The 144,179-nt window shown below is 43.7% G+C and overlaps 3 protein-coding genes across 7 annotated transcripts in view; 1 reads left to right on the forward strand and 2 right to left on the reverse strand.

Annotated features, from left to right (window-relative positions):
• Positions 1-2,594: 2,594 nt before the first annotated feature.
• Positions 2,595-117,730, reverse strand: zfpm1 (zinc finger protein, FOG family member 1). 3 transcript variants are annotated; one of them, XM_055940338.1, is made up of 9 exons: positions 117,297-117,730; positions 62,735-62,881; positions 57,799-57,927; positions 42,791-42,924; positions 11,376-11,478; positions 10,244-10,468; positions 9,132-9,362; positions 8,706-8,948; positions 2,595-7,581 (listed from the first exon to the last, which is right to left on the reverse strand). In XM_055940338.1, the coding sequence occupies exons 1-9, from the start codon at positions 117,334-117,336 to the stop codon at positions 5,138-5,140; spliced, it is 3,696 nt and encodes a 1,231-aa protein (XP_055796313.1). In that variant the 5' UTR covers positions 117,337-117,730; the 3' UTR covers positions 2,595-5,137. The 3 variants fall into 3 exon arrangements, with proteins under 3 accessions (XP_055796313.1, XP_055796312.1, XP_055796314.1); XM_055940337.1 differs by having other exon boundaries at positions 11,376-11,481; XM_055940339.1 differs by lacking the exons at positions 62,735-62,881; positions 117,297-117,730 and adding an exon at positions 62,571-62,583 and having other exon boundaries at positions 11,376-11,481.
• A 2,120-nt stretch (positions 117,731-119,850) lies between these two features.
• Positions 119,851-121,271, reverse strand: LOC129866509 (beta-1,3-galactosyltransferase 2-like). Its single transcript, XM_055939292.1, has 2 exons — positions 121,228-121,271; positions 119,851-121,003 (listed from the first exon to the last, which is right to left on the reverse strand). The coding sequence occupies exons 1-2, from the start codon at positions 121,269-121,271 to the stop codon at positions 119,953-119,955; spliced, it is 1,095 nt and encodes a 364-aa protein (XP_055795267.1). The 3' UTR covers positions 119,851-119,952.
• A 17,403-nt stretch (positions 121,272-138,674) lies between these two features.
• Positions 138,675-144,179, forward strand: part of kiaa0513 (KIAA0513 ortholog) — a 21,356-nt gene continuing 15,851 nt past the window's right edge. For 2 of the 3 annotated variants that reach the window (XM_055940340.1, XM_055940342.1), the window contains exons 1-3: positions 138,681-138,785; positions 139,919-140,034; positions 142,966-143,463. In XM_055940340.1, the coding sequence (XP_055796315.1) occupies positions 143,084-143,463 (380 nt within the window). In that variant the 5' untranslated portion in view covers positions 138,681-138,785; positions 139,919-140,034; positions 142,966-143,083. Of the gene's footprint in view, positions 138,786-139,918; positions 140,035-142,965; positions 143,464-144,179 lie in introns of all 3 variants that reach the window. The other variant, XM_055940341.1, reaches the window with a different exon arrangement.

The raw sequence follows: 144,179 nt of genomic DNA on the forward strand, positions 1-144,179 counted from the left end.
GGGCATGCTCCTGATGAGGTGGCGGATGGTCTCCTGAGGGATCTCCTCCCAGACCTGGACTAAAGCATCCGCCAACTCCTGGACAGTCTGTGGTGCAACGTGGCGTTGGTGGATGGAGCGAGACATGATGTTCCAGATGTGCTCAATTGGATTCAGGTCTGGGGATCGGGTGGGCCAGTCCATAGCATCAATGCCTTCCTCTTGCAGGAACTGCTGACACACTCCAGCCACATGAGGTCTAGCATTGTCTTGCATTAGGAGGAACCCAGGGCCAACCGCACCAGCATATGGTCTCACAAGGGGTCTGAGGATCTCATCTCAGTACCTAATGGCAGTCAGGCTACCTCTGGCGAGCACATGGAGGGCTGTGCAGCCCACCAAAGAAATGCCACCCCACACCATAACTGACCCACCGCCAAACCGGTCATGCTTGAGGATGTTGCAGGTAGCAGAACGTTCTCCACGGCGTCTCCAGACTCTGTCACGTCTGTCACATGTGCTCAGTGTGAACCTGCTTTTATCTGTGAAGAGCACAGGGCGCCAGTGGCGAATTTGCCAATCTTGGTGTTCTCTGGCAAATGCCAAACGTCCTGCACGGTGTTGGGCTGTAAGCACAACCCCCACCCATGGACGTCGGGCCCTCATACCACCCTCATGGAGTCTGTTTCTGACCGTTTGAGCAGACACATGCACATTTGTGGCCTGCTGGAGGTCATTTTGCAGGGCTCTGGCAGTGCTCCTCCTGCTCCTCCTTGCACAAAGGCGGAGGTAGCGGTCCTGCTGCTGGGTTGTTGCCCTCCTACGGCCTCCTCCACGTCTCCTGATGTACTGGCCTGTCTTCTGGTAGCGCCTCCATGCTCTGGACACTACGCTGACAGACACAGCAAACCTTCTTGCCACAGCTCGCATTGATGTGCCATCCTGGATGAGCTGCACTACCTGAGCCACTTGTGTGGGTTGTAGACTCCGTCTCATGCTACCACTAGAGTGAAAGCACCGCCAGCATTCAAAAGTGACCAAAACATCAGCCAGGAAGCATAGGAACTGAGAAGTGGTCTGTGTTCACCACCTGCAGAACCACTCCTTTATTGGGGGTGTCTTGCTAATTGCCTATAATTTCCACATTTTGTCTATTCCATTTGCACAACAGCATGTGAAATTTATTGTCAATCAGTGTTGCTTCCTAAGTGGACAGTTTGATTTCACAGAAGTGTGATTGACTTGGAGTTACATTGTGTTGTTTAAGTGTTCCCTTTATTTTTTTGAGCAGTGTATATTGTTTTTTATCTTTATTTAACCAGGCAAGTCAGTTAAGAACAAATTCTTATTTTCAATGACGGCCTAGGAACACTGGGTTTACTGCCTTGTTCAGGGGCAAAACGACAGATTTTTACCATGTTAGCTCGGGGATTTGATCTTGCAACCTTTCGGTTACATATCAAACAAATTGTAATAAGTAACATATAATACGAAAAGGGTGATCGACATCCACAAATTAATACGTACCATATGAAATGTAGCATATCATACTAAATTGAGTTTCCTCGGATTTACGTACAGAATAATACTTAATGCTCTGGAGACCAGGTTGAATAGTCATGATAGTGTGTTAATAAGAACTTTCAAAGCAGTGAGCACGGGTGTAAACATTCAGTCTAAGAGCTTGATTATAGACCAATTCAGAGATACAGAACGACTTGGTCTGATTGCTTAGAATCAGTCAACAATATGAAGCAATCACTCTAAAGAGTGTGTGTACTGTGATAAGTGGTCATTGCTCCACTCCATGGTATTGGGAACTGTCAAACAATAGTTTTTACCCAGATAAAATAACATAATACATGCTCTGAGTGTGGCTATTGGCTTTAAAAGGTCAAAAAGACAGAATTAGATTCACACAAGAGTGCCGCTCACCTAATACCACTGGTGATTCATGCTGCTATCAATTGACTTGCACAATCTATCCATCTGATGTGACAATGTTTAGCAAATAGCCCATCTTGTTGCTTATAGGAGCTTTTTGCTGATTAGCCATCAATACTGACTGTAGTCGATACTGACCCCAGGAATCGACAAGCTTTCTGAAAAATTATATGGATGCTGCTCTGGATGTTAATGTTCTTTTTCCATAATTTAGAGTAAACATTTGTTATGGTGAAAATGTTCAATTTCAACACATTTCAAACTCACTGTGGGAAATGGGTAAGTAAAGAGAGACAAATTCAATGAAAGAATTCAGTATGTCCACAACCTACATTCTGTTGGTTATAAAAGAGGAATAGTAGAGCCTGAATGCATCGTTAGTACTAAATAGACATAGCCTTGAGACTTTGGGGATATTACATTTCTTTAACAGGAAATATAATTAAATCATTCCATGAGAAAAAGCATGTCGGAGCACTGTGGAGATGATTCATCGAGTCCTGAAGCTCACATATTCATAGAAATGCACACAAGAATTTATATAAAAAGAAAAATGATTTGTGTGACCTGAAATCTATTGTGGCAAGCATTATAAAAGCCAAGAGAGATAAAAGGAGAAGAGGTAAATTGTGGGTGGACCAGGTTTATGTGAAAGAAGATAGAAGTTTGAAACTGTTTAATGTCTCTCAGGACGTTTATTTCCCATGCATAGTTTGGACAAGTGTGTAGTGGAACTGACAAAATAATGAAGAAAAGTCTGACATTCATTATTACTTTTCCATTATTGACATTTGTAATCATTCACAAAATGTTTCAATTAATTTTAGTTCACGTGAAAAGGTTGAAATTGATCAGCAAGTCCTTCAAGGGATTAGTTTAGACGAGGAAAAGTGCTGTAAAAACATAAATACCTTACAAAAAAGCCTTTAAAACGAAAACATTCAGCACATTTGAACAACACAGTGCAATATAAATGGGAAATTGAAAATGGTTTTCAGCACTGATTTCCTCGATTTGTGACTTGTTGAAAATGCTCATCTCTTTGAGAAAAGAGGAAGCAATGCAATTGTAAACACTCTTGGGTAAGATATGACTGATACAGCACTGTTCAAAACCACGACAGAGCAAAAATTCTCAACTTTCATTTTCACCGCCATTTTGTTTTCCAGTTTTTAGAGCAGAGAAACATCTGCCTGTGTAACACAGGGAAGGAAAGGGGACATCACAAGTAACATACAGATCCATTCAAATCATCATTAGAGGTGAGGATAGTGGAGCACAGAACAAACTAACTCAGTCCTACAGTAAGGCTGTGCCAGTATAGCAAGTTCTGACAGAGGAAAGATTGCATTTCGCAGGTCTATTCAACACCACTTTGTAAACCAAGGATGCATGTGTGTTTGTGTTTTACACATGACAGTTTTAGGAGCCATCTACTGTGTGAGTCTCTCAACAATCTGTGAAATACGTCTGCTGTCCCTGCCTATCTCTCTCTTACACCTCCCGTTTTTAAACTTTTTTTACTTCATTACTGGAAAAACAAAACAGAATGAGCACACACTCCAAGACAGTGATATTCAGACTTTTTCAACAAGGTCCCAAATCTTTCTGCCAGAATTCTTGCGACCCCACCCCAAATCTAATGACACAGCCTTAAAATCTGGAAATTTGTATTTTTACATCAACAAACAACCTTCAATTCATTGCATTTTCATCTCTTATCAAAATGAAAAGAAACCAATAAAATACATTTAATCAATACAGTTTTATTTTTCTAATTGTCGTTCTCAAAAATATTTGTATATTGTCCCATACAATACTCTTAATTTTTTGTCCCCCCCCCAAAAAATGCCAACCGCACTGCAATTCCCCCGACCTTGAATACCACTGCTCTAAGAGGTGTCAATAAATCCATATAGATTTAAACGGATCCCATGTCTAATTCAAGCATCACATAAGTCAGATGGTGGTAAAGCAGCAGCTGCAGAGTAGGGATATAATGATACAGTAGGTGGTTGGTGGGTTAAGGGTCTGATGGGGGAGGGGGAGGGGGCATAGAGGAAGTGCTGTGTCTTCATCCTGGTACTCAGGTCCAATCACCTTCCTTCTACCCAATAATAATACCAGTTTAGAACTTACTTCAAATCATTTATCTTGCAAAATAGGCTGTACCTAATGACCAAATACTGTAGGAAAACAGAAATGTTCTAACCTTTCCCGATGAATAAAGAGCAGAAGAAAAAAATGCTGACAATAAGGAAAATAAGGTTCAGTGTCATCCCAGTGATTACTGTGAAAGATATTACATATCTACACTTACAAAAACACCTTTACACGCCAAGATTGAAACAGTTCCTTCGAACGGTATGAAAAATATACAAATAAAAAATACAACTATTATTAAACGCTAGGTAGATTTCTGTTGACATTAAATCAGTGAGGACTCAAAGATAAATAGTTCACGTTTTCCTTCTATTAAGAGAATGTAATTGTGGTTTAGGAAAACCAAATCTATCCATTTGCAAATATTTCCTCTGTAATTGGTAGGCTAACCATGTGATACTCATTTCTGTAATTCAGCTAAAATGCTTTAGCTTTTTAGTTAGCAAAACAGCCAGTGTTCAAACAAAAGCATAAAGAATTATTTTAAAACATCATACACTATGCACAGGTAAGTAGAAATAAAACAGTGGAGATAGTCGGCTCCACTAGAGGGCCTTGGTGGACAACAGTTGTCCCCACTCACTGACAGATCTAGAGCATCAACAGCTCAGGAAAAGCGAGTTTCATCATGAGCAAGAAATGCTCCAAACAATCATATTCAAATAAAGATGACTGTAATACAAACAATTCAATTAAACTTGCTCAGGAGACTAAATGTTGACTCTAAAGTCACATTTTCAACATTCTGTGGACCCTGGAGGTGAGAAAGAGGGCTGGGTTTCAGTTATTGAGGTGGGTGGGAAGGGATACGTGGGCACAACTGTGTGCTGGTAGCGCATCTCAGCTCTTAGTGTAATACAAACTTTGACCCATAAGGAGAAATATGTTAACATAGTAACAATACCGGGAGCGAGAAGCGACCCAGTGCCTGGCGAGTAACAGTCACACTTTCAAACACAGACAGTCCAGAGATGGTGCCATGCCTTGGTGGCACTGACAAGAGTGGATAGCTGGGTTTGGGCCTTGGAGGGGACACAGATTGGGGCTCCGTTCACTTGACATGCTCAGCGCTGTGGGAGGAACAGTAGTACTTTTTGTGGGCTATGAACGTGGACAGGCTGCTGAACTTGATATTGCACAGCCGGCAGAAGCGGGTGTTACCGTTCTGCACAGGGGGGATCAGGATGGTCTTGGGTGTGGGAGGGGCCGGAACAGGGAGTGGGAGACCCAGTGTGAGAGATGCCTTGTCTGGGAGCAGAGTGACAGCAACCTGGTGATTCAGAACCCCCACCTCTCTCAGCACCTCAGGCACAGGGGACACAGTCAGGGGGAGGGACCTGGTGGGAGACACAGCTGGAGGGGCTGCCTTGGGGGAGCTGCCACCCCCGGCATGGTGGCCCAGGGGGCTACCGTTCACCAGGGGAGAGGATGGGGAGACAGTGTCCCTTCTGATCCGGCCATTGATGCTGTCCCTGCAGGCTCGGAGGACCAGCTTGGGTGGGGTGGCAGGGGTCCCATCCCTAGGGCTCAGGCTGGGGCTGATGACGGCTGGCTGGCCCTCCAGGCTCAGGACCAGGCCATGCATGGATCTGAAGTGCTCCACCAAGTCACAGGTCACCGCCCTATTGGGAGGGCAGTAGGGGCATACCACAGAGGGAGAGCCCGGGCCTTTGGCTGCAGGGCCACTGTGAGGTGACGTAGCCTCAGAGCCAGAGGGGTGAGGGCTGAGCGAGGCCCCCCGAGGAGCCTTCTCCGTGAGCAGCCCTTTGGCCTCAGGGTGGATGTCTGATCGCTCCAGGGCCCTGCTCTTGGGGGAGATGGATGCTGGTCTCTTCAACCTGTGGAGCGTCTCCAGAGTGTGGGGCTGCAGGGTGGTGGCTGGGCAGTAGTAGGCCTTGTGGGCCAGGTAGTTCTCAATGCTGTTGAAGCTAATGCTGCAGGCGGTACACTTGTGGTAGTCAGTGAGGGGCAGAGAAGGGATGCTGCTGCCCCGCGGGGCCTCCCTTAGACGGGGCCTCTTGCTCAGGTCAATGGGGCCGTCTCTGTCAGGGCTGGTGCTACAGGAGGTGGCTGGACGCAGGCCCAGAGCTGGGGCTGGGACCGGGGACTCCAGGACCCTCTCCACTGAGACAGCAGCCTCCTGCTTCACAGCCAGGCTCAGGCCAGAGGCAGAGAGAGAGGCAGCAGCAGTGTTGGCCAGGGCCTCAGTCCGAGCCATGTGGATCTCATACATCTTCTTCCTCTTGCGTGTTCGGATGGGCTGAGGCAGGAAGGTAGCTTTGCCGGCGGTTGACCGCTGGTTGGACGGATCGTGGCGCGAGGCGCAGTAGAAGCGTTTGTGGACTGTGTAGTTCTCATGGCGGCTAAAGTGGATGTTGCAGGCCTGACAGAAGGTTCTGGTGGGGTCGTCCTCCTGGTCCTCTGCTGAGCCGCTGGGACTCTGGCTGCACTCGCTGGCCCGGCCTCCTCCTCCACCACCCTCCCCCTCAGAGGAAGAGGAGGACACAGCCTCCTTCACCCCAGGGTTCTCACTCTTCACCTCCACCAGCTTGCCCTGCGTGGCGGTGCTGCCTGGAACAGGATCTGAGTCACTGGGGGAGGCTGAGGCAGCCCGACTACCTGATCCAGCATGAGGGGATGAACCGTGTCCAACTGAGGGGACTGTGACCCCCGACGCCCCCTCCTTCACTGGGTCAGCCACGTCTCCCTGCTGGTGCCTGCTGGAGCAGTACAGCCTCTTGTGAACATAGAAGTTGTTGATGTTATTGAAGTTGATGTCACATTCGAAGCAGGTGGCCCCCTTCTGGACAGTGGTTGTAGTGCCAGCGGGGTAGAAGGCTGGCGCTGCCCCAGGGGGAACCTGGCCCTGCTTCAGCCGGCTGTGGACCATCTCAGACATCTTAGCCAGTATCTCTGAGGCCTGGGGTAGGATGGCTGGTTCCGGGCTGAACATGTACTGGGGTAGGAACACGTCTTCTCCAGGGAGCACTGAGACAGCCCCTCCCAGGTGGGCAGGGCTGGAGCCAGGAGTGGGGCTGGTTGGCTCTGCCTTCACCGCCACAGCAGAGGGACTCCTAGGGGAGGTGGAGGTCTGAGAGGAGTCTGTACCTGTGTGTCCACGGCTCTTCTCCACCCGCTCCTCCTCCATCTTCTCCTGCTGCCCCTCATTCTCAGAGTCTGAACGCGGCTCCTCTTTGATCCTGATGTCTGTGGGGAGCTGGTCAGGTGGGCTGCAGCATCGCGGGGTGGCTGAGCTCCCATTGGCCCCAGGACTGGATGAGTCAGGGTGGGGTACGCAGGCGGGGGGCTCCCTGTCATGGTGCTCAGGGTGGTCGGCTGAGGAGGGGGTGGTCTGGCGGGGTGTGGGGCTCCTCTCGGCCGGGACCCTCACCTCCAGGTGTGTGCGAACGTGCTGCTGGAGCTGGGCAGGTGAGTCTGTGATGTGGCCACATACCTGACATTTCAACACAACACCGGAGTCTCCAGGACTTAGACCTGCCACAGAGAGTGACAGAGACATATTATTAGAATTGTGTTTCCTACTATTAAACATTACATGAAATCACTGGTGGTTATGCACTATAGCTTATAGGACCAAATCTTCATATACACTCCCAAATGTATTTATTTGTATTTACAGTGAAGCTACAACTTTTAATTTGGCTCTATATTCCAGCATTTTGAATTTGAGATCAAATGTTTTATGAAGTGACTGTACAGAAAGTCACCTTTTATTTGAGGGTATTTTCATACATATCTGTTTTACTTTTAGAAATGAATGCACTATGTGTCTAGTCCCCCCATCTGAAGGTCTTGTAAGTATTTGGACAAATTCACTTATAGCGTATTACATTTAGTTAAAAGTGTAGTATTTGGTACCATATTACTAGCACTCAATGACAACATCTAGCTTGTGAGTCTACAAATGTGTTGGATGTAATAGAATAATAATGATATATGCCATTTAACAGACGCTTTTATCCAAAATGACTTAGTAATGTGTGCATACATTTTACAAATGGGTGGCCTCGGGAATCGAACCCACAACCCTGGGGGTGCAATATCCATGCTCTACCAAATGAGCCATACAGGACCACAATAATAAGCATACAGCTGTATATATATATGAATACATTCATGTGGATCCTACCATGAGTACAGAAAATCATGAATGAGAGTGAGCGTCCTTTTTACAGATACACAAATATCATAACCCCAAAACATGCTAACATCCCACCGTTACCAATAACAGGGGTGGTTAGCATTTTGGGGGGGTATGAGCTTTGTGCATCTGTAACATTCTCAATCATCATTATTCACAATTAATTTTTGATTATCTGCAATCAAAGTGGGCACCCACATGTTCAGAAACGTATTATATTCTTATTTACAATAAAAGTGACTCCAAACTGGCACAATACATTATTTACCATTCATTTCTATTGGGCACAAAATAATCTGAAACACAACCAAAACAACCTGCAAACGCATCCAACAAGCTTGTTGAGTCACAAGCTTGATGTAGTCCTCTATGTAGTTGCTGTTCTGAAGTAAAGGCAGGGCTATTATCCTCTCACTGGGATAGTAAACAACATGATTCAGTCTGTCTGTGTGTTTACCTGTGGACAGAGGCAGTTTGGGCAGGCCGGGGCCGGGGGAGTACACTTCACTGCATGAGCCGGGCTGACACACCATGTGACTGGTGACCAGGTGGCTGTAGAGAATGTCCCTCGTGGTGGAGACGAAGCCACAGCCGTGACAGACTCCGTTCTGCGTGTCCGTGTGCACCTTCAGGTGACGCTCACAGTTGGCTTTAGTGGTGAAGGCTGACAGGCAGATCAGACACACGAAAGGACGCTCACCTACAGGTGAGGACATATATATCTTTAATATTTTAACTAAATTGACTGTCTCCCCCTAATAACAGCTGAAGAAAGAGGTCTGTTACAAGCCATTATTAAAAGAGGAATATTCACGCATATTCTCACTCGATCCTTGGTCTGCTATGAGAAAGAGCTAAAGGAATGTATTGTGACAGGTCTCACCACTGTGTGTCCGCATGTGGATCTCCAGGGAGCTGGCGCTCGGGCAGCTCTTGTTGCATTGTGGGAAGGGGCAGACACGTTCGTTGGGGTAGGACTCCTTGGCTTTGTCCAGTGGGGGGGAGGAGGAGGCCTGCTGCTTCTGCCGGCTGGCACAGTAGTACATGAGGTGGGCCTGGAGGTTCCTCTCACTGCGGTACCAGATCCCACAGTCCTTACACGGGAAGATGTCCTCTGGACCAATCAAACACAACTGTAAACTCTATCCCTACAACAACCAATCATTTATCAAATCTGTCATACATAATTATAAACAATGCAAGAAAGAGAGCAGCGTATGTTCATTCTTTTAAAAATTGCACGTTTAACGTTTCACTGCTTACAAGTTAAAATGTAACATACAGTACATACACTTTCATGTACACATGATGTTCATCCATGTGTACACACACATCACCACACACACCTGTTTCACACCAGTCACATGATCGATTCAGTGGCGGAACGAGCAAGCACTCGATATTGCTCCGGGGTCTCCAAGGCAACGAGAGCACAGAGGTTGTGGGAGCGAGCGCCCACCCGTGCGGGGTAATCATACTGATCTGGTGTCAGGGCTGATGTTACAGGCTATTTTTGATAACATCCATAATTACCAACAGTCCTCAGGAGAGTGCTCCTACAGCAGGAAACGGGGATACGGATGATCATGTTTTACCCTTTAGCTTGATATGGTGATTAATCATGCACTCATCACAGAATGTCCATGCCTGCTCCTGCTGCCGACAACACTACACTGCCAATAAGGGACTTCATGAAGGAGCGGGAACGCAATTACCATGCAGTCTACCTCTGAGACAAGGCAGTGCAGAGGAGTTACACTGCCACCTTTTGGTGTACTGGGTGAATGAGGAAATGTGGCGTGGTGAACTGTTGGTCTTCATTGAGTCCCTCAGTATCTGTTGTTTACAGGGAAAGTGTATAACTGTACACGTGTAGTTTTTGTCTATGCATCTAATGACTAAACGGCACGAAGAACACAAATATATGCACGCACATTCACATGCAGTGCGCACACACATACACACACACATTATCCTTGGCAAGCTGACACTCACTGTTGACAACTGCTGTGGCCAAAATGGCTGCCATCCCAGCCTGCTGGGGGAGGAGCTGTATCTCAGAGTGGAGAGAAGCTGGGTAGACACCTGTAGGCTCCTCCTTCACCACCACATCCTGGGTCTGAGACGAGGACAGCTGCTCCACGGAGGAGAGAGACAGTGTGGCCAACAGACTGTCACCTGTGGAGATGTCCTGGGTCACCTTACAATACAGCTCCTCACCTGGAGAAAAGAGAGAGAGAGAACCACACAACACAAATCAAACCTGGGGCCTGTACTAGAACTATACACATCACACCTGGGGCCTGTACTGGAACTACACACATCAAACCTGGGGCCTGTACTAGAACTACACACATCACACATGGGGCCTGTACTAGAACTACACACATCACACCTGGGACCTGTACTAGAACTACACACATCACACCTGGGACCTGTACTAGAACTACACACATCACACCTGGGGCCTGTACTAGAACTATACACATCACACCTGGGGCCTGTACTAGAACTACACACATCACACCTGGGGCCTGTACTAGAACTATACACATCACACCTGGGGCCTGTACTAGAACTACACACATCACACCTGGGGCCTGTACTAGAACTACACACATCACACCTGGGGCCTGTACTAGAACTACACACTTCACACCTGGGGCCTGTACTAGAACTATACACATCACACCTGGGGCCTGTACTAGAACTACACACATCACACCTGGGGCCTGTACTAGAACTATACACATGACACCTGGGGCCTGTAGTAGAACTACACACTTCACACCTGGGGCCTGTACTAGAACTACACACTTCACACCTGGGACCTGTACTATAACTACACACTTCACACCTGGGGCCTGTACTGGAACTACACACATCACATCTGGGGTGTGTACTAGAACTACACACATGGTATGTATACTAATCTATTGTAGGTCAAAAAGATCTCTGTATGGTGTCTTTATGGGGTCACTCTGATAAGAGATCTCTGATTGTAAGTTGCTACGTATAAGAGTGTCTGCTAAATGACTAGAATGTAACAGTGTAAATGGTGCATTATATGTATGTGGGCTGTGTTGATAGTTTGGCATTTCTGGGATCAGGTCTGTTGGTTAACTACCTTGACTGTAGATGGTACAGTTGGCAGTTGTGGCATCGGAGGTTAGTGGGACTCTACTGAGCCAGCAGTTATTGTCTTCACACATCAGAGTCAGCCTGGAGATCTGCTGACATACAAACATACAAACATACAGAGGCTGTCAGACTTGTTCTGGAAACACAGGGTCAAATGACAATTATCATCGAACATCACATATCTTTTGATTCTCACATACATTGCCAAGTCTATTCTGACAAACCTTTTATATATAGAAATATACTCCTCTTTACATTTGATGGCAAAGACCTACTGTACTGAACAGTGAGGTTTCACAATGAATTAATCCTAACAACGTCCTCTGAATTTACTGTTTTAAAGCACATTGAACATAGTGTACAATAAAGGGACTTATCTTTTCAGTGGGAAGGGGAAGCCCCTTAACACGGGCAATCAGAAGCATTTAGAGGGACAGGAAGGGGCACGGGCTGAACAAAGACTCACAGAAAGGAGCTATTAATAGTAGCAGGGAGAAAGAGGGAAGGAACAGAGCGACCCCACGAGAAAGGAGAAGAAATAGTAAGAAAGGAGATCCGATGAGGTCGTAGTGCTCCTATTCACCCGGACGCCCTCTCAGGAACTTTTCTCAATACATGATGGGACAAAAGGATTGTGAATAGAGGGAGGTCATAATCTCGCGGTGTGTGTGTGTATGAGTGTGTGTGTGTGTGTATGAGTGTGTGTGCTGAAAAATGTGTGTCAGTGGTTGCACATGTGTAAGTGAGGCTGTAGCCAGAGTAGGGCAGACCAGAGAGAAACACACACCTGTGCCATCCTCTGCACAATCTTGTCTTTGTTCAGCTGAAGTTCACAGAGCATTCCACCTGTCAATCACTCCCACAGACATCGTGTGTCTGCATGAGATACTTACCCACACGCATATACGTACTTCTGTGTGTTATGGCACAGTTAAGCATTGTGCATTCATAACCAAATAACTTACAGCAGTCCCAGTAAAATGTAGTCTTTGTGAGGTTCAATAATACATTTATGAGAGTATGTATAAATGTAATAAAACACAGTAGCATTAGGTTGAGCTTCACAACTCCAGTAGAGTTACACAAGGCTTATAGGCGCTACCACTGCATGGAGGCCTGAGAACATACAGAACACTCTGGCTCCACTAGGTGGAAGCAGTCATGCAGCCCTGACAGACTGCTTCAGGAGAACTACGGCCAGTTAGTCAGTCAGTCAATCTGCTTGCTACAGGGGTACACATATTCAAACATGGTACCACATTGACTGGAACATTTAGAGAGAATATGAGGGGAACGTTTTTGTGTAAAGAAATGGGAGTGTATACTGTATGGGGCAAGTTGGGAGGCGAGGGAGGAAAGTGTAGTTTATTTCTGAATCAGTCTGTTCTAGCCTAAAGACGCTGCGTATTGTATTTCATGGGGAACTTGCGCTGATGTCGAGATACGGCTTCTTTTGTTTTAATTTGGAACCCAATGCTGGAGCCGTCTGAGCTATAAGTGCTGCTAATTTGTTTCAGACTAATTTATCACAAATCTATCTATCATGATTCTTTGGTATTTATTCACTGAAGAAAAGGCCAGTGTGGTCCGACTTTGAAGGAAATGAACGCAACTCTAGTGTATGAGACAGAAAAATAGAGCCATACAACAGATTGAAGAGGGTCTTGAACAAATGAACAAATGCACAAAAATAATAATAATAATCTCTATCCAAGCATCTTTATCTACCTCTATCTCTCTCTGAGATATTCTCAGAGACGACCAGAGCGAAGATGAGGTGGAGATGATGATTTAGCTGACTCTGATCAGGCTTTGGGCCCTGGCTGTACTGGGACTTTAAATGCTGTCTGGAACCAACACAGATAATGAAAACTAAAAGGCATGCGGCAAGATTACAGTTTGATTAGGATGTGTAATTAACAAAGCCAACAGAGGCTATGGCCGCTAAAGATGGTTGAGTTAAGAGGAGCAGAGAAGCCTCTAGTATCACATTTCTCTGGCCTGGAGGACATTTTCAACAATCACAGTATCAAATTAAACATCATCAAATGGCAAGTTCTTACCTCTGAACACAACACTTCCACCTGCTAGGCAGAACACTCCACCACTACTGCCGTAAACTATCCCACAATTCATAGTGGCCAGCCCCACTGATTGAAACACATTTCCCAAGGAACAGGGAGAGAGCGAGGGAGGGGTATTAGGAGGAGAACTAAAAGACTAAGAGGATAAGTTAATGTTGCTCAGCACTGCCTGTGTTCACCCTGGCGGTCTCCCTAGGACCCAGGCACTTTGAGAGCGCTTTAAGCCCCTCAGTGAGGGAGTCTTTGAGGCGCAGTCTAAGCCCCCTCGTCCGGACCCTCGTCCCTCATGAATATTAATCAGCCCAGCCGGGCTTTAATCTGCCTGATCCCCGCACTGCTGCCGCCGAGACGATAGCGAATCTAATTATTTGGTCTGATATTAACCCCCCCACCCCCACACACACCCTCCAGCCTCCCCATATCCATCTTCAACACACACACACACACACACACACAAAGCCTACGTGCACATACACCTCACCCCCCACCCCCAACGCAGTCTGCGACGCCCTCTCCTTATCACTCCCAAAAACGCCCTCCTCTCACGCCGATAAAACTTGAATGCAAATGATGCGCGGCTGATTTCATTTCTCTATTCGTTCATTCCGTAGCCTGGTCGTTGCTGAGTATAAAATGAAAATATAATTTTCTCTCTCCCCAAACGCTCTCCTCTGGAGGTGGAAATGAAGGGAGAAACCTTTCCATGCACTAACCCCAAGTCTAACCCCGACTCAGATCAATTCAGCTTTATATACAGTTCAATTAAAGCAGAGGAAATAATAAAATGACTCCCCCATCCTCCAGTAAATGTAGCCTTCATACCACTATCAGTGTGTGTACTACGTAGATTTTTACGGTTTACATACATACATACATCATTGCTACCATAATTTGATGAATATTCCCTGGTGATTAAAGCAACTTTAACATTCTGTTCTCTGAGGACCCATGATGAACTGAGAAAACCACTGGATTGATTGGTCAATCTTCAATTTCAATATGTGCATCCTGGATAATGATGTCATCCAAGGGTTTTTGAATGTACTGTATGAAGCACAAACAGCTGGACAGACTGAGAACAAAAGAACAGGAAGGTAAAATAGTGTCTCTCCTTTCCTGGTCTGTTCAACTGACTTCCACTGAGTTCCATCATAGGCCTTTTGACCATTGCGGTTGGCTTGGTCTTCATTCATACTCTTTCTTCCTCTCGCTCTCTTTCACCCCCTCCTCCCATTTACCTCTTAATCTTCCCATCCTTCCCTCTCTACAGTACTGTATGGCTAATCAAGCTCTCTCTCATCCTCATTCCTACCCCTCTGTCTGCCCTTCTCTCTCAATCTCTCCCTTACAGGAAATGTTTTCTTTCCCAAAAGGGGGGAATGGAGGGGGTACTCACTGTCCCAAACAAAGAGGTCACTGTGAATCCTCCAAAAATACAGAGAAGAAAAGGAAGAAAGATTAACATCAGAAACCTACTCTCATCCGCCTCTCACACACACTCTCTCTCAACACACACGCACACACACGCACACTAATTAACACACACATGGGTACGAACGCACACACACACACACTAGATTTCGCTACACAAATACACGTGTGTATTAATACATGAGCTTAGTGTACTAAAAACATGTATCATACACAACAAGCTAACATAGAAAAACACACACCGCTCACACAGCCACACATATCTGCAGACACCTCTAAGAAAAGGTTGATGAGCTGCATGCAAATGACATGTAAAAATATAAAACTTGCGATACTTAAAACGGGCGAGATAAGAGATTTGAAAATGAGGCACTCTTGGAAAGCGGGCTCCTGAACTGCCGGAGATAAGCCTCAGAGATAGAGGAAGGTTTTCCCTCTCTCCTCTCTCCTCCACTCTCCACCCCGCAGAAGCCAACGCAGATGACAGCGAGATGCAGATACCGTCCCAGTCACAGGGACTGAGTGATGAGAATGAGCACCCCTCCCCATCACCTCCATCTCTCCATTCCTACCTCTTTCCATTCCTTCTCTCTTCCACTCTGGCACTGCCTTCTTCCTTTTGCTGGCTTTTTCCAATGCTCATTCCTATCATTTCTCTTTCTCCCCTGTTCCTCTCCATTTGCCTCTACTCAGTCCACTTCTTTGGTCACCTGGTCCCTACCTCTCACTATTGCACAACTTCTCAGAGTATGTCAGAGGCAGGAAGACATAGGAACAGACATTTAGTGAGGAAGTGTCTGATGATGGGTTTAGTATCAAGTTTCCCTGGTCATCCTGTGAGCTCTATGTGAACTCTCAGGCCTGTAGTACAACCTTAGGGCCTTGTTGCCAATGAAATCATACATGGAAATGCTCTCAACAAGTCTGCCATCAAGAATCAAGATAGTTCAGTGCACTTTATTATCAGAGACATTCAGGAGCGATCAACAGGGCGACAAGTGCTAAATTACAGATTTTGGGTCTTCTGGAGCGATCGTTTTAATTCAAATCTAATTTGAGGGGGTGGAGTGCAGTAGGGTGCTGTAGACGGTCCTCTGTTGATCATTTCAGATCAACTGGAGAGATTTACCAAGAGGTAAACAAACACTGTTAGAGAGAGAAAGAGAGAGACTGAGAGGGTGGTCACCTTCACTCGTCCTTCCTATGGAACGACAGAGCAGTGAGGGGGAGATAGAGACTCCCCAAAAGTGTGTTTGAAAGCCGTGGGTGGCGTGCCTTATCGCTGGAGTTCTCCTGGAGAGATTATTGGGGGATTAGTGCGAACGCTTGTTTCTAAAACATGATGAAAAGACGCTCCACGCGTGATAACGCTTTGAACTCTACACTCCTTCTAGGATCCTGCCTCTAGGCTTAATTTCCGCGAAAGACAGGAGGGCGAAGAGAGGGGAACGAAAGCAATATGTAAGTTAAGTTGCTCTTGCGTTAGCTGGTTTGGATGAGTATCAATCAAACTGAGGTTGAACTAAACTCTTTCCCTTGTTTAAGCATTGTTATTCTGAAGTTATTGTAACTTGTTTGCTACCAACAAATCATCACTACATAACGGGGGGCTTGTTATGCGTCTCATGATGTGTCTTTTGCCTTCAGTCAGAATAAAAAAACGTCCTAATCTGATCGATTTGTGATCCAATCATAAGAAACGTATTATTATCAGATCTGTGTGTGATCCAATCAGGAGGGAGGTGACACATTTGACCTCAGTTGCCATGAGATGAGGACATGTTCACTGAACTAAAAACTCTCAGGAATCTAAAGCAACCTGATTAGATTCAGATCAACTTTATTATCCCATCAGGGGGAAATTAATGTGGTCATGTGCTTAAAAAAGGAAAACACAGAAACTACACAAAATAATTAATTCAAAGTGCTATAGCTACACATTTAAAGTGAAAGTGCAATATACTGTACACTCGTGGGATCAACAGACTATCTTTTATACAGTCTAATGGCTGTTGGAATAAAAGAGTCCCCATATCGATCTGTTTGAATTTTATTTTGAAGAGATCTCTTGCCCCTTGTCTGGCTGCTGCTGTGACTGAATTTTGAGTGAAGTGGATGAGTACTGTCCTCTAAAATGCTTTCAAGTTTCAGGAGGATGAGTTTTGGCTGATTCTTGGTCTATACCAATTTTCCTTCCCGCCGTCTTGATAAAGTGCAGAAGATTGACTTGGTCCTGTACTCGCATGTTTCCAAAGGACAGCACACTCTACTGGACAGATTTATAGAACATTTGTAAGATATGGCGTTCAACATTAAAATGGTTCAGCTTGCATAAAAAAAACATTCTCTGTTGCAATTTCTTTATCTTTGCAAAGGCACAGTCATTGAATTCCGTTTATTGTCTATTTCGATTCCCAGGTACTTTTATGTGATCACTCTATCGACTGATTCCCCATTGATCTTTGTAGGGTGTAGTGGAGTTTTGTTCCTTCTGAAATCAATTTCCATCTCTTTTGTTTTTAACATTTATTTCAAGAAAATAATCTGCACACCACTGGACAAATTTTGCTGCTTCTCTGTCAAAACCTTGAAGAGAGGCTTGGTCTGGGTGGAGGAAACCCACAACAGCGGTGTCATCTGCATAGTTAAAGAATTTGTGAGTCCGAGGCTTGACAATCGTTTGTGTACAGTGTGTACAGTATCGGTGAAAGTACGCAACCTTGAGGGGCTCCCGTATTCACCATTCTAGATGTAGAGATGGCGGAGTTAAACTTCACTTGTTGAGTACGGTTCACAAAGAAACTATGAATCCACTTGATCAGTAGAGAGTTGACACCCAAATTCACCAGCTTATCTACCAGTAGGTGGGGTTGGATTGTGTTAAACGTGCTACTGAAGTCAATGAATAAAATTTTCACTAGACTATTTTCTAAATGTTCGTAGATATTGTTCAGCATGATCAGTAACACATCATCAACACCCCTGGAGGCACGGTAGGTGAACTGGTTTGAGTCTAATTGGGATGAGAGACCAGAGAGAATTTGTTTTTGAATAATTTTTTTCTAAACATTTCATAGGTACAGATGTCAGGGCTACAGGGCGTAAATCGTCAGTAAACATTATTACGCACCGTACAAAAGTCAAACATCCATATCACACATGTTTTATGCCTCTTTCTCAAGAGATGAGAAAAAAAGACTACATCAAGCATGAAATCTATATCGGATCAAAAAAGAACAAGCCTTATATTAGCTAGAATCTATGTTTGTTGTGTGAGAGTGCGCTAGTGTTGCTTTGTGTGTTGGTGTTCAAAGTGAACGCTTGTCTACATGTGTTAAAGGGTATGCCCCATATTAAACTGATAGCTTATCTGGCCAGACCAAATAATAAGCAAATTTACTCAGAGAAGGCAGAGCAGAGCAGGCAGGTTTGCCATGGATCTGAAGGCCTGCAAGGACAGGTGAGGCCAGGCGGGTGGTGTCAAATCACGCTGTGATGTGATGAGAGGCAGAAACCCAGGGCTCCAGAGACACCACGGCCACCACCATGGCCGCGGCTGCATGACACCACCGCTGGGACAGGTCTGAGGTGGGAGGGGACAGGGAGGAGGTCACACTGACTGGACAGCACACTGCATAATGCTATGAAGCCAACACATCAACACTCTTTTCTGTTAACTTCTTATGGCTGCAGGGGCTTGGATGAAAGGTAGCTTGGATGAAAGGTGCACAGAGGTGCCCAGAGTAAAAGGCCTGCCCCTCAGTCATAGTTACTAATATATGCATATTATTGGTAGTATTGGATAGAAAACACTCTGAAGTTTCTAAAACTGTTTGAATTATGTCTGTGAGTATAACAGAACTCATATGGCAGGCAAAAACCTGAGAAAAAATCCAAACAGGAAGTGGGAATTCTGAGGCTGGTCGATTTTCAACCAAGATCCGATTGAAATCATAGCGAGATATGGATGAGTTTGGACTTCCTACGGCTTCCACTAGATGTCAACAGTCTGTAGAACCTTGTCTGATGCCTCTAATTCTCAGACAACACAAAGATTCCTTGATGCCCTTCCAGACTCCTTCTGCCTACCCAAGGACATCAGAGGACAAAAATCAGTTAACCACCTAACTGAGGACCTCAATTAACCTTGCGTAATACCCTAGATGCAGTTGCACCCCTAAAAACTAAAAACATTTGTCATAAGAAACTAGCTCCCTGGTATACAGAAAATACCCGAGCTCTGAAGCAAGCTTCCAGCAAATTGGAACGGAAATGGCGCCACACCAAACTGGAAGTCTTCCGACTAGCTTGGAAAGACAGTACCGTGCAGTATCGAAGAGCGCTCACTGCTGCTCGATGATCCTATTTCGCCAACTTAATTGAGGAAAATAAGAACAATCCGAAATTGCTTTTTGATACTGTCGCAAAGCTAACTAAAAAGCAGCATTCCCCAGGTGAGGATGGCTTTCACTTCAGCAGTAATAAATTCATGAACTTCTTTGAGGAAAAGATCATGATCATTAGAAAGCAAATTACAGACTCCTCTTTAAATCTGCGTATTCCTCCAAAGCTCAGCTGTCCTGAGTCTGCACAACTCTGCCAGGACCTAGGATCAAGAGAGACACTTAAGTGTTTTAGTACTATATCTCTTGACACAATGATGAAAATAATCATGGCCTCTAAACCTTCAAGCTGCATACTGGACCCTATTCCAACTAAACTACTGAAAGAGCTGCTTCTTGTGCTTGGCCCTCCTATGTTGAACATAATAAACGGCTCTCTATCCACCGGATGTGTACCAAACTCACTAAAAGTGGCAGTAATAAAGCCTCTCTTGAAAAAGCCAAACCTTGACCCAGAAAATATAAAAAACTGTCGGCCTATATCGAATCTTCCATTCCTCTCAAAAGAAATTGAAGAAGCTGTTGCGCAGCAACTCACTGCCTTCCTGAAGACAAACAATGTATACGAAATGCTTCAGTCTGGTTTTAGACCCCATCATAGCACTGAGACTGCACTTGTGAAGGTGGTAAATTACCTTTTAATGGCGTCAGAAAGAGGCTCTGGATCTGTCCTCGTTCCCCTAGACCTTAGTGCTGCCTTTGATACCATCGATCACCACATTCTTTTGGAGAGATTGGAAACCCAAATTGGTCTACACTGACAAGTTCTGGCCTGGTTTAGATCTTATTTGTCGGAAAGATAGCAGTTTGTCTCTGTGAATGGTTAGTCCTCTGACAAATCAACTGTACATTTCGGTGTTCTTCAAGGTTCCGTTTTAGGACCGCTATTGTTTTCACTATATATTTTACCTCTTGGGGATGTCATTCGAAAACATAATGTTAACTTTCACTGCTATGCGGATGACATACAGCTGTACATTTCAATGAAACATGGTGAAGCCCCAAAATTGCCTTCGCTAGAAGCCTGTGTTTCAGACATAAGGAAGTGGATGGCTGAAAACGTTCTACTTTTAAACTCGGACAAAACAGAGATGTATGATCTAGGTCCCAAGAAAAAAAGAGATCTTCTGTTGAATCTGACAATTAATCTTGATGGTTGTAAAGTCATCTCAAATAAAACTGTGAAGGACCTCGACGTTACTCTGGACCCTGATCTCTTTTTGACGAACATATCAAGACTGTTTCAAGGACAGCTTTTTTCCATCTACGTAACATTGCAAAAATCAGAAACTTTCTGTCCAAAAATTAAGCAGAAAAATATATCTATGCTTTTGTTACTTCTAGGTTAGACTACTGCAATGCTCTACTTTCCGGCTACCCGGATAAAAAACTAAATAAACTTCAGTTAGTGCTAAATACGGCTGCTAGAATCCTGACTAGAACCCAAAAAGTTTGATCATATTACTCCAGTGCTGGCCTCCCTACACTGGCTTCCTGTTAAGGCAAGGGCTGATTTAAAGGTTTTACTGCTAACCTACAAAGCATTACATGGGCTTGCTCCTACCTATCATTCCGATTTGGTCTTGCCGTACATACCTACACGTACGCTATGGTCACAAGACTTAGGCCTCCTAATTGTCCCAAGAATTTCTAAGCAAACAGCTGGAGGCAGGGCTTTCTCCTATAGAGCTCCATTTTTATGGAATGGTCTGCCTACCCATGTGAGAGACGCAGACTCGGTCTCAACCTTTAAGTCTTTACTGAAGACTCATCTCTTCAGTGGGTCATATGATTGAGTGTAGACTGGCCCAGGAGTGTGAAGGTGAACAGAAAGGCTCTGAGCAACGAACCGACCTTGCTGTCTCTGCCTGGCCGGTTGCCCTCTCTCCACTGGGATTCTCTGCCTCTAACCCTATTACAGGGGCTGAGTCACTGGCTTACTGGTGCTCTTTCATGCCGTCCCTAGGAGGGGTGCGTTACTTGAGTGGGTTGAGTCACTGACGTGATCTTCCTGTCTGGGTTGGCGCCCCCCCCTTGGGTTGTGCCGTGGCAGAGATCTTTGTGGGCTATACTCGGCCTTGTCTCAGGATGGTAAATTGGTGATTGAAGATATCCCTTTAGTGGTGTGGGGGCTGTGCTTTGGCAAAGTGGGTGGGGTTATACAGTGAGGGAAAAAAGTATTTGATCCCCTGCTGATTTTGTACGTTTGCCCACTGACAAAGAAATGATCAGGCTATAATTTGAATGGTAGGTTTATTTGAACAGTGAGAGACAGAATAACAACAAAAAAATCCAGAAAAACGCATGTCAAAAAAGTTATACATTGATTTGCATTTTAATGAGGAAAATAAGTATTTGACCCCCTCTCAATCAGAAAGATTTCTGGCTCCCAGGTGTCTTTTATACAGGTAACAAGCTGAGATTAGGAGCACGCTCTTAAAGGGAGTGCTTCTAATCTCTGTTTGTTACCTGTATAAAAGACACCTGTCCACAGAAGCAATCAATCAATCAGATTCCAAACTCTCCACCATGGCCAAGACCAAAGAACTCTCCAAGGATGTCAGGGACAAGATTGTAGACCTACACAAGGCTGGAATGGGCTACAAGACCATCGCCAAGCAGCATGGTGAGAAGGTGACAACAGTTGGTGCGATTATTTGCAAATGGAAGAAACACAAAAGAACTGTCAATCTCCCTCGGCCTGGGACTCCATGCAAGATCTCACCTTGTGGAGTTGCAATGATCATGAGAACGGTGAGGAATCAGCCCAGAACTACACGGGAGGATCTTGTCAATGATCTCAAGGCAGCTGGGACCATAGTCACCAAGAAAACAATTGGTAACACACTACGCCGTGAAGGACTGAAACCCTGCAGCGCCCGCAAGGTCCCCCTGCTCAAGAAAGCACATATACATGCCCGTCTGAAGTTTGCCAATGAACATAACATTTTGACATGTGTTTTTCTGGATTTTTTTGTTGTTATTCTGTCTCTCACTGTTCAAATAAACCTACCATTAAAATTATAGACTGATCATTTCTTTGTCAGTGAGCAAATGTACAAAATCAGCAGGGGATCAAATACTTTTTCCCTCACTGTATCCTTCCTGTTTGGCCCTGTCCGGGGGTATCATCGGATGGGGTCACAGTGTCTCCTGACCCCTCCTGTCTCAGCCTTCAGTATTTATGCTGCATTAGCTTATGTGTTGGGGGGCTAGGGTCAGTTTGTTATATCTGGAGTACTTCTCCTGTCTTATCCGGTGTCCTGTGTGAATTTAAGTATGCTCTCTCTAATTCTCTCTTTCTCTCTTTCTTTCTCTCACCATGCCTCGGACCATGCCTCGGGACTACCTGGCATGATGACTCCTTGCTGTCCCCAGTCCACCTGGCCATGCTGCTGCTCCAGTTTCAACTGTTCTGCCTGCGGCTATGGAACCCTGACCTGTTCACCGGACGTGCTACCTGTCCCATACCTGCTGTTTTCAACTCTCTAGATACCGCAGGAGCGGTAGAGATACTCTTAATGATCGGCTACGAAAAGCCAACTGACATTTACTCCTGAGGTGCTGACTTGATGCACCCTCGACAACTACTATGATTATTATTATTTGACCATGCTGGTCATTTATGAACATTTGAACATCTTGGCCATGTTCTGTTGTAATCTCCACCCGGCACAGCCAGAAGAGGACTGGCCACCCCTCATAGCCTGGTTCCTCTCTAGGTTTCTTCCTAGGTTTTGTCCTTTCTAGGGAGTTTTTCCTAGCCACTGTGCTTCTACACCTGCATTGCTTGCTGTTTGGGGTTTTAGGCTGGGTTTCTGTACAGCTCTTTGAGATATCAACTGATGTAAGAAGGGCTATATAAATACATTTGATTTGATTTGATTACTGTGAAAGGGGGCCGAATGAAAGGGGAATTAGTCAGGTCTGCCATAACCTGACCATGCGCGTTCACATGAGAGGGAGCTCTGTTCCATCGCTCATCTGAAGTCAATGTAATTCTCCGGTTGGAACATTATTCAAGATTTATGTTAAAAACATTCTAAAGATTGATTCAATACATCGTTTGACATGTTTCTACTGACTGTTACGGAACATTTGGACATTTCGTCAGCTTTTAGTGAACGCGCTTCCTGACGTTGGATTTGTTTACCAAACACGCTACCAAAAATAGCTATTTGGACATAAATGATGGACATTATCGAGCAAAACAAACATTTCTTGTGGAGGTGGGAGTCCTGGGAGTGCATTGCGACGAAGATCAGCAAAGGTAAGTGAAGATTTATAATGCTTTTTATGAGTTCTGCACAATTTGGCGGGTAACTGTATGGCTTGCTTTTGTGGCTGAACGCTGTTTTCAGATTATTGAATATTGTGTTTTGCCGTAAAGCTTTTTGAAATCTGACACAGCGGTTACATTAAGAACAATTGTATCTTTAATTCTATGTAAAACATGTATCTTTCATCAAAGTTTATGATGAGTATTTCTGTTATTTGACGCGGCTCTCTGCAATTTCTGGAGGCATTTCTGAACATAGCGCCAATGTAAACTGATTTTTGGATATAAATATGAACTTAATCGAACAAGACATATATGTATTGTGTAACATGAAGTCCTATGAGTGTCATCTGATGAAGATCATCAAAGGTTAGTGATTCATTTTATCTCTATTTGTGCTTTTTTGACTCCTCTCTTTGGCTGAGTTGGTGGTGACCTAACATAATCGTTTGTGGTGCTTTCGCTGAAAAGCCTATTTGAAATCGTATAATAAAATGGTATAAGATACATGTATGTTTGAGGAATTTTAATTATGAGATTTCTGTTGTTTGAATTTGGCGCCATGCACTTTCACTGGCTGTTGTCATATCATCCCGTTAATGGGATTGCATCCATAAGAAGTTAAAGAAACATAATATTGAGGCTGAAATTGGTAACCCGTTTAATTCCTTACACACAATGTTTCATACAAGGCTAACCAAGCAGATTGGTTGGTAACACATCTATTTCAATGACAGCAAAGGAAACCAAACGTTAGCTGTGTGAATTGGGTATTTAGAATTTTTTTCAGGTTGTCAATGTTGAATCTTCACACAGTAGATGGCAACAATCAGGCACAGCCAGATTAATTGTACCTCTACTACACATATAGAGGGAGAGAAGAGAACTCAGCAGAAAACAATCGTGGACGAGCAGATATAGAGATGAAAGGCTGCGTGGCGGTGGATCTACTGTACTGAGGGTAACCCTCACCCCTACTGAATCCTGAGTTGGCGGCCTGTCGGGGAACTGTGGGAGGAGAGTGAAGTGACAGTGGGAGACACAGGAGGAATGTGAGATTAAACCCACTATCTCCTCCTGATACTGAGGGTCTGTCTCCTCACTTCTTAAACTCACAGATAGCAGGGGTGAGGGAGGTGAGACAGAGGGTGAGAACTCAAAAGAGATGGTCAAAGCCGAGAATCATCGAAAAACTCCATGGAGCTGTAGTCTTCTTGAACGTAATAGAATAGAGAAAATGAGAAAGAGATGAGCAGGGCAAGGGAGGAAGTGACAGATATACGTGATGGGTGTGTTTGGACTCAGCAATTCAGATAATAAACTAAATCTTAGAAATGAGAGCCTATCAACCAGAAATCAATCATTGGCGTTTGTTGTCCAGGAGGATGGCGCCATGCAGAGATAAAAGTCAAGGGGACGTCTAGGGAGAAGAAAGGAGAGGGGCGGGCTGGCTGGACTGCAGCTGGGAGAGGAAAGGAAAAGCTGCAGGACCAGTGCGTAATTCAGGCTCATGGATACATGAGGATGAGACAAGGCGGGAGCGGAGAGAGGAGCAGTCCCTTGGAGAAACATGAATGGTAATTCAGGTATAATAACATAGCAATAGTGATAGTAATGTCTTCCTATATTTATTAACCCTTTGAGGAGTACATACGGGACTGTGGATAGGCCTCCAACCGCCGGTCCGTTTGTATGATAGTCACAAGCGATATCTCAGACAGCACTGGCCCAATTTTGACGAAACTTGAGTGAATGATGCATCTTGCCATAGAGATCCGTCATTTACAAAATTACAATGATTGGCCCAAGGCGGGAGCTATAGTAATTAACTGAAATGTGTGCGTCACATTAGACAGGAAGAGGCGAAGCGAGAGGGATAACTGTCTTCTACAGCAGGTGGCGTTTTTTTACCCTCACCAAGCGAGGAATTTTTATATGGAGGTCAATGAGTGTCGAATTTGGTTAACAAAACATTGAATGGCTTATTTGCTAAGTGTGGCTTATTTGATCAATTATCATTTTCATAGCGCTTTGGTTGTTACGAGTGTACTGATATGTAGGACACGTGATATCCCACCAACTTTGAGAAAAAACACTTTATATCGGAGTTGTGCCTATTGTTCACACACAATACTGCCCTCTCATTTGCTAGAATGGTCCCACCTGATCTTGCTTCCTCCTGACTGCCATATAAACTCTCGTCCTCTCACTGTCAACTGCGTTCATTTTCAGCAAACTTAACATGTGTAAATATTTGTATGAACATAACAAGATTCAACAACTGAGACATAAACTTAAAAAGTTCCACAGACATGTGACTAACAGAAATGGAATAATGTTGTCGCTGAACAAAGGGGGGGTCAAAATCAAAAGTAACAGTCAGTATCTGGTGTGGCCACCAGCTGCATTAAGTACTACAGTGCATCTCCTCCTCATGGACTGCACCAGATTTGCCAGTTCTTGCTGTGAGATGTTACCGCACTCTCCACCATGGCACCTGCAAGTTCCCGGACATTTCTGGGGGGAATGGCCCTAGCCCTCAACCTCCGATCCAACAGGTCCCAGACGTACTCAATGGGATTGAGATCCGGGCTCTTAACTGGCCATGGCAGAACACTGACATTCCTGTCTTGCAGAAAATCACGCACAGAACGAGCAGTATGGCTGGTGGCATTGTCATGCTTTAGGGTAATTATTTAATTAGGGTTCCTCCCTCCTGAATCCTCCTCCCCCTCCTCCCCCCTCCTCCCTCTCTGCTGATGACTTCGTCAACCATTTTGAAAAGAAGGTCGACGACATCCGATCCTCGTTTGCTAAGTCAAACGACACCGCTGGTTCTGCTCACACTGCCCTACCCTGTGCTTTGACCTCTTTCTCCCCTCTCTCTCCAGATGAAATCTCGCGTCTTGTGACGGCCGGCCGCCCAACAACCTGCCCGCTTGACCCTATCCCCTCCTCTCTTCTCCAGACCATTTCCGGAGAGCTTCTCCCTTACCTCACCTCGCTCATCAACTCATCCTTGACCGCTGGCTACGTCCCTTCCGTCTTCAAGAGAGCGAGAGTTGCACCCCTTCTGAAAAAACCTATACTCAATCCCTCCGATGTCAACAACTACAGACCAGTATCCCTTCTTTCTTTTCTCTCCAAAACTCTTGAACGTGCCGTCCTTGGCCAGCTCTCCTGCTATCTCTCTCAGAATGACCTTCTTGATCCAAATCAGTCAGGTTTCAAGACTAGTCATTCAACTGAGACTGCTCTTCTCTGTGTCACGGAGGCGCTCCGCACTGCTAAAGCTAACTCTCTCTCCTCTGCTCTCATCCTTCTAGACCTATCGGCTGCCTTTGATACTGTGAACCATCAGATCCTCCTCTCCACCCTCTCCGTGCTGGACATCTCCGGCGCGGCCCACGCTTGGATTGCGTCCTACCTGACAGGTCGCTCCTACCAGGTGGCGTGGCGAGAATCTGTCTCCGCACCACGTGCTCTCACCACTGGTGTCCCCCAGGGCTCTGTTCTAGGCCCTCTCCTATTCTCGCTATACACCAAGTCACTTGGCTCTGTCATATCCTCACATGGTCTCTCCTATCATTGCTATGCAGACGACACACAATTAATCTTCTCCTTTCCCCCCTCTGATAACCAGGTGGTGAATCGCATCTCTGCATGTCTGGCAGACATATCAGTGTGGATGACGGATCACCACCTCAAGCTGAACCTCGGCAAGACGGAGCTGCTCTTCCTCCCGGGGAAGGACTGCCCGTTCCATGATCTCGCCATCACGGTTGACAAATCCATTGTGTCCTCCTCCCAGAGTGCTAAGAACCTTGGCGTGATCCTGGACAACACCCTGTCGTTCTCAACTAACATCAAGGCGGTGACCCGTTCCTGTAGGTTCATGCTCTACAACATTCGCAGAGTACGACCCTGCCTCACGCAGGAAGCGGCGCAGGTCCTAATCCAGGCACTTGTCATCTCCCGTCTGGATTACTGCAACTCACTGTTGGCTGGGCTCCCTGCCTGTGCCATTAAACCCCTACAACTCATCCAGAACGCCGCAGCCTGTCTGGTGTTCAACTTTCCCAAGTTCTCTCACGTCACCCCGCTCCTCCGCTCTCTCCACTGGCTTCCAGTTGAAGCTCGCATCCGCTACAAGACCATGGTGCTTGCCTACGGAGCTGTGAGGGGAACGGCACCTCCGTACCTTCAGGCTCTGATCAGGCCCTACACCCAAACAAGGGCACTGCGTTCATCCACCTCTGGCCTGCTCGCCTCCCTACCTCTGAGGAAGTACAGTTCCCGCTCAGCCCAGTCAAAACTGTTCGCTGCTCTGGCACCCCAATGGTGGAACAAACTCCCTCACGACGCCAGGTCAGCGGAGTCAATCACCACCTTCCGGAGACACCTGAAACCCCACCTCTTTAAGGAATACCTAGGATAGGATAAAGTAATCCTTCTAACCCCCCCCCCCCCCCCTAAAAGATTTAGATGCACTATTGTAAAGTGGTTGTTCCACTGGATATCATAAGGTGAATGCACCAATTTGTAAGTCGCTCTGGATAAGAGCGTCTGCTAAATTACTTAAATGTAATGTAAATGTAAATGTAATGTCAGGATGAGCCTGCAGGAAAGGTACCACATGAGGGAGGAGGATGTCTTCCCTGTAAAGCACAGCGTTGAGATTGCCTGCAATGACAACAAGCTCAGTCCAATGATGCTGTGACACACTGCCCCAGACCATGACGGACCCTCCACCTCCAAATCGATCCCACTCCAGAGTACAGGCCTCAGTGTAACGCTCATTCCTTCGACGATAAACGCGAATCTGACCATCACCCCTGGTGAGACAAAACCACAACTCGTCAGTGAAGAGCACTTTTTGCCAGTCCTGTCTGGTCCAGCGACGGTGGGTTTGTGCCCATAGGCAACGTTGTTGCCGGTGATGTCTGGTGAGGAACTGCCTTACAACTGGCCTACAAGCCCTCAGTCCAGCCTCTCTCAACCTATTGTGGACAGTCTGAGCACTGATGGAGGGATTGTGCATTCCTGGTCTAACTCGGGCAGTTGTTGTTGCCATCCTGTACCTGTCCCGCAGGTGTGAAGTTCGGCTGTACAGATCCTGTGCAAGTGCTGTTACACGTGGTCTGCCACTGCGAGGACGATCAGCTGTCCATCCTGTCTCCCTGTAGCGCGTCTCACAGTACGGACATTGCAATTTATTGCATCTGCATTCCTCATGCCTCCTTGTAGCACGCCTAAGGCACGTTGACGCAGGGACCCTGGGCATCTTTCTCTTGCTGTTTTTCAGAGTCAGTAGAAAGGCCTCTTTAGTGTTCTAAGTTTTCATAACTGTGACCTTAATTGCCTACCTTCTGTAAGCTATTAGTGTCTTAACGACCGTTCCACAGGTGCATGTTCATTAATTGTTTATGGTTCATTGAACAAGTATGGGAAACAGTGTTTAAACCCTTTACAATGAAGATCTGTGAAGTTATTTGGATCTTTATGAATTATCTTTGAAAGACAGTGTCCTGAAAAGGTTTTTTTTTCTGAGTACCAGTCTCTTTAGCTAACATTCCACTCCTTGTCAGTGCCAGAGAGACTGGTTGTCACTAGTTACCACAGCCACAAAAGTGAGAAGGCCCGTCTACTCGACCAATCAGATGAGGGAGTGTGATGACGCGTATACCGGCTCAGAAAGCCCGCCTACCCGACCAATCAGATGAGGGTGTGTCGACGCATATGCCGTCTTAAGGTATATTTCGAGTTTAACTTTGAGGACCTATGCCCCGTTCAAAACAACTGGGAACTTGGAAATCTCTGACTTTCAAACGTTCAAGACAGCTGGAGAATCGGGAAAAACCAAGCTCAGACGAGGAAAAATCCTTTTGAACAGTCATCCAACTCGGAATGCCAAGTCGGAAACTCTGGCATCTTTCTAGAGCTCCGACTTTCCGACCTGAAGATCAGTTTAGTTTTTTGGAGTTCCCAGTTGTCTTGAAAGCACCAAAAATAACTAAATACATCCGGGAACAAGAATTGGCAACATCACTGAAGTTCATAACATTGAGAAAGGACAAAAGTTTTGGCCAAAAGTGTAAGTTGTCTTTTCTTTTTTAGGTAACTTGTACAGTAGCTAACTGTTGCTACTCTCATCTAAATTGAGCTAGCAAATTAGCATAAGGAATTCCATTCCAAGCACAGAGGAGTTATTCTATTTGATAGAGCAACGTTGTTAGTTTCCCTAGAAGCATTTCTGTCACTCCCTGACCTTAGAGAGCCTTTTTATTTCTCTATTTGGTTAGGTCAGGGTGTGATTTGGGTGTGCATTCTAGTTTGTCTATTTCTTTGTTGGCCGGGTATGGTTCCCAATCAGAGGCAGCTGTCTATCGTTGTCTCTGATTGGGGATCATACTTAGGCAGCCCTTTTTCCCACCTTCAGTTGTGGGATCTTGTTTATGTGTAGTTGCTTTCTGCACTGCATATAGCTTTACGTTTGTTTTGTATTTTGTTGTTTTTTGGTGTCATTAAAAATAAAAGTATAATGTACGCCTACCAAGCTGCACCTTGGTCTCCTAACAACAGACGTAACACTTTCATCCTAATAGTAATATATCATATTCTTGACCTTCAACAGATGCACAACCTTTGGCAGTAAAAAAAACTCAGCTGGGAGATTAAAAGTCCTCCATTCAATGGTGCTCCCTTTCAAGTTGTGGGCACAAAGACATATGAATGCCACCAGGGGAAAGACGGACAAACAAAAGCCAAATATAAATGTGTTGCTGAAATTAACAAGAAGGTAGTAAGTTCAAAGATAGATCACTGTAATTTATACCATACACTTTTGCAACAATTTCCTATTAATATTGTTGAAGTACTAACAATGGAATGTTCTTCAATTTTTTTTTAAGAAGATGTGACTTTAAACAGGTGTCCCAACTCTGTGGTCACTAAAGATCACACGGCATTTATTGCAAGAGTATGTAAGTGGGGTTAGGGTGGTGATTTTCCTCTTTTACTGTAAAGAGCTTTGAGTGTCTAGAAAAATGCCATATAAGTCCAATCAATTATTATTATTATTTAAAATATTGCCATCATCCATATTTGAAAACCATGCCTTTGTAAAGAGATGTAAACTGGCTGTGTTTACTCAGGCAGCCCAATTCCAATTCAAATGTTTTCTCATCTCAATATATTAAGTTAAATAAATAAATTACTATAGTAAGTGCCAAATAAAGAAGTGAGACATGCAGTGAGAAGAGAAGTGTTCAGAAGTGTTCTTCTAAAATCAGCCAAAAATCAGCAAATTTCAAAAATAGACATTTCTGTGAACATTTCTGTGAAACTGTGCATTTTAAATCTAGATGTGTCCATTTGTTTGTCTACATGCCATTTTAAAAACAATGCAGCTTTGGAGTAAACATATTTTGGGTTAAGACAAACTAGCCTATGAGAAAGGGCAAATATCATACTAAGCTTGAAAGCTGAGTTTGAATAAGATATCTGATTATCACGTTGCATTTAGAATGGTTGGTTTTATTATAGCCAATAATTAACCAAATCATTGATGGATCACTAGGCTAGATAAAATAAATGCATGTCTCTCGTCTGCCCCTGCAGGCCGGTCATCACGCTTCCCCACATCTGATTGGTCGTTGCCTGAGAACCCTAAGCTGGCATACATGACACTCCCTCATCTGATAGCTCAAGTAGCGGCCCTTCTGATTTTGTCACTTTGGTAACTAGTGACGACCAAAGAGACTGGCCTGTCGGCAATCTCAACATTCAATATGCGCTGGATTTACAACGGAGATGCTCATTGGTTGTTAACATTAATATTCAAAAACAAACATTTAGCTGTTTGCTAAGCAAGTTGTTGTATTTTTTGGATTAAAATCAAAACTAACATGCTGATATTGGCAGCACTGGGCAACTGAAGAACCCCAGGGAGAGATAGTTAAATCAACAAGGTGACGTGTTGCTTTTCTCCATTCAGTTGGGGGGAAGAAGACAAAGATGAAAGAAAAACAGAAACACAGAAAAATACACACTATTTGTCTCTGAAACGTTTTATTCTTCGACCACAGTGTATTAGTTTGGGGACAACAGTCATGGACATTTAGCTAGCTAGTCTGCTGTTGCTAGCTAATTTGTCCTGGGATATAATTATTGGGTTGTTATTTTACCTGAAATGCACAAGGTTCTTCTGGATCTTGGTAAAATGTTGACCCCTTTTGAGTCACACAAAATCGTGTGTTCTCTACTCCGAAAATGTATCCACATATAAAAGAGGAAACATAGTTAGTTTCTAGTAATCTGGGGCGGCAGGTAGCCTAGTGGTTAGAGCGTTGGACGCGTAAACGAAAAGTTGCAAGATCAAATCCCCGAGCTGACAAGGTAAAAATCTGTCATTCTGACCCTGAACAAGGCAGTTAACCCACTGTTCCTAGGCTGTTATTGAAAATAAGAATTTGTTCTTAACTGACTTGCCTACTTAAATAAATAAAAACATCTCTCCGTCTTCTTCTGTGGGATTTATATGGCGGTTGGCAACCAACTTTAAGGTGCATTACCACCACCAACTGAACTGGAATGTGGATCTCAGTTCATCTTTCAATCACCCACGTGGGTATATGCTCCTAAAAACCAATGAGGAGATGGGAGAGGCGGGACTTGCAGCATGTCAAGCGTAAAAAATAGAACAACGTTTTATTTTCTCATTGACGCGCGCAAGCAGTTTGGATGAAATGACTGAATAACATGTACAGTGTTTTCGGAAAGACCCCTTGACCTCTTCCACATTTTGTTACGTTACAGCTTTATTCTAAAATGGATACAAAAAAACCTCAGCAATCTACACACAATACCCCACAACGACAAAACAAAAACAGTTTTTTATACATTTTTGCTAATTTAAAAACAGAAACACCGTATTTACAAAGTATTCAGACCCTTTGCTATGAGACTCGAAATTGATCTGAGGTGCATCCTGTTTCTATTGATCATCCTTGAGATGTTTCTACAACTTGATTGGTCCACCTGTGGTACATTCAATTGATTGGACATGATTTGGAAAGGCACAAACCTGTCTATATAAGTTCTCACAGCTGACAGTGCATGTAAGAGCAAAAACCAAGGCATGAGTTTGAATGAAATGTCCGTAGAGCTCCGAGACAGCATTGTGTCGAGGCACAGCTCTGGAGAAGGGTACCAGCATTTCTGCAGCATTGAAGGTCCCAAAGAACACAGCGCCTCCATCATACTTAAATGGAAGAAGTTTGGAACCACCAAGACTCTTCCTAGAGCTGGTCACCCGGCCAAACTGAGCAATCGGGGGAGAAGGGCCTTGGTCAGGGAGATGACCAAGAACCCGATACTCACTCTGACAGAGCTCCAGAGTTCCTCTGTGGAGATGAGAGAACCTTCCAGAAGGACAACCATCCCTGCAGCACTCCACAAATCAGGCCTTTATCGTAGAGTGGACATAGGGAAGCCACTCCTCAGTAAAAGGCACGACAGCCCGTTTGGAGTCGGCCAAAAGGCACCTAGACTCTCAGACCATAAGAAACAAGATTCTCTGGTCTGATGAAACCAAGATTGGCCTGAATGCCAAGCGTCACATCTAGAGGAAACCGGGCACCATTCCTACGGTGAAGCATGGTGGTGGCAGCATCATGATGTGGGGATGTTTTTCAGCGGCAGGGACTGGGAGACAGGATCGAGGCAAAGATGAACAGAGCAAAGTACAGAGAGATCCTTAATGAAAACCTGCTCCAGAGCACTCAGGACCTCAGACTGGGGCGAAGATTCACCTTCCAACAGGACAACGACCCTAGGCACACAGCCAAGACAATGGAGGAGTGGCTTTGGGACAAGTCTCTGAATGTCCTTGAGTGGCCCAGCCAGATCCCAAACTTGAACCCGATCGAACATCTCTGGAAAGACCTGAAAATAGCTGTGCAGCAATGTTCTCCAACCAACCTGACAGAGCTTGAGAAGATCTGCAGAGAAGAATGGGAGAAACTCCCCAAATACAGGTGAGCCAAGCTCATAGCGTCATACCCAATAAGACTCGAGGCTGTAATCGCTGCCAAAGGTGCTTCATCAAAGTACTGTAAAGGGTCTGAATACTTATGTCAAATATTTCCATTTTTAATTTGAATAAATTAGCAAAAATGTCTAAAAACCTTTTTTTGCTATGTCATTATGGGGTATTGTGTGTAGATTGATGAGAAAAAAACATTTCATACATTTTAGAATAAGGCTGTAACAAAATTTGGAACAAGTCAAGGGGTCTGAAAACTTTCTGAATGCACTGTACATGTTAAATAAATAAATACAACATATACTGCTGTACATATCATTCTTAATATATCTTGTGAACTGTAAATTAATCTGGTGTATATAAGTATAGATGGCATTTGGATTACTGTTACTGTGCTATTTGGGTTGTTAATTGTTTTCATTCGGACATTTCTTTGTAAAGTCGTCTCAAATAAAACTGTGAAGGACCTCGGCGTTACTCTGGAACCTGATCTCTCTTTTGACGAACATATCAAGACTGTTTCAAGGACAGCTTTTTTCCATCTACGTAACATTGCAAAAATCAGAAACTTTCTGTCCAAAAATGAAGCAGAAAAATGTACCCATGCTTTTGTTAGTTCAAGGTTAGACTACTGCAATGCTTTACTTTCCGGCTACCCGGATAAAGCACTAAATAAACTTCAGTTAGTGCTAAATACGGCTGCTAGAATCCTGACTAGAACCAAAAAATTTGATCATATTACTCCAGTGCTAGTCTCCCTACACTGGCTTCCTGTTAAGGCAAGAGCTGATTTCAAGGTTTTACTGCTAACCTACAAAGCATTACATGGGCTTGCTCCTACCTATCTTTACGATTTGGTCCTGCCGTACATACCTACACGTACGCTACAGTCACAAGACGCAGGCCTCCTAATTGTCTCAAGAATTTCTAAGCAAACAGCTGGAGGCAGGGCTTTCTCCTATAGATCTCAATTTTTATGGAATGGTCTGCCTATCCATGTGAGAGACGCAGACTCGGTCTCAACTTTTAAGTCTTTACTGAAGACTCATCTCTTCAGTGGGTCATATGATTGAGTGTAGTCTGGCCCAGGAGTGTGAAGGTGAACGGAAAGGCTCTGGAGCAACGAACCACCCTTGCTGTCTCTGCCTGGCCGGATCCCCTTTCTCCACTGTGATTCTCTGCCTCTAACCCTACTACAGGGGCTGAGTCACTGGCTTACTGGTGCTCTTTCATGCCGTCCCTAGGAGGGGTGCGTCACTTGAGTGGGTTGAGTCACTGACGTGATCTTCCCTTGGGTTGTGCCGTGGCAGAGATCTTTGTGGACTATACTCGGCCTTGTCTCAGGATGGTAAGTTGGTGGTTGAAGATATCCCTCTAGTGGTGTGGGGGCTGTGCTTTGGCAAAGTGGGTGGGGTTATATCCTTCCTGTTTGGCCCTGTCCGGGGGTATCATCGGATGGGGCCACAGTGTCTCCTCACCCCTCCTGTCTCAGCCTCCAGTATTTATGCTACATTAGTTTATGTGTCGGGGGGCTAGGGTCAGTTTGTTATATCTGGAGTACTTCTCCTGTCTTATACGGTGTCCTGCGTGAATTTAAGTATGCTCTCTAATTCTCTCTTTCTCTCTTTCTTTCTCTCTCTTGGAGGACCTGAGCCCTAGGACCATGCCTCAGGACTACCTGGCATGATGACTCCTTGCTGTCCCCAGTCCACCTGGCCGTGCTGCTGCTCTAGTTTCAACTGTTCTGCCTGCGGCTATGGAACCCTGACCTGTTCACCGGACGTGCTACCTGTCCCAGACCTGCTGTTTTCAACTCTCTAGAGACCGCAGGAGCGGTAGAGATACTCTTAATGATCGGCTATGAAAAGCCAACTGACATTTACTCCTGAGGTGCTGACTTGCTGCACCCTCGACAACTACTATGATTATTATTATTTGACCATGCTCGTCATTTATGAACATTTGAACATCTTGGCCATGTTCTGTTATAATCTCCACCCGGCGCAGCCAGAAGAGGACTAGCCACCCCTCATAGCCTGGTTCCTCTCTAGGTTTCTTCCTTGGTTTTGGCCTTCCTAGGGAGTTTTTCCTAGCCACCGTGCTTCTACGCCTGCATTGCTTGCTGTTTGGGATTTTAGGCTGGGTTTTACAGCACTTTGAGATATCAGCTGATGTACGAAGGGCCATATAAATAAATTTGATTTGATTTCTGGGGTTTTGGGGGGGGGGGGGGTCATTTATATACTTGTTTGACATTTTACTGCATTGTTAGGAGCTAGTAACATAAGCATTTCACGCATTTTTCATTTTTAATAAATTAGCAAAAATGTCTAAAACCCTGTTTTTGCTTTGTCATTATGGGGTATTGTGTGTAGATTGATGAGGACATTTAAAAAAAAAATTTTTTTAGAATAAGGCTGTAACACAACAAAATGTGGAAAAAGTCAAGGGGTGTGAATACTTTCCAAAGGTACTGTATATGTACATTTATTTTGCAACTCACACACACTGTGGCTGTGTGGTCAGCATTGAAGACGTTTTTTGGTTGGAATTGCAGTATGTATTTAGTTTCATAATTTAGACATAAGCTAGCAACTTTTGACAGACTGGTTACATCTAGACAAACAAACTGTTGCTTAACAACTAATGTGTTCTGTGGAGACCAAAAGTGAGATTTCTAATATTTGCATAATCGCTGTGATTGGCAGTGTCTCACGTTAGATGGCGTCACTTCTCCGCGATGCTTGTAAGTATTAACACCCCATGGCTGTTCCACATTTTGTTGTATTACAGCCTGAATTTCAAATTTATTAAATATAGATTTTTTTCTCCATGGCCTACACACAATACCCAATAATGTGAAAGTGGAATTAATACAAAATGAAAAGCTGAAATGTCTTGAGTCAATAAGTATTCAACCCCTTTGTTATGGCAATCCTAAATAAAAAATGTGCTTAACAAGTCACATAATAAGTGGCATGGACAATAATAGTGTTTAACATGATTTTTGAATGACTACCTCATCTCTTTACCCCACACATACAGATCACTCAGTCACGCAGTGAATTTCAAACACCAGGGAGGTTTTCTAATGCCTCGTGAAGAAGGGCACCTATTGGTAGATTGGTATACATTAAAAAAAGCAGACACTGAACATCCCTTTGAGCATGTTGAAGTTATTAATTACACTTTGGATGGAGTATCAATATACCCCGCCACTACAAAGATGCAGGCGTCCATCCTAACTCAGTGAGCAGAGAGGCAGGTGAAAACTGGGGATGGATCAACAACATTGTAGTTACTCCACAATACTAACCTAATTGAAAGAGTGAAAAGAAGGAAGCCTGTATAGAAAACAAATATTCCAAAACGTGTATTCTGTTTGCAACAAGGCACTAAAGTAATACTGCAAAAAAATGTGTCAAAGCAATTAACATTTTGTTCTGAATACAACGTGTTTGGTTTGAGGCAAATCCAATACAAGTCATTACTGAGTACCACTCTCCATTTTCAAGAATAGTGGTGGCTGCATCATGTTATGGGTATGCTTGTAATTGTTAAGGACTGGGGAGTTTTTCAGGAAAAATAAGAAACGGAATGGAGCTAAGCTCATGCAAAATCTTAGAGGAAAACCTGGTTCAGTCTGCTTTCCACCAGACACTGGGAGATCAATTCACCTTTCAGCAGGACAATAACCTAAAACACAAGGCTACACTGGAGTTGCTTACAAAGTAGACAGTGAATGTTCCTTTGTGGCCGAGTTACAGTTTTGACTTAAATCTACTTGAATATCTATGTCAAGACTTGAAAATGGCTGTCTAGCAATGATCAACAAACAACTTGAATAATGTGCGAATATTGTACAATTCAGGTGTGGAAAGCTCTTCGAGAACTATTCAGAAAAACTCACAGCTGTAATCGCTGCTAAAGGTGATTCTTACATGTATTGACTCAGGGGTGTAAATACGTATGTAAATTAGATATTTCTGTATTTCATTTTCAATAAATTTGCTACAAAATCTAAAAACATGTTTTCACTTTGTCATTATGAGGTATTGTGCGTAGATGGGTGAGAAAAATATATATTTAATACATTTTGAATTCAGGCTGTAACCCAACAAAATGTGGAATAAGTCAAGGGTTATAAATGCTGCCTGCCTGCCAATCTGTACCTCTGGAACTCTGAACTGGTTTTGACCTTTTGCCTGTCCACGACCATTCTCTTGCCTACCCCTTTTGGATTGTTAATAAACATATTGGACTCTAACCATCTGTCTTCTGTGTCTGCATCTGGGTCTCGCCTTGTGGCCTTATAGTACGAACTGGCCTTGACAGACCCAGCAGATCTGGACCAGCTCCACCACGCTGTATCCCTGCAGGGAGCCACCATTCGGGGGCATGAGGAGCTACTTCAGGACCTTCTGGAAGGGCTTCATTCCCTGACGGAACGTCACGACCAGGGGTTCAAGGCTGTTATGGAGCAAATCAGGGAGTTAGCTCATAGGCAGCCTACCACCTCTGAGAATCCCCAACCAATCAGAAACTTTTTCCCTGTGAGTGGTGAGGTTGTACAGCCTTCCCCGGGAACCTTGCTTACCTCCTCCGGAGCGATACACTGGGGATCCTGGTATCTGCTGGGGTTTTCTTTCTCAATGCTCCCTTATTTTTGAGCTACAGCCATCTTTGTTTCCTTCGGACCGATCTAAGATAGCATATATTATTACGCTAATGTCGGGAAGGGAGCTCTCCTGGGCAACGGCTGTTTTGGAGCAACAATCTGCCAATTGTCGTCATCTGGAGGATAATTATGGTAGAGAGAGAGGTGACCCATAAACTGCTGGATTTACGTCAAAATTCTCATAGTGTGGCAGACTACGCTGTTGACTTTCACACGCTGGCCTCCGAGAGTACCTGGAATCCGGAGTCCCTTTTTGATACCTTCCTTCACGGACTATCTGAGGAGTTAAAGGATGAGCTAGCTGCTCGGGAATTGCCTGTGGGCCTCGATTCCCTCATCGCCCTCACCATTACAATTGATGGGCAGCTAAGGGAACGCAGGAGTGAGAGGAGGTCTGGCCTGGGTCACACTTGTTCATCCGCAGTGGCTCGCTCATCTTCGAAGGAATCTGGAAGTCCCATGAAGGCTATTTTTCAGAGAGGATCCGAAGCCACCTGAGCTCCCTCGAGAATCATCAGCGACGGGTGAGTCAGATACTCCAGAACCTATGCAACTGGGCAGAGCTAGATTATTGCCTAAGGAACGTTCACATAGGCTGAGTTCCAACAGCTGTCTGTACTGTGGGGCTGCATGACATTATATAGCCACCTGCCCAGTTAAGAGACCCATCTCTATAGTAGGCACAAGTACTCTGGTGAGCCAGACTGGGAATCTACTTAATCCCATTAACCGGACTCCCTCCTTTGTTATACTGCTGTGGGGAGACCAGTCTAAATCTTTAAGGGTGCTCATTGACTCTGGGGCAGATGAGAGTTTTATGGATGCTACTCTAGTTTCTGAATTAGGTATTCCCACACAATTTCTCTCTGTTTCCATGGACGGTAGAGCACTGGACGGACGCTCCATTGGTAGAGTTACCCACAGCACTGTTCCTGTTAATCTACGGGTTTCAGGAAATCACAGTGAGGCTATACAGCTGCTTCTCATTGAGTCTCCCCATGTTCCAGTTGTTTTGGGATTTTCTTAGCTTAAAAAACACAACCCCGTTATTGATTGGACCACAAGTTCAATCTTGGGTTGGAGTCTGTTTTGCCATTCCCATTGCCTCAAAGCAGCGCAGTCTTCCCCGAGACAGCCTCCTCAGGGCTTATGTCAAGTCTCGGATTTCTCTACCGGCCCACAGATTACCACAACCTCCTGGAGGTTTTCAGCAAGGCACGGGCTACTTCTCTTCCCCCGCATCGTCCTCATGATTGTGCCATTGATCTCCCCCCAGGCACCACACCACCTCGGGGTAGGCTATATTCTCTATCTGGGCCGGAGACCAAGGCCATGGGGGAGTACATAGAGGAGTCTCTGGCTACTGGGGCTGTCCGTCCGTCTGCTTCTCCTGCCGGCGCAGGGCTCTTCTTTGTGGAGAAGGACAAGACCCTGCGTCCGTACATTGACTACCGGGGTCTTAAGAATATTACGATTAAGAATTGTTACTCCCTACCACTCCTCTCCTCGGCTTTTGAACCTCTCCCGGGAGCCACCATTTTTTTCCAAGCTGGACTATCGGAATGCCTACCACCTGGTTCGGATATGCGAAGGAGATGAGTGGAAGACAGCATTCAGCACAGCCAAGCGCCTTAATTCCAGGCAGGCCCGGTGGGCTCTGTTATTTACTAGGTTCCATTTCATCAGTCTCCTACCTCCCAGTGTCCAAAAACCTGAAGCCGGATGCTCTCTCCCGTCTATACAGTTCCACTGCCACTCCCTCTGAATCTGAGACCATCCTCCCTGCCTCTTATTTGGCGGCTTCTATTGTTTGGGGAATTGAGGCTCTGGTCCGCAAGGTTCAGCGTTCAAGGCTAACCGTCTGCTTGTGCCTGATGAGGTCTGGTCTCAGGTCCTAGAATGGGCTCACTCCTCCAGGCTTACCTGTCATCCTGGTACTCGTCGGACCCTGGCTTTCCTCCGTCAACGCTTCTGGTGGCCTACCATGGTTCCTGATGTCTCGGCCTTCGTCGCTGCATGCATGGTATGCGCGCAAAGCAAGACTCCGTGGCAAGCTCCGTCTGGCCTCCTACAGCCACTTCCTGTCCCTCATCACCCCTGGTCCCATATTTCTCTGGAATTCGTCACTGTGCTTCCTCCGTCAGATGGCAACACAACCATCCTGACGGTGGTGGACAGATTCTCCAAGGCCTCCCATCTCATCACTCTTCCTAAGTTACCTTCAGCCAAGGAGACGGCCCAGCTTATGGTGCAGCATGTCTTCCATATCCATGGACTCCAAGTTGATGTTGTCTCGGACCGGGGTCCTTGGTTCTCGTCCCAGTTCTGGCAGGCGTTCTACACTCTTATTGGGTCGTCAGCCAGCCTGTCCTCTGGGTTTCATCCCCACTCTAACGGCCAGTCAGAGCGAGCCAATCAAGATATGGAGACGGCACTCCGGTGTCTGGTTACCAGTAACCCCTGGGTGGAATATGCCAGGAACACTCTCCCTTGCTCGGCTACTGGACTATCCCCTTTCGAATGCTCCATGGGGTATCAGCCCCCGCTCTTCCCAGAGCAAGAAGTTGAGGTCAACGTACCTTCAGCCAAAATGTTAATCCACTGCTGTCGGTGTACATGGAAAAGAGCTAGGGTGGCTCTTCTCAAGACCACCGCTTGTCGACAATACCTGGAGGACCGCCACCGGACTCTGGCTCCTCGCTGTCGGGCAGAGCGCATGGCTGGCAGAGCGCACCTACCCCTCCGGGTAGAATCCCGTAACCCCCCCCCCCCCCGTTTCATTGGTCCGTTCTCCATTTCTAGAGTCATTAGTCCCACTGCTGTCCGTCTGCTGTTGCCCCGTACCCTCCGTGTTCTCCCTACTTTTCATATTTCCAGGATTTAAACACTAGTCTCACTGCCCTCTGTCTTCTGCTTCTAGGCCCCTCCCTCCCCCCATGTCATCGATACAGCGTATAAGGTGAGACACCTCCTGAGGGTTCGACCACGGGGCAGGGGTTTCCAGTACCTGGTTAACTGGGGGGGTTATGGCCCGGAGGAGAGGTGCTGGGTTCCAGCTTAAGACATCCTGGACCCGACCCTCATCGCTGATTTTCACCGCCGACACCCCGGGCAGCCAGGTATGCGCCCAGGTAGGACGTCCCTAGAGGGGGGGGGGGGGGGGGGGGGGGGTACTGTCACGCCCTGATCTGTTTCATCTGTCCTTGTGATTGTCTTCAGCCCCTCCAGGTGTCGCTTATTTTCCCTTGTGTATTTATCTCTGTGTTTCCTGTTTCTCTGTGCCAGTTCGTCTTGTATGTTCAAGTCAACCAGCGCCTACTTTTCTATTCTCTTTTACTAGTCCTCCCAGTTTTGACCTTTGCCTGTTTTTCTGGACTCCATTCCTGTCTGCACTGACCTCGAGCCTGTCTGCCATTCTGTACCTCTGGAACTGGTTTTGACCTTTTGTCTGTCCACAACCATTTTGGGATTTTTAATAAACATCTTGGACTCTAACCATCTGCATCTGGGTCTCGCTTAAAGCCCTTATAGCTAGCCCTTCCTTCACTGACATAAAAGCTTGCTTAGCCTGTTTAAATTACCCTGAAGCTGTAGACATGCAGCCCCACAATTAAGAGGAACTGGCTGTTTTCAGAAATCACACCGTAGATCAGCATGTTTCTCCACAATCGTAATTGTTGAGTCAGCTGCTGTAATACAGCAGCTGACTCAGGTTACTGCAATGACTCGTGGCTGTTACGCCCTGACCATAGAGAGCCCTCTAGGTTCTCTATGGTGTAATAGGTCAGAGCGTGACTAGGGGGGTTTTCTAGTTATTTTAGTTCTATGTTGGTGTGTGAGTATGGTTCCCAATTGGAGGCAGCTGAATATCGTTGCCTCAAATTGGGGATCATACTTAGTGTGTCTCTTTTCCCACCTGCGTTGTGGGATATTTTTTTGTTTAGTGCCTATGTGCGCTACGTACTGGACGTTCGTTAATTCTTTGTTGTTTTTGAAGTTTCACTGTAATAAATATGTGGAACTCTACTCACGCTGCGCCTTGGTCCGATTATTTATATAACGATCGTGACAGTGGCAGAAGAATAGCTGCTTCATGAAAACTCCTAATAAGTTAAGCATTAGCACTACAAGCTACAGTAGCATGCTAGCTTTTGTTGAAAGATTAAACATTGTGTGTGCAGCACTAAGTAGGTAGCTGGTTAGTTAACAACATTGTTTCAGTCAAAGATGATTTCAGTTACTGACTCCGCTGTTGAACAAATTTATGCTAGCTTTTCAGACCCATAGTCAAACTCCAGAAATACTGCTCATTGAAGCACACAAAACTACATAGTGATTGTTAATGTGGTAATAGAATCATGCACACACACTGACCGATCTATGGTTGATAAGGCATTTTTTTTAATTTACTGATCCATTGACCAACCTCCTTCCCGACCCTTGACCTTTAACCTCTACCTCCATGCACTTTGAACCCTCACCTCTGGCACCTGGTCATCTCTAGCCTCTTCTGATTGGACGATCCCAGCGTATGGTCCCCATAGTGTGTCAGTGGTGAGGACTCTGCGGGCCAGAACCTTGGGGTCAGCAGTATCGACACTTAGCTCCAGGTCATCTACAGAGAGAATGAGAGAAGAAAGAGAAGAGAGAGCGACTAAGTCACCCAGGTTCCACAAGCAAACAAGATACAAAGCCATACAAAACCAACTCAGTCGAGTCTCAATTTACTGTTGAGAGTTATAATAGTAGAATACACAAGGTGCAATTTCGAAATTCCATTGTACGCAAAAAAGCGTAATTAAATTGTTGCCAGCAGCACAGTTGCAGTCACCAATGTTTCGGATAACATAAAAACAGCCTAAACAGCTCTGCTAGGGTGAGTAAAATGGTCAGAGTGAGCTGTTCTCTCATTTGTGTCTGGAAGTAGCTAGCAAGCTAGCCAATGTTAGCCAACTAGCTTGGGTGCTTGACTGCTGTTGTTAGAACAGAACGCTCAAATCAATCCTACTCCTCGGCCAGAGCGCGTCCAGTGTGCGCTCTGAACGCTCCGAGAGTGAAACTCTTGAGTTTACGAACGCCAGAAAATGTCTCTACGCCTTATAGCAAAATGTGTACAATTGCAGGAAATTAACTTTACATTTTAAAAATATATATCTGCCGTCAAGACCGGGGCCAGTATAATGTTATGCCTGCGAGGTGTGCGGAGTCCAAAACAAATCTCGCTTAGGGCCCCCAAAGGGTTACTGCCGGCCCTGACTACTGGTATACTGCTTGTAGTTAAAGGTCCAATGCAGACGTTTATGAGTGGTCTGAGTGGGGAGGAGAAAACTGAAAACTAGCTGTTATTGGCTGAGAGGTTTGGAAATCATTCTTATTGGTCTGTTAACTAAGCTCAATCCCACCAAAAATGTCAGAAATTTCACGAGATCTTTTCAAACAGCTCTTACACTAAAAGGGAATTATCAGCATTTTTACAATTTCACAATATTGTTCACTCCCCCTTTAACATCAGAACAGCCTGAATTACCAAAGTTGTGTCAAGTTGGCTGCATGTCCTTTGGATGGTGGACCATTCTTGATACACACGGGAAACTGTTGAGCGTGAAAAACCTTTAAGTAGGTAAAGTAGTTTAACTGCAAAAAATAGATTGATTGCACAAATCAGTTGACTGCATGTGTGGGTATGGATGTGGGTACGCAGACCTGCGAGGCACTGCGGCCCCCTCATATTGAGTACAGATTTTTTTGTGTCCCATCAAAGTTCCCCATCCCTAATCTGCGTCATGTCATGGCCAGAGCTCTGATGATTCCAACACTAGGGGGAGTGTGGTGTTGCCTTGAGCACAGAGTGGACTGAGCAGGAGTTGGCCAAAACCAAGGAAACTTTTGTACTTCCTCTTAGGAGATAACTGAGAAAAAGACATGGGAGTCAAGGCATTAGTGTGAGACTTGGACAGAGGGAGCCTCAGGCCACTGAGGAGGAGAGCCATTCACTATCACACTCATGTCCCTTACAATCCCAGAGCAGAATCTCAAAAGTAGGATCACAAAGGTAGGATCTCAAAAGCTTAAACAAAAACACATCTCTCAAAAAGGAATGATTAGGAAAGAAATCTTGAAATTCACTTAGTCCAGTACCTACAGTAAGCTGTCCTATGACACAGCCCCCATAGCCATGGTGCTCTACAGTGCAGTACCATTGGAACCTGCTGTTTACCACCACGTCGTTCAGCTGTCCCTCTCCCTTCATGTTGATTCTGTTGCTCTGTGTGTGTGTCCCCCCCCCCCCCCCCCCCCGATCTCCTCCATGGTTCAGCTTCTCTTTTGGGGGTCGGGCTAAAGTGCCGGGCTGATAAGAGTGTTTGTCTAACACTCTCTATGTCAAAACACTCATCTATCTTCTCTGTATCTATCCCCACCAGAGAACAACAGACAGACGCTGATAAAAATGGCTTTCCCACAGCCAAGAGTGGGAGAAAGAGAGGGGGAGGAAGAGAGGGGGAGGAAGGGAGAGGGGGAGGAATGGAGAGAGGGAGGAGTGGAGGAGAGAGAGGGGGAGATAGAGGGAGGAGTGGAGGAGAGAGAGGGGGAGATAGAGGGAGGAGTGGAGGAGAGAGAGACAGAGGGAGGAGTGGAGGAGCGGGAAGGTGGGGAAAAAATGAAGGAGCAGTAGTGAGAAGGAGATTGGAACAAATCAAGCTTATGAGTGTGTTACTAAGTGGAGGCTGGTGGAAGGAGCTATAGGAGGATGGACTCATTGTAATGTGGGGAATGGATTCATGGAATGGAGTCAAACATGTGGTTCCCATACGTTTGATGTGTTTGTATAAGTCTCATGTACACATCAGCGAGGCTGAAGTCCAGTGTCCAGGCCTATCTCCCATCACCCCTGGCCAGATCACACTCTGACCACCTAATCTCAACACTCCATCAATGTCCAGTCTGCTGCCCTGATATTGGCTGGCCTCGGTCACATGATGCCTTATCAGCATGAACACCCCCATTAACCTAATTGTGAAATTGTCTGCCGGGATTTTATCTTTGTGAAGAAATACAGAGACCACACTGAGTGTCAGTGTGAAGAACCTAAAAATATTCCATCCTCCTTCCATGTTCTGCCTTGCCCCGTTCCCCCCTCTCTGCCAACTGTACCACAGGGAGGTAACCTGGATGGGAGGTCCCAGCTCTAAGTTGCCAACGCACGGTCAGCCGCCCGGGCACACCATCCAACAGGTGGCTTAAAAATCAAGATCAGTTTCATCCTACCACGGAGGAGTGATCATGAGGCCCATTTTAATCACTGCACATGGGTAATCCCTACAGGTTAGCACGGTGCTACACTACGCAGGGCCTCCTACCGTTCTAATCCCTGCTAATTACCACTACCGCACACCACAAACCCCCATAATGACCTGGGGTTCTTATCAATACTGCTCAATGCCCTGCGCTCGCCTCTCAGCTTGATACTGGCCCCTCTGTAGAGGCTCTACACCATCTCTACAGCCCCACAGCCCTGTTCATTGCCCTGCCGCTTGGCCACTCCGCTTGATATGCTGGCCCCTCTCCTCGCCTCTAAACCATCTCTATACCCCCACACAGCAGACCTCAAGAATATCCACGGCCCGGACCACAGACAGTGCCCACAAAACACAGGCAGGACCAGGCTTAATCAATAGGGATCCTGCACCACAGTCCACACAGACCTATCAGCCAGCCTTATCAATAGAGCTCCACTCTGGCAGTGTCCACACAAAGCCTTATCAATATGGCTGCTTCACCAACCACTGGGGCGTCCTGTCCGTTTTACAACAGCAGACAATAAAACAATCACCCTATCGTTAATGAAATGACTAATGCAATTACCCGATGAGTAGACAGAGGGGGATAGAGGGAGTTTAGGAGGAAGAGGGAGGACTGGAGGGAGAATACTGCAAAAGCGAGGCCATACATTTGTATAAAAAATCTATTAGTTTCACATGTTTAGATGTGTTATTTTCTTAAAGACCCTGAGGGATTGTGACCTCATGGCACGTGGGCAATTTAACAGATTCACGCAAATCCACTTCCTCTGTGAATCCTTCAAGAGGAACAAAGGAACCTTCAGGTAACGCTGCGTTCGTAACCAAGCAAGAGGTGGGAATTTACCAGTTGTGAAGTCGTAAATACAAGTTGTATGCATTCACGTGCTTTGACCTCATTGAGAAATGCCAATTGGCTAATGGCCAGGAAGCTGCATAAACCATAAACTAAAAGTACAGCTATCGTGATTGTAAACAAATGATAGTGTTCAAAACCCATATTAATAGATTGCTTTTTCATAAATAATGTTTTGTTGTTGCATTTAACTGCCGAAATTGCTGTTATTGAGGTCATTTACTTTGTAATTGACGTCAGAGGTCAGCATGTGGGAGAAGTGGGAGCTCAGGATGATAAGTAAGTTTCCCACTTGAATTACCAGTTTGAGGGCCGTTCAAGTGGATTTTTCCCAGTCGTATGTGGTAAATTCCAATTTTCGCAGCATAAACATCCCATTCAAGCTATGTAAAAGACATACGTGCTAACAGACACCTGAAAGTAGTTTTACAAGTCTGTCAGATTGACATGACGGCAGTGAACAGTGAGATTCTGCCCCTTATATGTACCTATGAGTAAACCAACACCACCATGGACCATTCAAAGGGGTTGTTAGTTATACCATGTTAACGTAATACCTACAACTGTAGTTTACAGTACAGTCCTGTAGGGGCACTGGAGCTCAGCCTTGATAACCCAAACAATGTTATGAGAAAGAGATACAGTAGCACTTCCTGGTAAAATACATAGCTTACACTTATCTATTCATTCTCAACATATCATGAGACTATTGGACACACCTGTCTTTGTGCAGTAGTTCATTGTCTATGAAATTGTTCAGGTGGACAAGAACTTTGAGGTATTGGGCAATTAATGACATCACCAACCTTACATCAACGTTACAACAGGCCAACCTAACCTAGCGATGTGCTGGTCGCCACGTTTGCAAAACAACACGCATGATCATCTGCACCATCCTATGGGAGTCGAGCATGCTCATAAGGACTCAGTCATCTGAGTGGATCTCAATGCGTAAAAAAGAGTTACACAACCCTCTGTAGCAGGATCTCCCCTATTCCCCAACACCATCGTCTCCTCTATCAGGACTAATTGATTTTTTAAAAGGCTATTGTTGATATCAAATTAGCACATCGCTGCGAAGCCATTGATTTTTTGACACAGTACAACAGGAAGTCTTTATCAGGGCCGCACTCCGACCCTGCACTAATAGCTGGGGTTTAACCTCTGCTGAATGACAAATCCCTGAGCTATCTCCCCTACTCACTCAGCATGGGGGCTCCCCCTCTCTGCTCTGCACCTCACAACTGAGGAAAGGAGATGGGCCGCTACCGGTACACAGGAGCCCTACGGTGCAGGCTTGGAGAGACCATCAGAGCTAACAGTCACAATATATGAGTGTCTGTGAGAGAGTGAGAGAGAGATAGAGAGAAAGAAAGCGAACCCACTCCTCCAGTCAGGATATAGAAACGTTATGGTCTAACACAGTCCCTTGGGTCCAGCATCGGTTCAGTTGAAAAAATACAAATTTCTCATGCTCAGGACGCAATAATTTCCATTTTACACTCTGTTGCACAGCAAAGATAAGACACCTGCGACGCCAAGCTAATCAGATGAGCTTCAACAGAACTTTATCATTGACATTTACAACTGTTTACCCAACTAATTTCTCTTAACTGCACTGCTGAACTTTTATCTGCAAAATACATACACTAGGAAAGAGCAGATGCCGAACATGCAAAATCCAAATATGTTAAATAAGATCAAGTAATTTAAAACAAAATGGGGAAAAATATGTGTGAGCCCAAGTTGGCAAGGCATTGTTGACAAAATATACCCCTGGGAATACAGACAGAAATGTGAAGAATGCTGACATTCACATGCAAAACTTAATTTTGAGTTCAGAAGCCCAGTGGTTGAATATGTTTATTTGTGATAAGAGCCTGTGATAGAGATACATGACTAGTACTGTAGCGTTCTCTTATGCAGTGCTTATGCTTTAAGTATGGGCTACTTTATCACTCTAAAAAGGGAGCACAAGGTAATGTAAAGAATACCATGTCATCATAAATAGTGGCTTGGTGAAATTTACTACTCTAAAAGGTGCTATCTAGATCCAAACAAATGGTCATTCAGCTGTCCCCATAGGATAACCCTTTGCAGAACCCTTTTTGGTTCCAGGTAGAACCCTTTCCACAGAGGGTTCTACTTGGAAGCCAAAACGGTTCTACCTGGAACCAAAAAGGGTTCTCCTATGGGCACAGGCAAATAAGTATTTTAAAACCCTTTATTTCTAAGTATACCCATGCCTCTGTCTCCAGGAGGCTGTACTGTACCAACAGAGAGAGCTGTGAAACAGAGAAACATTGTTAGGGCCGAGGGCAGCAGGGTTAGATCTGATCAAGACTTCACTGCTACCCCTGAGCTGCAACAAAACTCCCCTTCAAAGAGAGAGAGAGAGAGAGAAACAGAGAATGTGTGTGCAAGTGAGTGAGTGTGTGTGTGTTTCCCTCCATCTCTTCCAGCCTCCCCTAACTCCACTGTTACCCTTTCATAAATTGAAAGTGGAGACCTTCAAGAAACTCTCCTGATAATCACACATAAATTAATTAGAAAATGTTTCTCGACATTCTCTCCGCATAGATGGAGGAAAAAAAGACTCAGGCAAAGCCACAAAATTAATTGTACGGTATGTGACTTCGATAATTAATTCAATCATTAACTCTACTTCAACAACTCCTTCTGGCTTCATGAAGGACATTTCAATCATAGCTGTGTCAGGATGTAGACTTGGAAAGAAACCTGAAAAGTTGATATTAGAGAATGAAGCTTTACAGTCAGGGCCATGTTCAGATTCACTAGCTAAAGTTAGAAGGCCTAAGGTGCTATATGATAATAGTGCAGGTTTGTGTCTGTCTAAAAAGAGCCAACAATGTTTAAACATAATAGTGGCTTCCTGTAATATACAGTAATCATGGGTAAGCAAAAGGAAGTACCAGTAACGGAGGAGAGACAATTGAGTCCGCTCTTGTTCCACTTCCTAAAATGGCTACTTTGCTCCTACAGTATTAACAGCCATGTGAGAGAAACCTACTGTATGAGGAAATTGAGCTTTTGTGAGAGGAGAATATGAAAAAAGTGTCAGAAATGCCCATTTCCTGGTGCTAATTCATCGACTCACGGTGGAGGAGGTTCTGTATGGACATTCAGTCATTCCAGAGATACTTCCATTTGGGCACACCAAGCCAACAATCCATATCAGAACATACTGAGATGAGAAATAACTCTCTTACTAGCTACACCACAATCCAAGATGGCCAGTCAGTCACCCTCTCCAAGCTCACCACAGTACATGTGACAGGGTCACCACATTCATCAGATCTAAAAACCTACACTACATAATGGAGCAGTGAGCTGGAGTGGGAAGCTGGTGTGAGTCTGGCAGGGGAGAGATAGAGGACAGGAGGGGGAAAGAACAAACTGAAACGCGTGGTACGAAGGACAGGATGTGGGCTAGCACTGCAGAGAAGCCAGGCGTCTGATAGGGTCGTAATCACCATGGCACTGTCTCGGGCAGCAGGCGCTAACACATCGGCGATGGGAGCAGCTGGGCTGATAGGGCCGGGACAGCAGTGAGAAATGTTCCTTTAGATTATACCCCTCGCCTATCAATCATCACGAGGGGAACAGAGTGACACAGAGACAAGGCAGAGAGAGAGAGAGAGAGGGGGGAGAGAGAGAAGAGGGAACATAGATAGAGGGGGGAGTTGAGGATTAGCTAGCTCCTTCATTATAGATAAATAAACTAAAGCAGGTCCATCATTAAATAGTGAGCTCATTATACCACGGTGAGACATGTAATGGCTACCATATTTATTCACAGGAACAGATTAAAGAGGGAGCTCATTTGCCTTTGATGGCAGTGACAGTCAGCCTCACACAAACACAAGCAGCCTAGAATGGTTTGTGACACACATTGGGTTGCCGTTGCAGTTTCTTTTCAACCACAGCAGTCCCACAGTCCACCGCACCAACCAAGGTTACAGTAGAGACAGAGCAGGTGTGGAACCTCTATAATATGTACACAGGCCTACAGGAGGCCCAGCAACCAAAACAGTTACTGTACACTTCTACAGCATCAACAGGTCCAATTGGCATAGAGAAAGGGGACACAATCCTATGAGAATGTGAGCCAGTGATAATGAATGAGAAAATCATCTACTATAATAGAAATGTTACAAGAAACCATAACCAAAATACAAGGAGTGATTAGCTTTCTGTACATCATTCTACTGTGGATGCTTGAGAACATATCAAGAGATCAATATTCTCCTCATATCTACATTCCTGACCTTACCCCATAGGGTGAAACACACTCCCTCACCCCAGCCCCTCAAGCCCAGTCCAAAGCCCTACCCCTGGAGATCCAGTACAGACAAGCAGTAGAGACGGGAGTTAACCGTCTAATGCTGGGCACCTCTGCTCCCCCTCAGATAACAGGCTGTCTGTACACAACCACAGTCGCTGCCAACCAGATCAGAGGGAAAATAAAAAAAACTATTTTCTTTCTTCAAAAAGTGAATATCACAGCCACACACTGAGTTAAAATGTACAGGATACGAACATTCCATTCCAGCTAAACAATGGATATATAAAGTTTTGCAAAAATATATATATATATATTTCATAAACGTCTAAAATCTATTTAAGTCAGAATGCCCGAGAAGCCGGAGTTTGGAGGATATATTGGCATGGGTGTTGATAGGCCTGAGACGAAGTCGAGGCCAGCAAACTGTGCAAATATATCCTCCAAACACCAGCTTCGAGGGCATTATCACTTTTATACAACGGGTTACCAACATATTACAATAATGATTGACATATTTTCATTAAAAAAAAACATTTTGTATCTATTCTTTCGTTTTAAATATTCCATTGCAGTACTGGCTGGCAATGTTCTTATCCTTTGCTTGCTAGCTAGCCAACTATGGCTAACTTACAGTCACGTCAAACAGTGCAGCCAGAATAACAGCAAGTAGCTGCTTTTGCATTTGTTTAAGCGGTTTTCTAGTTTCTAGTTTCTAGTTTATTTGGATACATCCATAACAATGAGTTAATGATGCACGATTTCGCCTGGCATATGTGCTCTCTAATCAGGACACTGTTGTTCAAAGGAGCTGGCCAACAACACAGATACCACAATCACTTCAAACTGAAGCTGGAAAGACTGCAAACTAGCTGCCTTTCGTTTAATTTGAACTGTTTTTTATTGACATTTCTTTGTACATATCCTTAAAAATGATGCTGATTTATGATTTTGACTGGCTGAAAAAAGCTGCCTGCCTGTCTGTCTCATCCCGACTGCTGACCCCACACGTTCATTACTATGGAACAGCTGGAGATTGAATTTCAATAATGAAACAATGTTGCAAATGTCAGAGCGAAAGACAGCAACGTTTATAAAATTCTCCGCTATTGAAAAACAATTGCTAGATTAAAAGAAATGGGAGATAATGTCTAGATGCTTTTTATGGTGGAAATCTAGTTTATAAATTGTCTGGCTGGGCTGATGGCGCAGTGAGATGGAACAGAGTAAATAGACATTTCAACGTCATAGCTTTTGCTGGTGGTAACTTGTGGAAAAGTCACCGGCTGAAACGCCGTTTTAATTTTCCAGGATTAGACCCACCCATTGTATAAGAAGTAACAATCTGAGAACAGTAATATTTCACACACACACGAAGGTACCCATAAACAGTAATTTCTGATAAAAAACACAAATGTGAAAAATTGGTGAATATACAGTTTTGGAAATAAACTCTCCATATACACCCACACCGTTGCAAAAATGTGTAGAAATTCAAACTGTAGCACCACAATCAGTACTCTTCTTCCATGAAATAATCACTTTGATTGGTCCCAAAACAAACACGTGTTCTTGTTCTGAGAATTAGCCTCTAGATCAAAGACACAAAGTATTATAGTCCTAAAAAAATAATCGATATTGTGATTGGTATTTTTGTTGATGTCCATGAAGCAGACCATAAGGTTAAGTGCTATTATTTTTTTATATATTTTTTTAACAATATGCAAATGTTGTTTAATAAGCTGAAACAACAAAACTCAACAGTAAAACTGTTATTTACCGCAACCTGTTACACAAGACTCATTTGAATAAGATCCACTTTGATGAATATCTTTCCACAGAAAAAAAAAGTTACGCAATGCAAATTTTCCAAATAACGTTACTGACTTTAATATTCTGAATGGTGATGGAAAAAGCTCTCTGTCACAGGAGAATATTGTCTCCAAAACTCTTACCTCCAAAACTGCGAAATATAAGGCATGTTACAAACCTTCCTGTTTGGTACATGAATATGATTCACATACAACTATACAACATATCCAGATTAAAAAACAGACTTCATAATAATAATTGTCATAATTTTTTATGAAGTAACGATTAAAATGAGTCAACTGTATTTAATATGTTGGTTTTGGTATACCTCTCAGGAGCCATCTGAGTTCAACCTCTGCCTTTTCCACGTCAGTTCAGCTCATCCCTCATCCCTCTTCTATCTGTCTAATTCCCTCTGCAGAGATCTCCTATAGAGGGACATGCAGATTCAGCCCCTCTCTGCTGACAGAGAGAACCTAACCTACTATACACACCTTCCTATCAGAGCCCCACCTCCGCCACCTGCTCCCCCAAATAAATTATCATAATTTTTATGCCATTGATGATATGCATATTCTATGCTTCTCCATGGACCCTTATAATAAAAAATGATACCAAAAAAAATCCACCCCATCTGATAAATTTTAATAATCATACTGTTTTATTGGTGGTCATTTGAATAACTCTGGAGGATAAGGATAGTGTAAAATGCTAGCAAGGCAGGAATGCTTTTGCCAGTCGGCTGGGTTCTCCGGGTCTGATTCTACAGCTCAGTGACACTCGGTCTGTTCTGTTCTGTTCTGTATGTGGAGGATAGACAGGAGTGATGGTCCGGGAGCCACGAGGGATTACTGTGACGGCGATTTGCATATCAAGAATTTGAAGCAGAGAGGAAAATATCAAACCCTCCAGCCAGCAAGGTCATTGAAAATATATATATTTTTATCTTCATAATTTATTTAGCATATCATGCAGCGGGACATATTCTAGATGAAAAAGCAGCTTTACCGTATCATACTATCCCTGCCTGACACTGGGTCCCAGCCACTGTCTTTTATTCTGCACCACCACACCCTCATCAAACTCCCTATATTGCACACACCAACTCCATTACACAGAAATACCACCACACACACACACACACACACACACATGCACACCTCATCTTCACGATTCCTTTCAGAATTAAGACAATGGTCTGCAAAATATAGCAAGAATATCATTCATTAAAGAGATATTTGAGCTACACTCAGTTCCAAAAACAGTTCCAAAAGGGTTCTGTCCTCATAGAATAACCCTTTTTGCTTCCAGAAAGAACCCTTTTTGGTTCCAGGTAGAACCCTTTTGGGTTCCATGTAGAACCCTTTGGAACCCAAAATGGTTCTAACTGCAACCAAGTTCTTCAAATGGTTCTCCTATGAGGACAGCCGAAGAACCCCAAGGTTCTAGAAAGCACCTTTTTTTATATATATATTGCTTATAATCAAAGCATATTTTTGATTTTCATGATTTTCACTATAAATAAATGCCACAAAGGCAATGTTTTGATAGATGACAGTGAACAGAAATAAGAAATTCAAAACACTTCTTGATAACTATTGTCTATACTCATATCAATCAGTTGGGTGAAAGTGTAGATTACAACCATACGATAACCACTTAGCGTATGGTCATACCAGGATAAATAACACACTAATCGCACTATATTTTACCAGGTAAGCTGAATGAGAATACATTCTCATTTACAGCAATGACCTGGGGAATAGTTACAGGGGAGAGGTGAGGGGATGAATGAGCCAATTGGAAGCTGGGGAATATTAGGTGGCCATGATGGAATTTAGCCAGGACACCGGGGTTAACACCCCTACTCTTAAGATAAGTGCCATGGGATCTTTAATGACCACAGAGAGTCAGGAAACCCGTTTAAAGTCACATCCGAAAGACGGCACCCTACACAGGGCAATGTCCCCAAACATATACTGGCTCCAGAAAAAAAGTTGGATACTGATTGAATTCTGGTGGGAATTGTCTAATTATTTTTTCGAATAACAGGAAACGAATGTGGCCGACAAACATAGGCATGAGAAGAACTACAATCTTTTCATTTTCTGGTCTGTCGTATTTTCAGCCAATACAATGAATCTTTCTTCTGTTAGTCTGAAATGTAGTGTCTGGGCAGTAGAAATGACACAGACACAATGCAATATAATATAAGGTAGCTAAATAGGTTTAGGAAAATAGAATACAATTAGAATAGAATACAATTTCTATAAAGAATTGCTAAAATAATAATGTGTAAACAGATACATTCTAATTCACACTAATTCTAATTCACATTCTAATTTTGGTCCAGGATTGGAAATTACATGGCAAATATTTCTACACTGTAAATGTATGAAAAATATGAATGATTGTGTTCATCACTGACTCATTATGACAGAGAGAGAGAGAGAGGAGAGGGTCTGAAGACAGAATATATAACATTTCTGACATGAGGCGTGGCTGCCATGACATAAACATCTAGAAAGCAGATAAATTGAGGGCAAGCACCAATCTCTGGCAGACATGAGCATGACAGTCTGCATTTGTGAGGAGGAAAATAGTTAAGTTGGACAGCTTGGGGGAGCAAGAGAGAGAGAGAGAGATGCAGAGAGGGAGGAAGAAAGAGCGAGTAAGAAGGAGAGGGAGATGGGTGTGATGAAGCTTGGGATGTCTGTGGTGAGGACCTGACCAGACCCTGCTCTCTAGTCTAAACCACCTGAAATCCCTGTACCCAGACAGACAGACAGATGGACAGCCAGGGGACAAAAACAGATATCAGAGTCTGATCCAAAAACATGGCTAAACTAAGTGACAGTAAGAAATGAGCGGAATGCTAAGACTTATAAAGAAGACGGAGATAAAAGCCTTTTCCATACAAGAACATGTTCCTCTCCCAGAGGCTTGTGGGAAATAGCTGATAGAGCCTAAACAAATGTATGAACAAGACCACGTTCACCATGACTCCACTCCTAACATTCAGAAAAAAAGAGAGGGAGAGAAAAAAACAAGAGGGAATGAGCGCATGTCTGTGTTGGGGGGGTTGTTAGTGGTGATGGAGAGACCAGTGGTGGGGGTGGATGGAAGAGAGGTTGGGGGGGGGGGTTCTTAACGATAAGAGAAAAATTCAGACCGGTCAAAGTTTCCCTTTTGCCAATCGTGCTCCTGATAAAGACAGCGCCTGCTTCAGTACTGATAGAAGGGCTATCTCTCACTCGCTCCCCCTCTCTCGCTCTCCCGGCAGTTAGTTTGTGAGGAAAAAGCCTATCACACTAACATCACTGTGCTGCCATCAACCAGCAACCACACAGCAATTAATATCGCTTCAATTACTGTTAAAGGGACAGGCTGGGACATGACGATAATGAAAACATCCTCAACTAGAAGAATTAAAACAGGGACACACGCACACTGATGGGCACACACAAGCACACACAAGCACACATGCACAGCTTGAAAAAGAAATATGAAAGATAGATCCTGTGGATCCTTACATTATTGAACCCATTGTAGACAACACAAGAGAAGAAAAATAAATAACAAAACAGCTATGATAAGAGAGGAAAAAAATAAAATTCTGGCAATTGCTTGTTATCTACTCTGGTCCATGTTTGTGCTCTAAGACATGTTTTTGTTACAAGTTGAATAAATTCCTATTGTCACGTTAATGGCTGCTTCTCCCAAACTACAGCCTGGACACAACACACCATCTACACAATAACACAGCAGCTTAAACACACTCACACTTACTTTACAAAACAGTAAAGTGTTGGGGGGTGTAACGGTACAAGCATTCGTACTGAACCGTTCGGTAAGGGGACCTCGTGTCTTGTCTGCACTGTGAACCCGAATGAATACATCAAAAATAAAAAAATAAAAAGCACTAGGCATATAGGCTGTGCCTACGCTGCGTTGTATGCCTCTTGAGTAAATCTGAGCAGACATTTTTTTCAGGCTCTTCCATTAAAACAACTAGAGCCTATGCGCACGTTGTAATCAAAATTCTCATCTTAATTGCCGCATTTCAAACTGTCCTTTTGTAAGGCGCAGCCGGGAACTAGCTCTGTACGATGGAGAGTGGTGGGGTCGATAAACCTGGAGGAAGATTCTCCATCATCGTTTAAATCTTCAGTTTGGGAACATTTTGTCTTCCCAGTAGATTACAACGGGGATGGACAGAGAGAGTATGCCGCCACTGCTCAACGAGAATAGCCTATACAGCTGCCAAAACCTCAAACATGCTGACACATTTACGCCAACATCACCCCAGTATTCCTACCCGCGGAGCAAGACAGAAACTCAAAGAAACAACACAACTTCGGCTCCCCTCTGCATTCAAGCAGCCCTTCACAGCTGACTGGGCCAAAGAAATTACTAGACCAATAGGTATGTTTATAGCCATGGATATGCACCCATTCTCGGTGGTTGAGAAGAATAGGGAGTTTCAGCACATCATGAAAGTGCTCGACCCACATTAGAAACTTACCCCTTACACCCATTTCAGAAAACAGCTAGTACCTGCTCTATATAAGCAAAGCTGAAGTTTTCCAAGAATTGGCTAATGCACCCTGTGTTGTGCTTACTACAGATGGATGAACCTTCATACAGAGCTACTTCACAGTGACAGCCCATCACATTACCCTGGAATGGGAAATGACAAGTACCATGCTACAGACACACCCCCTTTATGAGTCACAAGTGCTCATATTTTTCTCTTTGTAAGAAAACATAGAATAGGAATATACAATGTCTGAGCCATGTTTACTTATTGATTTCACACGCATATTGCACTTTATTTTATTGTTGTTGTTGATGAGTAATCGTGTGTTTTCATTTAAGAAAATACAAAGTGTTTTTGGTTGTGCTCTCATCAGGCATTATGACTCATGATCATATATGGAATCAGGACTACCAATATTTTTTTCTATAAATGAAAATTAACTGCTGGCATTTCATTTTCCCGCTGTATAGAAACCCAACCCAACCGTAACCCCAAAACAGCCATATGTACCGAACCATGGGTTGGTGAACCGTTACACCCCTAACCCTTAGTTAAGACTATATTATGACACAAAAACACATAGCACATGCTCTAAACAACAAACAAGACAAAATAGTGAGCAAAACTAGACATGGATTCACAGTCTCAGACCAGTTGGACAGACAGACAAACTGACTCACCAGGACCTCTCCAATGTAGCCTGTCTTCCTCCTCTTCCATCTCCTCCCCCTCTTCCTCAGTGTGAGTTGGACCTTTCTGTTCCTCATCCTCATCATCAGGTGCACCAAGGCAGTCATGTGTCCTTGGCTCTGTTTAAAGAAGAGGTCATAAGAATAATGAGACATCCACACAAACAACAGGGTTGGTGTATAATATCATACTAGAGACATTATAAAAATAAAGACAATTCATAAGATGCTAGATGGCCATCCAGAGGCTACAGTATTTATACATTTTCCTCTTCATTTATTTAATCTATGTGAGCGCGTGTGTGCGCGTGTGTGCGTGTGTGTGTGCACAGCCTCCCGGGTGGCGCAGTGGTCAAGGGCACTGCATCGCAGTGCTAGCTGCGCCACCAGAGTCTCTGGGTTCGCGCCCAGGCTGGGCTGGGTTCGTGCCCAGGCTCTGTCGCAGCCGGCCGCAACTGGGAGGTCCGTGGGGCGACGCACAATTGGCATAGCGTCGTCCGGGTTAGGGAGGGTTTGGCCGGTAGGGATATCCTTGTCTCAGTATGTAAAATGTAATAAAATGTATGCACTCTACTGTAAGTCGCTCTGGATAAGAGCGTCTGCTAAATGACTAAAATGTAATGTGTGTGTGTGTGTGTGTATATAGAATGTAACTTCATCACAAGTGAGTATGTATGTGCGTGTGTACATTGCATCTACCCCATACAGACTTTCCTCGTCAGAGGCGGTTCCTGTCTGTTGATCAAAGCCCTCAGAATAAAGCCTCCATAGCTGTGTAACACAACACCTCAGTATGGAGATGGACCACAGAGAGAAAACCTCATTAGAGACCATGTCTAGTGATCTCTCCCTCTCTTTCTGTTTCTCTCTGTCTCATAAAGGCAAATCACCTTCAACAAAGACACAGACAGACACAATATACACTCTAATCACTGCCATCAATATCCCTGTCTGTCTTTGATGAAGGTGACTACTGAATCGCTCCCTCCGATCGAAGTGATCACTGTATGGGGAGAACTCAACCTCCTCTTTGACTTTGGTATCATACACTTTACTTCCAGAGTGTTCCTACCTGGCCGAATGGGTTGATTATTAGCCAATAGCTTAATCAGAGGGACTCTCCCTCCCTCCCGCCCCTACCCCTGCCCCCTCCACATCACCCCACCCCGATAACACCTCAGTCGTGTGCACAAAGGGCATGTTTACCATTGCATTCCCGCTCAGATAAACAGCGATAGCTCTCGATCGATACCAGCCATAAACGTCAGCCCACGTGACGCCGAGGTGCTGTTATTAATGTAACAGTTGGAGATTAGATCTGCATCGTCAAATAAATCAACCATCGCCCCCACCACCATCAACACCCACCACGTCCACCTCTCCATTCCACCCCATATACACACACACACTCAGCCTTTCCCAGCACATCAGACCCCCTCCTCTACACTACCAATCCTCCCTCCCTGCCTAAACAGTCCCGTTATTTTCAGCTATAAATCACATTGAATGGCACATTGATTTTATCCTGCAGCGCTCAGCTGGGGGAGTGGAGCTGGAACCACAGTTATTGCGTTTAATATTATCAATATTATCTCCCATATCATCTGAGCCGAGGAGGAGTCAACAGAGACTTTTCTGCCGCCCCCTCTCTCCCTCACTCTCTACCACTATCCCCCTCCCTTCTCTGCCCCCCACCCCTCTTCCTCTCCTCCACCCCCACCCAACCGAGACAGCCTCCATCAATCTGATAAGCAGAACTTCCCGTCACACCTGCAGGGCAAAGTCACCCAACAACCTGAACTTCTACACACACTCCTATTTGTCCTCCCCAACTTCTTATTCATTCTGCATCTCCCTCCCTACTGCGTTGTTGTCCGCTCTGAACTCCACCAGTTCCCTTAGAGACAAAAACAAGGATGCTACTTGAGCGCAAAGGCCCTAAGAAAAGAGAGAGATATTTGGACCGGTAGTGTTGGCCTCTCTCACTCACCAGTTTTTGACTACCATATTTTGATTAGCCTAATAAGGTCTCAGACAAGGGTTCTTGTTTCAGTTAGTTTCTGCATTCACCTGTAGACCATTGACCACATCAGACGCAGAGATTAAAGGAACATTGAAAGGAAGCAAAGTCACACCATGACAGAGAGAGATGGATTGAGCAGATGGATTGAGAAGATGAGTGGTGTGTGTGTGTGTGTGTGTGTGTGTGTGTGTGTGTGTGTGTGTGTGTGTGTGTGTGTGTGTGTGTGTGTGTGTGTGTGTGTGTGTGTGTGTGTGTGTGTGTGTGTGTGTGTGTGTGTGTGTGTGTGTGTGTGTGTGTGTGCATTCATTTTACTGTGTGAATTAATATATTTGTTTTCTGGCTAGAAGATGAACACAGAACGGGTCCTGTTACTGGTAGAATGTGTTTTTCTCTCAAAGTTATCAGGCGGTTATCGCCTCTGTTTCTCTCTCCCAGATGGTGGATAAGGGACCTTGCCTTTATTAGCCAGTGCTGGCCTGATAAAGACCTGGTATTGATCCCAGGTTGAAAGAGCAGGTTCGTCAAACACGGTTGATTTACAGAGAGATGATAATGGCAGCACTGGGCAACTGAGGAACCCCAGGGAGAGAGAGTTAAATCAACAAGGTGACGTGTCGCTTTTCTCCATTCAGTTGGGGGGAAGAAGACAAAGACGAGAGAAAAACAGAAACACACAAAATTACACACTATTTGTCTCTGAAATGTAATCAACATTTTATTCTTAGCCCACACACACAATCACATTTAATTCTCTCATCCTCATCTGCAGTATACAAGCTGAAGGCCACACACACACACAGACACACACACACACACACACAGACACACACACACACACACACACAGACACACACACACACACACACAGACACACACACACAGACACACACACACAGACACACACAGACACACACACACAGACACACACACAGACACACACAGACACACGCACACAGACACACACAGACACACACAGACACACACACACACAGACACACACACACACACACACAGACACACACACACACACACACACACACACACACACACACACACACACACACAGACACACACAGACACAATGGGTAATCTCTAATGTAGTCTTGATTAACACCTGACAGAATGTACCTGGGTTTATCAAACCAAGCCAACGAACAGATGCTTATCACTCCAGACCCAAATTTCACAAGCAGGAATTTTTTGGATTAAAATAAGAAATACAGAAATCTTGAATAACTCAAAATAATATTTCTCCAAACTCCACTATCACAGGATAAGTGGAAAATCTGAGGAAAAGATGTGGGGCCAAGCAGTGATGCCAAGATCTGATCAAAAGGAAACCTTGGTCAATGCTTTCGACATATGGACATGTGAAATTATATTTTTAACATTAATTTATGGTGTGTACCTATTCTGTACAGTTTTGGTTAACAATTAACAAGTAGTGAGATATTGGGATATGATGAATTTATGAGTCTAGTGGTTACATAGGACTGGCAGTTGATTTGAGAGAGTTTATAACTTATAACCCAGGAACCACAGAATGTATATTTTAACGTACAACTAATCAAGAAATTATAAATAGGGTGAATCATTGAAATCATCAATCCCAATATGAAATAATCCTTGAGTCGACATAACAGTTAGGCCTCAGTCTTACCTACAGTAGTGAAGAAAGACAAATATAAAATGAATTACTAGTACAAAATGACTGACAACGAGACCGAGACGATGCTATCAATCTCCAAGATCATGGTGCCATAACAGAAGTCTAACTGTTGTATTAACCAACTGACATGACGAGCTCACCACAGAAAGCTCCACAGAATGAAACAGGGCACTTTCCAAAAAGCGTTGATGCCCTGGAGGAGGATGGAAAGCGGTATTTAATTGAGAGGAACCAGGGAGCTGGCACTGGCACTAGATTTTGAGGGGCATATGTTTGGGAACACTGGCACAGAGCCATGACGTTCACAGCATCTCAGTTTACCAGCTCAGAGATATGAGCTAAGACGACATCAGGCACTCCCTGAGTTTTTTTGCATGGTTAGGCCATCATTGTAAATAAGAATGTGTTCTTAACTGACTAGCCTAGTTAAATAAAGGTAAATAAATGTAACATTTTTAAATGAATTAGGGTATGGATTCCTTCACCTGATGTTATTGTGCTGTGGGTTAGTGGTTGATGCCTTCACATAAATGAGTAAACATTTTCAATTCAATTAAATGGTTATAAGAGAACAACTGTATGTTTCTCAGTGCTACGCCAGGCTGAGAGCGAGAGCTCACCTTCATTGTACAGGGGGGTGAACAGAGGTGGGAGAGCTCACCTTCATTGTACAGGGGGGTGAACAGAGGTGGGAGAGCTCACCTTCATTGTACAGGGGGGTGAAAAGAGGTGGGAGAGCTCACCTTCATTGTACAGGGGGGTGAAAAGAGGTGGGAGAGCTCACCTTCATTGTACAGGGGGGTGAACAGAGGTGGGAGAGCTCACCTTCATTGTACAGGGGGGTGAACAGAGGTGGGAGAGCTCACCTTCATTGTACATGGGGGTGAACAGAGGTGGGAGAGCTCACCTTCATTGTACAGGGGGGTGAAAAGAGGTGGGAGAGCTCACCTTCATTGTACATGGGGGTGAACAGAGATGGGAGAGCTCACCTTCATTGTACAGGGGGGTGAACAGAGGTGGGAGAGCTCACCTTCATTGTACAGGGGGGTGAACAGAGGTGGGAGAGCTCACCTTCAATGTACAGGGGGGTGAACAGAGGTGGGAGAGCTCACCTTCATTGTACAGGGGGGTGAACAGAGGTGGGAGAGCTCACCTTCAATGTACAGGGGGGTGAACAGAGGTGGGAGAGCTCACCTTCAATGTACAGGGGGGTGAACAGAGGTGGGAGAGCTCACCTTCAATGTACAGGTGGGTATATGGTGGTGGACTGGAGCTGTCACATTCAGCTGAGTCCTCTGGGTCCGAGGCTCCACCGTCATCGCCCGATAGGCTGACGTCATCAGGTGTGTTGTCCTCGTCACCTTCCAGGTCCCCAATAGAACCTTCCAGAAGAAACAAGAGGGAGCATTTAATTGAATTGAAAATGTTTACTCATTTATGTGAAGGCATCAACCACTAACCCACAGCACAATAACATCAGGTGAAGAAATCCATACACTAATTAATTTAAAAAAATATATATTAGACCTTTATTTAACTAGGCTAGTCAGTTAAGAACAAATTCTTATTTACAATGATGGCCTACCCCAGCCAATGCTGGGCCAATTGTTCGCCGCCCTATGGGACTCCCAATCCCGGCCGGATATGATACAGCCTGAATTCAAACCAGGGACTGTAGTGACACCTCTTGCACTGAGATGCAGTGCCTTAGACCGCTGTGCCACTCGGGAGCCCGAAATTCATGACGATAGATTTAACAATTTGAATTGAATAAAATTACAATAGAATATTGTGCTGTCACTATCCAGTAGAGATTACTGAACAGAAAGCTCTTAAGTTATTTCATTTTACATTTCATGTCCCTTGTAAAATTGGTCTCATAGAATTAGGTGTGGCCCCAGAAAAATGAAGAATATCAAATTCTGCGCAATAGACTGAATGTGTGGAAAAAATGTTGCCATTCCCTGAACACAACACTGATAATATATTTTAAATTTGGTACGTTAAAGGGGTTTTAATACTGTCATAAAATGATTAACTCACATCACACCTGATATTGCATTTCTATAATCCCTGCTGACTACTCGCGATTACACTGCTGGACTATTTTAGACCGGTGAGGATAGCCTAAATTAACGCATGATAATAGAGATTTTGAATATTATGTTTTAAAATAATTTAAATTAATTAATATGCATTATATTAATTGTCATTCAGATTAAATAAAAGAAAGGATGAAAACACAAAACCTCAGACCCTGTCCCCTTCATCACTTTGCTGCTCTTCATTGTCTCATTCTATTGGTATGGGTCGGGAGAATACATAGAAAGACATTCTAATGGGTGCAGCTCTCTCCTCAGTGCTTTCACTGTTTGAGACACATACAGAAAAGGTTCTACATGAGACCCCTCTAATATATATATAAAAATTTAAAAAAGCCCACCAGTATTTCAAATCACATTGGATGACACAACTCTCTGTAGACATAACTTCACAGCCTATTCCCATGAGAACACTGAGAGACAGATTATAAATTAATCCGCGGACCTATTCCATAAAGAGGATTAGGAACTGTCAAGTCAGTGTAAATGGTTAACATTCTACTGATTACCATGGGAGAAAAAAACAAAACAAATGCATACACAAGGCATTACAATTAAGTATTGGGGCACAACGCATCATTTTAAACAAGTACATTTTAGTCAAATTAATGCTGCATATTAAAATGGGATTTTACCCCATAGTTTGTAAATTAATTTCCATGAGGTTGTGATGAGCGAAGTGGGATTGTTCCAAGCTAAAGCCGTGACCGGGGGCGTATATATTTACACTCATAGAACAAAGAGCCCTATAATCTATACAAAGCACACAACAATACCCGTGAATAAAGAGTCTTGTAGAAAAAGGAAAAAGCAATTTTTCTAATTCTGTTAATTTCACTTCCAAGCAATTAAAACGAGGCGGAGATAATGCTTAGAAACAATTGCTGCCTGACAAAAGTGTTTCTGTCTTTGTAAATGAAACATCTTTAGGCTAATTTCACTGTAATGGTTCACTGTCATTTCAGATCAAATTAACACAGTTAGATTTGAACCTTAACAAAAAAAACAGGGGAAAGAAAAAAGATCGATCCCGAACACAATATTTTTTGAATTATGTGGCTCGAGCTTTGGTTGATATAATTTTCAGTATCTGTGAGGACATTTTCATACAATTAATTTTCCTTTAATCATAATTGTACAAAGAGACTTCTCTGTATAAAATTCCAATTATATTTCGTGTTTAAAATGTAAGTTTGAATTATGATTTCTTTCCTCATTACTGTTCTGGTTTAATGAATCAATCGCCGCATCACTGCTTTCAGACATCAAATGGTGTGGAAAAAGTTTTAACTTTTGCCTCTTTTATCTACTAAGAAATATTATATTTTTCCCTCTTCAGGATACTTGGAGGAAAGGATAGTACAGGCTACTTGATAAGCATTGTACCATCCAACTTTATTTGCACTGTTCAAAGTTATAACCACTAATTATAACTTTAAAACTCATTAAATAAATGGATATCAGAATTTGACTGAACAAATCAAAGAATGGAGAAAATAAATTACTTTGTTAACCAATCTAATTAGGTACATTACCTAACTGAAAAACAACCCAGGAATGTACACAATACAGAGTTGTAGCTTAGTATGATTTGAGGAGCAAGTGTCTGGAATATCAATCCAGAAAGTATTGAACCACTGAATACCTGCATGTGAGAGACAGGTAGTATGACCTGCACTGATGCCATAAGCCAGATTCTGAAATAAGTCTCAAGCCATTCATATGTGTTCTTTCTCACAGAGACACACACAAATACTAACCTGCATGCATCTGGGACACAGAAGTTGGTAATCTTAAGGACATGAGTGAAAAAGAGAGAGAGAAGGGGAAAGAACTCGGAGCAGCCTCTAACTCTATCTGCCACTCTAAGGCAGCACAGAACAAAGTGTTGAGCTGATGAAGGCAGAGGAGATACTGCTTTATTAACTCGCCGTCCACATCAAACCAGTGTGCTCAGCAGCGGTGATTAAACACAGAGACAACACATCAAACCTGCATGCTCAACAAGCCTGATTAAACAGCCGCCACCCCTCGCCAGCTCTTACATTAATAACCATCTTACAAAACAGTAAAACTAGAAGAGAAGCGCTACTTGTATCAGACAATCAGAGATTTGTAAGAAAGAAGAAAACCTTAAAGGAGGATATTTAGAGTAAGAGAGGCCCCTTTGGTATGTACTCTTGAGGAGGGAACTGGGCTACCTGACTGAGTCACATGCTGAAGAGGGGCCTCTTATTGATCCGATTAAAGGGAATAACAAACCAAATATTATTTAAACTTCTGTTCTATAATGTCTTCCAAGCTTGAACCCCTAGAGGGTTCAAAGCCATTTCAATGATCAGAATTCAGCTTTTGTTATACTGTGCAAAGAATTCAGTCCATGCGATCAGATTGATTCCTCTAATTTGATGCCTAGCAACAACAACAAAAAATGTTCTTTGATCCGAGGCAATGATGACTTCATTGATTAATCTAGCAAAACATATCAATTTTTCAACACATTTGAAATCCTGGTGACGTTATTGATCCCTCTACAGATCTCCAAATCTCCTGCAATGATGGTTAAGTACTCTACTGACCGACAGATGACAGACCAGGCTGCAGTGAAGTGACGGGTGCCAGAGGTGCCACGTGACTGATGTCACCACAGTCCCTGACATAGCCGATAAGCCTGAGGACTCTCACTGCCCTGCCAGCAGATGAGTGGCAGGGACTCACTGTGGTCTGGCTGCAGACAGACAGGTGTAGAGAGTTAGAGCAATGGATGGGGGCCGGCACACCACTCTAACTGGGTTCAGAATGATCATACCACTCCCTGGCTCCCTCACCAGCCATCAGTGAAGACCCAGGCCCACATAGAGGCTAGAGAGAATCCACAGCCCAGTGGGCAGTCACACACTCTACAATGCTTGTACATGGGCATAAATGGGAAATAAGTATGGTTGGTACACTACCTACCTTTCTTACCATAAACACACGTTTTATGTAGAATGTTGGGGTTGTGGAACGGAGAATAAGTCATCCACATTTTAGTGGCTGAATCTCATGTCATAGAAGAGTTTGTGGTCATATGCACATCCTTAAAAACGTAGGTGCTAGACTAATAAAGTAAATATGAAAAAAACAGAAAGGCCCGCACACAGAAAATGCTAGTGGGCATAGTGTGTGCGAATACAATACAAAACATGGCTATACAAAAGCACTTTAAGGCATATTCAATCATCAGAGGTACATGTAGGTATCAAGGATTAAATATGCAAATCGGGCCGAGTTGTAACCTAGACAACAGTAAGATAACATTACATTGAAAACTGTTAGAATATCGCGCAGGACGAGTGGTGTCGTAGATACAATTACACATGACCTAATTCAAAACAACTTGTGTACCTCTGATATTCTGGTATCCATGATTAGGGCACATAGCCATTATAGAAAATATATAAAAAGTGTACTGATATACAATATGACCAGACCTGGATTGCAAGACATATCAACACAATATATTTATGTAAGAATTGGTCTGATGTCAAACTCTTGGTTAAGACATTTTGGTGGCATAGTGGACAAACTGTGAATCAAATACAACTCTGTTTTTAATAATAAATGATCAATGTCCCACCCCCCTAGGAGTCTTAACATGTTCAATACCAATGTATCTCAGAGAGCTCATGTTGTGACGAGCCTCATTTTATTCCCTCACTTTATAAATCAGTAGCATATCTGTGAGCAGAACTGTCTGTCACACAACTGTTAAATACAACCAGACTAAAAACAGCCAGACAGTCATAAAATATGCAGACAGATATGACAGTTATAGCCTGCAACTAAATAGAAAAATATATCTGCATAAAATGTCTCAACACCATCAGTGAAATCATATGAATGAGTGATTACAATATTTATGATAATGAGTGTGATTATAATATGATGATAATGTGTGGCAATGATATTTATATGCACAGGGCATTGGAGCACTTCAAACAGGGCCTGCCTGATCCCGAATTTGGACGTGACAGCAGGACGTCAAACATCAAACAGTCAAATCCCCGGACAGAGCAATGAGGTACAGAAGCTTTCACACATACTGCGCCATTTTCCTTTACACCTCCCTAAACTAAATCTCTCTCCCACTTTCTCTCTATCCCTCACTCTCTTTTCCCTTTACTACATCCCTCTCTGTTCTATAATCATCCCCTATTTATCCCCTTTTCACCCTGCCATCTCCCTTTTATAGTCTTGCTCTCCCTCTTTCTTCCTCTCTCTCTCTTCCTCCCTCTCTACCTCTACCCCCCGCCCCTCCCACCCTTCCCTCTCGCTCTGAAAAAAACACTGTGACTGGGAGCGTCACTCTGTGCGGATAGCTGGGAGCCGTTCTCGGTTATCGGCTCCTGCAGACTCTCTCTGCTGGTCTGATCTGTCTCCTCTTCATTAAGCAAATACGCCGACGTGGAAATGAAAACATAATAGCTATTTGATTTCCAGCTAGATATTTTGCATATTGGTTCGGAGCTGATAGTGGAATTTCATCAAGTCTGGTTTTTTTTTCATGCTTTAAAAACTGAATTACTGAGCTGGGCGGCTTCAGCAGGATTTCTTTACATTGCTGGGAAGAGAAAAAAATAAAGAGTCCCCAGGAAGACTACTTAAACGATTAAATATCCCCCATTCCCCTTTTGATAACACAGAAGAAATTTAAAGAATTCACAGTGCTTTAGGTTCACTATACAAATCAGAGATAGGACAGAGAAAATTAACTCCTTAATGAGCAGGAGCTGTCTCCCTGATAATGGTCCAGGGGAGACGACAGGGTGGGACACGATGGGAAGAATGAACCCACAGAAAGAGAAGAGGAAGAGGAAAGGAAAATGGGAAGTAGTCAATAACATGGAGGAGGGGGGGGATCAGCTCCCCCATGCCTGGATATTGCTCTGTGGTCCATGAGAGGGCAGGTGTGATGGTAGATAGCGATAGCACCATAGTTACCCACTGCCCAGCATCGCCATAGTGATGGATGGTCCAGTGCAGGTGTATCCTTCATAGCCCCATGAGAGAAAAACTACCCTTGCAAGGGGAGATCAACAAACCTCTTCACACCAATCTGTCAGATAACCCCACCTCTCAAGAGGATATTTCTGCTGGACAAAAAGACATCTTCCTCTTGTTTTCCATGTTGGAACATGGTGTTTTTAGCCCTGATAGAGTCAAACTGTCTACGAACCTAACACAGACACTGATACACACTATACAGCATTACATTCACAATGGCATTCTTACTTTTTCATCGAGCTACACTACACACTAACACAGAATTTTCGGCAAGATACAAGAGTCGAGATTATGTGACACTTTATGGGCAGCAGGTGGGGAAGCAAGTTGTTTAAGACACTCATTATACCAACTACCCCTTATACCTTGAGATATATTCCCCCACATCAATGGCATCAAACTGGCATTGTGTGCACCAAGGCACAATGACAAAATATCCTGTGATGGCAAGGAAATTACACAAGATTTGATCACCTATGTTTGGGTGTAGAATACAGATCATTATCAGAGGATTTGCATTTGTCAATCAACTTCACACGGCTTCAATTCAACAGGTTCCTGGTATGTAACATATTCAAGAGCATAGCAACATATAGCTGTGTGACCTAGCAAGGACCTGGTGACATCTCAAGGGTTTTCATTTCTTTGACTGTCCTTGTTCATCTATTTGTAATAACAATAACTGTTGAAACATTAACAGTCATCAAAACAGCAACATCTAACAGTAATGTTCAACAGGTTTAAAATGTGGATTAGAAATGACATTGTATTATCATAATGAGGCTTTTATATTACCAGTGCAGCATATGCTCCCTCTCTAGGATATGTTGAATAATGTCCCTTCCCTCCCTAGACACACATCACAACGGTTCCTACTTGGCACCTCATCAAACACTCTCCTGGTAAAAGAAGGTCATTATTATCAAGACCGTGATCAAATCAAATTAAATGTATTTGTGTCACGCCCTGGCCTTAGTTATCTTTGTTCTCTTTATTATTTTGGTTAGGTCAGGGTGTGACGAGGGTGGTTTGTGTGTTTTTGTCTCGTCTAGGGTGTTTGTACTGTCTAGGTTTTTTTTGTAGATTTATGGGGTTGTGTTCATTCTAGGTGTTTATGTAAGTCTATGGTTTCCTAGATTGGTTCTCAATTAGAGGCAGGTGTTTATCGTTGTCTCTGATTGGGAACCATATTTAGGCAGCCATGTTCTTTGGGTATTTTGTGGGTGATTGTTTCCTGTGTCAGTGTTTGTGCCACAAGGGACTGTTTCGGTTTGTTCATGTTTTTGTATTTGTGTTCATGTTCAGTTTTCCCTATTAAAACATGGACACCTACCACGCTGTGTATTGGTCCGATCCTTGCTACACCTCTTCAGAGGAAGAAGAGGATGACAGCCGTTACAATTTGTCACATGCGCCGAATACAACAGGTGTAGACTTTACCGTGAAATGCTTACATACGAGCCCTTTCCCAACAATGTAGATTTAAAAAGTCATCAAAAATTTGCAAATTAAAAAGGAAATAGTAACACAATCAAATAACAATAACGAGGCTATATACAAGGAATACAGGTACCAAGTCAATGTGCAGGGGTATGAGGTAATTAAGGTAATATGTACATGCAGGTAGGGGTAAAAGTGACTGGGCAATCAGGATAGATAATAAACAGAGTAGCAGCAGTGTATGAAAGTGTGTGAAAGAGTGAGTGAGTGAGTGAGTGAGTGAGTGAGTGAGTGAGTGAGTGAGTGAGTGAGTGAGTGAGTGAGTGAGTGTGTGTGATACTATCCCATAGAGGTTATATACATAGGAGCCTATAGGTCTGAGCCTATTGTTCACTCATTATCAGAAGTGCATTGTGTCAGAATGTGTGTGTTGTCAAAAGGAGACATCCTCAACGTACAGTATGTGCGCCTATTTTCTTGTGTTTAAAATATAATTGCATTTTAAGAGAAGGTTTTTTGTCATTTGGTCTGTATGTGGGAGGGCTATTTTGGATACCTATCTCTCCCAATAATACATAGACACACACACACACACACACACACACACACACACACACACAACACAATACACACGAAGACATAAACACAACCACCACCAACAACATTGACAATAATTTCACCTAACTAGGAAAAAAGGCAGCTGCAACTGTGTGCCAGTCTATCTCCTCTTCATGGTTGTATTTGCTCCCGGGCGGAGAGTACAGCCGGAGCAGAGCACATGAGGGGAGAACCAGGGGGAGTTGAGTTGCCAGGCGGCTAGAGCCGAGACCCTGGACTATTGAAGCCAGGCAGGAAGAGAAGAGCCAGGCGATAGGCACCCTGATAAAAAAATAGCAACAAATCTTAACTTTCCAACCGTCCCAAGGTCCATGGGGAGGGGGGGTTGAATCAACTACATATTGCATTGCTCCCTATCCATCTCTTCCCCCCTGACGAACTCACACACACATCCCTCCAATTCAAATTTTTCACATTTGAGTGTGTGTGTACAGAAACTGGATAGTGGGACCTTTTGCAATAACATTCTCTGTATGCAAATCAGATCAACTACAATTTTATTGGTCACATACACATGTTTAGCAGATGTTATTGCGGGTATAGCGAAATGTGTTCCAAGCTCCAACAGTGCAGTAGTATTTAACAATACACAACAATACACACAAATCTAAAAAAGTAAAGGAATGGAATTAAGAAATATAGAAATTATAGAAATACTAGGACAAGCAATGTTGGAGTCCAGAGTACATAAAAAACATATATACACAGTACCAGTCAAAAGTTTTAGAACACCTACTCATTCAAGGGTTTTGCTTTATTTTTTACTATTTTCTACATTGTAGAATAATAGTGAAGAAATAACACATATGGAATCATGTAGTAACCAAAAAAGTGATAAACAAATCAAAATATATTTGAGATTCTTCAACCAGCTTCATGAGGTAGTCACCTGTAATGCATTTCAATTAACAGGTGTCCCTTGTTAAAAGTTCATTTGTGGAATTTATTTCCTTCTTACTGCGCTTGAGCCAATCAGTTGTGTTGTGACAAGGTAGTGGTGGTATACGAAAGATATCCCTATTTAATAAATCCATATTATGGCAAGAACAGCTCAAATAAGCAAAGAGAAATTACAGTCCATCATTACTTTAAGACATGAAGGTCAGTCAATGCGGAACATTTCAAGAACTTTGAAAGTTTCTTCAAGTGCAGTCGCAAAAACCATCAAGAACTATGATGAAACTGACTCTCATGAGGACCACCACAGGAAAGGAAGACCCAGAGCTGTCTCTGCTGCAGAGGATAAGTTCATTAGAGTTATCAGCCTTAGAAATTGCAGCGCAAATAAATGCTTCACAGAGTTCAAGTAACAGACACGTCTCAACATCAACTGTTCAGACAAAACTGCGTGAATCAGGCCTTCATGGTCGAATTGCTGCAAAGAAAGCACTACTAAAGGACACCAATAAGAAGATGACACTTGCTTGGGCCAATAAACACAAGCAATGGACATTAGACTAGTGGAAATCTGTCCTTTGAGATTTTTGGTTCCAACCACCGTGTCTTTGTGAGACGCAGAGTAGGTGAACGGATGATCTCCGCATGTTTGGTTACAACCGTGAAGCATTGAGGAGGAGGTGTGATGGTGTGGGGGTGCTTTGCGTGTGACACTGTCTGTGATATATTTAGAATTCAAGGCACACTTAACCAGCATGGCTACCACAGCATTCTGCAGTGATACGCCATCCCATCTAGTTTGTGCTTAGTGGGACTATCATTTGTTTTTCAACAGGACAATGACCCAACACACCTCCAGGCTGTGTAAGGGCTATTTGACCAAGAAGGAGAGTGATGACGTGCTGCATCAGATGACCTGGCCTCCACAATCACCTGACCTCAACCCAATTGAGATGGTTTGGGATGAGTTGGACCGCAGACTGTAGGAAAAGCAGCCAACAAGTGCTTAGCATATGTGGGAACTCCTTCAAGACTGTTGGAAAAGCATTCCAGGTGAAGCTTGTTGAGAAACTGCGAAGGCATAGGGTGGCTACTTTGAAGAATCTCAAATATAAAATATATTTAGATTTGTTGAACACATATGGAATTACTACATGACTCCATATGTGTTATTTCATAGTTTTGATGTCTTCACTATTCTACAATGTAGAAAACAGTCAAAATAAAGAAAAACCCTTGAATGAGTAGGTGTGTCCAATATATACAGTGGGGAGAACAAGTATTTGATACACTGCCGATTTTGCAGGTTTTCCTACTTACAAAGCATGTAGAGGTCTGTCATTTTTATCATAGGTACACTTCAACTGTGAGAGACGGAATCAAAAACAAAAATCCAGAAAATCACATTGTATGATTTTTAAGTAATTCATTTGCATTTTATTGCATGACATAAGTATTTGATACATCAGAAAAGCAGAACTTAATATTTGGTACAGAAACCTTTGTTTGCAATTACAGAGATCATACGTTTCCTGTAGTTCTTGACCAGGTTTGCACACACTGCAGCAGAGATTTTGGCCCACTCCTCTATACAGACCTTCTCCAGATCCTTCAGGTTTCGGGGCTGTCGCTGGGCAATACGGACTTTCAGCTCCCTCCAAAGATTTTCTATTGGGTTCAGGTCTGGAGACTGGCTAGACCACTCCAGGACCTTGAGATGCTTCTTACGGAGCCACTCCTTAGTTGCCCTGGCTGTGTGTTTCGGGTTGTTGTCATGCTGGAAGACCCAGCCACGACCCATCTTCAATGCTCTTACTGAGGGAAGGAGGTTGTTGGCCAAGATCTTGCGATACATGACCCCATCCATCCTCCCCTCAATAAGGTGCAGTCGTCCTGTCCCCTTTGCAGAAAAGCATCCCCAAAGAAGGATGTTTCCACCTCCATGCTTCATGGTTGGGATGGTGTTCTTGGGGTTGTACTCATCCTTCTTCTTCCTCCAAACACGGTGAGTGGAGTTTAGACCAAAAAGCTCTATTTTTGTCTCATCAGACCACATGACCTTCTCCCATTCCTCCTCTGGATCATCCAGATGGTCATTGGCAAACTTCAGACGGGCCTGGACATGCGCTGGCTTGAGCAGGGGGACCTTGCGTGCGCTGCAGGATTTTAATCCATGACGGCGTAGTGTGTTACTAATGGTTTTCTTTGAGACTGTGGTTCCAGCTCTCTTCAGGTCATTGACCAGGTCCTGCCATGTAGTTCTGGGCTGATCCCTCACCTTCCTCATGATCATTGATGCCCCACGAGGTGAGATCTTGCATGGAGCCCCAGACATAGGGTGATTGACCGTCATCTTGAACTTCTTCCATTTTCTAATAATTGCGTCAACAGTTGTTGCCTTCTCACCAAGCTGCTTGCCTATTGTCCTGAAGCCCATCCCAGCCTTGTGCAGGTCTACAATTGTATCCCTGATGTCCTTACACATCTCTCTGGTCTTGGCCATTGTGGAGAGGTTGGAGTCTGTTTGATTGAGTGTGTGGACAGGTGTCTTTATACAGGTAACGAGTTCAAACAGGTGCGGTTAATACAGGTAATGAGTGGAGAACAGGAGGACTTCTTAAAGAAAAACTAACAGGTCTGTGAGAGCCGGAATTCTTACTGGTTGGTGGTGATCAAATACTTATGTCATGCAATAAAATGCTAATTAATTACTTAAAAATCATACAATGTAATTTTCAGGATTTTTGTTTTAGATTCCGTCTCTCACAGTTGAAGTGTACCTATGATAAAAATTACAGACCTCTACATGCTTTGTAAGTAGGAAAACCTGCAAAATCGGCAGTGTATCAAATACTTGTTCTCCCCACTGTATGTGATGGGATATATAGACATTATGGACATAAATCTAATGTGAGCTTCCAACATACACAATGTTTGAGAAAATGATACAACTCGTTAGTGAGGTAGGTAGTGATTCTGGGGTCTATAGCGTCCAGCTGAGGGTCTGTATGTTAAAGCCAAGATAACAGCTTGCTGACCCCATTGAAAAGAGACGTGTCTATTAGAATCAGAATGGGCATTATTATTGGCATCACTAGGGGGTTGTATAGGGGTCCCTATCCTCTCGCTCACACACACAAGGTCAGTGGATCTCAAGTTTGACTGTTATTTTCCAAAATCGAAACCACATTACAACAATCTTACACTAGTCTGGAAGGATAACTATCATGACATTGTTGCATATTCTTTATCAGACGCTCACATGGTATATAGGAAGTGTCCTTGAGCACTGATGAGAATTTTCACACACATTTTCATAGAATTTTGTGTCAAGTGGTTGTCAAGGGAATTTATTCACAAAGGGATGTACGATCTTAGGGCCAAATTCCTAACTTGGATCCTAAAATGGCCTTTTACGCACATGCTTAAGTGAATCTACACAGGTCTGAGTGGTTCATATCCTAACCTTTAGCTTGGTGCCAGTCTTTCTCTGTGCTATCCATTTACAGTGCAACACCACTACAAGCATGGAACTTTAATTGATTAGATTTTTTTTTATTTTTTTTATTTAGTAAATATTTTATTAACTCTATTTCTTGAACTGAATTGTTGATTAAGGGCTTGTAAGGAAGCATTTCCTGGTGAGGTTTACACCTGTTGCATTCAGCGCATATGACAAATACAATTTAATTTGATTTGATTAGGAGGTGCAAACAATGGAATACATCAGAGTGAGTCAAGTAGGGTTGAGAATGCCACTATTATATTTGAAATAAACACAAATTGCACAGTCTGGAATGATTTAGTCATTAATGGTGCAAAATTATTCTATCAGATATTGTGATATTTGGAGTAGCATATCGTAGAAGAAGTCTCCCCAAATATGGCCCAACCCTAGAGTCAAGTTAGAATCATCCCCTAAGCATGTGGGAAGGAACATGTGAGAGATTTAATAAAAGGAGGATGATTACAATCCCTTCACTGCTCTCCTCCTTGATCTTAAGCCTGAATGAAGATGGGAGGAGGAGTGATTATGATGGTATGCAGAGAGGAAAAGAGAGGAGAGAAGCCTCAACCCCTCCCCCCTTTTCTCTTCCAACACCAAGGCTCTCAGAGCGCTGACAGAAACCAGCAGGAGATCCAGGCACCTACTTCTCCTCCTGAGTCTGTCTCTCCTCCTCTCTCTTTGTCTGAAGTGCTGCGGCCTTCGGTCGACCGTCTTATCCGAGCGTTGACCCTGAGGCCTCGGCTTAACTCTCCAACCAGAGGGCCCTACAACCATCGCCACTGCTCCGATAGACAAACACTTCCACAGATGTTTCTGCTAGCGCAAGAGACTAAACATATCCCCGACCCAGAGAAAACAGACAACACAGCCCAGATCTGGATCACCAAAACAAGTAAAAGTGCAGTGGCTGCTGTGAAGCTAGAGAGAAAGTGACCCCCAGTGAACGTGGTGGGGGATAGGGTTTAGACTAGACTGATACAGCCCTGATAGGAGATGATTAGAGGCCTCGACTCATGGCCTAGCTGCTTATCCTGTTGAGGATGGGGGCGCTGTTGAGACTATTTATGCTAATTGGGTAATTTTTGAAACGGCTTCCCACAAAATCCTTGATCGTACAATATGCATATTATTATTATTATTGGATAGAAAACAGTCTATAGTTTCTATAGGAGTTGAAATTTTGTCTCTAAGTGGAACAGAGCCCATTCTACAGCAATTTCCCTGACATGGAGTCAGATTTCAGAAATGTTGGCCACTGTTCTGAAGTCAGTTAAAAGGGCACTGTTATTGCTATGACTATACGGACACTTCTTACGTCTTCCCCTGGATGCCTTTACGTGATGACGATTCCAATGGGGTCGATTGCGCGTTCACAGGCCCTATAAATTAAAAAACCCTGTAGCTAGCAAGTCTTTTCTTGGTGCGTAACGCGCGTGGAGGACACCGACCCGCTCCTGTTCCAAGCGTTAGTTTAGCCTGTTATATTTCTCCGGTCATCTTTTCACTCGTTATAGGAGTTAAAAACATCATAAGGTAGTTAATTTAAAGCGTTTTATAGCAATTTATATCCGTTTAGTGCGATTTTGGGACATTTATTTTTGAAACGATGTGAATAGCTGGGCACGCTTTTCAGTTCATCCCGAACGCAGTTGGCATTTCCACATGGCAAGAGGACAGCTTTCCACCAAAAGACGATTACTCCCAAGAAAGGATCCTTTGCCCAAGATACTGATGGAAGAACAGCTCAAAGTAGGACATTTTTATTATGATAAATCGTGTTTCTGTCGAAACATTTTAGTGGCTTAGGACGCCATGTTTTTTGACGTAGCTTCGCTTGGCGCAAACTGTATTGAAAAGTAAGGATAAATTAAAAAATGTAATTCCGCAATTGTATTAAGAATTAAATTGTCTATCAATCCCTGTCCACCCTATATTTTTTAGTCACGTTTATGAGTATTTATGTATAAGAGTAGATCACTGTCTAAGTGGCGCAAGGACATTTTCTGACCAGCTGAGCTACATTTCACATTGTCTAACCATGATTTTGGTGGCTAAATATAAACATTTTCGATCAAACTCTATATGGATTGTGTAATATGATGTTACAGGAGTGTCATCTGAAGAATTCTGAGAAGGTTAGTGAAAAAATTAATATATTTTTGGCGATGTTGACGTTATCGCTCACTTTGGCTAGAATCAATGCTGGGCTGCTATGTGCTATGTGCTATGCTAATATAACGATTTATTGTGTTTTCGCTGTAAGACACTTAGAAAATCTGAAATATTGTCTGTATTCACAGGATCTGTGTCTTTCGATTCGTGTATGCTGTGTATTTTTACGAAATGTTTGATGATTAGTAAGTAGGTAAACACGTTGCTCTAAGTAGTTTTTCTATTCCATTTGTGACGGTGGGTGCAATTGTAACCTATGCCATCTACCTGAAATATGCACTTTTTTCTAACAAAACCTATCCCATACCATAAATATGTTATCAGACTGTCATCTGATGAGTTTTTTTGTTGGTTAGGGGCTATAAATATCTTAGTTTAGCCGAATTGGTGATGGCTACTGGTGTTGGTGGACAAATAAAACATGGTGGATTATGCTAATGTGTTTTTAGGTAATAGATGTACATCTTTACATATTGTGTCTTCCCTGTAAAACATTTTAAAAATCGGACATGTTGACTGGATTCACAAGATCTGTGTCTTTCATTAGCTGTATTGGACTTTAATGTGTGAAAGTTAAATATTTAAAAAAAAAAATTTTTTTGAATTTCGCGGCACTGGTTTTTCAGTGGGGGGGGGGGGGGGGTGTGCCGCTAGCGGCACGCTGATCCTAGACAGGTTTAAACCCACTAAAAACTTTACCCAAGCCATTGGATCACTGTGATCTATCTATACTTGGATATCCAAATGGTTCTGGCTTGTATCTACAGTGTTTGTGTAGTTAACACCATTTTAAATGTAGCATACTCAATGTACTTGCTTAAAAACCACCATAGTACCATAGCCTACTGTTTTTCGTACCATTGCTGAGTAATCCCCCTACTCTATAACCCACTCCATATGTAGAAGTCATAACTCTGTATTTCTGAGATGTCTATTATATATCTTCTTTTTTAACCTTTATTTAACTAGGCAAGTCAGTTAAGAACAAATTCTCATTTACAATGATGGCCTACCCAGGCCATATCCCAAACCTCCCAATCACAGCCTGGAATCGAACCAGGGTCTGTAGTGACGCCTCTAGCACTGAGATGCAGTGCCTTAGACCGCTGCGCCACTCAGGAGCCCCGAGTGTTAAACCACAACACTAATTTATGGCTCTCTTGTAATTGTTATGACTTAATTATGCATCCTAAAAGGACATAAAGCAGTGGACACAGAGGCAACTACTGCTAGCTACACAACTGAAGAAAACCCTGGAAATAGAGGTGCTGCATATAACCAGGATATACAGTAACACTGGTATTCACACCCCTAAATCCAACTGTAACTTGATCCTAGGATCATGTCAGTATATATCTGACTAACAACAATTTCAGATTTAGAGATCAACAAAAAAGAAATTGAAAGGGCAAAAAAAGAAGGTAAGAGAGAGAGGGAGAAATGGAAAGAGAGAGTAAAATAATGGGAGCAGAGGGGCAGATGGCAGTTGAAATGTTATCTATCAATTCTGTCACATGGCTTAAAATAAAATCAAAATCAACTGAGATCCTGTAAGTGTGAGTGTGATAACTCTGTGGAGCATGTAGAGGAGATGTAGAGGAGATAGCATGGGGTTAGCTTGTTAAATACAACCCACTGCATGGCTGGAAGCAGCAAAGAAAGGGGGTATTTTCAAGAGGCAGGGCATCACTGTAGCTCTCACTGCTCTGATAACATCCATGTTAAGAGAGAGGAGGGGGAGAGGGAATGCAGCCCAGAGAAGATGGACTCACATCTATGCATCTTCCCCGGTTGTGAAAGGAAGTATCAGCACCCCTCAAACGCAAAAAGTCACAACGGGATTTCTGATGGGGAAAATGTGTTCTTCTCAGATGATGGGAAGATAGGGGGGAGTACAGCCAAATGTCAAAGATGATAAATGGAAGAGTGCAGAGAAACACAAGCATACATACAGAGTACACACACACACATCCAGAAACACATGACATTTGAATATATGGTATATGATTTACTAAATAACCTCAATGGATAACTAGCTCTAGAAACTAGCTGTATAATATGATCACACATGGTGGTTCCAATACATGTTAATTACACAAATGTTTCTTACATACAGATATGGTTATTAGTACAAAGTACAATAAAGCTAAATACCACACATTAAAAAATAACAAGGCAGGTTATTATTAGCTTACAGCTGAAACAAAAATACTATTAGAGTGTTTTATTTTCTCTAGCTATATAAATTCCTCTTGTCACGCCCTGGCCTTATTATTCTTTGTTTTCTTTATTATTTTAGTTAGGTCAGGGTGTGACATGGGTAATGTTTATGTTTTGTTGGTTTTGGGTGTTTATTTGGTAAAGGGGTTATGGGGTGTAGTAGATGGTTTTGTGTTGAGTGTATATGTCTAGCGTTGTCTATGTTGGTTAGTTATCTAGGAGAGTCTATGGTTACCTGAATGAGTTCCCAATTAGAGACAGCTGATTTCGGTTGTCTCTGATTGGGAGCCTTATTTAGGGTAGCCATAGGCTCTCATTGGTTGTGGGTAATTGTCTATGTAAGAACGTTAGTAGCCTGTATGTTTGTGCACAACGTTTGTAGCTTCACGGTCGTTTTGTTGTTTTGTTGTTTTGTTAAAGTGTTTTTGTGTCGTGTTCATCTTCGTGTTAAAATAAAAGAAGATGGCTTATTTTCCAACTGCTGCATTTTGGTCCGTTAATCCGCCACACGATCGTGACAGAATTACCCACCATAGGACCAAGCGGCATGGAAGGCGGCAACAGGACCTACCTACACAGGATCTCTGGAGTTGGGAGGACGAATTGGAAAGAGATGGACCTTGGGATCAACCTGGAGAATATCGCCTCCCTCGTGAAGAGCTGGAGGCAGCGAAAGCCGAGAGGAGGCGATATGAGGAGGCAGCACGGAGACAAGGCTGGAGACCCGTGAGTACAACCCAAAAATTTCTTGGGGGGGGCCTTAAAGGGAGTGTGGCGAAGTCAGGTAGGAAACCTGCGCCTACTCCCTGTACTTACCGTGGAGAGCGGGAGTACGGGCAGACACCGTGTTACGCAGTAGAGCGCACGGTGTCTCCTGTACGCGTGCATAGCCCGGTGCGGTACATTTCAGCTCCACGTATCGGCCGGGCTAGACTGAGCGTTGAGCCGTATGTCATGAAGCCGGCCCAACGCATCTGGTCACCAGTGCGTCTCCTCGGGCCGGCGTACATGGCACCAGCCTTACGCATGGTGTCCCCGGTTCGCCTACATAGGCCGGTGCGGGTCATTCCACCTCCCCGCACTGGTCAGGCGACGGGGAGCATACAACCAGGTAAGGTTGGGCAGGCTCGGCGTTCAAGGGAGCCAGTACGCCTGCACGGTCCGGTATTTCCGGCGCCACCTCCCCGCCCCAATCCAGTACCACCAGTGCCTCCTCCACGCACTAGCTATATGGTGCGTGTCTCCAGCCCTTTACCACCAGTGTCTAAACCACGCACCAAGCCTCCTGTGTGTCCCCAGAGTCCTGTGCGTCCTGTTGCTGCTCCCCGCACTAGCCCTGAGATGCGTGTCCCCAGCCCGGTGCCACCAGTCCCGGCACCACGCACCAGGCCTACAGTGCGCCTCAGCCGGCAGGAGTCTGCCGTCTGCACAGCGTTGACTGAACTGCTCGTCTCCCCAGCGCCATCTGAGCCATCCGTCTCCCCAGCGCCATCTGAGCCATCCGTCTCCCCAGCGCCATCTGAGCCATCCGTCTGCAATGAGCCTGCAAAGCCGCCCGTCTGCCATGAGCCTGCAAAGCCGCCCGTCTGCCATGAGCCCACTGAGCCGTCCGCCAGACAGGAGCCGCTAGAGCCGCCAGCCAGACAGGAGCCGCTAGAGCCGTCCGTCAGACAGGATCTGCCAGAGCCGCCAACCAGACAGGATCTGCCAGAGCCGCCAACCAGACAGGATCTGCCAGAGCCGCCAACCAGACAGGATCTGCCAGAGCCGCCAACCAGACAGGATCTGCCAGAGCCGCCAACCAGACAGGAGCAGCCAGATCAGTCAGTCAGCCATGAGCAGCCAGATCCGTCAGCTAGCCATGAGCAGCCAGATCCGTCAGCTAGCCATGAGCAGCCAGATCCGTCAGCTAGCCATGAGCAGCCAGATCCGTCAGCTAGCCATGAGCAGCCAGATCCGTCAGCTAGCCATGAGCAGCCAGATCCGTCAGCTAGCCATGAGCAGCCAGATCCGTCAGCTAGCCATGAGCAGCCAGATCCGTCAGCTAGCCATGAGCAGCCAGATCCGTCAGCTAGCCATGAGCAGCCAGATCCGTCAGCCAGCCATGAGCAGCCAGATCCGTCAGCCAGCCATGAGCAGCCAGATCCGTCAGCCAGCCATGAGCAGCCAGATCCGTCAGCCAGCCATGAGCAGCCAGATCCGTTAGCCAGCCATGAGCAGCCAGATCCGTTAGCCAGCCATGAGCAGCCAGATCCGTTAGCCAGCCATGAGCAGCCAGATCTGTCAGCCAGCCATGGGCCGTCCCTCAGTCCGGAGCTGCAGTCCCTCAGTCCGGAGCTGCAGTCCCTCAGTCCGGAGCTGCAGTCCCTCAGTCCGGAGCTGCCCCTTACCCTGGTGCTGCCCCTTACCCTGGTGCTGCCCCTTACCCTGGTGCTGCCCCTTACCCTGGTGCTGCCCCTTACCCTGGTACTGCCCCTTATCCTGGTACTGCCCCTTATCCTGGTACTGCCCCTGACCCTGGTACTGCCCCTTACCCTGGTACTGGTCCTTAGTCCGGAGCTGTCCCTTAGTCCGGAACTCCCCCTTAATGCAATGGGGTTAATGTGGAGGGGGGTCGTTTGGAGGAAGCCTAGGAGGTGGTTAGGTACTGTGGTGACGTGGGGACTACGACCAGAGCCGGAGCCGCCACCGTGGAGGGGAGCCCACCCAGACCCTCCCCTAGACTGTGTATGGTGCGCCCGGAGTTCGCGCCTCAAGGGGGGGGTTATGTCACGCCCTGGCCTTATTATTCTTTGTTTTCTTTATTATTTTAGTTAGGTCAGGGTGTGACATGGGTAATGTTTATGTTTTGTTGGTTTTGGGTGTTTATTTGGTAAAGGGGTTATGGGGTGTAGTAGATGGTTTTGTGTTGAGTGTATATGTCTAGCGTTGTCTATGTTGGTTAGTTATCTAGGAGAGTCTATGGTTACCTGAATGAGTTCCCAATTAGAGACAGCTGATTTCGGTTGTCTCTGATTGGGAGCCTTATTTAGGGTAGCCATAGGCTCTCATTGGTTGTGGGTAATTGTCTATGTAAGAACGTTAGTAGCCTGTATGTTTGTGCACAACGTTTGTAGCTTCACGGTCGTTTTGTTGTTTTGTTAAAGTGTTTTTGTGTCGTGTTCATCTTCGTGTTAAAATAAAAGAAGATGGCTTATTTTCCAACTGCTGCATTTTGGTCCGTTAATCCGCCACACGATCGTGACACCTCTCTAATATAGCAATATAATTGGTGACCTTTCAGAAAGCTAGGTTTCATCATTAGTTATGGGCACTATGACTCCTCTATTGTTGCAATTAGTCATAAATATACTTATACATTTTAATAGGATAGACATCACCCTTAGCTGAGAGCATAACCTAGAAAAAGGCATGTTTCATCAGTCACTAGCTGAGCTGAGTACCTCAGCTCATTAAACAGGGCTTTTTCATTAGTTTGGAGTATTAGTTAGCGCTGATAAAGTCTGGTTCTGTCTTGTCTGGTCTGCCGTGGTGTGCAGTGCCAGGGCGAGGTGTGTCTGTCTGGATGACTGTAGATCATTTTAATATCAGGCCGGTGTGGATTGCTGATAGTGTTTTAAGGCAGGGCCCAGTGGACTGAATACTGGTAGTACCTATCTGTAATTAGTAACCATTCTCTATCATTGATAAGATAAACTCACCCTGACCTTTTCCATTTGGTCGCCATGACAACGGGCCCTCTAACCCCCCCATATTATTTTAGTGATTAAACAGCAAATAAATGGGAGATGTGAGAAACTGATAAGGATGATTAATAATAGTGTGTGTGTGTGTGTGTGTGTGTGTGTGTGTGTAGAGGAGGGGCTGTCAGTGTCACAGAGTCATATGAATAGACTTGGCTTGTTTTTTTGTGGTGAATAATAGAAATTTAAGATGAACTGAACGAGAAATAAAAGCACGGGGATGAGAGCGATAGATGTCTCCTTTTTTTGAGAAGCGCTCTCAGAGGAAAGGGAATATTAATGTTCCCTCCCCCTTCCTTCTCCCAGCCAAACCTATTGCTCACCACTCTCCAGGTTCATCACTGTAAGTGTTATCTTTTGATTAATAATAAATGCTGGATTCCAGTATTACACTCACTTAAACAGTGTGGTTTTAGAGTGGGGAAAAACACCTTAACCTGAGAACCTGCGGGAAATTCACAATATGAAACTTTACCCTGGTGAAGCTCGCTTATAAATGTATACATTTATGTATACATAACCAAGTTACAGCCCCAAGAGTATAGACATGTAGAGTCTGCGCATACATGAACCTATACCTTCCTGTATGCGCCATATTGTAGAGAATAGTTTAATCTAATGGGACTGAGGGGTAAAAGTAACCCAAAGATGTCAAGACCTTACTGTACAAACCATGACCCCAGCCCATCCACGTTCTAGCCAGCACAGTCAACTCAAACTATCAACCAGTCCCATCTACTAATATCGGCAAGCAGACCAACATCCCATTAACCGCACCTGGGCCCCAAAATCTCCCTTTATTTATACCAGTGAGGCCATAAATCCCACTCCCTGGAACCTATCTGTCCCTATTTGTATGAAAAGGAAATAGCGGGAATACATGCAAAGTCTGACCAGTTGACTGAAAGGTCACTGTGGCTTTGTACAGCATGAGGGCAAACAAGCCCAGGCCCTGACAGTGTTTATCGGTTAGATCGCTGCATTGATACAGGGAGAGACTCCTTCCCTAAACTAAGGGGAGATCTCCATGTATCTCTACTGGGCTTTCACATTGCCCTTATTACTCAGAACGTAGGTACAGCACAACCCTAGATTAGTAGCCATTGGTATAGAAGCTTGGTGCTGTAACCTTGGTCCACACCACTGTGTACTGTTATATACAGACATAGAAAGAATACCACCTTGATCTACAATTTCAGTCTCCATTTTGCCGCTATTGGGCAGGAGGGTCATTGAAATGAGGTACCATGAACGATTTGGCCAATCAGATAAATGTCAACCATTCTGAGATATTTGTGAGATAAACCATTCCACAATATCTCTAGAAACATGCCAGGCCTTCAGTTGACTAGATAATGGATCCCATACGGTGGTGAGTGACATGATCACAGGGAGGATCAGACACAAACACACCTACTGAACAGTCTACATACACCATTTTGGAAACCATTTTTGGGATAACACAGTGCTGGGATAAGCACTTACAGTAACACTTAGAAGACCAAGGTGGAGTGGGACACACACACACACTGAGACAAAGTCAGGGCATGTCCACACGATTGCATGAGTAAGCAAATTAACCAGAGTGATGGCTGAGAAGGCAATAAGGCGACAGAAAATCTTTCACCCTGCCAAATGATTTCTTAAAGTCTGTATCACTTCCCTGACAGTTGATGTTCCACTTTCTTTTTCATTATTTATCTATTTTTGCTTTGTGTAAATTCAGCTAAAATACTTCTGAAGCGCTTAATGGTGCTATCGAGAGCCCAGATCTGCTGCCACATGCTGCCTGGTGGTTTCATTTGAGATATTCACGGGCCGGCCCCAAAGAACCGCCGCATTATCAAACGTCTAACGAGACTGACACGGCCAATTATTGACAAATTATTCCTTTAGAGCGCACCCGGCTCCCTTGATGAGCACAGAGTTCCTTGATGAGCACATAGTCCCCCCTTCGTCCTCTGGGCCCGAGGACTCGTGTCTATCAGATTCTATTAAACGCTCAACACTTTGGCGAACAAAGCTGCCCGCGCCTTGCATCGCATTAACTGCTATTATACGCTCATGAACTTTGTTACAATCATTATGGTTCCCCCTTTTATGCTCTTAACAACTCCAACCATTTTTTGGGGGGGCCACTTGTTATAGGCAGATGAAGGTAAAAAGATGGCTTCGAACCCTCAGAGAACAATATATGTTAAGAAGGCAGTTTTCTGAATATGTCAGAAGACTGAAGGGACACCAATTGTGCTGGTTTTACACATATCCTTATCAAATATCACAGCTCTAGGAATTCTAAGTTAAAGAATGGGACCCATTTTAATCCCCAGAAGCTAATATCTGTAAAGGAACTCATGCTTTATCGGCAATTTGTACTGTGCACTTTTGAGTCTCCACCCTCCTTATCAATTGCATTGTAATCGGGGACGTTGAGACATGACACGATGGCTCAGGTGATAGATAGAAGCTGCTGATGAGCTCAGGTGGACAGAGAGGACAAAGGGATCAGGGGATTGAGGGCAAAAGCATGTCTGAGACACATGAGATGAGAACTTTGATACAGATGCAACTGAATAAGAAAACTAGGGAATAGGCCATAAGGGAAAAGGATAGATTTAAAGAGTGGGGGGGGGGGTAAGAGAGAGAGGGGGGATAGGAACGTGAGCCCTGTGTAGAAAAAAATGTAAATGAGGACAGGAGTGAGGAAAGGGTCAGGACAGAGTGTGTTTCTGGAAAAACAAGGGCTTGACCCACAACCCGTGGCTAGTGTCAGGGCCTTTTGTTTTCCAGCCCAGGTCCCTTGCTCCCTCTACCAAGTCCATATCCTCTCTAGCGAGGGTGTAGTTTCTTAACATTCATCATCGCTGAACTCTGAAACTTTATCAGCTCGGGAGCACGGCGCCACGGACCCGGCCCCGGCTTTCTCAGCTCTCAGATAGGCCTGATAAACACACTGATAGATTACAGCAGATTGTTTTACTTCAGGGGACACTGCTGCTGCTGCTAATACTTAGACAAGACTCACTGGGGAGGGGACCAGTGGGGGGTTCAAGAGGACAAAGAGGAAAGGGCAAAGAAACAAGATGAGTTGGAGAAAGGGAAAGTGTGTGTGACTTTTTTATTTTATTTTATTTTACCATTTAAAATACCACACAATTCAACAAAAACAGGTACCAAAATTGTTGAGGATTATATACACAAAATGTCAAAAGACTTCCATTGTGGTCCTGTGTGTGTGTGTGTGTGTGTGTGTGTGTGTGTGTGTGTGTGTGTGTGTGTGTGTGTGTGTGTGTGTGTGTGTGTGTGTGTGTGTGTGTGTGTGCGTGTGCGTGTGTGTCAGGATTTCCATAAGGAAAAGTGGACATTTGACCGCCGGCATTTTAATTTACTGGACATTTGAGAAATTTACCAGACCTATATGCATTGGGTGTGTAACCTGATTAGGGAGTCCACCCACGGAGCTCAGAATGACAGAAATCACATTTAGATTTTGGTAATTCATCTTAACAGAACATGCAACTCGAGGATGCAACGGTACGCGTCCTTCTTACCAAATTCCGATGTGCACTTTGAAGATGTTAGAATAACTGTCCACATTTACTTTTCCTCAGCCAACAAGACGAGTAACAAACAGCTAAATCACTAGCATGTCAATCTATTATCCCCCATAGTACAAAAGTTGACCTATTCTATTGGTCAGCTTGTCGTTCTGTGCGAGAAAGAAATAGCCTCTTCCAAAGCAATTAGGCTGGTGCAACAGATCAGGACGCTTAGCATAACATTTTAAATAAACTATTATTTATTCACATTATAAGCGCAGCAATGCGCACACGGCAATAAGGCTACGCGCAAATGTTTGTTCAATAATGCAATTGGCGAGAAAACACAGCTGTCAAAAGCACACTGCACATGCTAGCAGTTCCATGTGACAAGAGATGAAAATATCAGTTCAACTAGCATTTCAGCAACAACTAGCATGGGTTGCTAACATGACTAGGATTGTGCCTTTCACTAGTGGACAATTAAATAAAGTTGATTTTAAAACCAATAGAACATGAGAGAAAGGCTAATGCTTTCAGTGGCATTGAAATTTAATTTTGGCTAGGCTACTTTGAAGTAAGGTGAGACATGCCTCATAATATGAAGTAAAATGTTTACTTCATATTTACTTCATAGTAAAGGTTTCTCACAATTAAGTATTTGTTTTCAAACTGCATACTGCTTCGATCTCACATTGTTAAGTGTGATGTGCTTCAGCCTGCCTACCATTGCACTTGAATGGTGAATGTGTAACGGCTGTCCAATTCCTCCTCGGATTAGGAGAAGGAGTAAGGGTCGGACCAAAACGCAGCGTTGTATGATGACATACTGATTTATTTAAATAAAGACGAAACACAAAGAACACTTGAATTGATTACAAAATAACAAACGATGTAGACTGACCTGAACATAAGAACTTACATAAACACGAAGAACGCATGAAACAGGAACAGACTACCCAAACGAACGAACAAACGAAACAGTCCCGTGTGGTAGACACAGACACAGGAACAATCACCCACAAACAAACAGTGAGAACAGCCTACCTTAATATGGTTCTCAATCAGAGGAAACGTCAAACACCTGCCTCTAATTGAGAACCATATCAGGACAGAGAGGTAGCTCAGGACAGAGAAGTAGCTCAGGACAGAGAGGTAGCTTAGGACAGAGGGGCAACTCTGGACTACTGGCAGCTCCGGGCTGAGGGGCAGCTCCGGGCTGAAGGTCAGCTCATGACTGGAGGGCAGCTCATGACTGGAGGGCAGCTCATGACTGGAGGGCAGCTCATGACTGGAGGGCTGCACCGGACTGAAGGGCTGCACCTGGCTGGCTGGCGGCTCTGGCTGCTCATGGCTGGCTGGCGGCTCTTGCTGCTCATGGCTGGCTGGCGGCTCTTGCTGCTCATGGCTGGCTGGCGGCTCTGGCTGCTCATGGCTGGCTGGCGGCTCTGGCTGCTCATGGCTGGCGGAAGGCCCTGGATGCTCCTGTCTGGCGGAAGGCTCTGGCCGCTCATGGCTGGCTGGCGGCTCTGGCCGCTCATAGCTGGCTGGCGGAAGGCTCTGGCTGCTCATGGCTGGCTGGCGGAAGGCTCTGGCTGCTCATGGCTGGCTGGCGGCTCTGGCTGCTCATGGCTGGCTGGCGGCTCTGGCTGCTCATGGCTGGCTGAAGGCTCTGGCTGCTCATGTCTGGCTGAAGGCTCTGGCTGCTCCTGTCTGGCTGAAGGCTCTGGCTGCTCCTGTCTGGCTGAAGGCTCTGGCTGCTCCTGTCTGGCGGAAGGCTCTGGCTGCTCCTGTCTGGCGGAAGGCTCTGGCTGCTCCTGTCTAGCGGAAGGCTCTGGCTGCTCCTGTCTGGCGGACGGCTCTAGCGGCTCCTGACTGGCGGACGGCTCTAGCGGCTCCTGTCTGGCAGATGGCTCTGAAGGCTCATGACAGACGGGCGGCTTTGAAGGGCCAGTACAGACGGGCGGCTTTGCGGGCTCAGTACAGACGGGCAGTTCATGCGGCGCTTGGCAGACGGACAGTTCAGACGGCGTTGGGCAGACGGATGGCTCAGATGGCGCTGGGTAGACGAATGGCTCAGACGGCGCTGGGCAGACGGATGGCTCAGACCTGCTGAGGCGCACAGTAGGCCTGGTGCGTGGTGCCGGAACTGGTGGTGCCGGACTGGAGACACGCACCTCAAGGCTAGTGCGGGGAGCAGGAACAGGGCACACTGGTTTCTCAAAGCGCACTATAGGCCTGGTGCGTGGTGTCGGAACTGGTGGTACCGGACTGAGGGCACGCACCTCAGGGCGAGTGCAGGGAGAAGGAACAGTGCGTACAGGCCTCTGGAGATGCACATTAGGCCTAGTACATGGTGCCGGAACTGGTGGTACCGGACTGAGGGCACGCACCTCAGGGCTAGTGTGGGGAGCAGCAACAGGACGCACAGGACTCTGGAGACGCACAGGAGGCTTGGTGCGTGGTGTAGACACTGGTGGTAATGGGCAGGAGACACGCACCATAGGGCTAGTGCGTGGAGGAGGAACAGGGCTCTGGAGACGCACATTAGGCCTAGTGCATGGTGCCGGAACTGGTGGTACCGGGCTGGGGACACGCATCTCAGGGCTAGTGCGGGGAGCAGTAACAGGACGCACAGGACTCTGGAGACGCACAGGAGGCTTGGTGCGTGGTGTAGGCACTGTCTTAACCAGACGGCTAGCACGCAACTCAGGACGAGTATGGAGAGCTGTTCCCGGTGACATCAACTCACCGACACGTTCAGTCGGACGGATGTCAAGCCTTCTGCCCCCCCCCCCCCCCCCCTTTTAAAAGATTTAGATGCACTATTGTAAAGTGGCTGTTCCACTGGATGTCATAAGGTGAATGCACCAATTTGTAAGTCGCTCTGGATAAGAGCGTCTGCTAAATGACTTAAATGTAAATGTAAATGTAATGTCGTGCCTCATGCACCAAACCAGTACATCCCTCATAACTCTCTCCTCAAATTTCCCCATTAACTCCTTCACTGTCTCTGCGTCACTCACCTCCAATTCCGCCCTCACCGGCTCCTTACGGTTAGCAGGGGGAGTTGGCTCAGGTCTGACTCCTGACTCTGCCACACCCCCCGTGTGCCCCCCCCCCCACAAGAAATTTTTGGGGCTGCCTCTCGGGCCTCCAGCCGCTCTGCCGTGCGAGCGCCTCATAATATCGCCTCTCCGCCTTCGCTGCCTCCAGCTCTTCTTTGGGGCGGCGATATTCCCCTGGCTCTGCCCAGGGTCCTTTTCTGTCTAATTCGTCCTCCCATGTCCGTTTCTCCAAATAGTTCAGCCTCTCCTGCTGCTGCTGCTGCTTGGTCCGCGTTTGGTGGGTGATTCTGTAACGGCTGTCTAATTCCTCCTCCTCGGATGAGGAGAAGGAGTAAGGGTCGGACCAAAACGCAGCGTTGTATGATGACATACTGATTTATTTAAATAAAGACGAAACACGAAGAACACTTGAATTGATTACAAAATAACAAACGACGTAGACTGACCTGAACATAAGAACTTACATAAACATGAAGAACGCATGAAACAGGAACAGACTACCCAAACGAACGAACAAACGAAACAGTCCCGTGTGGTAGACACAGACACAGGAACAATCACCCACAAACAAACAGTGAGAACAGCCTACCTTAATATGGTTCTCAATCAGAGGAAACGTCAAACACCTGCCTCTAATTGAGAACCATATCAGGCAACACATTCAACCCAACATAGAAACACATAACATAGACTACCCACCCAGCTCACGTCCTGACCAACTAAACAAAGTAAAACAAAGGCAAATAAGGTCAGGAACGTGACAGAATGGGAACCGTGCTTCAATTACCAGTTTAGAAATAAACAGGGATGGGGAGTTAATTAATTAATTAATTAATGTAACCTTTATTTAGGGCTGGGGAGTAACGGATTACAAAAAAAGGTAACTGTAATCCGTTATGTTACCAGCAAAAATATTGTAATCAGATTACAGACACTTTTGAAAAGCTAGATTACTTCATGGATTACTTTTAAATTTAGAAAGAATGTTTGCGAGAGAAAAAATCTAGGACACTTCTCTGTTTTCTTAATGACATTCAAATCAGCATCGAAAAAAGGCATATATTTAAGTTTGTTCCACCTGAGGTAGTCTGACTTCAAGTCAGAGACAACTTTGATGACACACCAAATGTGTTTGATGGATCATGGGAAAAGAGCAGGAATAGGTTATTGTAGGCTACAGTCCAAGCTATGTCTTCCATTGGTGCGACTGCTGTCGGCATCCATTATCCAACTTGAATAAATGCTTGGAGGTAAGGATGACAGCAGGTGTGTAGTCTATGGCGATACGGATATCACTTATTATTGATATCTACAAACGCATTGATGTGAATCACACTGCTGCTCCCTCAGTTAGCTATTTGTGCCTTACGGATTGGCTGTTCACCAATCTAAATGTGTATTTGAACCCAATAATGGTTGAATTCAAGAAGTTTAAGCTGCCTATCATTCATTGTTTTTGAAACCAGTGAACAGCCAGAGAAAAATGTGCTCTTGCAACAGCTGCACAATGCAGATCCCAACCTATGGAATAAAAAAGTTGGCCTTTTATTGCTCAATCTAATTCATGCTAATAAAATAAATAAATCCATAGGCCTAATGGACACATGCTCAAACTCGCACACTTTTGATATACTTAAAGGGGCAATATGTAGTTGCTACATCCATTTTTGGATTTATACATTTTATATATCCATTGATTCTTGAAGAATATAACTTATACATGTCTCATGAGCTTAGTTTAATCAACTGTCACACTCCATGAGAACCCAAAATATAAGCTTGTTTTTCTCCAATGTTTGTAAACATTGTAAATGTAAACAAACACTGTATAGACTCATAATATGGTTAAAACAATAATGTTGATATCATGGAAGGCTAGTCCTTGCATCCATAGCTCTGTCTATTAATCTGAGAGTGGTTACATTTCTCCAGGTCCATCCCTCAGCTTTTTACCAAAAGAGAGGCGGGGCGACCATTTTATTATTTTTATTGTTTCACCTGTGGATTTTCCCTTTAAACAGCTGCATATTATCAAGATATCAAAGTGTCACCAACAAAAAGGTAAACAATAGGCCTATAGCAAATGCAGCAAATGGCATACATTTTCACATGTAAATAGCACTTTTCAGTCGTGCTCAAAGCATGCCTTTCCATGAGCGCAGGATTTATTTTTCAACTCGAATCAATAAGCCCAATCAGTCCTCCATGACAACAAAATCATAAACAACAGAATAGGGCTGGTTAATAAGTCCTTAGTTTTGGGGTTATGCTCAGGTAAAACAATTTAGCTAATCTCTACTTCCATTTCCATGTCCTATTCTTGAAGATCAAGGGGTATAACATTTATTGGAATGACTGGAATTCTGACAGACTTTGATTTTTAATGTAAATATATAATTTAATAGTTTTATTATATGTAGTAGAAAGCAATGGGTTAGAAGAAGCCTATATAACCAACCCATAAAGTACAATTTAACATCCATATATGGCCATCAAAACAGTTTTTTAACATGCAATTTCATTTAAAATTGTTGTGCAATGATTGGGCTTATGAAAGCACATTTCACTCCAGCAGCAACTGGAGCTATAGCAGCAGTTTTTGCACTTTCCAACAGATTTTCCACATAAACTAGACTCTGTATGCTATGCGCGTGTGATAAATAAGAATCATATGACTAACAAAAATACACACCAAACAATTTTTATTCCACTAAATTATGGAAATTAACCCCATAGACCGATAAGAATGACCGGTCAAATGTATTTGTATCAACTGGTATTTTCATAAATGGGATTTTTTTCTTCTCCGGGACAATTGACCGGCACCAATTTTATTTATCAGCCAAAAGCCGGCTGTTACCGGCTAATGGAAACACTGGTGTGTCCGTGTGTGTGTGGGGATAACGTTCTCTGGGCTTAGTATTGATGACGGAGAAAGAAACTAAAGGCAAAGAATAAGGAGGTATATCTTACTCTGAAATATCGTATTCCATGAACTAGTACAGGGATGGGCAACTGGCAGCCCGTGGGCCACCCTCCTTTTGTAGGTACCAGAGCGCCAAGCCTGATACCAAAAGGCTCCTTTAACAGCTTCTACCCCCAAGGCATAACACTGCTGAATATTTAATAAAATGGACACCCTACTATTTCCATTGACTCCCTTATTTTATTATTATTTATTATTATTTTTTGCACTGACTCTCTTGCACAGGCTTGATGTACACTCACTGGACTCTAACCACAAATCACTACACTGACAAGCCAACACATAGACACACACACGGACACACACACATGCATATTGACGCCACACACACACACATTCACATTCCTTCACACACGCTCTGTTTACTATCTATGCATAGTCACTTTACCAGTACCTACATGTACAGTTGAAGTCGGAAGTTTACATACACCTTAGCCAAATACATTTAAACTCAGTTTTTCCACAATTCCTGACATTTAATCCTAGTAAAAATCCCAGTCTTAGGTCAGTTAGGATCACCACTTTATTTTAAGAATGTGAAATGTCAGAATAATAGCAGAGAGAAGGATTTATTTCAGCTTTTATTTCTTTCATCACATTCCCAGTTGGTCAGAAGTTTACATACACTCAATTAGTATTTGGTAACATTACCTTTAAATGGTTTAAGTTGGGTCAAATGTTTCAGGTAGCCTTCCACAAGCTTCCCACAATAAGTTGGGTGAATTTTGGCCCATTGCTCCTGACAGAGCTGGTGTAACTGAGTCAGGTTTGTAGGCCTCCTTGCTCACACACGCTTCTTCAGTTCTGCCCACAAATTTTCAAATGGGATTAAGGTCAGGGCTTTGTGATGGCCACTCCAATACCTTGACTTTGTTGTCCTTAAGCCATTTTGCCACACCTTTGGAAGTATGCTTGGGGTCATTGTCCATTTGGAAGACCCATTTGCGACCAAGCTTTAACTTCCTGACTGATGTCTTGAGATGTTGCTTCAATATATCTTCATTACTTTCCAACCTCATGATGCCATCTTTTTTGTGAAGTGCACCAGTCCCTCCTGCAGCAAAGCACCCCCACAACATGAACATGAACATGAACATAATCTCTAGACAGAACGTGAGACAGAACGCGTTTCCTTCCTGAGCGGTATGACGGATGCGTGGTCCCATGGTGTTTATACTTGCGTACTATTGTTTCTACAGATGAACGTGGTACCTTCAGGCGTTTGGAAATTGCTCCCAAGGATGAACCAGACTTGTGGAGGTCTACAATTTGTTTTCTGAGGTTTTCTGATGTCTTTTTGAGGTCAATTAGCCTATCAGAAGCTTCTAAAGCCCTAGAATCGTCCAAGCTGTTTAAAGGCACAGTCAACTTCTTGTATGTAAACTTCTGACTGTAACGTTTGTAGTCTGAAGATGAGGAATCATCGGACCAAAGCGCAGCGTGGTAAGTGTTCATGTTATATTTTTATTAAAACAGAACACTAAACAGAAATAACAAAGAGAATGAACGAAAACGAGACAGTCCTGTAAGGTGCAGCAACAGAAAACAGAAAACAACTACCTACAAAACACAGGTGTGAAAAGGCTACCTAAGTATGGTTCTCAATCAGAGACAACGATAGACAGCTGCCTCTGATTGAGAACCACACCCGACCAAACACATACAAATAGAAAACATAGAACAAAACATAGAATGCGCACCCCAACTCACGCCCTGACCAACCAAAATAGAGACATAAAAAGGATCTCTAAGGTCAGGGCGTGACACTGACCCACTGGAATTGTGATACACTGAATTATAAGGTAAATAATCTGTCTGTAAACAATTGTTGGTAAAATGTATTGTGTCATGCACAAAGTAGATGTCCTAACCGACTTGTCAAAACTATAGTTTGTTAACAAGAAATTTGTGGAGTGGTTGAAAAACAAGTTTTAATGACTCCAACCCAACTTCCGACTTCAACTGAACATATTACCTCAATAACCTGGACTACCCCGTAGCCCTGCACATTGACTTGGTACCGCTACCCCCTGTATATATCCTCATTATTGTTATTTTTATTGTGTTGCTATTTTTCCTTTAGTTTATTTAGAAAAAAATTCTTACTTGCTTTTTTAAAAAACTCTGCATTGTTGGTTAAGCGCTCGTGAGTAAGTATTTCATGGTAAGGTTGTATTCTGTGCTTGTGACAAATACAATTTGATTTCATTTGAGAAACACCCCACCTCTTGCCTCCCCAACTGGCCTGAAACAGAGCCTGTCTTCCCAGGACTCGGCCACCATCACCTGCCTGCAAAGACACACACACTGATGCACAGACACACACACAGACCAGAGGCACAAAGAGCAGAGGAAACCTGACCCTGCCACAGGGGTGGGGGATGGAGCACCAAGTGACCTACGGTTTAAAACAGGGTCAAGTGTGAAACACAAGGACTCCACACAAAGACTTGTCTCCCTACTGTAGCAATCTACACCAAGACAGAGAGACAGAGATCAAGACAGAGCTAAACCAAGACAGAGACTGCTCTCTTCCGTTTGCTTATCTGTTGAAATTCATTTTAAATTAATCTATTTGTTTCTTTGCACTTCTGGATGTCACATCACCTGGTTATTCAGGTTGATATCATACTAGAGTGAACGATTACACGGAGCCCATTTAGAGACCGGAAGAGAAACCAGAGAAGACTAGTTAAATACCAGGAAAACACTACTGAGAATAAGAACCAGGGAAACAGTACTGAGAATTAGAGCTATTGTATTACAACATGGGTGGCAGGTAGCCTAGTTGTTAAGAGCGTTGGGCCAGTAACCGAAAGAATGCTGGTTCGAACCCCCGAGCTGATTAGGTGAAAAATCTGTCACTGTGCTCTTGAGCAAGGCACTTAACCCTAATTGCTCCTGTAAGTCGCTCTGGATAAGAGTGTCTGGTAAATTACTAAAATGTAAAATGTGCAATTAGTGATTAGGATGTAAAGCAGTGTCGGGGGATGGCCACCCCCTCTTTGTTGTGAGGGGAGAGGAGGAGTAGCTCCTCAGCAGAAACCTAACAATAACCAAACCTGCTGTCGTCTACGGCAACGCCAACCTGTCGTCTACGGCAACACAGGCCTGTCCACTGTGTTCCTACCTCTCTATTAGTGTCAGCCTTATCTAAGCCAAGCAGCTCTCTATGTCTCTGTGGATCATAAGGAGGCGGGGCTTTGGTCTGAGCAGAAAGACATAGAGGGGGAAAGGGTTAAACAATGTCCAATCTCCTCTAACACAACAACTACCACACTAAATAAGCTTTCACACAATGCTAATCCTGTAATATATAAAAAATAAAACAATCACTGAGGGGAAGAAAAAATAATAGCTCCCTATATTCTTCTTAATTTTTGCGTCAACATTTTATCACCCTCCACGTGAATAATCTGTGCGGTAATTTATTTATTTCTCCTTTTTGTTACTGCCATTTTGGTGGAGCGAGACAAAGGGGTAAAAAAACAACAGAAGTGCTAGGAGAGTGAAAAATAGAGATAGATAACATTGATATCAATCCTACACAACACAGTCATTCCCTTATCTAGGCTTTTTATCGCAGTTTCGTTTTTTTTCCGCTTCCACTCCCCGTTCTTTGTGGCCTAACTGAAAAAGGACTACTGCCCTTTAAAATTAAGTCAGGTTTTGGTATAAACTTAACCTTATGCACACATTTTTACAGGCCTGTTAATGTGTATAATTCAGCAGCAGGGTTAACTATTGTGAAATGGTCACAGGGGAGTGTGGGAAAAATTCAAAGACAGTTCATTTGAACCAGTGGGAGAGTAGTACACACTTGGCAGCAGATACAGTCTCACCCTATCCTACACCAAAGTCATCTTTCAAAGAAAAGGAAAAAAAACTATTTCACATGAACTTATCATTTTTTTCTCTCAGACAAACACAGAAAAAAACCTCTGTAATCTATCAAGGTCAGTTACTGTGTCTCGAACAAACAGCACGTTGTTCCAGTCCGGTGTTCTCCCAATGGCTACAGGTAAGCCTATGTCTGTCTGTCTGTCAGGAAGGAGCCTTTTTCTCCCCTTCGGGTCCGGGTCGGGTCCAGTTTGATTGTCATCGGTTCTCAGGTCTATGACACTACAGCTGATAGACCCGAGTGGACCCAAATGGACCCGACAACGGCTCTGCATAGCCAATAGCATATTTATTTTATGCTAATAAGGTTAATTTATTGACTTAGAAGGCCTAACCAACATATAAAGACCTATTCGTTAACTAGAAGAGCAACTTGGCTGATAAACATTTTTTCATTTATTATCAGGTCCAATCGGGTCGGGTATATGTCTGGTTGTTGTCGGGTCCATTTGGGTTCGGGAATGATTGTTCTCGGGTCCCACTTTTTTTAAATGTCCAGGTCCGTCCAGGTCTGATTGTCCTCGATTCCATTCAACTTTTTGGACCCGAGAAGACCTCTTCTCTTCACCCCTAAAGGAGACAACCACTCACTTCCTGTTCTGAGGCTCTAACTGGGCCCAACCTTGTGGGTTCAGGTTCCACTGTGACTGTGAGAGAGGGGTGGGACTTTTTACTACAGGGATAGGCCAGTGAGTTGTTGCCATGTGCAGTCTATGAACTCTTATCTAGCTCTTGTCTATGTGTGTTACAGGCTACGTGAACAGGTTGTCTGACTCAAAGCTACCACAGAAATACAACAGAGAGACTGTAAACAGGAAGAGGGACATCATCATATTACAATACAGGAAGAGGAAGCATGGGGGGAATTTCACTCCTAATGGAACACAAATAATGAGGGAAGGAGAGCAGAGAAGAGGGTGGAGGAGAGAGGACAGGAGTAATGGTAAGACAAAGTAAGGGGAGAGAGAAAGACAACAGGAGGGACAGGGAATATGGACAAAAAGCAAATGGGGTTAAAGGATTTGGATGCTGGAAGTCAATCCATCAGTGATTATCAGTGATCATCCTGTTATCATACTGGAGTGACAGAAACTCAACCTGGAAAAGCCTGTAACTTTGATGGGAGTTCATTGGGTCGTAGATAGGGCTGCTGCCCACGCTCTGCACTGCTTCCTCTGGCCTCGCTGGTAATAGAGGGCCAGACATCTAACACAGCATGACCCTATTATGTGTACATATGCAACCTAGATGTATAATGGGCCTCCACACTACATTACATTCAAACTTTCTCAATTATACTACCATCATTCTCTATATCCCATCCCTATCTCTATCCCTCCCTATTCCTCCTCGGCTTCCTACCCTGCTCTCTCTCAAAAAGGCCAACATAGAAAGAGAAATTAAAAGAGGAGAGGTTTTTCTCCCTTTCAAGATAGAGGGAGAAAGAGAGAGGGAGAGAGCGAGAGAGAGATAGAAAGAGGGAGAAAAAAAACAATTTATCTGTGTATTATCAAGAAAGGCAGACACTTTAATCAGTCAGCTATGAAGTCAGTATTTCCATTCTTATCTGTCGCAGGAGTGGAAATGGAGAGCAGATAGCGCTCTGGGAGCCCATCGGTGGGCAGGAATGATAATGGGGGAGAGAGGGCTGGCTATTGGACCGCTGTGTCAGCGCTATCTGCACCCATTATCAACAGCCTTATCAGCACTACCATCAGCCAAGCTGTAATGGGGCCAGTTCAACTTTCCACATTATCATACCGCCAAGACCTGGTTCAGTGAGGCTAGAGGTCTGACTGGAGACAGAGAGAGAGACAGGGAGAAAGAGAAGGAGGGAGAGATAGAATGAGAAAGGGGGTGATAGCAAGGGGGGCTGCTGCAAGAGAATGAGGGATAAAGATAGAGTGAATAAAAAAGAACAACTGGTGGATCGAGAAGAAAAGAGAGCAATGAGGAGAATAAAGGGTAGGGACATTTTGAAAAACAGAGACCAAGAACCAATGTATATAAACCCTGGACTGCTGATGCTATGCATTGGCCATTGAAAGGCTTTGAAGCCAACAGTCGGCCATATTGGCAATCCCCAAAAGGAGAAGTCCTCCATAGCAGGGTTTCCAGCCCAGTTCTAAATTGGTTTAGGACCTATTTAACGATCAAGAGATTTTTTGTCACCGTTGGTGAACATACAGTTGAAGTCGGAAGTTTACATAAACTTAGGTTGGAGTCATTAAAACTTGCTTTTCAACCACTCCACAAATTTCTTGTTAACAAACTATAGTTTTGGCAAGTCAGTTAGGACATCTACTTTGTGCATGACACAAGTCATTTTTCCAACAATTGTTTACAGACAGATTATTTAACTTATAATTCACTTTATCACAATTCCAGTGAGTCAGATGTTTACGTACACTAAGTTGACTGTGCCTGTAAACAGCTTGGAAAAGTCCAGAAAATTATGTCATGGCTTTAGAAGCTTCTGATAGGCTAATTGACATCATTTGAGTATATTGGAGGTGTACCTGTGGATGTATTTCAAGGCCTACCTTCAAACTCATTGCCTCTTTGCTTGACATCATGGGAAAATCAAAAGAAATCAGCCAAGACCTCAGAAACAAATGTGTAGACCTCCACAAGTCTGGTTTATACTTGGGAGCAATTTCCAAATGCCTGAAGGTACCACGTTCATCTGTACAAACAGTAGTACGTAAGTATAAACACCATGGGGCCTTGCAGCCGTCATACCGCTCATGAACGCACTTTGGTGCGAAAAGTGCAAATCAATCCTAGAACAACAGCAAAGGACCTTCTGAAGATGATGAAGGAAACAGGAACAAAATGATCTATATCAACAGTAAAACGAGTCCTATATCGACATAACCTGAAAGCCGCCATACAAAAGCCAGAATACGGTTTGCAACTGCACATGGGGACAAAGATCAGACTTTTTTGAGAAATGTCCCCTGGTCTGATGAAACAAAAATAGAACTGTTTGGCCATAATGACCATCGTTATGTTTGGAGGAAAAAGGGGGAGGCTTGCAAGCCGAAGAACACCATCCCGACCGTGAAGCACGGGGGTGGTAGCATCATGTTGTGGGGGTGCTTTGCTGCAGCAAAAACTGGTGCACTTCACAAAATAGATCGCATCATGAGGTAGGAAAAAATGTGGATATATTGAAGCAACATTTCAAGACATCAGTCAGGAAGTTAAAGCTGGATCACAAATGGGTCTTCCAAATGGACAATGACCCCAAGCATACTTCAAAAGTTGTGGCAAAATGGCTTAAGGACAACAAAGTCAAGGAATCGGAGTGGCCATCACAAAGCCCTGACCTCAATCCCATTGAACATTTGTGGACAGAGCTGAAGAAGTGTGTGCGAGCAAGGAGGCCTACAAACCTGACTCAGTTACACCAGCTCTGTCAGGAGGAATGGGCCAAAATTCACCCAAATTATTGTGGGAAGCTTGTGGAAGGCTACCTGAAACGTTTGACCCAAGTTAAACAATTTAAAGGCAATGCTACCAAATACTAATTGAGTGTATGTAAACTTCTGACCCACTGGGATTGTGATGAAAGAAATAAAAGCTGAACGAAATAATTCTCTCTGCTATTATTCTGACATTTCACATTCTTAAAATAAAGTGGTGATCCTAACTGACCTAAGACAGGGAATACTTTTTACTAGGATTAAATGTCAGGAATTGTAGAAACTGAGTTTAAATGTATTTGGCTAAGGTGTATGTAAACTTCCGACTTCAACTGTAACTCAGAGAAAATGCATGTTACATGTGGCGTTCCACAAGGTTTTGTTTTTGGGACCGGTACTGTTCAGTTTATATATGCGAACTTCCTCCAGCTAAATCAAGACAAGACCGAGGTATTTATTGTTGGAGCCAAAGCACAGAGAGAGAATATGGTTGCACAGAGAGAGAATATGGTTGCACATTGCCACGACTTCCGCCAAAGTCAGTCCCTCTTCTTATTCGGGCAGCCTTCTAGCCATCGCTGATCCACTTTTCATTTTCCATTTGTTTTGTCTTTGTTTTAAACACCTGGTTTAAATTCCCCAATTACATATTCATTATTTAACCCTCTGTTTTCCCCATGGTTTTTGTGCGTGATTGTTTTATTGTAAGTTCGGTCCGATGTTTGTGGGCTTGGTATTACTTCATGTATTTGGACATTTTGAGTAAAGTTCCTTGTGTTACTCATCTCTGCTGTCCTGCGTCTGACTCCTCTGCACCAGCTACACCCAGATCCTTACACACATTTTAATTCACAGACAATAAAGATAAAACACCAGGTAAAAAACCTAGGTGTTATTTTAGATTCTGAACTCAATTTCGATTCACACATTATGAACGTGACCAAAATGGCTTTTTACCACCTCAGGAACATTGACAAGGTGCGGACGTTTCTCTCTCAGGCTGATACTGAGAGACTCATCCATGATTTTATTACAAGCAGGCTTGACTAATGTAATGCTCTACTGTCTGGTCCACCCAAGAAAGCCATTGGTCATCTGCAATACATACAGAATGCTGCATCACGGGTACTGAGCAAGACCAGATGGAGAGCACACATTACACCGGTTTTAAAGTATCTGCACTGGCTGCCTGTGAGTTTTAGAATATAGTTTAAGAATCTTCTATTGGTTTTTAAATCAATCCACGATTGTGCACCCCAATACATGTCAGACATGCTTTTAAGTTATGTACCCAGTAGGTCCCTCAGGTCCTCTGGCACTGGCCAATTAACTATCCAAAAGCCTAGGACCAAGAGGCATAGAGAGGCAGCCTTTAGTTATTATGCTCCAGCCTCTGGAATAGCCTGCCAGAGAACCTGAGGTGGGGCAAAACTGTGGACATATTTAAAAGAGATCTTAAAAACACATTTTTACACATACATGTTATTCAAATCATATTATCCAAACTGCTCGCATGCGTCAAAAGAGGGTCTGCATAGCCACGAGCTAAAAAAGAACTTGGTTCTAAACTCAGCAAAAAAAGAAACATCCCTTTTTCCCTTTAACTTCACAGATCTTCATTGTAAAGGGTTTAACCTTTCTGAACCACCCATCCCGGTATCGGGATAATTGTCATCAGCAACGCTGAATAGCATAGCGCCACAGTCAAATAATATTACTAGAAAATATTCATATTCATGAAATCACAAGTGCAATATTGCAAAACACAGCTTAGCCTTTTGTTAATCCACCTGTCGTCTCAGATTTTGAAATTGTGCTTATGCTTATGCTTTACAGCGAAAGCAATACAAGCTGTGTAAGTTTATCGATCGCTCGACAAAACATTAAGTACACTTAGCATCAGGTAACTTGGTCACAAAAATCAGAAAAGCAATCAAATTAATTGTTTACCTTTAACGATGATCTTCGGATGTTTTCACTCACGAGACTCCCAGTTAGACAACAAATGTTCCTTTTGTTCCATAAAGATTATTTTTATATCCAAATACCTCCGTTCGTTTGGTGCGTTATGCTCAGAAATCCACAGGAAATAGCGGTCACGACAACGCAGACGAAAATTCCAGATAATATCCATAATGTCCACAGAAACATGTCAAACGTTTTTTTATAATCAATCCTCAGGTTGTTTTTCAAATATCTATTCGAAAATATATCAACCGGGAGTGTTGGTTTTTCAATAAGACCGGGAGTAACAATGGCCGCCTTTCTCTGTTGCACAAAACTCACTCTGAGAGCCCCCACCTATGCACTTACTTTGTGATCGTTCTCGCTAATTTTTCAAAATAAAAGCCTGAAACTATGTCTAAAGGCTGTTGACACCTTAGGGAAGCCATAGAAAAAGGAATCTGGTTGATATCCCTTTAAATGGGTGATAGGGATGCATAAGAACAGAGAGGTTTGAAAAACAGAGGCACTTCCTGATTGGATTTTCCTCAGGTTTTAGCCTGCAATATCAGTTCTGTTAAACTCACGGACAATATTTTGACAGTTTTGGAAACTTTAGAGTGTTTTCTATCCTAATTTGACAATTATATCCATATTCTAGTTTCAGGGGCTGAGAAATAGGCAGTTTCAAATGGGTACGTTTTTTAGCCAAAAACGAAAATACTGCCCCCTATACTTAAGAAGTTTTAAACACTGTTTCCCATGCTTGTTCAATGAACCATAAACAATTAATGAACACGCACCCGTGAAACGGTCGTTAAGACAATAACAGCTTACAGACGATAGGCAATTAAGGTCACAGTTATGAAAACTTAGGACACTAAAGAGGCCTTTCTGCTGACTCTGAAAAACAACAAAAGAAAGATGCCCAGGGTCCCTGCTCATCTGCGTGAACATGCCTTAGGCATGTTGCAAGGAGGCATGAGGACTGCAGATGTGGCCAGGGCAATAAATTGCAATGTCAGTACTGTGAAACGCCTAAGACAGCGCTACAGGGAGACAGGATGGACAGCTGATCATCCTCGCAGTGGCAGACCACGTGCAACAACACCTGCACAGGATCGGTACATCCGAACATCACACCTGTGGGACAGGTACAGGATGGCAACAACAACTCGGGCGAGTTACACCAGGAATGCACAATCCCTCCACCAGTGCTCAGACTGTCCGCAACAGGCTGAGAGAGGCTGGACTGAGGGCTTGTAAGCCAGTTGTAAGGCAGGTCCTCACCAGACATCACTGGCAACAACGTTACCTATGGGCACAAACCCACCGTCGCTGGACCAGACAGGACTGGCAAAAAGTGCTCTCGCGGTTTTGTCTCACCAGGGGTGATGGTCGGATTCGCGTTTATCGTTGAAGGAATGAGCGTTACACCGAGGTCTGTACTCTTGAGCGGGATCGATTTGGAGGTGGAGGGTCCGTCATGGTCTGGGGCAGTGTGTCACAGCATCATCGGACTGAGCTTGTTGTCATTGCAGGCAATCTCAACGCTGTGCGTTACAGGGAAGACATCCTCCTCCCTCATGTGGTACCCTTCCTGCAGGCTCATCCTGACATGATTCTCCAGCATGACAATGCCACCAGCCATACTGCTCGTTCTGTGCGTGATTTCCTGCAAGACAGGAATGTCAGTGTTCTGCCATGGCCAGCGAAGAGCCCGGATCTCAATCCCATTGAGTACGTCTGGGACCTGTTGGATCGGAGGGTCAGGGCTAGGGCCATTCCCCCCAGAAATGTCTGGGAACTTGCAGGTGCCTTGATGGAAGAGTGCGGTAACTTCTCACAGCAAGAACTGGCAAATCTGGTGCAGTCCATGAGGAGGAGGTGCACTGTAGTACTTCATGCAGCTGGTGGCCACACCAGATACTGACTGTTACTTTATCATGTTAAGTTATCATGTTAAATTTGCTGAAAATAAGCGCAGTTGACAGTGAGAGAAGGTTTCTTTTTGTTTATTTGTTTATTTGTGACACGTGACAGGCTGCAAGTGCCACCTCTCCCATCTCCTCATTGGTTTTAGGAACATATACCCACGTGGGTGAATGAAAGATTAACTGAGTGAACCACACTCCAGTCCAGTTGGTGGGTCGCCAACCGCACCTTAAAGTTGGTTGCCAACCACCATATAAAGTCCAAAGAAGAAGAAGAAGACTGAAGGAGGAGAGATTACTAGAAACTAACTAGGCTGACCCTTTTATCTGTGGATTATTTGTCAGATTAGAGGACCTTGTGCATTTCAGGTAAAATAACAACCCAATGTTTATATCCCAGGACAAATTAGCTAGCAACAACAAGTTAGCTAGCTAAATTGCCATGAATGTTTCATGCGTTTCGACCTGTCCTCAAATATAGTTGGTTCAGAGTTTGTTTTGATATTTCAACCTGCGTGTCCTGATCAACATGCACGCTATGGCGCACGTGGACGCGCGCGGTCTAGTCGGCATGTAAAGGTGCTTTTTAGTTGTTCTGTTTTTTTTATCCTCTTATTTTTGTTGTGTTTTTTTTTGTGAAGCACATTGCATTGCATTCAAAATCTGAAAAGTACTCTATAAATAAAGCTTGATTTGATTTCTCAAACTCGATCCTGCCAATGCATACTTGTCCCAACCAAGCAAAATCAAATCAAATTGTATTTGTTACATGTGCTGAATACAACAGGTGTAGACTTTACAGTGAAATGTTTGCTTACAAGCCCAAACAATGCAGTTTTAAGAAAAAAAGTGTTGAAGTATTTTCTAAAATAAACTGAAGTAAAAAATAACACATAATTAAGGAGCAACAATAAAATGACAGTAGCAAGGCTATATACAGGGGGTACCGGTCCAGAGTCAATGTGCGGGGGCACAGGTTAGTCGAGCACCCAAGCTAACTGGCTAAAGTTGGCTAGCTTTCTAGCTAGCTACTTCTAGACACAAATGAGAGAACACCTCACTCTAAATATTTTACTCACCGTAGCAGAGCTGGTTAGGCTGTTTACATGTTATCTGGAGCGTTATTGACTAGCTATTACTTTTTTTTGTCTATGTTTGCTGACATTAGTCATATTAAGCGGGTGTTGCGCCTTCGTAAATTCATCCGTTATTCTGCGCTCTGGCACACTCAGACGAGAGTGCTCTGAAATCGGAGTAGATCGCATATCTCTTGCGTTCGCAAATTCACTCTGGCTAACTGGATAACAGTTGTTCAAGTTCTTGCTAGCTAACCAAATGACACCTGCATCTCTATCTGTGTACAGCCACAGAAAAACGATATGAGGGGAAAAAGTCACTCACCCACTCCTCCAATAGCATGACATGACATCCTCCTTATGCTCTGTGTTTTTTTTAGCTTGCTACATAGATAGATACACTTGTCTATTAGCCATGATATAAATGACTTGTGATCATTGCCCTTGCTAGTTTGATTGTATTGACATTCCCAGACTTAGTTGCATTTGTCCATTTACTTCCAAAATATTGAGTCATTGAAACTGAAACACTGCATCCCGAATGGAGGCAGCAAACAATGTACCAGGCCAGCTGTGATTTACAACCTGATAGCAATATTTGTTGGACTACCAATCATTGAACTGCATCCATCTATTCTGCCAATAATGCCTTAGTGTACGTCATGGAGTATTGAGTCAAATATAATATATTTTTAAATCCTCTTATATAGTTGGTTTTGTAGCATAAATTGGGAATGTTATACTTTTGTCTGTTTGTTTCATATCTGCAAAAAAGTGAAAACGCTGTCCGTTCCACTTTAAGGTGTCTGCAATAGAATAAACGTGGCAAAAATGAATGTGGACATTAATATATGCATTTCTATAGCATTAAAATATGTTTTACAATGATGGGGGAGTGCCAAGATGGAAGCACGGTGGCTTTACCTGACGGGCCACCCTCAGGTGGTAAGGGTACGCAACAACACATCTGACAAGCTGATCCTCAACACGGTGGCCCCTCAGGTGTGCATGCTTAGGCCCCTCCTGTACTGCCTGGTCACCCATGACTGCGTGGCCAAGCACGACTCCAACACCATCATTACGTTTTCTGACGACTCAACGGTGGTAGGCATGATCTTAGCCTGACAACAATGAGACAGCCTATAGAGAGGAAGTCAGAGACCTGGCAGTGTGGTGCCAGGACAACAACCTCTCCCTTAACGTGATCAAGACAAAGGGGATGATTGTGGACTACAGGAAAAGGAGGGCCAAGCATGCCCCCATTCACATCGACGGGGCTGTAGTGGAGCAGGTCGAGAGCTTCAAGTTCCTTAGTTTTCACATCACCAACAAACTATCATGGTTGAAACACACAAAGAAAGTCGTGAAGAGGGCACGACAACACCTATTCCCGCTCAGGAGAGGGGGTCCTCAGATCCTCAAAAAGTTCTACAATGGGTACTTTCTAAAATAATTAAAAGCAATTGGTAACTATCTGGTATGCTGGTGCCTAGTAGTTCAAAGTTTTAATAAAACCAAAATAAACAAACAAGTAATTGTCATGTACAATACTAAGTAAATACATGGTTTCTACTGTAAATTGGATATTGATGATGATTATTATGATTTATGTAGTCATAGTGTGATATTTTCCTTCTGTTCTTGTCAATGATTTATATATACACTAGATGACTGATAGGGGGCGCTGTGTTGAATCAAATCAAATATATTTGATTTGCCCCGCAAATGTCGATTTAAGGCAGCCCCCCACACCTCTCTGATTCAGAGGGGTTGGGTTAAATGCGGAAGACACATTTCAGTTGAAGGCATTCAGTTGAACAACTGACTAGGTATCCCCCATTCCCTTTCCCATTGACATCACAAAATGTCCTAGTAAATACCAAAACAAACCAGTGGAAACAGTACCATGAGATATAATGCACATTCCAAATCTGCTAGCTTATCAATAGTCTACAGAGGTTGAACTGGCTGCGAACAGACACTGTAGGTTAGTCCATGTCCTAAAAGGATGGCAATGATGTTAAGACATCTGATTGCCAACGGATGTCATTAAACCACCCGATTGCTCTTCCCTCTCTTCCTCTTCCCCATTTGTACTCTCTTGTCGTTCATTGATTGTCAAGAAGGAAACTTCTTCATTTACACACTATTTAAAGGAAAGGAGTTTCAGTTGTGGTCATACTGTCTGACTCAATCTGCCATGTTGTTCCCTAATCTCATCTGGGCACAATTATGTATTTCATTATGTGCACGTACAGTATCAATAAGATACTAAGAGAGGGAAGATATAAGATAGATTGTCATGGCTGCCTATTGGAAGATAACAAAGGGAGTGGTGTGTAACATGATGTCTGGACTACATCATCTCTCTTCTCACAACAGAATGATTTCCCAATGAGAAGGGGTGACAAGAAGTGATGAGACACTGGACTTGAAGAAGCCTAGTAATGAGTGGGGTGTACAAAGACACCATCTAACCCATCATCACTATTTCTCATTTTTAAGTTTTTACTTATTTCTCTTATCTTTGCTCACTCAACTGTTCCCATTTCTTACTGTACATTAGAAACCTGAACACCGAAAAGTACATTTCTATGACGTGTTAGTCCTGTGTGGCTCAGCTGGTAGAGCATGGCACTTGCAACACTGTGTTCGATTCCCACGGGGGATTAGTACAAAAAAATATGAAAATGTTTGCATTCACTACTGTAAGTCACTCTGGATAAGAGCGTCTGCTAAATATGTAAAATGTGTTATGTGCCATCTGTGGCCCCTACCACAAGTATCTAAATCCCTCTGCCTACACAACTGTCTTTGACTGACAGGTCCCTTTTCAGCCACAGAGCAAGAACACACATGGTTTACACAAGCATAATGCAAACCAGACAATGATCATTCACAATGGCACTCCATTCCCTACATAGTGCAGTACTTTTGTAGTGCACTATATTAGGCATACACTATCAGAAAAAAACATGCTATCTAGAACATTAAAGGGTTCTTCAGCTGTCCCTATAAGAGAACCCTTTGAAGTCGTTTTTTTTTGTTCCAGGCATAACCTTTTTGGGAACCCAAAAGGGTTCTATATACAACCAAAAAGGGTTCTACCTGGAACCAAAAAGGGTTCTCCTATTGGGACAGTAAATTACCATTTAAATGTAGATGTTTTTTGCATTGGACATATTTACAATATCATATGGAGACAGAAACATAAACCTTTTACCTTATCATAAGTAGACAATTGCAAATTATGAAATCCTTCCAATAGAAACAAACAAAACTATTTAGTTACGAATTGAACTTTAATTACATGAGTTGACTCTTCACATGGGATGATTTCACTGAACAACAAAAGAAAAGGAATATTGAATGATCCCCAATGATCCGTCGCATCTCCCAAAAACGTTTTCAACATACATCTGTAAAATTAAAGAAACTAAAGTCTAGAAACTAAAGCTTTGGTTGTCGTCCTCTCAGGCTTCCATGTCTTCTCCCTGGACCTCCTCAATGTCCACCTCTTGAAAATCAGACTCTGAGGCCTCATCTTCACTGTCACTTTCCAACCTTGTTGAGGATGGCTCGTTGTCAGGCTCAAAAAGCCTCAGATTTGCCCGGATGGCCACCAATTTTTCAACCCTTGTATTGGTCAACCTGTTGAGTGCTTTGGTGTGTGTGTTCCCAAACAAGGTCCAGTTGCGCTCTGAGGCGGCTGATGTTGGTGAGATTTGGAGGATGATGAAGGCAACAGGGGAAAGAGCCTCAGATCCATAAAGTCCCTTCCACCAGGTGGCTGGTGAGATATGTAGGCACGACTGCCATATTGCATCTCCATCCCAAAGCCCTTGCTTGGAAGTGTACTTCGCCAGACTGCCAAGAACCTTGCCCGTGGCGAGACATGGTAGTGATGACACCATAGACCTTGTTGATCTCTGCACCAAACAAGATGCTCTTGCCAGCATACTTGGGGTCCAACATGTACACTGCAGCGTGTATGGGCTTCAGGCAGAAGTCTTCACACTTTTTGATGTATTTCAGAACTGCAGTTTCCTCTGCTTGGAGCAACAGGGCAGGGCAGTACAGATTTCTTCACTTGCATCTGCAAGCAGAGTCTGAACATCAGACAGGATGGCATTGTCTCCCTCAATCCGTGCAATGGTTACTGCTATAGGTTTCAGGAGTTTCAGGCTGCTTACCACTCTCTTCGAAAATTCATCATCCAGGATGCTCCTCTTGATGGGGCTGTCCATATCGGCAGACTGTGATATGGCCATTTCTCTTAGAAACTCCTTCCCCTCCAAGAGACTGTCAAACATGAAGACAACACCACCCCAACATGTGTCGCTGGGCAGCTTCAATGTGGTGCTCTTATTCTTCTCACTTTGCTTGGTGAGGTAGATTTCTGCTACAACTTGATGAACCTTTACATAGCTAACCATCCCTTGGCTCTCTTGTAGAGTGTATCCATTGTTTTCAGTGCCATGATGTCCTTGAGGAGCAGATTCAATGCATGAGCAGCACAGCCAATGGGTGTGATGTGAGGGTAGGACTCCTCCACATTAGACCAAGCAGCCATCATGTTCACAGCATTGTCTGTCACCAGTGCACCACCTTCTGTGGTCCAAGGTCATTGATGACTGCCTTCAGCTCATCTGCAAAGTAGAGACCGGTGTGGCTGTTGTCCCTTGTGTCTGTGCTCTTGTAGAATACTGGTTGAGGGGTGGAGATGATGTAGTTAATTATTCCTTGCTCACGAACATTCAACCACCCATCAGAGATGATTGCAATACAGTCTGCTTTCTCTATGATTTGCTTGACCTTCACTTGAACTCTGTTGAACTCTGCATCCATCAAATCATCAAATGACTAGATAAAGCATGTCTGCTTGGAGGGGGGGGAAGCTGGTCCAAGAACATTCAGAAATCTCTTTCAGTACACATTGCCTGTGAGCATCAGAGGTGAACCAGTTGCATACACAGCAACTACAGCTCAAGCAAGACATTCATCAGCATTTCTCTGAATACGTTCCTCCATTGAGTCAAAAAAACTTCTGATTCCAGGAGGACCATGAGCTGTTGCTATCAATAAGGTGTCTGATTCATCATTTTCACCTCGAATAGAAGTAGAGGGACTTTTGTCAGAGGTTGCTTGTTGTGAGCGCTGAGGGAACTTTGTGCACTTGGCCAGATGATTCTGCATCTTTGTTGCATTCTTCACAGTATTTGAAAATGTACACAGCTTTTCATTCTACATTAGCTGCAGTGAAATGTATCCACACATCAGATGGTGCCCGTGGCATTTTCCTGTAAAGATTAGATTTTCTTAAATAAAAAAACCCTAATACAATTCCATGTACAGATAAATAGATAAGCAGTTAGATTAAACAACTCCTTTGTAAGATAAATGTTTTAAAATTAAACATGTATAGAAACAGGTGAATTAACACTCAGTTAGCAGACTAAAGCAAGCTAAAACTCACATGGTAGCAAAAACTAAATAGCAAAAATTGTTAATAAGTTAGAAATGATTTAAACACACTTTGCTGTAGACTACTATTTACTAGTTAACAGAAAATCATGTATGTCATATAAAATATATTCACCCCACCCAGTATTGTAATCAAAACTTACCAGAAAGCATGTAGTCCTTGGCTCAGACAATGATGGAAGAATGCACTGTGCATGCAGAGGGTTGCAATTCCATTGAATTGGGGATAGTTTAACCAAAATATGCCACAAGACCTAGAATTGCCTTGTGTATCCCACAAAAAAAGGTTCACTGTTATAAGCTAACTTTGTTGATGAATTTAAGCAAAATTCCCCAAATTCCCGGGCTTAACTTCCTATGGTAAATTTCCTGGAAAATTCCAGAAATTTACCGGAAGGTTTCAGACCCTTTGCAACCCTAGGGGACAGCCCAAAAAACTTTTGGAACCCTTTTTTCTAAGAGTGCATGGTGCCATTTGGGATGTATCCTAACTGGCCAGAGTGTAGTGTATGAGAGCAGACAGTGGAGGGGCCACTGGTCTCGACCACCTCTGTTAAAGTGGCTCCCCGGGGCCAGTCTAACATCTCCTCTTTCTGGGCTTTTGTCCCTGACGCCCAGTAGTTCTTATCGCCACTTTTGCTCCTCATACACCCTGCCCATTGCTCACTGAAAAGATTTCACATGCTGCTCCTTAATGTAGCCCAAACAAGCACTGTGGGCAAAGCACATTTTCTAGGAGTGTGTGTGTGTGTCTGTGTGTCCGTTGACAGAGCGTGGTGCTTGCAACGCCAAGTTCCCACGGGTGACCAGTACGGGAAAAAAGTATGAAAATGTATTCACTCACTAGTGTAAGTCGCTCTGGATACGAGGTGGAGGTGCAGCCATAATTTCGTGTGACATAGATATCATATTCTACAGGTCAAGAATACATGCTTCCATGTCCCATATCACAGTAACGGTTGTGGGCAGAGTCATTCCCATGGTGCTCCGCTCCCTCTGCCTGCCTGCCAGCTGTAAAACCAGGTCAGTCTGGATTGTTTACCAAGGCATTTTTACACCCCGGAACAGTACAGAGCGCTGAACACAGTAGGAGCAAATGGCCTCTCTTATCGGCAGCGCTGGGGGGGGGGGCTTGTCATAACAACATCACACACTGTCCCCCGGCCAGCGGCCTGCCTGCCGACTGCCTGACCACGGCCACGTGGCCCATGGCTATCCAGGACACATATCGATACACCAGCTCTATACAAACCTCTACATCAAGACCCCAATGTAAACATACTAGAACAACACCCACAACCTCAGCCCATCAATCAAATCATACCGTCTATAAATATCCATCATCAACTGCACAGTGGACACAGAACTAAAGAATCATTGGTCCCATTGTGCATTGTGTCCCTATTAATACCTATATATGTATATGGTTGCTATATAGGCAGGTACAGTGTAATTACAGTGTAGGTGCACATTGTTACATAGTCCCTACATCACAAAGCAGCACCAGCAGTATTTAGAATGGAAGGTGGGACACAGCTGTTATTTATTTTTATTTTTATTTTTTTTTATTTTACCGTTATTTTACCAGGTAAGTTGACTGAGAACACGTTCTCATTTGCAGCAACGACCTGGGGAATAGTTACAGGGGAGAGGAGGGGGATGAATGAGCCAATCGTAAACTGGGGATTATTAGGTGACTATGATGGTTTGAGGGCCAGATTGGGAATTTAGCCAGGACACCGGGGTTAACACCCCTACTCTTACGATAAGTGCCATGGGATCTTTAATGACCTCAGAGAGTCAGGACACCCGTTTAACGTCCCATCCGAAAGACAGCACCCTACACAGGGCAGTGTCCCCAATCACTGCCCTGGGGCATTGGGATATTTTTTAGACCAGAGGAAAGAGTGCCTCCTACTGGCCCTCCAACACCACTTCCAGCAGCATCTGGTCTCCCATCCAGGGACTGACCAGGACCAACCAGTTCAGTTATGTACTTGAGGAAAGGGCTCTTTGCTTTACGTTACTGGGGTAAAGGTCCACCTACACTACAGGACCGTATGTGCAAACCCCACACCAAAGACAAAACACAGCAGGGCATTTCCATGTAAAAGAACCCATGAGCACCAATGTGAAGTTCATAGGACCATATCAAATTGGGTGTCAAATGAAAGCTAAGAGTCTATGTTTTGTGGAAATGAAGGAAACCATTTTCCATCTTAAAAACTGGGCATAAGTAAAGGCTTTGATTTCTTGATAGGCAGATGGAAAACTTTGAAATCAAGGGTTTTTGTTTGGCATATATTTTTTAAGTTAAAAAACTGAGTCAAAGCATAATTATGTTCCCGTGGAATTGCCCAGTATCAATTACTGCAAAAGTAAATAGTTTGACAAATATTAGGCTACTGTAAGTAGGTGGCAAGTATTCCCAAAGTCCTTGCTTAAGAAGTCAGAGGTGAAACCATTTACAACTGCTCCAGGGGGCCATGGAGCAGAGCATCATAATTCACACTACACAGTCCCCAGAGTAAATAGCAGGAAGGTGTAATAACTCATCCACACACCAAACAGGCAGTGTTTCCTCTGTAACCCTGCCAACTTCCCCCCACAGGCAGCCCACTCACCCACTAACACGGTTCAACATCATCAGATCTATAGGCTATAACCTAACGACAAAAGAAACCGATACACACAGGAATCCACCAACAAAAAGAGGAAATCCCCCAAAATATTATCTAATATTGAACTGTATTGTACTGCACAGTACTCCACTGTGCTCTGCTATATATCCATAATTATGCATCTCTGTGTAGTACAGATCAGGGAGCCATGATGTCATTCTGGAGATTGGGCCCCAGAGCTTATCAAAAGTTCACATCGAGCTAAAAGTAGAACAAAGAAGGTAAAACACACAAGAGAAAGCCACCAAGGCGCTGTGTGTGTATATTTGGGTGTATGGGTTTATGAGTGTGTGTCTGTAAGAGACTCTGTGTGCATGAGCCATGTATTTTAATTTGGGGGTATTATTACTGGCTTGGGAAGATTGGATTCATCTTTCAATTGTAAAAAAAAAAAAAAAAAAAAACAGTCATATGGCCTATAGAGGTAAATGTAGTCATTAAATGTTCTCAAACTGAACAGACTATTTAAAAGCATCCCAAATCCGGCGTAATCCGTCATCATCTAATATCTCGTAGTAAAATCAACAACTTTTAGCGTTATGCTGATGTTGGATTTTTTCCCTTTTAGCGGCATAGATGTGCTCTTCATTTTCCCCCAAAAAGCACTCAAGATAATCATCAACGAACACAACATTTCAATGATATCTTACATGGAATCTACACTGAGTAATACGTGGTATTAGTTTTAATTAAATTAATCAACTACAATGCTTGTTAGGGAAAAAAACAGGGGGCGGGGAAAAGGGTGAAGTTGAAGAAGAGAGAGAGGGAGAGAAATGCATTCACACCTATCATCTAATTATACAACATTAATCACATTAACGGTGGAACTGATTGCCAGGGTCCAGGCCTTGCTGCTCCTCCGTGTGGCTTTGTTATTGCAGTGGAGTCTTAGCCTGCCTGCTCTGTGCTGATAACAACTCTAATCGCACTTGGCAATCTCTATCTGCACTGGAGATCGGGCCCCAGGGCTTATCAAAAGTTCACATCGAGCTAAAAGCAGAACAAAGAAGGAAAAACACACAAGAGAAAGCCACTAAGGCGCTGTGTGTGTATATATGGGCGTATGGGTTTACGAGTGTGTGTAAGAGACTGTGTATGTGTGATCTATGTATTATTATAATGTTTTACTGGCCTGGGAAGATTGGATTCATCTTTCAATTGTACAAAAAAAATTAATATAACCTATAGAGGTAAAAGTGTATGTAAGACATCCATTCAAAATAGAACAGGGTTACATCCAAACTGTTTAATTTTTTTAAACAGTTTTATATAAATCTCAATTTAAAAAAAACCTAGATGCACAAATACACTTTCAGAGCAACTGCCATTGTCTAAAGAGATGAGGTCAATGTTAATTCAGAGATTGCTGAACCTACAGACGTGACTTCTTGGTTTCTATAGGCGGCCATGCTATATTCATGCTGACCTCTGAGCTTTATCAGTGATGTCATGAGGGCAGAGCTGCAGAGAAAGCTGCTGTATCTGTGGATCTGCCTGAGCTTATCTATCAGTGATCAGCAGGCGGCCTTATCAGCCCTGCACATCTCAGAGAGGGCGAGCTGCCTGCTTTCAAACCTAGAACCATTTCTGTATTCCTGGATTTTTTCCACTATGCCTTATCAGGCCTGCTATCCCTATTTCTGGCCTTATCTGCTTCTCCCGTTTTTTTTTTTTTTTTATCAAAAGATACACCCAGCTAGTCCCAAACAACAACACAAACACGACAAAGATGAGAATGCAGCAGCCAAATGTAATTATAATGCAAGCTCAATCCAAATCGCCTCCATCTGTCTCACACTATCGGGGGAGCGATCACCGCCCTGCTTATCCTGTCTCCATCTCAACTGCCAAAATATAAGCCCTGAGATCCGGACCCAGTGCCCCATTCATATCTTTCCATCGAGGAGGAATGATTAATCAGTTTGAGAGATCTTCACCATCGGGAAATTGACGCACAAAAGACGTAGACAAATATCTACCCTGAGTTGAGGCTTCCATAATGCTGGACACATCTGTTTTTGGTCCAGCATTCCAAATGCCACCACCGCCCAGTAAGTGTGCTATAACCACAACACAGTAATGAATTAAAATATGGACTAGTACAGAGAAGCAAGCTTGTGATGCTTATGGAACAATATGGTGGATGTAATCAAACCCCAAGCCCTTATCACTACTCCTCCTACATTAAAATGTCTGCCAAGGCACAAGAGAATCATGGGACTTCTGTGTCACATCAAGAAGCAAGGAAGCATGATGGTGTACGCACTGATAAAGACAAAGGCCATGACACCCCTGATATGCTTACAGCTTGAATTTATCCTCTCCAGTGTCTGGACTATATCCACAGTCCATGTGAGACTGATGGGTGATCAATTGGAAGACCACTATGGGAAAATAATAAGTAAAGGAAATAACTTTTTTATATTATTATTATTTACATTACTGCTAGCCAACAGAACAATCATCCTCTTCATTAATAGCATAACATGTGAAGAGGATTTTTCTTTTTCATAATAACACTAGCCTACAAAAATGCTTCCATACTTAGTCAAATACTTTTTTAAACCTATATCTCTCATGTAGCCTTTTCAAGTGGCTGCTTTGAAGATGGCATGTTGCAGAGATTCCATTTGGGTAGTTGGAGAGTCCGTTTGGGTAGATAGCATGACCGCCCAATGGTGTGCCTTTTACTAGAAGCATCGTTATGGGCACTTTATGCACAATGCTTAATGTATGCTAATATAACCTTATCATGTGATTTCTCTTTCGTTTTAAGAGTTACTTTCTGCTTTATTTTTGAGCAACCCTTTCAAACTCAACCTCCAAGATATTGCTACTGTGCTTATCGGACCAAGGCATCTCTTCTGCATGAAGAACTGAAAGAGCGCCTGGCACCAGAGCAAAACGACTTCTCCGCAGTAGGCAGCCAGGGAGTGAGTGTGTGTTTGAGAGAGACCTTTTAAATGGACGCCTATGCATTAAAGAGTTAAAAGGATAGATGAAAAAAGATCCAATTGTAACCCACTATCAGAATGCGAGATCAGCAAGCGCGCTATCTGACGCCCCATCTCTGGAAAGAGAACTGAAAAGCCGGGGGAAATGCAACGCCAGCCTCAGTGCAGCTTCAGACAGAAAACAAATAAAAAAAGATCCAATTTTAATCTTTATCTCGGTTGCGATCGGATCGCAGTTTATCTGCGTTCACATCGCCTTTTTCAGAGAACAGTGACGTTTCCACAACATAATTAAACAGGAAACCACTGTTACAGTTCAGTTGCCAATGGACAAAACGTTTTTAAAAGAGCAAGCAAATTCAACGTTTTATTAAGCCTAGGGGACTATATTGCACCTAAATAAAGTTGGAGAGAGACTGCAAGTTAGGCTAAATGGCCCTAACTAAGTAACCCAATGTTAAAACCCACTGTGATAAACTGCATAAACCATTTATTTTTTATTTTTGCCTAACCTACATATAAAAGAATTATAGCTTTCACATGATGTTTACATTGTTACTTCAAAACAATATTTGATTGCACACTCACTGTGGAGAGTGGAGCAGGATAGCGCCGAAAACATTGCTTACACTGAGGTGTGCTTTACATCACATTTAAAATGATAGATTATTTTGAATACATGTGCTCTAGTAGGCCTACTAAGCATTTATAACAGTAGCATTTAAAAAAGTAGCATTTATAACATGTGCTCGATATTAGGCTAGTTGACTAGCCTATTTTTTAAATGTATTTGAGTCAGTATGCTATCATTGAAACTGTTGGCTTCCCTACATCAAATGTAGGCTAAAAAGAATGCACATTTCCACAAAATTATTATAAACATAGTCACATAGCCTAATCGCATTTTTATATTAGTTTGGTAGGTCATTTATAGCAATATTATTTTGGTCACTGCTAAATGTCACAAACCTAGTCCACCTGTCAAAGTATATACAGTATGTTCGCAATGAACCACCTTTAATAAAGATCAATGTGAACTTATTATTTTCCTTACGTTTGATCTGCCGGGGTTTGCTCTGCTTTCTTCGGGACATATCTTTCTCCTGCTCTTGGTCCGCTGAAGGTAAGTGATCTTCCTAGGAAGAACTAGCACTGAAACACTGATCGATCTCCAGCCGGAGATATCCGCATGACCTGCACTTTGATATTCTTTGACGCACGAGGGCTACCTGTGGCCAAGTAAGCTTTAGTTACTTTTCAATGTCTTCCCAGATGTGCGGTCTTCTCTTTTCCCTTCCTCCTCTTCCTTGTGAGGTCTTAACTGTCACCTACGGGATGCCAGTGACTGCAGTTATATCGCTATAACTATTCTATAAAATGTTGCCGCTATGTCAATGTAGCCTATAACTGTTTTCGTTTTCCCTTTGTTTTTCCCTAGTCCGCCCAACACTCGAGTACTGGCAGACACTTTTCAATGGAGCGCGAGCGTTACATTAAACATTACAGCTGATATGCAGAGCCAACACGCCCCTCTAACGCCCCCTGCGTCTGACGTAGGGCCAACGTATCCGTTATGGGCGGTTTTTTTTCAGTGAATTGTAGGCCCCAAAATTCTTGAATCTAGCTACTTTAATTGTATTAATTGATAACGTTTGTTTTGACTCGAAACGTTTCTAAAATGGTCGAAATTCAGTCATTTATACTAGCCTAATACAGTATTGGTATGCTGTATTAGATCTTTATAATGTGCAAACTATAAGGTAGCCTGATAGTTCATATTTTGAAATTTACACATGCTTACTTGACTCCTGAAAACGTCACGTTTAAAGATGACAGACAGTTATGATAGAATTAGAAAGACAAGTTGATGAGAAAATGAAGACATGGAAACCTTGCATAAGGAAATCTTTGGTCCACCGTAAATGCACTATCATAGGTAATGTGCAAAATTTTTCATTTTACTACATGCAATTCAAGACAAATTAAAATGTGATTGGAATAGTCTTAGGTAACTGGTGGGTGCCAAGCATGCTGTTGTTTTCCTGTAATTCTTAGTGGAAATAAAAACAGTTTTACCTGAAAGACCTAGAACATTGTTCAAGCTTCCTGCCATCGAGGACCTCTATTCCAGGTGGTGTCAGAGGACGGCCCTAAAAATGGTCAAAGACTCCAGCCACCCTAGTCATAGACTGTTCTCTCTGCTACCGCACGGCAGGCGGTACCGGAGCGCCAAGTCTAGGTTCAAAAGACTTCTTAACAGCTTCTACCCCCAAGCCATAAGACTCCTGAACAGCTCATGAAATGGCTACCCAGACTATTTGCATTGACCCCCCCAACTCTTTTACGCTGCTGCTACTCTCTGTTTATTTTCTATGCATAGTAACTTTAACTCTACTTACATGTACATATGACCTCAATTACCTCTACTAACCAGTGCCCCGTACCCCCTGTATATAGCCTCGCTATTGTTATTTTACTGCTGCTCTCTTCTTTTTTACTTAACTATTCTTTACTTAACACTTATTTTTCTTAAAACTGCATTGTTGGTTAATTAAGGGCTTGTAAGTAAGCATTTCACTGTAAGGTCTGTTCTATTCAGCGCATGTGACAAATACAATTTGATTTGATTAGAATTATGTTGTCATTAGAAAATATAGCTTCAAATAATGTATGTTGCTCTATCCTGGTATATCATTAATTAAGAACATATGGATCCGACTGTATATATCAAGTAGCCTACTATTTGTATAGGAAAATATCATGGGGTGCATTTGCTCCATTGTTTACATTTTTGTTGTTAGCTCACTCTTTGAAGGTATGCACAAATTAAGGAGTGTGGCTTTAAAATAGTCACATCACTACTTATGCTACCATAATAAAACCAAGTGATAGATTGTTGGTGTGCAATGTATATTCTCAATACTTTAAAAATAGGTTTGTAATGGATTACGTCTGTTTATCTGTTTTTATTCAGTTGAACATTTTTACAAACAGTACAGGAATTTGTAACAACATCAATCTGAAGTAGGCATCAACTGAGTGTACAAATCACAAGAAACCTAAACAATAGCACGAAGACAAACGTTTAAGTCAAATTCACTGCTGCCATCTAGTGACAGTGAAAATCTTGTGCAGTAGAAAAAGGCTGGTGTGTAACAGCACTGTAGCTGTTATGTTGTGTCCACATATGAGTTTGTCTTGATGATGTACAGAAATTGAGACTATACTGTCACATGGGATAATGTGATACACACTGATCATGCTCATCTTTGAAGATCTTAGAACATAATTTGATACTTACTTCATAGATACACACAAGATCCCATGTTGCCATTTGAATTTAAGACAGTCATGGGAAATTATACTTGCAAGACCGATCAGTAACACTACACATTACGTAGCTCTACTTGTGTAGTAATGCTATTATTGTAACAACATTATCTGGTCATATCATGTGGTAATAACATGTTACTACTTTAGCATGAAATGAAAAAGCTGTTTGAGAGTGAGTGAATTATACTATGATACCATGATGCCTGTGTGTGTGCGTGTGCGTGTGTGTGTGTGTGTGCCTACCTATTTGTTTAATAATACTTGTATGCATGTGCTTACATAGTGTGTTTAATACTTATAAGGATTCAAAGCTTTAAGAGGTATTCATTGTCCTTAGCAGGGTAAGGATTCAAAGCTTTAAGAGGTATTCATTGTCCTTAGCAGGGGGTGCCAGGTCTCTGTAAGTCCTCCCAGACTCGCAGCAGGTCACTCACATGGTCCATTTCGGTAGTGATGACAGTCGAGTAGTAACAGCGATTATGAGTGTAGGGCATGGAAAGCTTGAAGAGGGAAGAGTTAGGTGGGTAACTGGCTGCAATCCCTAAATGGCTCAGACACATACCCAGGTAGGCATCCTCTAAAAATATGGCACGGACTTGTTTGGATGCTTCCAATATCTTCTCAGGAAGATCTATGGAAAATACATAACCATTTCCCAAAAGGTAGGGAGGGAATTTGGTACTGGGGTAAACCTTATTGGGAATGTACCACTTTGAGGTACGGTCTCTCACCACTTGTGTGTTTTGGCTGAACTTCCCAGTGATGTAGTTGTGCTTTGGTGTAGTTGGGTCTATCAGCATGTTGACCAGGTTGTGCACATTGAGGAACATGTCAGAGTCAATCTTCATGGCGAAGGAGGCGCCAGGGCAGCGAGAGGCCAGCCACTCCAGCATCACCATGGTCTTGATGGTCAGGTTGAAGTAGCTGTCCTGGAAGTCACTCTGCAGCATGTCATGGTACAGCTGGTTCTCAAGCAGCACCTCCTCCTGCATCCTCTCTGACTCCGCTCCACTGGGCAGGCCCAACAGGAAGAACAGACGCACAGCCCGTCCCAGAACCAGGCTCTCCTTACCCCAAGTCTTCCGGATATCCTCCCGGGCTACCAGATTACCAGGAGCTACTGGCACCATCAGAAGCAGGAAGGGGCTGCGTTCCTGGCACTCATGAGGCTCATCCAGAACAAACTGATATTTCTGTGGGTATGCTACATTGTATGGTGAAAAAAACTCCCCCTCATTTCCATTGGTATAAGAGAGAGGAGTTAGATCCTGGCCTCCTAGCAGCCAGAGTGGGGTCTGGCTTATATGAAGAGTGAAGAGGGTGGTTACGTAGAATATCACCAGGATCCCCACAGCCAGGAGAAGCACAAAACACCTCCGATGGGGAAAACTCATGCATTGACATGTTCCACTGTCTTCTGTTTTTTTACTGAAAGTAATGGCGAGATTTTAAAAGAGAGGAACAGTTCAAGGTGCTAAATTATTTTACTTTTATTGTTTAATTTATTTGAACAACATGATTTAAAAATAATAATATTAACAGAAGACAATGTTCAATATATCACTAAGTCAACTATAAATACATTACTTGTAAGACAATCTTGTGAAGACTTTTAAGAACACAAAGCTAATAATATGTCAGAATGAATTTACCTGTTGCCACCTGTTCCACTGACATTCAAGTTTTGAACTTCCATGGATAACAGCTTTCTTTGACCTGGTCAGCCAGACACTGCCTGCCCTTCAAACTTGTTGTGATTTATACTGGTCATACAGTATGTTGCAGCAGTCTCTGACAAAATCCTAATCCAGACAGCATTATGTGTGATGTTATATATATAGTGGCACGGCAGCATGCATGAAGTGGCCCTGGGTATAGTTAAGAGCCTTATACTCAAATCATGGTGCCAATAAACTACACAACTAAAAATAGCACTATCTGGTCTAGTAACATTTCCAACAGAGAACACTAGAAAAAGACAAGTCAGAAAGTCATTCAGGATTAGTGCACTAAACCCAAAGGATATTGAGCATTGCTATGAACACCAGCGGGTCAAAAAACTGGCATAAGGTTACAAGGACAAAGCTGGCTTATACTGCAAATCTGCAGTGAGATACAGGGCTCTGCATGGGAACCAGAGAGGGACAGCACACGCCAACCTTACATCTCAGATAGTTTAACCGTTGTCCCTCTCTGGTTCCCATGCACATGCCAACCTTACATCTCAGATAGTTTAACCTTTGTACTTCTGCATTTAATTAAAAAAAATCCACTTTTAGGATCAACCTAAAAAAGGTATTGTGTCAACTGGTTACAAGTACATGAGTTTTTACATCCCTTCTTTTAAAGCCCTTTTAAAGCCTTTGACAACTTAGGTATCCCTGAATAGCCTTACTAAGCGTGTTGTTCAAAGACCGTTGTTTTGTAAGTTGGGCTGTAGGCTGTTAGGGCGGGGTCTGGTGAAACAGAAGTTAAATCAATGTGTGTGTGTCTGTGTGTGTGTGTGTGTGTGCATGCGTGTGCGTGTGTGTGTGTGTGTGTGTGTGTGTACCAATTCAGGGGCAGGTACCTGTTGTAGGGAGGGGGATTTGCTTGAATGAAAACTGAGTGTCTGTCTGTCTGTCTTTCCAAAGACACAGCCATGATGTGAACAACACTTCTTAGCGTGTACCATCCTATAGTATTTTTAGGTGCTTCACTGGGCACAATGGGTAAGAAATCCTTATTTCATTATTTTGTACTAAAGAAAAAATACAACAAAACTGGTACATTACATAACATGCATATTTTGATTACTTTAGCTACCAAGATTATTTATTTTATTTAACCTTTATTTAACTAGACAATAATAATGGGGAAAGTACTACAGGAACATCATACATTGCAGCATACTTCACTTACATTATTTTATTTAAAAAAGTATTCCAACAGTTAGTTGGCTCCTTTAAATACAGAAACTATGAAGAACGACAACATTATGTGCTCAGACTTTAATCAGGTTACATGATTAAGGATCGGAGGACCAAAATGCAGCGGGTTGTGAATTCATAATGAATTTATTGAAAGACGAAGACGAACACGAAAAAACACTTGGAAAATTACAAAACAACAAAACAACGTAGACTGACCTAAAACATGAGAACTTACATATAACATGAAGAACGCACGAACAGGTACAGACTACAACTAACGAACGAACAAACCGAAACAGTCCCGTGTGGTGCGCAGACACAGACACGGAAGACAATCACCCACAAACAAACAGTGTGAAACGCCTACCTTTATATGGTTCTCAATCAGCGGAAACGTCAAACACTTGTCCCTGATTGAGAACCATATAAGGCTAATTACAAGTGACCTAAACATAGAAACACAAAACATAGAATGCCCACCACAACTCACGCCCTGACCAACTAAACACATATAAAAATAACAGAAAACAGGTCAGGAACGTGACATAACCCCCCCCCCCCCCCCTCAAGGTGCGAACTCCGGACGCACCACCAAAAGTCTAGGGGAGGGTCTGGGTGGGCATCTGTCCACGGTGGCGGCTCAGGCTCTGGGCGTGGTCCCCATCCCACCTTAGTCAAACCTTGCTTTTGTAGCCTCCTCCAAATGGCCACCCTCCAAATTAATCCCACCGGACTAAGGGGCAGCACCGGACTAAGGGGCGGCACCGGACTAAGGGGCAGTACCAGAATGAGGGGCAACACCAGAATGAGGGGCAACACTAGAATGAGGGGCAACACCAGAATGACTGGCGGATCCTGGCTGGCTGGCTCTGGCGGATCCTGGCTGGGTGACGGCTCTGGCGGATCCTGGCTGGATGACGGCTCTGGCGGATCCTGGCTGGATGACGGCTCTGGCTGATCATGGCTCGCTGACGGCTCTGGCTGGTCATGGCTCGCTGACGGCTCTGGCTGGTCATGGCTCGCTGACGGCTCTGGCTGGTCATGGCTTGCTGACGGCTCTGGCTGGTCATGGCTCGCTGACGGCTCTGGCTGATCCTGTCTGGCGGAAGGCTCTGGCTGATCCTGTCTGGCGGAAGGCTCTGGCTGATCCTGTCTGGCGGAAGGCTCTGGCTGATCCTGTCTAGCGGAAGGCTTTGGCTGATCCTGTCTAGCGGAAGGCTTTGGCTGCTCCTGTCTGCCGGAAGGCTCTAGCGGCTCCTGTCTGGCAGAAGGCTCTAGCGGCTCCTGTCTGGCGGACGGCTCTGTAGGCTCATGGCAGACGGGCGGCTTTGCAGGCTCATGGCAGACGGACAGTTCAGACGGCGTTGGGCAGACGGACAGTTCAAGCGCCGTTGTGCAGACGGGCAGTTCAGGCGCCGCTGGGCAGACGGCAGACTCTGGCCGGCTGAGACGCACTGTAGGCCTGGTGCGTGGTGCCGGAACTGGAGGTACCAGGCTAAAGACACGCACCTTCAGGCTAGTGCGGGGAACAACAACAGGGCACACTGGACTCTCGATGCGCACTATAGAACTGGTGCGTGGTACCGGGACTGGTGGTACTGGGCTGGAGACACGCACCATAGGGCTAGTGCGTGGAGGAGGAACAGGGCTTTGGAGACGCACTGGAAGCCTGGTGTGTGGTGTAGGCACTGGTGGTACTGGCCTGGAGCGGGGAGGTGGCGCCGGAAATACCGGACCGTGCAGGCGTACTGGCTCCCTTGAGCACTGAGCCTGCCCAACCTTACCTGGTTGTATGCTCCCCGTCGCCCGACCAGTGCGGGGAGGTGGAATAACCCGCACCGGGCTATGTAGGCGAACCGGGGACACCATGCGTAAGGCTGGTGCCATGTAAGCCGGCCCGAGGAGACGCACTGGTGGCCAGATGTGTAGAGCCGGCTTCATGGCACTTGGCTCAATGCTCAATCTGGCCCGGCCGATACGAGGAGCTGGTATGTACCCCACCGGGCTGTGCACACGTACAGGAGACACCATGCGCTCTACTGCGTAACACGGTGTCTGCCCGTACTCTCGCTCTCCACGGTAAGTACAGGGAGTGGGCGCAGGTCTCCTACCTGACTTCGCCACTCTCCCTTTAAGCCTCCCCACCCAAGAAATTTTGGGGGTTTACTCACAGGCTTTTCGGGTTTCCAGCCACGTCTCCTTGCTGCCTCCTCATACCACCGCTCCTGGGCTTTAGCTGCCTCCCTCTCTTCCCGAGAACGGCGATTCTCTCCTGTCTGAGCCCAGGGTCCTTTTCCAGCCAATATTTCCTCCCATGTCCATGAGTCCTGGTTTCGCTGTTGCGCTCTCCCCCGTCGCTTGGTCCTAGGTTGGTGGGTGATTCTGTAATGGGCGTCTAGTTCTTCCTCCTCCTCGGACGAGGAGAGGAGAGAAGGATCGGAGGACCAAAATGCAGCGGGTTGTGAATACATAATGAATTTATTGAAAGACGAAGACGAACACGAAAAAACACTTGGAAAATTACAAAACAACAAAACGACGTAGACTGACCTAAAACATGAGAACTTACAAATAACATGAAGAACGCACGAACAGGTACAGACTACAACTAACGAACAAACAAACCGAAACAGTCCCGTGTGGTGCGCAGACACAGACACGGAAGACAATCACCCACAAACAAACAGTGTGAAACGCCTACCTTTATATGGTTCTCAATCAGAGGAAACGTCAAACACCTGTCCCTGATTGAGAACCATATAAGGCTAATTACAAGTGACCTAAACATAGAAACACAAAACATAGAATGCCCACCACAACTCACGCCCTGACCAACTAAACACATATAAAAATAACAGAAAACAGGTCAGGAACGTGACAACATAGTCAAATCAAATCAAGTTTATTTTATATAGCCCTTCGTACATCAGCTAATATCTCGAAGTGCTGTACAGAAACCCAGCCTAAAACCCCAAACAGCAAGCAATGCAGGTGTAGAAGCACGGTGGCTAGGAAAAACTCCCTAGAAAGGCCAAAACCTAGGAAGAAACCTAGAGACGAACCAGGCTATGAGGGGTGGCCAGTCCTTTTCTGGCTGTGCCGGGTGGAGATTATAACAGAACATGGCCAAGATGTTCAAAATGTTCATAAGTGACAAGCATGGTCAAATAATAATCAGGAATAAATGTCAGTTGGCTTTTCATAGCCGATCATTAAGAGTTGAAAACAGCAGGTCTGGGACAGGTAGGGGATCCATAACCACAGGCAGAACAGTTGAAACTGGAATAGCAGCAAGGCCAGGTGGACTGGGGACAGCAAGGAGTCATCATGCCCGGTAGTCCTGACGTATGGTCCTAGGGCTCAGGTCCTCCGAGAGAAAGAAAGAGAGAAGGAGAGAATTAGAGAACCAAGATTTTCAAAATGTTCATAAATGACAAGCATGGTCAAATAATAATCAGGAATAAATGTCAGTTGGCTTTTCATAGCCGATCATTAGGAGTTGAAAGCAGCAGGTCTGGGACAGGTAGGGGTTCCATAACCGCAGGCAGAACAGTTGAAACTGGAACAGCAGCAAGGCCAGGTGGACTGGGGACAGCAAGGAGTCATCATGCCCGGTAGTCCTGACATATGGTCCTAGGGCTCAGGTTCTCCGAGAGAGAGAGAGAGAAAGAAAGAGAGAAGGAGAGAATTAGAGAGAGCATACTTCAATTCACACAGGACACTGGATAAGGCAGGAGAAGTACTCCAGATATAACCAACTGACCCTAGCCCCCCGACACATAAACTACTGCAGCATAAATACTGGAGGCTGAGACAGGAGGGGTCAGGAGACACTGTGGCCCCATCCGATGATACCCCCGGACAGGACCAAACAGGAAGGATATAACCCCACCCACTTTGCCAAAGCACAGCCCCCACACCACTAGAGGGATATCTTCAACCACCAACTTACAATCCTGAGACAAGGCCGAGTATAGCCCACAAAGATCTCCACCACAGCACAAACCAAGGGGGGGCGCCAACCCAGACAGGAAGATCACGTCAGTAACTCAACCCACTCAATTGACGCACCCCTCCTAGGGACGGCATGAAAGAGCACCAGTAAGCCAGTGACTCAGCCCCTGTAATAGGGCAGAGACAGCAAGGGTGGTTCGTTGCTCCAGAGCCTTTCCGTTCACCTTCACACTCCTGGGCCAGACTACACTCAATCATATGACCTACTGAAGAGATAAGTCTTCAGTAAAGACTTAAAGGTTGAGACCGAGTCTGCGTCTCTCACATGGGTAGGCAGACCGTTCCATAAAAATGGAGATCTATAGGAGAAAGCCCTGCCTCCAGCTGTTTGCTTAGAAATTCTAGGGACAATTAGGAGGCCTGCGTCTTGTGACCGTAGCGTACGTGTAGGTATGTACGGCAGGACCAACTCGGAAAGATAGGTAGGAGCATGCCCATCTAACACTTTATAGGTTAACAGTAAAACCTTGAAATCAGCCCTTGCCTTAACAGGAAGCCAGTGTAGGGAGGCTAGCACTGAAGTAATATGATCAAATATCTTGGTTCTAGTCAGGATTCTAGCAGCCGTATTTAGCACTAACTGAAGTTTATTTAGTGCTTTATCCGGGTAGCCGGAAAGTAAAGCACTGCAGTAGTCTAACCTAGAAGTAACAAATGCATGGATTAATTTTTCTGCATCATTTTTGGACAGAAAATGTCTGATTTTTGCAATGTTACGTAGATGGAAAAAAGCTGTCCTTGAAACAGTCTTGATATGTTCGTCAAAAGAGAGATCAGGGTCAAGAGTAACGCCGAGGTCCTTCACAGTTTTATTTGAGACGACTTTACAACCATCAAGATTAATTGTCAGATTTAACAGAAGATCTCTTTGTTTCTTGGGACCTAGAACAAGCATCTCTGTTTTGTCCGAGTTTAAAAGTAGAAAGTTTTCAGCCATCCACTTCCTTATGTCTGAAACACAGGCTTCTAGCGACGGCAATTTTGGGGCTTCACCATGTTTCATTGAAATGTACAGCTGTGTGTCATCCGCATAGCAGTGAAGGTTAACATTATGTTTTCGAATAACATCCCCGAGATGTAAAATATATAGTGAAAACAATAGTGGTCCTAAAGCGGAACCTTGAGGAACACCGAAATGCACAGTTGATTTGTCAGAGGACAAACCATTCACAGAGACAAACTGATATCTTTCCGACAGATAAGATCTAAACCAGGCCAGAACTTGTCCGTGTAGACCAGTTTGGGTTTCCAGTCTCTCCAAAAGAATGTGGTGATCGATGGTGTCAAAGGCAGCACTAAGGTCTAGTAGCACGAGGACAGATGCAGAGCCTCGGTCTGACGCCATTAAAAGGTAATTTACCACCTTCACAAGTGCAGTCTCAGTGCTATGATGGGGTCTAAAACCAGACTGAAGCCTTTTGTATACATTGTTTGTCTTTAGGAAGGCAGTGAGTTGCTGCGCAACAGCTTTTTCTAAAATGTTTGAGAGGAATGGAAGATTAGATATAGGCCGATAGTTTTTTATATTTTCCGGGTCAAGGTTTGGCTTTTCAAGAGAGGCTTTATTACTGCCACTTTTAGTGAGTTTGGTACACATCCGGTGGATAGAGAGCCGTTTATTATGTTCAACATAGGAGGGCCAAGCACATGAAGCAGCTCTTTCAGTAGTTTAGTTGGAATAGGATCCAGTATGCAGCTTGAAGGTTTAGAGGCCATGATTATTTTCATCATTGTGTCAAGAGATATAGTACTAAAACACTTAAGTGTCTCTCCCGATCCCAGGCCCTGGCAGAGCTGTGCAGATCCAGGACAGGTAAGCCCTGGAGGAATACGCAGATTTAAAGAGGAGTCCGTAATTTGCTTTCTAATGATCATGATCTTTTCCTCAAAGAAGTTCATGAATTTATTACTGCTGAAGTGAAAGCCATCCTCTCTTGGGGAATGCTGCTTTTTAGTTAGCTTTGCAACAGTATCAAAAATACATTTTGGATTGTTCTTGTTTTCATCAATTAAGTTGGAAAAGTAGGATGATCGAGCAGCAGTGAGGGCTCTTCGATACTGCACGGTACTGTCTTTCCAAGCTAGTCGGAAGACTTCCAGTTTGGTGTGGCGCCATTTCCGTTCCAATTTTCTGGAAGCTTGCTTCAGAGCTCGGGTATATTCTGTATACCAGGGAGCTAGTTTCTTATGACAAATGTTTTTCGTTTTTAGGGGTGCAACTGCATCTAGGGTACTGCGCAATGTTAAATTGAGTTCCTCAGTTAGGTGGTTAACTGATTTTTGTCCTCTGACGTCCTTGGGTAGGAAGAAGGAGTCTGGAAGGGCATCAAGGAATTTTTGTGTTGTCTGAGAATTTATAGCACGACTTTTGATGCTCCTTGGTTGGGGTCTGAGCAGATTATTTGTTGCGATTGCAAACGTAATAAAATGGTGGTCCGATAGTCCAGGATTATGAGGAAAAACATTAAGATCTACAACATTTATTCCATGGGACAAAACTAGGTCCAGAGTATGACTGTGGCAGTGAGTAGGTCCAGAGACATGTTTGACAAAACCCACTGAGTCGATGATGGCTCCGAAAGCCTTTTGGAGTGGGTCTGTGGACTTCTCCATATGAATATTAAAATCACCAAAAATTAGAATATGATCTGCTATGACTACAAGGTCCGATAGGAATTCAGGGAACTCAGAGAGGAACACTGTATATGGCCCAGGAGGCCTGTAAACAGTAGCTATAAAAAGTGATTGAGTAGGCTGCATAGATTTCATGACTAGAAGCTCAAAAGACGAAAACGTCATCATTTTTTTTTTTTGTAAATTGAAATTTGCTATCGTAAATATTAGCAACACCTCCGCCTTTGCGGGATGCACGGGGGATATGGTCACTAGTGTAACCAGGAGGTGAGGCCTCATTTAACACAGTAAATTCATCAGGCTTAAGCCATGTTTCAGTCAGGCCAATCACATCAAGATTATGATCAGTGATTAGTTCATTGACTATAACTGCCTTTGAAGTGAGGGATCTAACATTAAGTAACCCTATTTTGAGATGTGAGGTATCACGATCTCTTTCAATAATGGCAGGAATGGAGGAGGTCTTTATCCTAATGAGATTGCTAAGGCGAACACCGCCATGTTTAGTTTTGCCCAACCTAGGTCGAGGCACAGACACAGTCTCAATGGGGATGACTGAGCTGACTACACTGACTATGCTAGTGGCAGACTCTACTAAGCTGGCAGGTTGGCTAACAGCCTGCTGCCTGGCCTGCACCCTATTTCATAGTAAATGTAATGGCCATTGAATACGACCTGACAGACGTGTCAGAGGACTGTCTTTATCTTAATGTATACACACCTAAAGAGGCAGCAACAGGTGAAAAACTACCTGTAAGTTATACATGAACAGTTTTATTAACATGTTACTTACAGTACCAGTCAAAAGTTTGGACACACCTACTCATTCAAGGGTTTTTCTTTATTTGTACTATTTTCTACATTGTAGAATAATATTGAAAACATCAAAACTATGAAAGAACACATATGGAATCATGTAGTAACCAAAAAAGTGTTAAGCAAATCAAAATATATTTTACATTTTAGATTCTTCAAAGTAGCCACCCTTTGCCTTGATGACAGCTTTGCACACACATGGCATTCTCTCAACCAGCTTCATGGGGTAGTCACCTGGAATGCATCTGAATTAACAGGTGTGCCGTGTTAAAAGTTCATTTGTGGAATGTCTTTCCTTCTTAATGCGTTTGATCCAATTGGTTGTGTTGTGACAAGGTAGGGGTGGTATACAGAAGATATCCCTATTTGGTATTATGACAAGAACATCTCAAATCAGCAAAGAGAAACGACAGGTCATCATTAGTTTAACCTTTTTCCACTATAGGGGGTGCTGTTTCGCATTAGCATAATTTGCTCTACAGATTAAACTGCCTAGTACTCAATTCTTGCTCGTACAATATGCATATTATTGTTATTATTGGATAGAAAACACTCTCTAGTTTTTATAGCCGTTTGAATTATGTCTCTGAGTGAAACAGAACTCATTCTACAGCACTTTTCCTCCCAGTGTGTGAGATTTCAGACATCTTGGCCTCTGGTTCCAGATCAGTTTTAAAGTCTCTGTAAATCCTATGAGGATACAAACACTGCCCACGCCTTCCTCTAGATGTCAGTAAGTGGTGACAATTTGAATGGAGTCGATTGCGCAATCAGTGCCTCTATAAATCACCAAATACCGGAAGTAGCGTTCTTTTGGACTCTGCGCTCAACGCAAGAAGGACATCTGACTGACCTTTTTCCAAGCCTTGGTTTAGCCAGTAATATAGCGCCGGTCATGTTTTTACTCGTTATAGGTGTTAAAAACATCATAAGGTAGTTAATTTAAACCGTTTTATAGCAATTTATATCCGTTTAGTGCGATTTTGAGGCATTTCTATGTGATGCTCTTTAAAGCTTTGGGCACGTTTCGGGGTCCCGGTCGAACGTTAGTGGGCATTTCGACGGACAGAGGACATCTTTCGACCAAAAGAAGATTAGACCCAAGAAAGGATACATTGCCCAAGATTCTGATGGAAGATCACCTCATAGTAAGAAATATTTAAGATGATAAATCGTTGTTCTGTCGAAAATTTTTAAACGCATATTCTGCCATTTTGTTTGGTATAGCTTCGCTTGGCGAACCCTGTATTGCACAGTAAGGATAATTTTAGAAATGTAATTCAGCGATTGCATTAAGAACTAATTTGTCTTTCGATAGCTGTCCAACTTATATTTTTTTTGTCAAGTTTATGAATAGTTATCCATGAGACAAGATCACTGTGAAAGATGGTGTCCGACATTTTCAGGCTAGTTTTGCTAGTATTGTCATTGTATAACCACGGTTGTTTGTGGCTAAATATGCACATTTTCGAACAAACTCTATATGTATGTTGTAATATGATGTTACAGGAGTGTCATCAGAAGAATTCTGAGATGGTTAGTGAAAAAATTAATATATTTTGGCGATGATAACGATATCGCTCTCTTTGGCTTGAATCAATGGTCGGGTAACGTTTGCATATGTGGTATGCTAATATAACGATTTATTGTGTTTTCGCTGTAAAACACTTAGAACATCTGAAATATTGTCTGAATTCACAAGATCTGTGTCTTTCCATTGCTGTGAGTTGTGTATTTTTAAGAAATGTTTTATGATTGGTAATTAGGTAATACACGTTGCTCTGTGTATTTATTCTAGTCGAGTTGTGATGGTGGGTGCAATTGTAAACTATGATTTATACCTGAAATATGCACATTTTTCTAACAAACCCTATCCTATACAATAAATATGTTATCAGACTGTCATCTGATGAGGTTTTTTCTTGGTTAGTGGCTATCAATATCTTTATTTGGCCGAATTGGTGATAGCTACTGGTGGAGAAAAAAAATGGTGGACAAAGAAAAATGGTGTCTTTTGCTAACGTGGTTAGCTAATAGATTTACATATTGTGTCTTCCCTGTAAAACGTTTAAAAAATCAGAAATGGTGGCTAGATTCACAAGAAGTGTATCTTTCATCTGGTGTCTTGGACTTGTGATTAAATGATATTTAGAAGCTACAATTTACTTGTGACGCTATGCTAGCTATGCTAGTCAGTGGGGGGGGGGGTGGGGGGGGGCTCCCGGGTCCGGGTTTCTGAGGCAGTTTTAAGTCAAGAAAGTCAGTCAATGCAGAAAATGTCAAGAACTTTGAAATTTTCTTCAACTGCAGTTGCAATTGAGCGAGCCCGTGCCAAGCCAGAGCCCAGACTTGAACCGATTGAACATCTCTGGAGAGACCTGAAAATAACTGTGCAGCGACGCTCCCCATCAAACCTGAGAGTTTGAGAGGGTCTGCAAAGAATGGGAGAAACTCCCCAAATACTGGTGTGCCAAGCTTGTAGCGTCATACCCAAGAGGACTCGAGGCTGTAATCGCTGCCACAGGTGCTTCAACAAAGTAGTGAGTAAAGGGTCTGAATACTTATGTAAACGTGATATTTCAGTTTTTTATTATTTATACATTTGCAAAAATGTTTATACTTGTTTTTGCTTTTTCATTATGGGGTATTGTGTGTAGATTGACGAGGGGAAAAAAACAATTTAAGCAATTTTAGAATAAGCTGTAACAAAATGTGTAAAAAGTCAAGCGGTCTGAATACTTTCCGAATGCACTGTATCTCATGGATTTCTTTGCATATCTGTTGAAAGCACTGGAGATGAGCATGCACCAGGCAACTGGGGTTTCCTAGAACACTACAACTCTGAAGTGGGTCCAGGAGAACATTGAGAGCTTTGGTGGGGATCGGGTGTGTCCCGTGGATAAATACACCTTTCCCCATTCATTGAGGAGACTCTCCATGCGAACATGCAGGTTTATATATATATATATATATATACCTGAGGCGACGTCCACAGGTGGGGGTTGTGCTTACAGCCCAACACCGTGCAGGACGTTTGGCATTTGCCAGAGAACACGAAGATTGGCAAATTCGCCACTGGCGCCCTGTGCTCTTCACAGATGAAAGCAGGTTCACACTGAGCACATGTGACAGACGTGACAGAGTCTGGAGATGCCGTGGAGAACGTTCTGCTGCCTGCAACATCCTCCAGCATGACCGGTTTGGCGGTGGGTCAGTCATGGTGTGGGGTGGCATTTCTTTGGGTGGCCGCACAGCCCTCCATGTGCTCGCGGTAGCCTGACTGCCATTAGGTACCGAGAGGTAGCCTGACTACCATTAGGTACCGAGATGAGATCCTCAGACCCCTTGTGAGACCATATGCTGGTGCGGTTGGCCCTGGGTTCCTCCTAATGCAAGACAATGCTAGACCTCATGTGGCTGGAGTGTGTCAGCAGTTCCTGCAAGAGGAAGACATTGATGCTATGGACTGGCCCGCCCGTTCCCCAGACCTGAATCCAATTAAGCACATCTGGGACATCATGTCTCGCTCCATCCATCAACGCCACGTTGCACCACAGACTGTCCAGGAGTTGGCGGATGCTTTAGTCCAGGTCTGGGAGGAGATCCCTCAGGAGACCATCCGCCACCTCATCAGGAGCATGCCCAGGCGTTGTAGGGAGATCATACAGGCACGTGGAGGCCACACACACTACTGAGCCTCATTTTGACTTGTTTTAAGGACATTACATCAAAGTTGGATCAGCCTGTAGTGTGGTTTTCCACTTTAATTTTGAGTGTGACTCCAAATCCAGACCTCCACGGGTTGATAAATTTGATTTCCATTGATAATTTTTGTGTGATTCTGTTGTCAGCACATTCAACTATGTAAAGAAAAAAGTATTTAATAAGAATATTTCATTCATTCAGATCTAGGATGTGTTATTTTAGTGTTCCCTCTATTTTTTTGAGCAGTGTATATGTAACGGATGTGAAATGGCTAGCTAGTTAGCGGGTGCGCGCTAGTAGCATTTCAATCAGTTACGTCACTTGCTCTGAGACTTAAGTAGTGTTGCCCCTTGCTTTGCAAGGGCCGCGGCTTTTGTGGAGCGATGGGTAACGATGCTTCATGGGCGACTGTTGTTGATGTGTGCAGAGGGTTCCTGGTTCGCGCCCGTGTCGGGGCGAGGGGACGACGTAAAGTTATACTGTTACATTGATGCTGTTGACCCGGATCACTGGTTGCTGCGGAAAAGGAGGAGGTTGAAAGGGGGGTGAGTGTAACGGATGTGAAATGGCTAGCTAGTTAGCGGGTACGCGCTAGTAGCATTTCAATCAGTTACGTCACTTGCTCTGAGACTTTAAGTAGGGTTGCCCCTTGCTTTGCAAGGGCCGTGGCTTTTGTGGAGCGATGGGTAACGACGCTTTGTGGTTGACTGTTGTTGATGTGTGCAGAGGGTCCCTGGTTCGTGCCCGTGTCGGGGCGAGGGGACGGTTTAAAGTTATACTGTTACATATATATATATATATGTATGTGTGCGTGTGTGTGTGTGTGTGTGTGTATGTGTTTTTTTTTGGGGGGGGGGGGTTGAGGTGTGTTTGTTTTGGCACACCCATCATTATCACCATCTATGCATGCAACCACTCACTTACACTACTGATTACTGACACTATTGTTAATTGCATATAGTTTACTTTATTTAATAAATATATTACCTCCACGTTGTCTCCTTTGTTACGGGCTACGAGCTGGTTCGTGACACTACAAAAGAGCCTCTGGTCCAAGCTAAAGTATTGTACCTGTCTCACAAATCATCCAACACTAATTCAAATCACATTTGAATCAGTTCAAACTGTTAACTGGTTTATCAATCAATTATATAAAAGTTTGGAATGCTATGTGATGTTTGAACAACTGGCCAGGTGATGTCTAGGTGATGATAATGATGTCTAACCTGGCAGTGTGACTACACTACTAATGAGTAGCTTGTCAAGTTTATGAGAACTGAATAGGATTTGGTGAATGCCATAAAAAAGGTAAACTATCTATTACCAGTTGAGACATACGGAAGATATGTTGCATGTGCATTTCTTCCTATGATGGTTCAAATGATTAATTTCATATGGTTGAAATTGTTAGACCTCACCTTTCAGTGTAAAATAGCCTCTATAGTACCATACAGAATAACATCTCCCTTAGATATTACTGTAAAGTTATTCCAATAACAGCCACAAGAGGTCAGGTTAGGCCTGTTTTCAACCATTGAGCCTGTTGCATTTTAGATGTGAATCTTTATAGGAACGACTGGGTGGAGTGTTTCTAAAAGAGCTTGCAGATAAGCTTTTAAAGAGAAAGGAGGTCCAGAAGGTTCCTGTGCTCCTTGGAATGACTAACCATGAGTTTGGATGGATCCTCCCAATGGCAAGGTCAGTTTTTCTTGATTAAAAACACTTCTGCTCAATATAGCTCTACATATGTCTTCAAGTTTAAGTGGTTACTGAAATAAAAAGGGTTTTGATAATAATTACTTTTCTCTCTTTTCAAATTTAGGAAGGTGAAGGTGTGTCATGTGTTGGATTTGATACAGTAAGTTCTACTATATTTTGGAACAGTCCTTTAATCCACCTAAATGGTTTTACAGCTTTCATAGGCAGTCAGCGAGGTCAATAATGAAACATTTTCTATCCTGCTGGAAAGGACCTTGTGAAGATGCTGGAGGAAACAGGTACAAAAGTATCTATATCCACAGTAAAACGAGTCCTATATTGACATAACCTGAAAGGGCGCTCAGCAAGGAAGAAGCCACTGCTCCAAAACCGCGATTAAAAAAAGCCAGACTACGGTTTGCAACTGCACATGGGGACAAAGATTGTACTTTTTGGAGAAATGTCCTCTGGTCTGATGAAACGAAAATAGAACTGTTTGGCCATAATGACCATCGTTATGTTTGGAGGAAAAAGGGGGAGGCTTGCAAGCCGAAGAACACCATCCCAACCGTGAAGCACGGGGGTGGCTGCATCATGTTGTGGGGGTGCTTTGCTGCTGCAGGAACTGGTGCACTTCACAAAATAGATGGCATCATGAGGATGGAAAAGTATGTGGATATATTGAAGCAACATGTCAAGACATCAGTCAGGAAATTAAACAATTTAAAGGCAATGCTACCAAATACTAATTGAGTGTATGCAAACTTCTGACCCACTGGGAATGTGATGAAAGAAATAAAAGCTGAAATAAATCATTCTCTCTACTATTATTCTGACATTTCACATTTTTTAAATAAAGTGGTGATCCTAACTGGCCTAAGACAGGGAATTTTTACTAGGATTATATATCAGGAATTGTGAAAAACTGAGTTTAAATGTATTTGGCTAAGGTGTATGTAAACTTCTGACTTCAACTGTAAGATAACAGGTAGGTCTAAAGCACACATCAACTACATCAGGGACGGATTACACGGCATAAACCATGGCAAAATGTGTCAAATAAATACAGTAAATGTGCTTTAAAACTGCAACATTTTCTCAATGCCCCAACACTAAATGTGTGTAATTACAGGACATTGGTTTAAAAGTGCAAAATTGTATCTCTGCCACCAAGAGTGGGCCATCTAAAATGTTCTTGCCTAGGGCCCCAGATTTGGTTAGTCAGGACCTGAACTACATAATCTACTGTTACATTGGCATGGTTGATGCCATTTGTGATCACCAGAATAATTCCAATGTATTATGCAAGTTAATAACTGCTATCAATTACCTGAAAGTTATAAGGAGATACTGATTTTGTCTCTGAGGATATTAACATTATCTTTTCACAAGATAAGAATAATAGGGATAAAAAAAGAAAGCATCATCAAATAAAGTGTTCAGGAGGCCACTAGATCATTATTTGTTGAAATAACTGTATTGTCCCTATTCGTTGAAATAAGTCAGTCAAAATAAAGAGCTTGTAGAGATCATATTAATTTCAAAACAAGGTAACATCTGATCACTCCCTATATTCCCTTAAATGCCACTTAAGGTTGCAAGATTGAATCCCCGAGCTGACAATGTAAAAATCTGTTGTTCTGCCCCTAAACAAGGCAGTTAACCCACTGTTCTTAGACTGTCATTGAAAATAAGAATTTGTTCTTAACTGACTTGCCTAGCTAAATAAAGGTAAAATATTGGGGCAATATTGCTTGCATGCACTCTGACATAAACTGACGACAGTATAGCTATTTCTTGGATCCAGAACTTCTAGCTGCTTATTTTCACAACAGTCCAGCACACTATTAGAAGTACAGTCCTGAGTTACTTTTCTTCGTGAAATGGCCTGTTTAGCACACTGATCCCTGGGTACTAACTGTGACCCGCAGCTCACCAAACGGGGAGGCGCTGGTAAAGTGGTCCCTGTATGAGCAGAAAGTACATGGGGTTGGGTTTAAAGCAGATGGTTGCTCAGAGCCTAAAAAAGGACAAGCTGCACTTCATCATGACTGTCCTCCTCCCTCAGAAGTTCCACAGCCTAGCAGCTGCTGCAAGTCGGCTTTATTAGCGTTGCCTACACCTCTAAACACTGCACCTGTAATTCTTTTGGCATTTTTTTGTAGGTAGGTTAAGACTCTTAATAGAGACTCTGAATTAATTTAAAACATGTGCTTGTCATCTTTCTGTCTTTCTTCATAATTGGAAAAAAACACAAATGATGATATAGGAAGATATTTGAAGTCCTATAGCCAATGGAAATTGTTATAGATTATTTACATTCACAGTATTACAGTGTTGACTTGGAAAGGGCAACACGGGGAAAAAAACATGAACGCAAGTGAGTCATGAGCTCTGCTGAAACAGAACACATGTCCGTGCGCTACAACCACCAATTATATTGGTTGGCCATCAGTATCGTGACGAAGTCTGCTAAAATATTGTTGGCCCTTTTCCCGTTTAGATGCAGACCAAAGATGATCTGTTATATTGACGAGATGTCAAACTGATCGCTCGAACAATGGAAACGCATGTCCTTAAATGCGAAAGGTAGGCGGGAGGAAGCGAGATCAGGTGGGAACATTCTAGCCAATGAGAGGGCAGATACGCGTGTGAACATATGGTACAACTCCGGTATAAAATCGTTATTACAAAGTTGTCAGAATGTCTTATCACTTATATCAGTAGCCTACATCGCATCAACCTAAGCATTACGAAACGTATATTCAATCAAATAAGCGTCACCTATCAAAATAGCAATTAACTGTTTATTGACCAAATTCGGCACTCTCTCATTGCCCCCCATACAAAAGCTCCTCAATTGGTATTGTCTTATTTTCGCGTGAACATATGTTGGTGTTAGTTCTATCCGGGCTCATTGGGACGTCCGTACTCTAACGTTAATCATAACCATTACTTAACCTTTACCATTATCTTAACCATTTTCAATGTCAAGTTAAATAGTGCCACGACAGAGTTGGGACGTTCCAATGATCCCAATAGCATGGACCCAGGCGGAGTCAAACATCTACTTCCGTGTTCATAGTCTATCGGGAACAACAACAAAAAACGTTAAAAATTCGGTAACTCGAAAATGTCTGACTTGCTTACTTGTTGTGGAAAAAATATTCCACAGTTTACCACTAAGGAAATATTAGAATCAACCAATAAGAAGCTCTACGCAAATAACTTACGTTCAGTTTTAACACATTTTAACTCGGAGGGCCTGAGTTTTCGAGATGACATGAACGGGATACTTCGTGACGTCATTGGGTTCCCCACCCCCACTTTACATTCGTGCTTGATTGCGCATGCCTGTTTTGAGACTACTGAAGTGAGCAGGCTCCGACGCATACAGGGAAGATTAAACCCCTCAACCTGGGACATTTCATGTACGTACAACTGTAAAGGAAATGTACTGTTGTTATATCATATGTTTTAATATAATCAATTTCTCGACATACGCTTGTAATTTGGTGTGTTTTATTGACAAGCAATATACAATCTTATTTCGATTTCACACTGTAGGCCTACTAGATGTCTGTCATTCATCATCAGATTGCTGAAGATGTCAAGTGGTGGTGTTGGCAGGCACTGGCAACCCTATATATGTTTATTGGCTGCGTAACATGGGCTAAAAAAAAAATGGAACACTAAATATACGAGTAAACCACCATACCTCCTAGCCTAATGGGTGTTGTTTACAGTATTCGATCTATTTCCTGAAAAGAGATCTAGTCTCCTTGCTTTCAAGTTAAGGTTACTGAAGTAATGGTTGAATTAAAAATGAAAATATAAGTCGTTTTTATGTCCTCCCCCAGGCTACTAGACCTACTTGACAGTTCTTACGACCAAGCATGCTGTTCTGGAAGCTTACCTCGTACACACATATTGGCAATAACAACAATGTAGCCTTACTGATGGGAAAGTAGCTACTGCATTTTGCCCAAAACAATTATACATCGTTTCGATGCAGTGTCACTCTAACTAGCTCTATCTTTGATAAAAGTACCATTGCCATGTCAGGTTGGAAATGTGTTGTTTTTATTTTATTTATGTATAATAACTTTATTTATAGAGAGTACATTTCATACACCAGTTAAAAGTACTAGTAGGAGCAGGCTGGTGTTAGTGATGAAGCTTACTCATAATAGCTACTCATTGGTTTTGTTTGGCGTTGGGGCTGTCTTTGGTTTTATCTGGAACTGCACATGGAAGATTAACTTCCTGTTAATATGTATATGGTCATTCACACAGTGACTGTTGTCTCTTCTGGCTCCTGCTTTGCTGTCGTGTCCAAGTGGTCTTAACAGCTTATCTTCGGTTGTCGCCATGGTAGCTCTATTTAAGTGACCTTGTTTGATCAAGGTTATGAAGGGGAGGAGGGTTTGACTTATTTGGGAGAAGTCGTTAATAATATAGTGATGTTGGTCTCCAGCAGGACATGTTTGTTGGGTATCATACTTGATTGATTCTTGGACAAACAATGGGAGCTTGGAAGACTGACGTGTTTTCTCTGCTTCAGATTCAAGTTGTTGTGAGATGATGCACCAAAGAAACAAACAGCCATGTGAAAAGAACAATGAGCTATGTGAAATGCCTACTTTGCAAAGAAAACCGAATTTTGCCTACCAAATTGGAGTGAGTAATGCATGTCCTCTAAGTCTTTTATTTTAGACCGCCTTTTTCTCTCTGAACTAGCTGTGTCCATGTCATGTTAGGTCAGATCATATATACAGCATCCAGCCATAGCACTAGCAGCAAGGCATAACGAAACAAGATTCCAAACCTCCCTTATCAGTCATCAGCCTTTTCTCTCCCACATTCCCTTCAGTGTGAAATGTTTAGTTATGCACTCAGTCAGTCTTATCTATGTTGCTAGTCCACTCCCATGGAAGAGAGGGGCAGCCTACATGGACATTCAAGTGTCCAAATGCCTGTGATTAGATATGACTGAACCAGTTAACCCTCCTCTCAAAGTCTGGGTTGAGTCAGGACAGTCAGGCGTCTGGACTGGACAACAGCCCTCCTACATTGGGGTAAGGAACATTTAGATTTTATAGCTAAGCGATTATAGGGAGGACACTCCAAGCAAGCAAGACTTCAGTTCCTGGCCTGCAGGCCATGAGATGTCATTTTAAAATGCCAGTGAGGACTGAAGGAAGAAAATCAGAAAATGATATCATCCACACTGAATTGACAAGATGTTTCCTCTACTCAGTCTATCACATAGAGTATGTTGCTTGGATGATGGTTGTGGAGAGACTAGCCTACTGAATAATATTTCCTGGGGTGAACATGGGGACATAAGTATAACATGGCTTTTATGTGTCATGCCCTCACATGAATGTTTGCAAGGGCATATTTTACATGATAACAAGACCTCATAATAGAACAATGCCACACTTTATGTAATGACTACTTTAGATTGTTGGAAACAGGATATTAGTTGACGATGAAAGAGATACACCTAGATATTCATTTTGATAATAAAAAGATGAGATGTGTTTGTCTGCAATATAAAACTAGGTACCAGATCCTGTCTACAGTACATGTACGTATGTTCAGTGTATCATTTCATTACAGCCTGGATCGTACACATGGATCAATGCAATGCAGTATCTTTCTACAACCCCCCCCCCCCCCCCCCCCCCCCCTCACATCTCAAGTCATAAATCCAGTAGACCTACTTACTCAAGCTTTTCAGTATCCCATCATCGTGATGAAAAGCGCCCCGTCCCCGTCCTCTATGTTCAATCCCCTGAGGGAGAGTGTGTGGGTGGTTGGGCAGGACTGGGGGCCTGTTCTCTTGCTCGGGAAGCAGAAATACTTCAGCCTGTGCACTCACCGCTGAGATTTCCTGAGCTCAACTGAAGGTCTCCACCTCACTCAGAGGGCAGCCAGGGGGGGCTCAGTGCATAGGCCAATGGCGTATCTGGAAGGTGATTCTGCCGTGCCGTTAGTACTGCAGTGGGAACAACAACAACAGAGAAACCTGCTTTTTCTCACTCAGCTCGGCTCACCTCGGTCCTTGTGATAAAGCTGAGAGAAAAAAAGAGTTGTGAGATTTCACTCTTGACATTTTGAGAAAAAGTCAGATAAGGCCTATTTTAGATAACATCAAATATACCAAAATGTCAAGAGTGAAATCTCACAACTCTTTTTCTTTCTCACAGCTTTATCACAAGGACCGAGGCATGTTCAGGTTTCAACAGAGTAGGCTGTAGTTAATTAATTTGACATGAACAATTGAAAAGGGGTTGTGTGTGTTTAGTGTGAAAAATGGGCAACATGAATGGCCATATTTCTTTATTTTCTTACTTTTATAAAACATTGCGGCATGTTTGGTGCATCGGCGTGTGCGTGTGTGTTCACTAATTCTGGGTTACAGTCCAACTGTTCCAATCCTGTATTATATAAGAGTCCTCCTCAATAATATCCACAGTCTTTCAGTCAGACGACATCAGCCAGGGGGTTAGACTTGCAGAGCTGCCAGATCCAGGATCAGACCAGACATCAGCCTGGGGGTTAGACTGGCAGAGCTGCCAGATCCAGGATCAGGGCAAAAGCAGGCAAAACTCTGTTCCCCTGACAGAGAAGCAAAATGGCTTAACTTCAGAAGAAATAGCCTCCAACACTCTACTCAGCAAATTAGATGTAGTCTATCACAGTGCCATCCGTTTTGTCACTAAAGCTCCATATACTACCCACCACTGTGACCTGTATGCTCTCGTTGGCTGGCCCTCGCTACATATCCGTCGCCAAACCCACTGGCTCCAGGTCATCTATAAGTCTTTGCTAGGTAAAGCCCCGCCTTATCTCAGCTCACTGGTCACCATAGCAACACCCACCCATAGTGTGCGCTCCAGCAGGTATATTTCACAGGTCATCCCCAAAGCCAACACCTCCTTTGGCCGCCTATCCTTCCAGTTCTCTGCTGCCAATGACTGAAACTAATTGCAAAAATCACTGAAGCTGGAGACTTATCTCCCTCACTAAATTTAAGCATCAGCTGTCAGAGCGTCTTACCGATCACTGCACCTGTATGCAGCCCATCTGTAAATATCCCACCCAACTACCTCATCCCCATATTGTTATTTTTTTGCTCTTTTGCACCCCAGTATCTCTACTTGCACATCATCATCTGCACATCGATCACTCCGGTCTTAATGCTAAATTGTAATTATTTCACCTATATTGCCTATTTATTGCTTTACCTCCCTAATCTTACTACATTTGCACACACTGTATATAGATTTTCTTTGTTTATCCCATGTGTAACTCTGTGTTGTTTTTGTCGCACTGCTTTGCTTTATCTTGGCCAGGTCGCAGTTGTAAATGAGAACTGGCCTACCTGGTTAAAGAAAGGTGAAATAAAAAATGGGCAGAGGGCAACATTTAGATACAGAGCTGTATAAGAGGACAGCTAAAATACTGATGGAGAACACAATATCCGTCCATATCCAGACAGTCATATCAACAGCATTACTTTACATCATTATATTTTCTTATTTGATTAAAGTTGTTCTATGAGTGTTATAAGTAACAATTCCCTCTCTCCTCTCTTCACAGCGTGCACTGGGTCTGTGGGCATTGAGTCTGTTCTGCTACAGCGCCCCTCGTGGATGAGAGTGTCTGAAGAGCCTTCTGTCTACTTTAGCTCTACCATCTCTGTTCTCTGTCCTCAACAATGGAGGGGGTAGCTGTGGAAAACCTCATAGACTTTGATATCCCTTCATGTTCAGGCGATACAGCCCGCTCATTTGCAAGTCCTCCTGGTGGGGCGCTGCTCCACACAGACATTTTCTCCTCTGAGCCGCTGTTCCCAGAGCCTGCCTCCATTGTACCCCTGGCCCCCATGCCCAGCTCCCACCACCATTGTGGGGGAGAGGACGGGGACAGTGATGCCACAGAGTCGGCAGACAGTGAGAATGACATGGACCCACACTCCCAGCAGTGGAACTCACGGCGCTCATCCTCCTCGTCCAATCACAGTGCAGAGCTTGGGGTAGAGGCAGTGGAGAATCAGGAGTTCATGAAGGCTTACGTGGAGAAGGTGTTTCATGGAAAGTAAGAACACCCTGGATTCTCTGAATGTGGGGTGGTGTGGGTCTGTCCCTGAGGGCCTGTACAGTATGTGTAGCTAGAATGAACTATTTTACAGTGGTACTTAAACATGGATAGGGTCTTTTATGAGGGTCTATTATGAATGTACAATACTGAACAAAAATATAAACGCAACATGTAAAGTGTTGGACCCATGTTTCATGAGCAGAAATAAAAGATCCCAGAAATTTTCCTTACGCACAAAAGCTTATTTCTATAAAATGTTGTGCACAAATTTGTTTACATCCCTGTTAGTGAGCATTTCATCTTTGCCAAGATAATCCATCCACCTGACAGGGGTGGAATATCAAGAAGCTGATTAAACAGCATGGTCATTCATTACACAGGTGCACCTTGTGCTGGGGACAATAAAAGGACACTCTAAAATGTGCAGTTTTGTGACACAACACAATGCCATAGATGTGTTGAGGGAGTGTGAAATGTCCATGCTGACTGCAGGACTGTCCACCAGAGCTGTTGGCAGATAAATTAATGTTAATTTCTCTACCATAAGCCACCTCCAACATCGTTTTAGATAATTTTGCAATATGTCGAACCAGCCTCACAACCTCAGACCACGTGTGTGGCGTTGTGTGGGCGAGCGGTTTGCTGAAGTCAACATTGTGAACAGAGTGCCCAATGGTGGGGTTATTGTATGGACAGGCATAAACTGCGGACAA

Source organism: Salvelinus fontinalis, chromosome 12, assembly GCF_029448725.1.
Source record: "Salvelinus fontinalis isolate EN_2023a chromosome 12, ASM2944872v1, whole genome shotgun sequence".
NCBI classification, from domain to species: domain Eukaryota; kingdom Metazoa; phylum Chordata; class Actinopteri; order Salmoniformes; family Salmonidae; genus Salvelinus; species Salvelinus fontinalis.

Coding starts and splice junctions, on each gene's coding strand:
- zfpm1 (XM_055940337.1), bottom strand. CDS start 117,336: ATGTCCCGAAGAAAGCAGAGCAAACCCCGGCAGATCAAAC. Junction 11,482..42,790: donor GAGATGACCAGGTGCCAGAG/GTGAGGGTTCAA, acceptor TTTGTATGTCAG/CAGATCTCCAGGCTGACTCT. Junction 10,469..11,375: donor CTGTACCATCTACAGTCAAG/GTAGTTAACCAA, acceptor TCTTTTCTCCAG/GTGAGGAGCTGTATTGTAAG.
- LOC129866509 (XM_055939292.1), bottom strand. CDS start 121,271: ATGGAAGTTCAAAACTTGAATGTCAGTGGAACAGGTGGCAACAG. Junction 121,004..121,227: donor AGTGGAACAGGTGGCAACAG/GTAAATTCATTC, acceptor CATTACTTTCAG/TAAAAAAACAGAAGACAGTG.